We start from the raw sequence: 103279 nt of genomic DNA on the forward strand, positions 1-103279 counted from the left end.
CTCAGGTGGTCACTGGTAATATTTGCCTTGAATATGCCGTAGGTGCTCGTCAGATTGTGATTAAAACAACCTCTCCTTGATAAAAAAATGCAGAAGTGAACGAAACATTCATAAAATATAGATTCTGGAAAGTGTATCAGTCCTGACGTAACGTCGTTTCACGTTTCGCACCTGGTTGTGGACGGTCAGTAACATTTCCGTTGTGTTGAATTTTATGGCCGCTACACGTGCATCACTGTCATCACGTCGGTCACAGGAGTATCTGATCCAGAGTTGATATACTTGATGTCCTTTAGCTACCTGGGATATTGTAAACTAACGGTTTGTACGACCAGCAAAATAGACGAGTGACCAATATCAAGGCATGTGTGGTACAGTGATGACAGCGTAACCAGGGTACATAGGTCTTCCCATATCACCCTTGTTTATCCAGTGTATTTTATACCACGGGTGAGTGAGGGTTTACTCTGCCTTTTAGCAATACTTCAGCCATAATATGGTGGCTTTATACCACGAACTGATGCTAGCATGTTTTTTTTTGTAAGGTCGGTGGTCAGACTCAGTGACTTATAGCTGAATGTTAGATCGTTTGTGGAACGTTGATCATACACATCAGTCAGTTGTTTGCCTGTCGCGACCATATAAATGAGTTATTGCTAGTCTTTCTTAACAGGGTGACGCTGGTTCTATATTGTCATTACTTTGAGGTACCATGCATCAGTGTAACACATGTACCCCATCGAGATCCAGGATATTCCAAGTCTGCTAGTCTTTGTTTTATCACCTAAGCGCATAGCACCAGGCAGGGGAACATCAAATACCATATTTTAATGTCGTCATGGAATGGAACCACCAGACAACCAACCCTCAGATTCTGTGGAGTGAGTACTAGTGATTTACGTGTGCATATGAATACACAATGGTTGATGAAGACTTGTCCACTAACTTACCAATCAGAATGGGAAGACCGGTTGTCAAGGGAAAACATCTTTGTCATAACATTTGTTGTCAGACTCTCTAACTTGGAAAATGGATGTCACCGTGTCCCAACTGTGAAGATCAACGTACCTGATATCAATCACTGGACTGTGTGGTCCAGACTTGGTTATTTACAGACCATCCTCTTGAGCTTTGAGTGCAGTGTTAAGCAAGCACAAGAATATCATTAAAATATGGACGTTGCTGTTACCAGCAGCTGCATACATACAGCCACAGACGTGTGAGTTTGCTGGCTCTCTTTCTTTTCAATCACCACCAATAAATCAGAAAGACACTGTCAAATGGTGAATCATGTTTTATTACAAAATATCTAAGTACATCACAACATTGGCAGTGAGATCTCTACTTGAGATAGTCCTTAAGTGCAGAAGCATTCTCATATATGGATCAGTGAGAGATATGGGCTAACTGGTTTATACTCCATTGGTACTTTGACTACATATCTATATACTCTGGATGGCTGAGTATGTGGAAGATTTGGCAATTGTGTTTAACACTTAATATCAGAGCATTAAGTAAATAGCAGAAAGTAATTGTAATATAGGAGATATAGCGCTGGGGATCAAGCTCCATGAAGTGAATGCTATGCTCCAGAGTGTAATTAACCAATCACCGAATGAATTTAATGGTGTCTTTCTTCCCGAGAAAATGTTTATCACAAGGAATCCCAGATACAAACACTCATTATATTAAGCATCTTAACATTCATTGACTCCCCAGAGATAACTGTCAGGCAGGGTAAAAGTAGGATTGAGTAAGGTAGGGTAAAGGTGGGACTGACATGAGGTAAGAAAGGGTGGGGTTGAGCTTGAGGGGGGTTGAACTAGGGCAAGGTAGGGTTGGGCTGAGTATGAGCCGGGGTAGGAGTTGCTGTGAGAAGGAAGGGTGGGGTTGTGGCTTGCAGTGTGCTGCATTGCTGTGGAACAGAGTTGGATGGGTTGAGGTTTAGCTGAGTTAAGGTTTAGGTTATAGTAAGATAGGATGGGACTGGGGTTTAGCTGGGCGAAGTTAAGTCTTTGAGAGATGGGACAAGGTTGAGGTTTGCTGGGTTGAGTTAGGTTAAAGAGAGATGGGACAAGGTTGAGGTTTAGCTGGGTTGAGTTAGGTTAAAGAGAGATGGGACAGGGTTGAGGTTTTGCTGGGTTGAGCTAGGTTAAAGAGAGATGGGACAGGGTTGAGGTTTAGCTGGGTTGAGTTAGGTTAAAGAGGGATGGGACGAGGTTGAGGTTTAGCTGAGTTGAGTTAGGTTAAAGAGAGATGGGACAGGGTTGAGGTTTGCTGGGTTGAGTTAGGTTAAAGAGAGATGGGACGAGGTTGAGGTTTTGCTGGGTTGAGTTAGGATAAAGAGAGATGGGACAAGGTTGAGTTTTGCTGGGTTGAGTTAGGTTAAAGAGAGATGGGACAGGGTTGAGGTTTAGCTGGGTTGAGTTAGGTTATGGTAATATAGAATTGAGTTGAGGTGGGGTGTGAAGGGGTTGAGCTTGTATGGATTTTAAAAAAATATTTGTTTGGTTACAGAATAAATTCCTAATATGATCCCAGTTGAAGAGCCCTTGAGACGTGTGGCAAGATACATGCACAAGGCAATGATGTGTCTGAAGTAATCATTTAAATAACGACAGACTGACAACAGAGATATTAGCATCCTGGTACACTCATGTAGTTTGCGGAGGGTGTAAAAGAAGTTTTTCACAAATACATTAAATCAAAATTTTCAATATGAAAATAAGTTTGTACAGCATGAATTTACTTCAGGTTACTGACAACTTCTAAAATATTTAAAATCAAAACAAAAGAACATAAAGACCACTTCAACATTTATTTTACACATTACACAAACATATTATTGCTTCTTTCCTCGCTAGACCTCAGTAAGATAACAAAATTAATAGATAAAAAAATATGCAAAGAATTATTTATACTAGAATGTGAATCATATTTTAAGTGACTATTTTATACGAAAAGTTCAGTTAATGTAAAAATGCTGATCTACTTCATAAGTAAACACTGTTTAGTAGTTTGGAGGCCAACATTCACAAAGACATGATGTATATAATACAATATATATAACATGATAACTTTCAACAATATAAAACATCCAAACACAACTTGTTCAAGTAGCTCTACATTATACAACTGCCGCCATGACGACAACACAGCTCTACATGTATATACACTTCTGTGTTCACTTCTCAAAGCACCACTGTAGTTCAAATATGCAGGCAGGCTGTAGTAGGTAAAGAAGACTCCAGTAGCAGGAAAGTGAATGTTGTGGGTGACCTCCCTTTAAATACACCAGCTTGGAATAGCCAGTGATTAATGTTATTATGAATAATGACCTCATATATTCATAGTCTTTGAATTATTTAGGGTCTAGGTTTCTCTAGACATATCAAACAAGTTGAAAATAAAAGAACAAGATATTTATTTGCCTATATTTATGCCAGTGTCACCAATTTTGTGGATAAAAGCTTGAAAAGATAATCTGTGTATTTATGTTTATCAAATGAGTCTGACTGAACAGTATGCAGGTAGCAAACAATATCCCAAACTACAGTCAGGTCTCATTAATCAGACTTCCGTTTATCCGACAATCACCTTTATCTGACACTTTTGTTAGTAACAAATTGAGTAAAAGTACATGTAACTTATTCTCATGTATTTAGTCCGACATCCTCATTAATCCAACAGTCAGATTAACGACACTTGACTGTATTATGTCAATTCAGATGATCATTGTCACGACATACTAGTTTCCTTGCCACTGGAGATGATCAATGTGATGAAAAGTGTCATGGTACATGGCCTCTAGCATGAGGTAGCCATTGAGAGTATTATGCTAGTAATTCATATACATACACTTCCTGATTTCCAAGTTAATATTTCCACATATACTGCTCAAAAGAACACCAGATTATTTCATAATACTATAGTTAACCAACATGTCATACCATGTAAGATAAACTATAAAATAGGAAAAAAATGTGACTTCCTTTGAGTAGTATATTTTAAATACTTTTGTTAAATTGAGAAAACATGAAGGTTAAATAGATCTTACTTTTTTAATAGAAGCATTATATTTTGGAGATGCAATATTTAACAGATTGAAACACAAGCATACATAATAACACCTTTCTTATTATAGAATGAAATATTTCTACAATGAAACATACCCGATATATACAAAAAACACCATCTGACAACTATAGACATTTAAATAAATAAAATAAAATATCTTAATACAAAACACATCAACTATACCAGGCCGTCAGTGGAAGCTAGACAGTTGATACTGGATCTTTCTCAAAGCCAAAACATTTCATAACATGGCTACGGTTCCATCCATAAATATTGTGACAGGCTCTGCACTCATATTCATGTGTTCATATTACAATCAAATTAATTATGTCGAGAAATGTTCAGTTTTGGAGAGAATGCAACATACTTCATGGGACTCAAATTTGTAAACATTCCAGAAGTATTAATGTTGCCATTTAACATCAGTCTGAGTAAAGCTGACACTGATGATATTTATTTCTAAGCGTCAATCATGGCATAAACGAACCTAATACAACACTAAACAATTGTGTTTGTTTCTTTCACATGATACAGGCACAAGAAGACTTATTTCCTTTGCTCCTTAATGTCAATTTCAACTTATATCCCCAAACTACGACAGGAAGTGTTTCCATAATGATGGAATGTCGATTACCCAACAGGGGAGACTACTCTGCTAACAAGGGGAGACTACTCAGAAGGCATGAATGGACGGCATGTACAGTAGACCACAACTTGGCCTCATAACATTTCATATGACAACCAGAGGGAGAGGAACCATTGTAAAGAATGATCCTTCGACTTCATTTTGAAACATGCATAAAAGTTAGGGTGAAACAATGAAGAATGCATGAGTTCGTAATCTCCTCATAACTAAATGATATTTTTAATCAAGCACCATTTTAGAGAAAGAAAATTCAACAGTGTCCTGAATTCTGTAAAAGATATCTAACTTATCATTTTGTATCAAGACAAATGAAAATCATTAGAAAAAAATACTGATAATGTTAGGATAATTCCATCCACACGATGGACAAAGAGCCTGGGTATGGAAGTTTGTACCCACTTACTATCAATTTTAAAAATGGGACAACATAATATGTCAAAATGAACAGATCTCAAATAGAATCATTGACAACCTACACTACCTTACTCATATTTCAAAATGTCAGTCCAGCCGAGGACTCTTCACACTTGTCAACACAAACTGTCTATTGTATGGTTACTTGCCTGCGGTATTCTGTAGGAAAATACACGTACACATGGTTCATGGCGAACATGTCAAAATAAGGCATAACATAGACCAGTGAAATGAGAAATGCCTCTGTCATGGATAACTATGACTCACTATTCCTGAACATGATATAAAAACAATGTCTACTCATCAAGATAAAACGGTGCAGCTTGTTTATGACAGATATAATACAATTCAAGTTACAAATATACAGGCGTGCCTCTAATCATGCATGCAGATATAAATTAAGATTCAAACGCTCCCTAAATAACTATCCAACTTAAACCTTAACTCTTTACACAGAAAACAAAATATTCATAACGGAATCTTTTTTGAAACCTAAGACAATAACTGTGGAAAACAATCACAGACTCACTGAGAGGACAGAAGAAAGGGAGATAACTTTTGTAACTTATTACCAAAATGCATTAATAAAAAGAAAAGGACTGCACTGTATTATCAGTTTCACAACAGGGAAATCTGTCTTGAAAGAAACACAAAATGAAATAATGTTTTCATAAAAATCATCACTTCTTTCTTTACTGGAACAAAAATTTACTAAATTCTAAATTTCATAATCAAAATGATTCACAAGTTCATGTATCTTGTTTCTGTCATGATCCAACATTGACAGTACATCATAGACTTCTGAAGCATTAGTTAGAGAGATGCAGTCTTGAAAAAAATGCGGAGTGCCAGGTAGGAAGGATAAACACTGATGCTTCCAACTTATTTTCTCTTCTAGAGGAATAACCTACAACTGATTTCATAATCAAAACATCTTTGTTTTAAAAAAGAAATGTCGATGCATATTCTGCTGAAAGTTCTACTTCAAAGATTTCATTTAAATATTAACCTCAAGTAAGCACTAACAACACAGTCATATTTCCCCATTGCTTGCCGTCAGAAGACACTATGGGATTCAAGCTGTTTGGAACTTCTCATTACAAGAGACGTTTATCCTTGTTATTCCCCCTTTCCTCTGACCAGCTGAATACATCACAATATTCTCACTCAAATCTTTGGCGCCACTCACAAAAAGAAAATAACTAGATGTCCTACCATTTGGATACACACTGCACAGTAGTAGTTTGAATAGTTGTACTGAAAGCAGTATTTGTTGATAGCACCATGGGTACACAAGCACCCAGTATTGTAGACTATATTGGCACATTGAATATATCTTTATAACACATGTAAATATGTGAATGAATGCATACATGATATCTATGACTGTATATTTTAGAGCATTTCAATTAGTCAGTCTGTCCATGGTTAGTTAGTGAGTCATGTTCACTTTTATATATATTGCACTATTATGTGAAAAGCATATTTAATTAAGTGTGAATAATGATTTGGAATCCTTGAAAGATTTCTGATACTTAGACCAGAGTTCTTCCATTAATAGATCATTACTACCTTATACCAATATTTCATCCTTCCAGAAAATGGACTGAAAGGCTTTCACTGAGGTACGATAAAGGTTTTCACATACTCACATTACCAAGGTAATATATAGGTTCCACCTTTACAGAACCTTGTTGACGACCTTATGCTATTATTGTTACTTTTTGCTGTTGTTCATCTCAATATGACCATATAAGGCGATGAACTCTTAGACAATGGAAGCCTGGATTTCAACTGATTTTGTGATAGGCAGTGTGATGGAATGATGCCAGTGCCAAAGTCTGTTTCCTTGGTAACTAATCACATGCTTGTTCCTCTTCTTTTGGAAACATTGTTCCAAAATGACAATGTCTGGTGTGTTACATCTCTTATTCCCTGAAATAAGGCACCGGTGGTGGCATACTGTGAAATAGGCATCAAGATTGTTAATACCGTATGTTGATATCATAGATATCACATAGGGAGTTGATATTGTGGATATCACATGTAGAGTTTTGTGATGTCAACGTTTTATCACACTGCAGCTCGGACTTTACAATTTAGTCTGGAATCATAACATCCGATGTTGATAGTTACGTGCCTAGTTCAGGGGTGCTGGAAATCAAACTTGATGCCACATAGAGTTTACCACTTCCTCAAAAATTGTTTGTAGGTGAACTTTTCCTCATTCAAATGTTTTGTCTTCAATGTTTCGTGGGTTCCCATTTGCAACCAAGTATCCATCATCTTCAGGCTTCCTCCTCTTGAAGAATCCGCACTGGAACAGACAGAGGGAAATATTTCAGAATGATGGGATGTGTTGTTCAGTACCTAGCAAACCACAATTACTAGGTGGGCCAGGGTTTTATTTAATATGTCCACACATATTGCTCCAAAGAACGCCAGATTCTTTCAAAGTTCACCGACATGTCATACCATGAAAGAGGAACTACAAAATAACAAAATGGTAAAAAGTTTGATACATCAAAGACGTATATTAACAAGATACATCTTTGATCTGAGTAAATAATCCACCACATCTTGGTGTCTGGTCTGCTTAAATCAATTTTAGGCTGGTAGCATTTTGAAGTTGCCAGCCCTGATGTCTGGCTGGGTTTTTGGCTTATTTCATACACTGTTGTTACACCTTAATAGTGTTGCTCTATACTGGTTATATAGTTCTAGCACTGAGACATAAGGGATACCAAGTCACACCATAGATGTAACAGGTTTGATCTGAACAGTATTTAAGTAGTTCAGTACTGAGTGATTTTCACCACATGAAATGACTGTGTATATATATAGTTCAACTTTTCATCACCATGACAATATTATCCATAACACAAACCCTGTATAAACACAAACCTGTATATCTTGTTACCCATTGTTATCGGTCTGCTGTTATGTGTATATATACTGCAACCCTTTAGTTTTACCCTCACTTCACCTGAAGAAGCGACTAGAATCTGTCTCGAAACGTTGTGACCTTGTATAATAAAGAAGTTGAACCATAAAGCACTTTTAGTTTGATTCCTCCAACTTCTAAATGCCTTTGAAACAAATTATCCATAACACAGTTTTCATATCAATATTGAACGATAATACTTTTTAGCTAGCCCTACATCACACATAAAGAGCACTAGTTGCATGGATACATGTGCTATATAAATGGATATGTGTGCTATGTATACATCCTGTCCCAATCCTATTACACCTAAATAGAGCACATATGTGTCACTGTCTGCATCAATCTGGGCTTATTCTGGTTTTACAGTTCTAGCCCTGTGAGATACCAGCTCACAGGATAACTCAGATACCCCAGTATAAGCCAGTATAAGCCAGTATAAGCCAGTATAAGCCAGTATGAGCCAGTATAAGCCAGTATGAGCCAGTATGAGTCTACAAGAAGTATTTTGACCCATGTCTGTTGTTCAGATACTCACCCACCACAGAAGAATAATGATCAAGAGCAGAACCAACAGTCCTGCTGACACTGCCACGGCTATGATCCAGATCTCGATGGGCCGGCCACCAATGTCTGGCTTGTCGATGTTCACGTCTGTCACAATCTGAGGCGGGACAAGGACACAGTTTTGGGGTCTTATTATTAACCTTATACATTAATCATGGCTACAACCTGTGTTACTTTTGAAATTACAATCTCTACAATTTATTACAAACAAGTGATTCAGTCAATGAATCAATCATGTAAAAACTAATCACAAACCAGTGATATTACAACTCTAGTAAAATATACAAAAACAGGCACAATGTTGCATTATCACATATGATATAGAGGGTACAAATCTTGTTATCACACTGAAAACACATGATGGCCCTGACTCAGTAGCTGCCAATGCTTGGTGTCCCTCCTATTGATAGCAAATCCTTTCGCATGGCATTTTCATGTTTCATGATGCAAAAGAAAATCAAATTTTAATTCTACAACAGTTCATATCATCCTAAATGCCTCATCTCAACATATTTTTGTGATTGTTCTAACATCAATACATGTGGTCAGGCGTTTCTCAGTGATTGATACTGGCAACTACCTGTGTAATACAGAGAAGGGCATACAGACTATTGTAAGTGAGTGAGTTTGGTTTTATGCCACTTTTAGCAATATTCCAGCAATATCATGTTGAGGGACATCAGAAATGGGTGTCACACATTGTGGGGAATCAAACCCAGGCTCTTGGCATGAGGAGTGAGCACTTTAACCACTGAGCTACTGCACCATCCCTATTGTAACTAGGAGCACTGGTAAAGACTGCTTACAGACTGGTCAGCAAGCCGTTGACATGCATTTATTGGAGAGGGGTGCATAATAGGGAAAAGATTCAATATTTGCTGACGACACAGAGACATATTCGCATCAGCTGAGATGACAGGAAGTACTCACGGACTGCTTGGCTGTAGCAAATGATGTTGGGTCGACAGCCTTGAGTTTGTATGGCATGGAGACAACACGAGCAAACGCTGTTGATGTCAGGAGTGCATGTGGCATCTGGTTCTGGAGAAATTGAAGATATTTTTTATTGCACTCTTTAGGTGGAACAGTGACTCACAAGATAAACGTGTTGCTCAAGGTAGAGTGAGTGAGTGAGCATGGGTTTACACTACATTCAGCAATATTCCAGCAATATCACAGCAGGGGACACCAGAAATGGACTTTACAAACTGTACCCATGTGGGGTATCAAAAACTGAGCTTTGAAGTGATTTTCTCTTTCCAAGATATAGTTATCTTTTTGCAGAAACACAGTTGTCACACCACATGCTTCAATCAGATGTTGTTTCTGAGATTTGAAACTTCTGATTGTGCGTCCGTACATGTGTGTGTGAGGGAGAGAGATGTATAATGTTGTACATAAATTTTTGTGAAGAATAAAGTTTTATTTACTCATACAATGCACAAAGTTACATCTTTATTTCTGGGATGCTTTCAGAAAAATGTCAGAATGCTGTTTTGGTTGGCACTCAATGTCTCGCCACACACCAGTGACTTGAACTATGTAGACACTTTTAGGCACTTCTCCATTATTTATCAATAATCAATCACGATTTAGCTAATGATTCTCCATATCTAGGACTTATATTGATTGCTAGCCCAAGTGTGGTGTGTGCATGTGAATGATGTGTGTGGTATGTGCATGTGTGTGATGTGTGCTTGGTGTGGTGTTGCGTGAGCATGTGTTTGGTGTGTATGTGTAGTGTGTGCATGTGTGTAGTGTGTGCATGGTTGTGGTGTGTGCATGTGTGTATGTGTAGTGTGTGCATGTGTGTAGTGTGTGCATGGTTGTGGTGTGTGCATGTGTGTGGTGTTTGCATGAGTGTAGTGTGTGAATGTGAATGGTGTGCATGTGAATGGTGTGTGGTGAGAGCATGTGTGTGATGTTTACATGAGTGTAGTGCGTGATTGTGAATGGTGTGCATGTGTGTGGTGAGAGCAAGTGTGTGGTGTGTGCATGTGTGTGGTGTGTGTATGTGTGTGATGTGTGCATGTGTGTGGTGTTTGCATGAGTGTAGTGTGTGAATGTGAATGGTGTGCATGTGAATGGTGTGTGGTGAGAGCATGTGTGTGGTGAGAGCATGTGTGTGATGTTTACATGAGTGTAGTGCGTGATTGTGAGAGCATGTGTGTGGTGTGTGCATGTGTGTGGTGTGTGTATGTGTGTGGTGTGTGCATGTGACTGGTGTGTTTCTGTACTAGACCAGACCATATAGTTGACTGATCTCTACAATGCGCTGGTTGACTGATCTCTACAGAACACTTGTATTCAGATCTTAAGACAAAAACACACCATGCACTATCAAATGAAGGAAAACCAGAAAAATATAAGAACTACTTCGTTCACTGTCTTGCTTACCCTTATAAATTCATCCACCATCAGATTGGCTTTAATCTTGAGCAGGAAGTTGTCATTTCGCTTCAGGTATCCCACAGTGCACTTGATGACTGTGCACCAATCAGTGCAAGTCTGAAAAGGAAGTGGTCAAGTGTACATTCACTGGACATTGAATACCATAGTTGGATAGGAATGAATGTTCAGCATCTCAGGCCAGACTAATTATATTTCTTGTTTACCGATGCTGCCAGTCATATTTTCTGCTGTGATGCATGATGTAAGCCATTTCCTGCAGCTGAGTGAGTTAGTGAGTGAGTTATTATGATCTTATGCCGCTTTAAGCAATAATCCAGCAGTACCAAACATGCGGACACCAGAAATTCTGCACTTTAACCTGTATGACCAACGCATATACATGTTTACTGAACAGCAAAAGAAAGGTAATTTTTGAAAAAATGAAATCTCATGGAAGTAAGCATTTGTGTTTATGCCTTAGATTTACAAATGTGACAAAAAGCCAGAGTTGAGTTTCTTTTGCTCTTCAGTATATCAGTAATCTATGAAAGTGTACCCACCACTCGGCCTTTGTTTGCCCGTTTAGGTCTGTCTCCAGATCTCTGCTCCTGGAGGACCATGACCACATCATTTGGGTCTGACAGACTGTATCTTAGGATATCCTGGAACCAGTCAGTAATCAGATATTCACATGGTGCACTTTCCGAAACTGCACATACACAACCCATGCTATAGATACACCCTGTTAAATGGACACACACAATCTGTATTTCATAATGCTGTAAATTATAATGGACTGTTCATGGCAAGGCGTATGGTATCTAAAAGTTACGCATAAAGTAAGTAACACCTCTCTGCCCCTGGCCCCGACCTAATCCCTGCCCCCACCCCCTTAAAATCATCATCACCACCTCATCCAAGCAGTATATTATGAATGGTTCCTAACTAGCTGTATAACTACATAACACACTGTGTATCGAATGCCAATCTCCACTCTCCATAGAATAACTCCATAACATTCTTTTCACTATCTACATAACACATCTCCATTCTCCTCCCATTCTATACAAGGTACTTACTGAACTATTAGCAGGGGTTACGAATATTATCTGACACTGGCCGTTGCCCTTGGTAACTTCCGGTGCTCCAGAGAGTGGCAGAATGGGCTCCCCATCGTTGTCATGGCTTGGCCAGTATATCTGTAGATCTATCGTCTCAGTCGAACTAGGGCCAAGATTTTGTACCTGAACAAATGTAAAACTCATATAGCTAACTACAGTGATATTACTGGAGTGAGTGAGTGAGTGAGTGAGTGAGTGAGTGAGTGAGTGAGTTTTCAATTGGAAACTGATGACATCTGTTGAGCTCTTACAGCAAGCATAGTCACCTTTTATGGATAGCTTGGGTTGCTAAAGGCCTATTCTACCCCGGACCTTCACAGGTCATTTTTAAGTAAGGAAGTAACCACAACAAAACAAAATGTAATTTCCAAAGTTGAGCACTGAAACAGCAAAATGCAGGATGCAAATTGGTGATAACTGGAACACAAGTATCATGTGTCACCTGTCCCGAAAATGTGTTGTAGTTTACCTGATAAAGATGTTCAACTGGTCGTGTTCGGAATCTGTCGCCATTCAGTCGGACTCTAGTTGTGTTAACAATAATCTGTTCTGGAGTAGATTTTCTGCAATCAACATAAACATCAGTTTGATGCTACAGAACATGGAAGTACATAGATATTTAATAGATATGTATATATGTTCAAAGAAAAGTCTAAGAATAAATAAAGGTCACTTAATGACCTACACTGAATTTGCATTTATTTCAGTTCAAGAGGCTGTACATAGGCTGAAGGATTTCAAACAAACAAACAAACATTTTGATTCAGTCTCTTCAGAAATCCACAAAGTCACTTTAACAATCTACAAAGTCCTTGAGCTATCTTCAGACATAGTCTGTTAACAGACTGCAGCAACAGTCCCTTTAACACTGAAGAGATACAGTCCCTTTAACTTACCCATTGATGAGGATTTCAGCAGCGGCAGTGACAGGGATGGACACACTGGCGTAGTTATTGACGGTGTCAGTCAAGTTCTCAGGGTTGGTACTGAAACAAGTAACAAGACATGGAAGACATACATGGTATAACCTTGTAACCATGGTGATGACATCTTCTGGAATCACACCTCAGTTTAAATCAAGAGAATACTGTATTGTTCTTTCCTTCACCACTGACTGGAGAATTCACTACAGTTCTCTTCTCCACAGAGTATATGTCATAAGCAGTTATCAAGTATTTAAATTCAAAATAGAAAGGCACAAGTGACAGACTGTGCTTGGTGATGTTTGAGTGCTGCAATGTATCTCACCTGTTGACCTCAAGTGCAAACACCAGATGGTCTTTGGTTTCATTGAAATGTTTTGGTGATGCCTTCAGGGTGAAGTTCGTCTGGAAGAAAACATGCATCATTTAATAGTTATTACCAAACTTGATTTTGAGGAGAAATTAATATTTTTAATGTTCAGTACAGGTTTCTATGATCTCTTTTCGAATGTTTGGAATATTTACTCATGTTTAAATGTCCCAGTGATAATGCTTTGGGTATAATCTCACCTTAGCTTGTGCTGGAAGAGGGTTACCAAGGTCACAGGTCACCACGTCCTCGTTGTTTATTGTCATTCGGTCACAGCTCACTGGTGCCACCTGGGAAATATGTTCACACCATGACAGACATGTAAATCCATAAAAACAAACAGCGTCTAAACTTCAGGAATCAGAGGACTGTAACTTGATGCACAGGTGACATGAGAGCGGACGTGTCACCAGACAAGCTGCATAAATCCCATCATTATAACTCTAACTTGATAATGAACTCAAACTGCTTGACAACTAGAATTACCATGCCAGGTGTTAGAAGATGTCTGAAGTAACTCAGCACTTGATGTTCAATCAGCAATGGCTCATTTGAAGTTGGGTTCAATAATGAAGATATGTCTGACTCACATACCTGTGCCACTATGCACTTTCTTGACAGTGCCAACAATAACAATCGTACCATACACCATGTCAAGTGACAATGAAAACATTGACTGGAACTCTAATGAGCACTGAAAAAAATGGCAGCTGGTAGTATGAGCAAATGTCAAGGTTGAATGTCATAACTCTCAATGGTGACATCACCCTTTTGGTTCTATGATGTTTCCATATTTGCAAAATGTGTGTCTGTGACCTCCTTCACATGTGGTTAGCAATGAAACCAATACCATTGTTCTTATTTTTATTTTATTCGAAATTCTACCCATTTTAGCCTTAATAACAGTAACGCTATTTACTGCTCCTTCTGCAAATGATAATAACGTTATCCTTGTAGTACTCTACACTGATAATATTGGTTATTACTGATTACAAACTGATATTTGACTGAATCTGACTCTTATGTCTCGTGATATGAATCAACATCTGTCAACGTAAGACCTAACGGCCAGGTTTCTATGTTTGTTATCATGACACCAAAGAGTGAGATTCTCCAGATGGACATCTCACACAGATGGATGATCAACTCACTCCCTGCACACTCTGCACGCCCTGAATGCCCTTGATTGAGACTCCTTGTGGGAGGTTGATGTACAGATGCGTGTTGAAGGCGTCCTCCCCACGGTTCTCCACCATGATGAGGATCTCAAGCTCGGTTGTTGTGCCAATGACGTGAGCACGGGAAACCCTGTGTACACAACATGAAAGTAACTATTAATGTCACCCATTTTTTTCTTGATTTGATTGTTTGATTTCTACTGGTTTTATGACAAACGCAAGCATATGTATGTTGGTGACAAAACCAATAGTTAGAGAGAGTCTCAAATTCAAACTTGTGACCAGAGAATTCTGGCCCTGAATAAGGGGCATAACTGTACTTGTTTGTGGCCCTAAAAGCATTGGAAACTCTCAGTAAACATCACAGTGTTACCTTCCTGGGCCCCGTTTCACAAAACTCTCGTAAGCCTAAGGTCTCGTAACTTTTCTCGTAGCCTTTGCACCTCCTATGTTACAGTATGCCAGGTACAAATGCTACGAGAAAAGTTACGAGACCTTAGGCTTACGAGAGTTTTGTGAAAGGGGCCCCAGGTTAGTCACAGGTGATTGTTGGGTCCACCTATTATGGACTTCCTGATGAGCTCCACTTACCGGATAGAGTGCACTCTGAGGTCTGGGTAACAAACATTATCGCGGCCACAGTTCTTCAAGATTTGAGCCTGAAAAGAGAAATGGTATAATATTTAGAACTGATATAATTTCAGATGTAGTGGGGGTGGTGGGGGTGGCTTACAGTTTGCTCATCACACTGAAGACATGGGTTCAATTCCCCACATGGGTACATCATCATCATCATCATCATCATCATCATCATCATCATTTCATCATTATCCATATTATAATAACCATTACACACATTATCTCTGTATTATTATCATACAGGCATTATTTATAATATTTGGAAGGAGGATGCCAATGGAAAGATCAACTGTATTGATAATGGATATTTGGATTATGACAAATCCACCTACAAAAGCCTTCACAAAGTGCCACTGTGAGACAGAAATTTAACTGTAGTTGTTTACATCAGTGTTGTCATTATCATCTGGGTGGGATATACAATTATGGGTACCTCAGTCCGAACTGATGTCCTGATGTACTGATCAAGGATAGGTTCCAGCGACCTCCTCTTTCGACTCCTACTTCCAGACTTCAACTTTCGCAATGCAAACTTGAAGTCAACAGCAATCGGTGTCAGCTTGTCCGAGATGTCATCCTGCAAAGTTGATGAATGGCAGTTACAAAAAATTCACATTGACAGCTGAATACCCATACAACAAACTTCACCTGTATGGTTGCCCCATTCCTCAAATTTTCAAAAAAATAAATTACCATATTTATGGATTTTCAGTTTATATATCACTGCTGCATGACACATTAACAACAAACATTAACACGTTTCAGGATCATGAAGATCTCTTGTTTTGTATGTGGAAGTAGAGTTACTGGCCCAACAATATCTTACTAAAATGGAAGCACATTTATACAACAAAAGTGTATAGTTATTATGTTTGGAGCTAAACGAAATTTATAAACATATTGATGTCAATTCTATTAGTGAAATATATAAAAATAATACTACTGTAGACAGTAACAGGAATGAGGGACTACATTCAGCATAACAGGATTATGATAGTCCAGTCTATTTTAGCAGCAGCTAATCAGAAAGCCCATTTGTGGACACTGCCTAATTTCTTATTGACACACAACAAATGCTCACATAGCCAATCAAAAGCCAAGTATATAAACACATGTACAACATACCAGGACATATGCAAAAGAGGAGGTGCACCACGTGGCCTTCTTGGTAAGTTTGACTGTGTTCTTCTCTACGACGTCCTTCTCAGTGGTCAGATAGTAGGCTCGTTGCTGCTCCCCTGATCGATTTCGCTGTAGTGTGTCCAACTCCCATGTCAGGTCAAAAACTGCAACAGTGTGTCACATGTCAGTGCTGTACAATGTGTCACAAGTATATCTTTTGTAAATAAAATTACATTATATCACCATGGGACACAAAGTAATACAGCTGTACACAGGATATCACATATCATTGCTGTACAATGTTCACAGTATACAGTGTATAACAACTATAAAAGTTGTTTTAAAGCTTTAAACCAGTGTAGAACAACTGTAAACAATGTAATACAGTTGACACTGTCTATCCTAATAATAATTATTGTATCAAAACAGCAAACAGCCTATAACAACTGTTCACAATTAATATGATCTGCTAACAGCACTTACATAACCCGATTGGTGACCAACAATTCTGACAAAAACCTAATAGTGACCAGCAACTCTGACACATCCCTATAGGTAACCAGCAACTCCTACAGAGCCCTGTTGGTGACCAGCAACTCCGACAGAGCCTACTGATGATCAACAAGTCTGACAGAGCCCTAATGGTGACCTCGAACAGAGTCCTAATGATGACCAACAATTGTGACAGAACCCTACTGGTGAGCAACAAGTCTGACAGAACGCTAATGGTGACCAACAGCTCCGACAAAGGGTACTCACACAGCTCCTCTGCCACGCCTTGGCCAGTGTACTCCAGGCATGTGTAGACGGTCAGACTGAAACACAAAGATACAAATGAGACTCAAGTAACCTCCAAAGGCATCAAGGCCCTCCAGACTTGCCAAAACATTCAAGGTTTGAGGTTTTTCATTCATTAACTTTTTTTATGGATATAACAGACCATAGGATCTGCTGAAAAGATGCCTAAATCCCAGTGTAACCCTGACCTTGACATTGGTCTGTAGGTATCTACCACTTCTATCAAGCCAATATCACATTAAATGCTGGTGTCAATTCCCAAAACCTTAACTCACTCACTCACACACTCACTCACTCACTCACTCACGCACTCACGCACTCACTCACTCACTCACTCACTCACTCACTCACTCACTCACCAACGTACCATGTGACTCTCTTGTCATCAATGAGAGAGCAGCTCCGATGGTCCAGGTTGATGATGACGGGATCAATCTTGAGACTGGCATAGACACGCACCACTGGACGGGTTCTGTGAAATATCCAGCAATATAATAAGCAAGGCTGTGCATCACATACTCTTGTCAGTCGGGGAGGATCTCAGTTAGAACTGACCTTCAGTAGTCTATGCTTGTAACAGTTCACTGAAGACTCTCTGATATATGTCATTGTTTACCTTTTGCATGGACTGATGCTTATGATGTCAATCACTTGATTGTCTAACCTGGACTCAAAATATTTTTAAACTGCCATTATATCGCTGTAATACTACTGAGAGCAGTGATGAACAAACAAACAAGCACACATAATCCATTCAACAATGTAGCTTTAACATTTTGAACCTTAAATATTTCAACTAAAAAAAATCTTTACATCTCCTTGCTGAGAATGGGGTGAAATGAGTTGATATATTACCTGAGGAATACGGCCTTGTCGGCACCATAAGCGCCAACCAGGAGATCTGGAAACAAGCAAAACGTTTAATAAAAAAATTAAAACACACAAAACTTCATTTGTCAGGTAATAATAATAACAGTCCATTTATTACGTGCATTACTTCATGTACAATGCATGCTCGAAGCACCCAATCAATCTGGAGTACAAGATGGGTGTACAAGGGGAATAATTGACTGGCAAACAAAGAAAGTACCAGACAGGGTTGTACAAGGGAGATAACTGACCTGGATATGTATTGCCATCCTGGTCAATGCCCCCTGAGAGGGAGTAGCCAAACGTAGTCAGTCCAGGGTCAAGGTCCTTGGGATAGATGATCTGAAACACAACACAAATACTAAACTCTCTTCTTTATGGTTAAAAGTCAATCAATCCTGAGTAAATGAGTGAGGTAGGTGAGTAGAAGGATTCTTTGAACAGAATTGCAGTTCAGTCATGTAACAGAGCAGTGATAACCCAACTGATCCAACGTTACGACAACAAACAATAGTACACAAGCAATCCATCTCAGTTTTCAACTGTATCTAATTAAAAGATATAGTTAGACTGTACCCTGGGATGTGAGATTAACATGAAAGTCAAATCCATGAATCAGCTTCAAAATTCAAGGGTCAGAATTGAGACAATTCTGGATTTTAAACCCATCATCACATATCACAGCAACAGCACATAACTCTGCACAGTGAATATGGCCATCACTGTACTAGATTAAACCAAGGAGATATGCGATTTTATGTTGTTTTTAAACTGAAACACCATAAATTCAAAACATCAAAGCTGTTCTTGTATGAATGAAGACGATTTACAAAACCTGATTATCCAGTGTCAGATTCATGAAACAAGACAGCATACCTGTGACACCTGAGTGATGATGCCCTTCTTAGAGCCGTGGTAGATGTACACAGCCCCCTTGTGATCTTCCCCTGCATAAGGAGCACCTACAGCCAGATCTGGGGACACAGGCGAAGTCATTTCAGTTACCAGATGACACCACACCTACCTTTGGTTTGAATACCTTCCAGGATGTTTGTTTCATCTTACCTGGTCTAGCAGTCAGCTTGGACACCTAAGTGACTGCCTACTATGCCTCAGAGTTGTTCATAATATCAACCACTGGTTTGTCTGACCAAGAGTTGATTATATTCACCAGATTATTAGGCCAGTGTGACAGAGGTGGAATGTTACAGACTTCAGCTTAACCAACCACATACCGATAATACATTTCATCCAGACTACAGAGATATTAATTGCCCTAAATCTGTAACCCCAAAATATAAAAACACACTGAATGCTAGAGAGTAACAAATTTGTGAATTGATAAATTAAAGTTTCCTTTTAGATTATGTAATACAGAACCATTTCAACAAAGGTAGATAACTCCAGCAGGCCAGCTCACCATTGTATCCATCATAGTTGATGTCTCCAAGTCTGGTGAGGGCGTGTCCAAATCTCGACATGCTCTCCTTGCCATCCAGGATATCTTTCTTGCTGGGTTTGAACTTGTGCTGTGACATGAGGCAAATATATGGGATTACATGCAGTCATCAAACCAACAGTAGAGGCCATCAAGAATGTATAGGATGATTTGGGTCTATAATATATTTGTTAAAAACAACAATGATCTATTTGCTAGAAACAATAATAATAATACTCACACTCAACATGATGAAGCCTATTTATTGCTATATTACTTCAGCTTTAGCACGACAACTTATCCAAAACACTGGTATGTTGCATGGCTAAAAATGTAACATTTTACCTAATTGTTTTGTTGACATTTGGTTCAATATATACCGAGAGAAAAAATAAAAGCTTTGTATCACACAGCTTGTAAAGATACCTGGAAATAAATATAGGAATACGTGTGCTTTAATGAAATCAGTTTTAGCCCTCTGTATACCATGATTACCCAAGCTGAAATTTACTAACTTGTGTGAAAGGAGTGGTTGACCATTTGATACAACTAAGGGTTAACTGTGACTGGCCTAAGCCTGTAAGGGTTAAACCTGCTACCTACCATCAGTGCCACCCATATCTGGAGCTTCACTGTTCTCTAATACTGATTTAACACACACTAAACCAAATCATACAGAATAATGGATTATCTGTCGTGTGTGAATTGGATTTTTTTTCATTCCAAGCAATGGAGACATCAGTTCATGTAGGTTAAAGGCTATCTCACACAAAATTGGTCAGTGTCTTTAATATTAATTTAAATTTCGATGTTTGATGACAATTCATGCATACAATGTCAAACTGTTACACTCTGAAGGTCACACAGGCAATATTTCAGCCCTACAATGTTGACACAAAGATCGATTACTACTGAACTGTAGGTGAAATGTAGCAAACAGCACTACAACTGTAAAAACACTGCACTTATGTGTTTTTCAATTTCTACTGCAGCTCACCTTCTCAGTCTGGTAGAATATGTAAACTCTTCCTGTCTCGTAGGTTTTGGAGGTCTTCAACACTGCATAGAACGGTGCTCCAACAATGATATCATCCAGTCTGAAAACATATCACACAATATTTTCTAATGACTCAGGAGACAACACCACTGACAAGTTCTTCACACTTGTCTTAAAAACATGTCTTAGAGGGAAATACTAGTTTATAAAATGGATATGTTATAGTCAATGATGAGACAATATTATCAACATAAATCAATAACTGACAACAATGTAATACCATTAGACTGCAAGCTATATATGGTAACATTTTGAAGTTACAAGCCCAGATGTCTGGCTGGATTTTGGGCTTATTTCATACACTGCCCTTGCACAATAAATACATGTATCACACTATTCTGAAGGATCTGCTGGAAGATATTACATAAACTTATGATGTAAACGTGTATATCACACAGGTGTAGGCGATAAATATGTACGTCACACATTTGTAGGAGATAACATTTATCCACGAAGCATAAAGAAGAACAGTATAACTAGACTCACTCATCTCCATCCAAGTCTGCCACAGCCAGGGAGTATCCAAAATAGGCACCAACCTGTGAACAGAACAGCCAATTGTTAAATAAAAATAGGTCAGTGCAGTTAGAGAATTCAAACTGGAAACAATGATTTGTCCGCTTAAACCATCAGGCAGACAGGTCATGAGTTACCTGCAGTACTTTTCACATCAGTCTTACACAAAACAGACCACAAATACATGTCCTTTTATCACACACTGAAGTCATCAGATGACAGCAATGGAAGGTTTAAAAAAATAAAAATGTAGGTATAATTTTTTTGCATTTTTATCTGACCGACTGATTTTATTGTCTACTGTTACAAGATGGTTTGTCAGATGTCAGCTCCATCATTTTTAAAACAGTATTTGATATTACATAAAATCTTTGAAGGACATTAACAACAAACTGTGTAAGATCATTTAGAACGATAAATAAACATAACATTGGTTCCCAACACTAACCAATGTCTAAGTTTTCCATACTTTACTCCTTACAGCAAAGACTACACCATGAACAGGAATGAATGCCTGATCTATTACTGTCAAATCATGATGAGTTGAATGGTGGAATCTCAAATAGTATGCATAACTCGAAGTACCTGTCAGTCCTGACAATTATCACTACCCTCATAGACATACCTATGTCTCGAATACATTGACAAATCAAATTTATTACTTAGTCCCCAGAGACTCGACTTATCAGGAGTTGACTGTACTTGTTTTTTTCAAAATGCTGTTTATTGCACTACAAAAAAATCAGTATTTTGACATTATTAATTGCTGATAATAGGAACATTTAAGTAGATGAAGTTTACACAAGTAATCGAAATAATTTCTCTCTTAATTATCATGACATTTTCAGGCAACCTGGAATCTGGAGGCTACACAAGGTCGACCAATTATTCCATAAATGATGATTGTTTTGTCCTGGTTGGCAAATACGATCTCATATCCTATGATCACAAATGGTAATCATGACTGAGATGGAATACGATGACATATTTATCCATATAGTCTAATAATGACGCTCAGAGTAGGAATATATGAATATAAAGTTATTGTGGAGGGTATTAAGGTATTAAATGGGATATGAAGTCAGAACCTGTGGAGATTATCAGGGAAATTAAGGTGCCTGTAAATGTGGAACCCTGCCATAAACATTTTCACCTCACCATCACATGTAGAAGACCGCCATAATCTACTAGAGGGTTATGGTAAACAACACTGAACAGGCAGCACAGAACTGAATACAGCACACTGTGGGGACTAGTCCTCTACTCTGGTTTTATGCAATTTTGAGAAAGCAAGAAAATTTGGTTTGAGGCTTTCATCAATGTTCCAGCAACACAAAGCAGGGACACCATAAATAGACTTCACACATCACACCCATGCAGGGAGTCAAACCTGGATCTTTGGCATGATGATCAAACACCATAATCACTGTGCCTCATGCAATATTGCACAATGCATAATAGGAAGGTGGGGAATGATGGTGCAGTATGCCATAATATGCACAGCTGATTGGGTCAGTGAAGTGTCTTCCAGTGGAGAACATATAGGGAACTGAATAGAAATTTAGAAAACAAGACATTTTAGAGATCCTTCAAATGTTGGTCCTTGATTAACAATTAGTCCCCAGTATAACACTAAGTAAATGGTAGGATATAAACAATTCTATGAAGGATATATATGCCCCAGAGTATGTATGACATAATATGATGGCGCTATTGTGTAGAGTAAAGGCAGGGAATATTACTGTATATCACACAAGCACCTACCAGACATCAACCAAACACTGAGAAGGAACTCGGGCCATCTGTAGCAGGATCTCTGAACAGTCAAGGACTGTAATGGTACTGACTCATTAGAGCTGACTGATTGGATTAAATCACAATAGGTCAATCAAGGGTCAGTTATTGAATGATCGGTGTTCTTATTACTGAATCTGGCCGTCAGAGTAAGTACCGTGTTGGTATTTAGTGGTTCGACTGACAGCTGATTACATTAGTGGAGTGTGTATTGACTGTGTACTTGTCTGAGGTGGTAGACGAGGCCGCCAAGATGTCAACAAACTGATGAAGGGACAGAAAAACTGAAGAACTTGACACTATGTGAACATTTCCTGTCAGTGCAAATGTGACCTTCTAAAAATGGTACATGTAAATAGTTTTGTCATCATCATCATCACCATCATCATCATCACTATAATGACTTTGGGTGGTAGAAATATATGACAACGATACAGACTGACCTTAACTACATTGTCACACCGACATAACTGAGTTTCATAATAATGACCCATGACGATCAGGGTTGATCTTCACCCACCCATGCTTGTTGTAAGAAGTGACTAAGGGGATTAGGTGGTCAGACTCGCTGACTTGGTTGACACATGTCATCAAATCACAAATGCATAGTTTGATGCTCATGCTGTTGATCACTGGATTGTCTGGTCGAGATTCGATTATTTACAAACTGTAGCCTTATAGCTGAACTTTTGCTGAGTGCAGGGTAAAAACTAAACTCACTCACTCATAATGATGAATCACAAGACAACAGAAATAATGATGACGCGACACTAAATGTTAAACTTTAATCCTGACCAAAGATCCAGTATTATAGTGCATGTTCCCATACATCACACTGTCCCAGCACCCACAGAGATGAAAAAATTCACACTGGCATTTTTCATTTGTAACTCAATCTCATGCAATTTCATCCATGAACAATACCAGCTTCTGTTAAACTTGCAGGGTATTCCAACATTTAGTTACGTAATACATCTTCAGGGTGACACTGCATCCTGTGTACAATAGAGATGAACTCTCCCAGAAAGAGGAGAGAAACTTATGAGCTTGCCACAACAATCTGACACTCTGATTGGTTGAGACACCTAACTATTAACATGACACAACATTCCGGATCTCTGATTGGCTGAGATACCTAACTATTAACATGATGCAATACATGAGTTGTCGCAAGAGGCTGGGACATTCTGTATGTGAAGTGAACTCAATCGGAATGCACCGTGTCAGGCCAAACTCCGACTGCTCTGTGTAGGAGGAAATATCTCCCACTATCTTACTAGCAAGAATTTCAACCTCCTCATATTGTACTCTTTGTTATAAACAACTGACACCTGTCACAGTGGACACAGCCATGTTTTTATACCTCATCAAATGTTATCTGGTTTATATTTACTTGATGCATATCTTACATGTCAGATACGATGCAGACAAGGCTTGGTACAACTGAAAGTTTTATGTCAGTCGTCTACAAAATTCTTGAAAGTTACACAAGTGAGAATCATGGGTGAGATACACATGACTGTCAGATGCATGAGTTACGTGTCAGACCCACAGCATGTGTGAGTTACGTGTCAGACCCACAGCATCTGTGAGTTACGTGTCAGACCCACAGCATGTGTGAGTTACGTGTCAGACCCACAGCATGTGTGAGTTACGTGTCAGACCCACAGCATGTGTGAGTTACGTGTCAGACCCACAGCATGTGTGAGTTACGTGTCAGACCCACAGCATGTGTGAGTTACGTGTCAGACCTACAGTGCCTGTGTTACATGTCAGTCCCACAGCATGTGTGAGTTACGTGTCAGACCCACAGTGTTTGAGTTGCATGTCAGACTCACAGCATGTGCAAGTTACGTGTCAGACCTACAGTGTGTGAGTTACATGTCAGACCCACAGCATGTGCGAGTTACGCGTCAGACCTACAGTGTGTGAGTTACATGTTAGACCCACAGCATGTGTGCATTACTGAGTTACATGTCACTTCTGTGAGGCACAGATAAAGTGCCTGTTTTGTGCAAGTGATTAACAGACAAGTGAAATGGCAGTAAAATCCCTATCTTTGGAGATGCATAAATATGTGAACCCTTTAATTCCTGACTCATCTTCAAGATCATAAAAATAATTACATTAATCAGAATATGTTAAGGATTCAAGATCTCTGAGATTACTTTCATGCTTTGATTCCAGAGCCTCGATTTGACAATAGTACTAAATTCAAACCCTACCATCAATGCTAATTTCATCAAAAAGTGTCTGGGAGAAGAGAAAAATTCTATATTCCATCAATGCCACATTTGTCAAATGTTGTCAAATTCTAGATTCAAGCCTGATAGTGATGATTTCATGTTAAAGAAATGATTCACAAAAATTCAGCTTTGTGGTGAATCAATACAGACGAGATTCAAGATAGCTGCAAATACAACACATTTTGCACTTCTGATGTGAAGAGGGGCAATATTTCATGTTAATGCCGGTCAATACGATGGTATATAACGCCATGATGGATGCTCCACTTGTCTCCTCCAACACACAGTAATAAGGGACAATTTCTATACTATCAATATGAAGGGTTTCCTTTCCACTGGGAAATAAGCACAATTTGCTGTACTGGCATCCCATAACAGTCAAATATGGATCTACGTCACTATGAATTTACCCCACAAATACGGTATAGTATCACATATATACTGTCCTATATTAGTGCAGGATTTGATGGTATTTCTTTAAAATATATTAAATGTCGTATCTCATTGCATAGCTTTCCCAACATGGATCAGACCAAAACAAGAACATAGTTTATATATATTATCATGGGAATTATAATATTTCACACCTAAGAAGGGTTAAAAATAGTTCTTACTATTAATACATGGTTCATACTGAATATAATATAGACATGGTTCATAATGAAACATGTAGTTCATACCGGCTCATGTAAAAATACTTCAGTTCACTCACACAATCAAAATAAACATCTAAAATGCTAAACAAAACATATTTAACTGTTTTTGGAAAAATGTTTGCAATTTGCTGCAAATATTTTGCTGTATAATTCATGCTTGGTTGATTCCCAAATATAATTAGGGGCCAATACAACTCCACATTTTAGACACAAGTTAGCCAAGATAAAAGTGTTCCCAACCCATTATGAACCATGTATAAGACACCAGTCTTTGTGTCTGCATTTCCCGACTGTGGCACCACCTACCTGTTCTCCTGTGATGTTCTGAATGTTTGTCAGGTTCTGTGTGAACATCGCAACCTACAAGCAAAGTCAGAAATATTTAATGTTCCTAAACATTTTTAAAAAAATATTTGAAGAATTTCCTTAGATTTAAGATTGTTATTTTAATACCAACTCACACACATTACATGTTTTTGTGTTTTTTTATTACATACATAAACTTCCTCACAGACCCACTCAAAACAAGTTACCCTCAGCATCTGGGTATTCAAGTTGTAGAAAATCACCAACATACAGGATAGGATGATATTTTTCGTATACAACATGTCAACTTACCCTACCAAGGTGAAGGTCACCCTTGGGAATGCTGACCACATAGTCTGTAATAACATAATAAGTCATAAGTCATCAGAAAGAATATCTGAATCTCTGATACCTCCTGCATATCGGTAATAAAATCTTAACATTGTTTTTGTGCTATATTAATGCTGGAAAATGAGTGTGATATAAATCTTTAAAGGGAGGAAATTATTATCAATTTCAAGAAGGTTTTTGAGAGTGTGATTGGCATAAAATAAAATGGAATGAACAATCTTTGTTCAGTGGCAGCATTCATGATCTGACAAAATAGTGGTTGATATTAGGACCATCTGCGCCATGACATCAAGCCTGACCACAACATCCATGTTAGCCATGAAATGGGCAGTAGGGTAGCTGAAAGGTTTAAAGGATTTTCTTGTTATGCGTTCCTAGGTTCGATTCTCCGCATAGATACAATGCTTGGTGTCACTCGCCATGATATTACTGGAAAAATGGCCAAAACTAATCTCACCAACTCACTCTTAATGATGTCAACCGTCATGGTTCATACCTTCGATGTTATCACCGTCAAAGTCCCCAACAGCGCTGGCGTATCCCATGTAGCTGTCATCCTCCTCCGGGGGCCCCTCCCGTGTCGACACATACTCCTTGTTCTTCACTTCGTAGTTGTACAGCTGACCTGTGGGACAGGAGGATCAGACCAGTGATGTCACATACACAGTGTAGCAGGGAGATACACACATGATTGCTCTTACTTGTGTGTTGTTTGTTAGTTGTGGAAGCAAAGACACTGGCCTTAAGTCAACAAAGATAGGTCTGCCAGTCCAGTGACTGACACTGTGAATAACAGTCCATGCTGTCTGGGTTCACTGACATTCAAATCACTAAGGTCTCCTTTCACAAAGCACTAAGGTCATTATACGTCACTAAAGTAACCTTTGTCCCATGTTAAAGAATTGGAGGTTAACCTTAGTAAAGGCTGCCTCATGAAAGAAGCCCCTTACCATCTAGTCCATTTTGTTAACTCTTATAACCAGCTTTGGCAGCTGATGACTTATTCTATCTTGACATCCCCAACTATACCTACATATAACTCATACAGACAGTCTCCATTTATGAGTCAGAATAATGTACATGGGGGTTTTGTCTACGTAAAACTGTTTGGAACTCCATTCATGCACTGTTTACTGGGAGGAAAAGTTTTTTTTAATAAACTGCTTGGTATTCTTTAAACAGTTTTGCTTGTTACCTACAGAGTACATATGAACCTGGATATAGCTCAGCTGGTATGACATAAACGATATGGCCAATACTTCCTCTCTTTGGTGTACATTACAACCTTCCTACAGGAACTTCACACTTACACTCTCAGCCTCTCTGACCTCAGCCAGGACAAAATGTAACAATATTATACCTACAACCACACAATATTCATCTTTAAATTGAAAGGTTCAATAGCCCATGGTGATACGACCCGTAACACACCTACAGATGGGTCACACAGGCATGATGTACACTATGGTCAGTACAAAGCTGGCCAGTGGATAACAACAGTTGGTGTCAGTGAGTGGCTGAATGTGTGACACCAGTGTATACTGAGTAGTTCTAGCAGTACACTGTCAACTGGAGGGGGCATCTCAAAACAAAACTGGTGTTTTTCAAAATAGTAGTTCTCTTTTGTAATTGATGTTCGGATGTTCTGATGTGAAGAGATCAATGCAATTTTTAATGTAAATATCACTGTCTGAAGTAAATGTGCTGACAGGTGTATGAGCATAGGTGCATATGTAATGTTTAAAGGGTCTGTATGAACATCTTCTATACTAAAGGAGCACCAGAGTTACCTGCCTTTAACTACCACCTTGATATAGCTGTTTCCTGTTTCATGCATGACACACAACCGCTCTCAGCACCTCAGCACCAGGAGAATGCTCCAGTATGGATGCAAATTTTTTAGGCAATCCTCAAAGTGTGTCAAGATTTTTTTGAGTACCCGAGAACCCTCCCTTGTTTGGGCAGATGATACAGGGGAGAACTACAGTGTGAATAAACATGCTCAAGAGTCCAAGCTGGTCTTGACCTTTGCTCCACCCACGTGCAACCTGTAACCTTCCCAGCGTGAAAGCTAACATTTAGGTTGGGTGCCAATCTTACTGACACATATGGCTTCAACTGAAGGTTATACCCATTCACATTGGGTTAGACAGGCCTAGAGGACTCACTCCCTACAACTTGGTTGTATTGTACTATCTGTGCTTCTTTCTTAAAGCCTTACCATTCTTACAAAATAACTTTGCCAGCTGAGCTTCATCTTTATAAGGACAATTTATTTTTACTTTGGTTTATTTAAAAATCATTCACAATATTTTCCACAAAAATATCAGAAATATGTGAAGATGTTGAACAGACTGCATCATGGAATACCAATCACGTGAGCTAAAACACAAAACATTACCAGAAGCACAAATATGCTACATCCTTACAACCAACTGGTTCTATAAATAGAGCAAACCATGTGACCTGCAGCCTTTTTCTGGCATCATGTTACACTCCTCCATCCATAGCTTCTATTCTGAGACAAAAGCAGTGGCTCTATAAATACCTGCATGCCCTTGTGATGCCAACAAAGCTCACTCACACACAATATTGGTATATTTAGCCCTGAATGCATGGCACTGATCATTGGTGGTGAAGCTGGCACTAAATATGCACCTTCTACTTTAGGTGGTTAAGTGCAAGTCTCATAATGTAAGAGTGATGCACTTTAGTGTGTAATGTATGCCATATTGTGTCAGTGATGTGCTTTACTGTGCAATACACGTCATACCGTGTACTGTGTAATACATGTCATATTGTGCCAGTGATGCATTTTACTGTGTGATACATGATATATTGTGTTAGTGATGCACTTTAGTGTGTGATACATGACATATTCTGCCAGCACAGTGTGTAATACATGTCATATTGTGTCAGTTATGCATGTTACTGTGTAATACATGTTGTATTGTGTCAATGATGCATGTTACTGTCATACATATCATATTGTGCCAGCATACTGTGTAATACATGTCACACTGTGTTAGTGAACTGTGTAATATATGCCATATTGTGCCAGTGTACTGTGTAATGCAATCATATTGTGTCAGTGTACTGTGTAATACGTCATATTGTGCCAGTGTACTGTGTAACACATATCATATTGTGCCAGCAATGCACTTTACTATTTAATACATCATATTGTGCCAGCATACTGTGTAATACATGTCACACTGTGTTAGTGAACTGTGTTATATATGCCATATTGTGCCAGTGCACTATGTAATACATATCATATTGTGCCAGTGTACTTGTAATACATGTCATATTGTGCCAGTGTACTGTGTAATATATGCCATATTGTGCCAGTGTACTTTTAATACATGTCATATTGTGCCAGTGTTCAGTGTAATACATATCATATTGTGCCAGTGTACTGTGTAATGCATTTATATTGTGCCAGTGTACTGTGTAATGCATTCATATTGAGCCAGTGTACTGTGTAATACATGCCATATTGTGCCAGTGTACTGTGTAACACATATCATATTGTGCCAGCAATGCACTTACATCATATTGTGCCAGCATACTGTGTAATACATGTCACACTGTGTTAGTGAACTGTGTAATATATGCCATATTGTGCCAGTGTACTGTGTAATGCAGACATATTGTGCCAGTGTACTGTGTAATACATATCATATTGTGCCAGTGTACTGTGTAATGCATTCATATTGAGCCAGTGTACTGTGCAATACATGCCATATTGTGCCAGTGTACTGTGTAACACATATCATATTGTGCCAGCAATGCACTTACATCATATTGTGCCAGCATACTGTGTAATACATGTCACACTGTGTTAGTGAACTGTGTAATATATGCCATATTGTGCCAGTGTACTGTGTAATGCAGACATATTGTGCCAGTGTACTGTGTAATACATATCATATTGTGCCAGTCTACTTGTAATACATGTCACATTGTGTCAGTGTACTGTGTAAAATATGCCATATTGTGCCAGTGTACTGTGTAATATATGCCATATTGTGCCAGTGTACTGTGTAATGCAGACATATTGTGCCAGTGTACTTGTAATACATGCCACATTGTGTCAGTGTACTGTGTAATATATGCCATATTGTGCCAGTGTACTGTGTAATGCAGACATATTGTGCCAGTGTACTTGTAATACATGTCATATTGTGCCAGTGTTCAGTGTAATACATATCATATTGTGCCAGTGTACTGTGTAATGGGGTGTTCTCAGCCAGCTCAAAATATTTTAGAGGGATTAAGAGATTAGGACTGTGGGATTATAGTCTTTCACTGAAATGTGTTCACCTATTTAGGGTCAGTTCAAGATCCCTTAGATAAAGTTTGGTGAGCTACAATCACCTGTTGAGTGAACTGTGTTTAATGAGTGTTATATTGTGTAGTTTACTGAGTAAAACATGTTACATTGTACCACTGAAATGTGTAATACATATGTGATTGTGCCAGTGTCCTGTGTAATGTGACCATAAGGCCAGTAGATGTTGTCCACCACTCACCTTGCCAGTACCAACTTCCCACAGCTGCCACCATCATCTTCTGACCATCCTGTAACACAGACACAGCCACATGACCCTGGTCACAGTGCAAGCTTACTCAAAACACCTTACAGCAAAATGTGGATAGAAACTTTGTAGAAATTGAAATATAATTATCACATTCCTTGTGAATGTTTAACTTTAAGCTTTGGTGACAAGAAGAATATATAAATAAATGAACAGACAAAAAGATAATCGAGAATTTCATCTAAGGTACTTTTGAAGAATGACTCCAACTTTCAACTTTTTCATGTGTTATGGTGTAAATAACGATACATGAACTATTTTTCTTGAAAATAAATGCAGCCCTCTATTAAGTCAAAGCTAAAGTAAGAACATTCCTAGTTTGCATGAACAAATAGCCCATGAGTATATAACGAAGCCTTGAAGTTTCAAGTCTGAAGCTTTGAGTTGACAAGCCACAACACAGCACACATTGCTCAATCACTGCAGACTAAAATGAAACATGATACACAGAAATAAATTGCTTCTACACATCATAGAAACGTCAGCAGACAGTTTCAATAATCCTATAAATACACTTTGAAGAGCTGTTGACAGATCGGTTCTCCTGCTGAAAGAAATTCCATCTGAGGTATGCAGCTCCACATGTAGGATTCTAGACTAGAGGTTGTTCTCCAATATATGAACTTCAAAACACACTGGAACACTTAAAGTCTTACGTTCTCAGAGCTGACTTTTAGAACACAGCCTCCCAAACATCCCAAGTGACCCCAAATCAGGGATAAACAGACACGCCTAGGTCTACAGTATAAACCTTTCAAGCACTAACTGTGAAACACCACATTAGACATCTGATTTCTATAACAGTCTCTATATCCCATTTTTCACTGTCTCCAACTGATAAACAATCTAACAAGTAATCTTGTGTTTAATATGGGTAAATACTGAAATACAAGTAGTTATGCTTTAGTTGTTTCTACAAAAACCTGAATAATCCATTATTACAGCTAGACAAACTGGTAATGTTGACAAAATTCACATAATCAAAATGGTGAACATGAAAGAAAAGGAGAACACGTGATAAAAGAAGGTACTTGTTATTACCCTGCCTGGAGTGTGGCACTAAGGTTACAGCAGGTGAGCCTCAAATCATGGTATAAAATGGCACAAGTGTAACACACACAAAAGGATAAATATGACTGGATACATGAAATAATCTTGAACATGACACTAAACCTTATTTCATCTCACTTCTTAAGATTTAACATATCAAGATGCCCTGTTGTTTGAAAGAAATTATCACAAAAAAACAAACGATGCCAAACTCACGTCTTTTTAAATGTGACAATCATTCACAAAACACATTCACAAAACCCTTGATGTGACATAAAATGATATTCCCTCATTTCAGCTCTCATCCTCTCTAAGAAGCAACACAAATACAACTTTTTCACCATTAGTCACTGATTTTGATGATATCAATCACACTTCCCCAGTAGCTATAAGCAATCCTCCCATTTGTCTTTACCAGCAGGAAATAGCAGTGGATGTTGCCGTGACAGAACCAATCAAAACAGACCATCTCTTTCCCAAACATTTCAAGGGAGAAACAAATAAATCCTTCAACATTTTTAACTGGAACATCTTTGTTAAATAAACTTCTCATCTTCTGATAATCAACTACCGCTGTCATAATAATCCCTGTGTCAATATGTCTCCCTGTCTGAGATATGATAAACATAGCAGATTTGTTAATGATGGAGAGAGATCACATCTGGAAGCTATTCCATCAGCTACGATACTCCACAATAAGCTGCAATCACACAAGCACTTTCAAAAGATATTGTTTATTTCAAAGACATAAATATTTAAATTTCCTGAAAGCATCTTTATTCAAGAAATATTCTTTGAAAAGAACCAAGTGGGCGGTTTTAATCAGGTTTTAGCAATATTCAAGTAATTTCACCCTATCTGAGCTCAAAAGATATCATTCACTAAATCTGAAAATACTGCTTCAACAAATATCAGTTTATAGAATATTTTAGTGAGTGAGTGAGTTAAGTTTTATGCCGCTTTTAGCAATATTCCAGCAATATCACGGTGGGGGACACCAGAAAATGGGTATAGAATAAATCAATGTAAATGAGTAAGTGAGTGAGTATTTTTGGCAACATTCCAGGAATATCATGGAAAGGCACACCAGAATTTGCCTGAACACATGTAGGTATTCAAACCTGGCGAACACTTTAACAACAAGGCCACCCCACTACCCTTCACACAAAGAAACATGCGCAGCTTTTACAATTTCATAGCTATTGTCTATATCTATCCACAACACTAGAGAACACTATCTCACAATCACTATGTCATAATGTGGACAGATAAAAAGCTATATTACAGAATTTCTTCTCCTTCAGAAAATACTATCTGTGTGAGAATCAGTTTCTTTAGGATATCAATACTTATATACAGAACTAATTGTCCTTGATCAATCACAAGCGATAATTTGCAATCTGGGATGACCTGATTAGAGAACCATATACAGAATTAGTAACATTTGTAGGGTATTATGCCTAATATAATCAGAGAGGCCTGTAATTAGCTGGTGTGATATTTCCAGCGTGAGGTATAAATGGCCGTATACAACCCCAGAGATATGTGCTCAATGAACCTGATTGGAGTGGCTAAATTGGGCATCAAAACATTCGGATGACTCCATTCAAACATGAACAAATTCCTGGAACTGCGGTTTCTAGATATTGATTCTATTAAATGGAAAGTTTATCAAAAAACATTTGCTGTGTTGATTTCCACAGTTATCGATTCAGTGTGTCGCCAGACTTGGACTAGTGGACTTTGTCTGATGGTAGACTGGCTAGACAGCCTCTATAAAAACACCAACACAAGAGACACATACACATTGTAATATCTATATGCATATATGTGTTATATGAGCATAAAATACAATCTACTATCTTCAAACAAGTGGCTAACCACTCCATGAGGAAACTTAATCTCAGGACAGGGTGACCACATGAAAGAAGACTTAATCTTTGGAGAAGTGATCATGTACCTCAAGAGATTACTCAAAATTCACATAAGAGGCAATACCTCAAGAGAAGACTTAACCTTTGGACATGTTATCAACTACCTCGGGCAATGACTTAATATTCAAAATGAGAAGAGGCATTACCTCTAAGAGAACACTTTATTTTTGAGCAAGAAGTCACAAAATACCCCTGAACAGATGAGGCTCAGTCTAGAATCATTGTGCATGGCACAAAAGAAGGACTAAGGCAACAGAGCATCCCGATCAATATCTTTCCAGTCTGCTGGGATGGCCTATCGAGGGACTCCCATATCAAAAACTTGCACTTTCCTCTGATGAATTGTCTGCGATATGATTATTCAAAACTGAGGTTATATTTCTGACTGAAGATGCAACCGTGACAGATAAAAATATAGCACGGGGATTTCCAATTTGAAATATTTTGCTTTCATGTGAAAGAAATGTTTGTGAGTATCATACGAATGCTGACATCCACTTGCCCATTTCCTCACACTCAGTGACTGATGAATAAAACCAAAAGTAAATGAAATTAGTGGGAGAAGTCTGGTGAAATACCCCCGAAACAGAAACACGAGATGAAGAGTTCCACTGCACACTTTGTATTACCTTACCGATCTTTGTGTTTACTGTGATGATTTCCCTGAGATCGGAACATGTGGAAATGTTAATTAATTTTCAAAAATAAGTACATCTAGTTATGTTACAGAGAGGGACACAACGACTGATCTTCACACATAAGCCCCATACGGTGAGCTGAACCCAGAAATCTAAGATGTGAATTTCAGTAGAGTTCTGATGCATCTATGTGGCATGTAAACAATGAAGTCTGTAAAATAGCAGATCCTGTGACCACATTTGTGATATGACGACACACATTTGGGCTAATTACCAAGTCCGGCCACCTGATTCACTTTTTGAGTTCTTATGACAACTGGAGTTAGCTGGGGAGCTTTGCGTGAAATCAAGACAGGTGCTTGAACACAACCATTCTCTTGGAGATGACACAACTTTAAGGATGATCAACTTCTTTATTTTAACAATTGCGACGTTACCGAAACATCACAACTGTTAAAATAAAGATATTGATAATATATAACATTGTGTCATCACCATACCAGCAACTTCTAGAATGCCACTCAAACAAGTCAACCATTCCCTTGGCAACAATAAACCGAAGACACAGGAGCTTCTCAAGATAATTTCAGGATAAAATCTCAAAGAACTTATTTTAAGAGTTACCAAAACACATTCAAGCTGTAATAAAGCCAATACATATTTTTACAAAAATAAACATAAAAAAGGAATTTTTTCAAAGATACCCCAAAATTATGCAAGACTAGGAAACAATTTATTAACCCAGTAGTCGAATCAAATTAAGATAGTTACGTCTGAAGTCAGAGATCTGACCTGGTTTTTGATGACAGAACAAGCTTTGATCAATATATCAAATACCACAAAATACTGAGTGCTCTAGAATAGACCCCATGTAACTTAAACACTCCGATTTTCGTTAATCACATAAACCAAATAGCCCAAGTGGCACGCAGCTAAACTAATCAATAGGATGAATCTGAACCAAGTTCATGAAGATTGGAGTTGTTCTTCTTAGTTGACCTGTCTTCTTGCCCCAATATCAGCAGCATCTCAAAAGTGTTCATGTACAAAGTTAGCATGGCTCCACAAGCAGACCTATTATCTGTTCATAGCTATATCTAACACAAATTCATCACTCAGGATGTCCAGTGATGTACAGTTAATGTTCTGTGATGTTTTTTGTAGATTTTGGGATGGCCCCCTGTGTGGTATATGTGTTGTAACTCACACCAATATTTACATGTCTGGTGGTAAAGCTTTTCTCATCTGAATAAACATATGTGACATGTAACATATCTATTCTGAGGCCTTTCAACCAGTCTTCCTCTCTCAAAAGGTATTTGATTCAGAATAACACTCCTCTCTTGAGGTGTCTGGAGTACTGACATATATTACACACATTCCAACAGTTGAGGTATCCAGGCTGTCATAGGAATTTCAGTATCTTTAACAAAATATTTAGAACACAATTATGTCTGCCAAAATGTGATGTTTCATCAAGTGGAGTTTATTCTGTGCGTGACCTACTGTTTCTTAGCTACTCTTAGTTAGTGAACAAGTCCTGAAACAGCTGTCCATAGGAAGTGAACAACTCCCAACAGCATCTGTATTGATGTTGTGGGATTCTCCTGTACAGCCACTTGCCAGACCTTACTGTTTAAAATACTTCTCCTACAAATTTTTAAAAAAAAAACTATTCAGGGTTGGTCATTGTTAAAAACCACAACATTTACATTAAAATCATTTTAGAGATAATATACTTTAGCAAAAACAAATGTTCCATTAACAAAATATTTGGATATTACATTAGAAGACTAAACCAATATTCACATTCCATATATACTGCTCCATTTTTGGTAGGGATGCCTAATTATCTTTCTATGGCACACAAGACTGATTTTTATATGTCAGAGTACATGTATATGTAAAGAAAATATTGTGTCTAACAATTCCTGTCAAAAGTTGAATGGTATATATTTTACATTACTTGGGATTTACGGTAATTTGTGAACCTAAGTTTGATGATAGATACAAACAAGAAAAAGAAGCATTTTTTCTGATTACTTTGAGAACACAGTTCAGTAAACTTAAATAAGGAAATGAATGGAAAACCTACAATGTAGAAAACATTGAAATTACTTATATCAACAGATTTGGTGAAACAAACAAATATTGGAGAATAAAGACAATTCAATGGACATGCAACTTCTTTATTCTGTATAGGTGATGTTTTGACGTAGATTCTGATGTCGTCAAGAAATTGTCATCCAGTCATTAAATATATCTTGAAATGTCACCTATACAGAATAAAATAGTCTCATACTTCATTTCTTTAACTTCTACGCAAATCAAAGAAGAAAAACAAATAGTTCTGATGGTTTTTGTCACATTTCCTACACCAAGCCTTAAGAGGACACATCGAAAGCTGAGGTCCAAATAGCAGAGGCTGTGGGAACCATAAACTTTATCTGCTTTGACCCCATGCAATGTTGAATGGATTTCCAGTTTTTCAACTCCAATGTTTACTTACAGTGTAACCCTGGTTATCTTGATCCCACATACTGAGAACCAGATGATATTTGTGTGAAGTGAAACATACACACCATAGATGTAGTGTGCAAAATAGTTTCCAACTTTTGCTAGGCACTTGAGCTCACTGTGTCTGAAAGTTACTAGCCCAATTCACTAGTCAGAAATTAGAATGTAGGCAGTTAGGCCATTGACTGTCAAGATACAAGATATACTGGCCCAACTGGACTTTTGATAGCCACAGGCTGGCAGGCTAGTTGCATTTATGTGTCCTTCATCAGTAAATCAGTTTCTGTCTTCCATTCAAAGAAATGCACTTACCACCACCATCAGGGAAAGCTGTTATCTGGGAACCAGTGTGCTTGGATAAAAGCATGAGTCTGCATTAACAAGGTTTGACTGTATATGTGTACAACATGTAACTATGATCTACACTGCAGTCATCTGGTATGAGACACACCTGGTTGACAATGGGAACCAGTCAGTGTTTGGATAAAAGCAACAGTCTGTATTAACAAGGTTTGACTGTATGTGTGTACAACATGTAACTATGATCTACACTGCAGTCATCTGGTATGAGACACACCTGGTTGACAATGGGAACCAGTCAGTGTTTGGATAAAAGCAACAGTCTGTATTAACCAGGTTTGACTGTGCATGTGTACAACGCTTAGTTTGACCTATACAGCACATGTTTGGGTTGGCTGACCATATACAGTGGAAGCTGTCTGAAGTGGCACTCATTGGGAGTGAAGAAATAACCTTGTTTAGACAACATGCTGGATTGTAGAGCTGATGATAAATATACAAGCCATAGATGAGACTGAGATTATATGCCAGTGTTGACAACTTGCCGGATTGGACAGATGCTGGGTTTGACAGCTTACACTGTACAACAATAATGTTGCATGCCTACAACATGAAGGATACACATGCCTGTCCCTAAAATGGAATCTATCTCTTTGGCAAAAATGAAAACATTGTCCTCTCAAGAAGATCAGGCAAAGGTTTTCATCCTTTGAAACCATTCAATATACTGTTAGGGACAAGGTAGCTCAATGATCACAGCTGCCAAAAGTAGTAAGCAGAGTTATGGCCCTTTGCTTCCATGATGTTTTCTTCAATGTTGATCCTGAGTTTGCTCCCACATCAGTTTGGGTATATCTGTGCCCATGGTGGTGGTTGTCATTACCTGTGCCACTGGACTTCATCAACTTGTAAATGTCTGTGACCACCTTCCCTATTGACAGCACTGAAATACTGCTAAAGAGGCACTCACTCACTCACTCACTCACTCACTCACTCACTCACTCACTCACTCACTCACTCACTCACTCACTCACTCACTCACTCACTCACTCACTCACTCACTCACTCACTCACATAGCAGCCATTTTCTGACAAAGCTGTTACAAATGGAAACTGTTCATGCATGCCTGACTGGTCAGCGAATCGTTTGTAGCCATGACAATCACGTCAACATCACTCAAATATATATAACACCATGCAGTTAGGCAAACCACAACATCAAACACCCACAAACATAATGATCAAACCATCAACACCAAAAGCACAAAACAACAATTTCCAAATTCATCATTTCAGCTTTCTTTAAGGCCAGCATACAGCTAAGAAGCAATAAAATACGAAGTGCTGTCTTCACCAAGAACCGGCCTTGGGGATAAACACAAGGCATTATTCTAATGCAGTTTGTGAAATGTGTTGAAAACTGGAAGATTTTCATGGTCTGAGCCATGCATAAGGATGATCAGAATACTGTACAACAACAATGATCAGAGTAGAGTGGACAGCATTGGTACAGACAGTGGCACAAGTCTGCAACATGTGTAGACAGATAGAGGGATCTCATTTATCGTGTCACATTCTTCCATTATACGGTGCAAGATTGATCCCCATGCATGAACATACATTCTGGATGCGGGTGTTTGGCTTTTTATTTCTGTTACTGAGCAAAGCACTTTAAATGTGCTACAAGCCCATCTACACCAAACACTACTGTACACATCGAATAGGCTGTAACGATGCACAGAACTATCAATGGATCGCAATTGTTGAGTCTCCAAAAGCAATTAATCAATGGTAGAAATAAATAACTATTGATGCATCAATAGTATGTGTGACTTTTGGTAGTTTCATGATAGACTTCTATAGATAATGTACAGCACAATACAGGATGGTTGGACGGAGGGTTGCAGTTTCAAAGAGTTTATGTTTTAATTGTTTACTTGAGCTAGGCTTTACATTTCTTAACAGTTTTTATAAGAAACTACACCAAATTGTTGGATTTTCACATAAACTATACATTCACTTGGTAAATGACTTCAAATGAGACAATATTCAATGCAAAACAAATATTACAATGCTATTGGTTATTATTATCACAATAGTATAATATATAATATACTATTACAATTATATTGCACTCCAGTCTCATAGTGTGTTTGATCATATTGCATTTAAGTGTCATCATTTTTATATTCTATTGAACTTCCCTGCTGACATTCAGTTCCACACTGTTCTCTATCAGCCTTCCACACAGTTTAATCACATTTTCAGTTTCTTACACCTGCATTTCAGTTCCATAATTTTGAAATTGAAATTTACAATTTATACTGAAGATTTTTTATGATACAAATTAGCTTTCAGCTTGCTTAGGCTAAAAGTAAAAAAGTGAAATGTTTCTCGGGCATTGGCACGTCACTTTCATTTGTGCACTTAACAATTTTTCATTGCCATTAAAAAAACATATATTTGACTTCGCTCCTTCTGGATCATCCATTTGTCCATTATGAGAATGACAGTCTGTAAGAGCAAGTGTGACTGAATCTACACTTCATTAACATGCGCTAAACTTTCCAAGCTGTATTTCTGAGAGAAAAAGTACAAATGTGTTCCTACAGCGTCACTTTTTTTCTATAAAAAATAAACAAAAAGTTCTACTTGCTTACTGTTTCACATTCAGAATAACTGGACAAGTGTAGACTAGCACTTCAATGATGGGAATCAAACCAAGGTTGCCGACATAAGAAAATGCTTTAACCAGTCGGCCACCCAGAGCTATTGTGATGGATCTGATCACAAAGGCCACTTCATAAATCCAGTAATCATATCACCAGATATCCTGATATCCTGGTGGGATATCACTGTAACCCTCACAATTGTCTATAATCAACTTCAATCACAACCAATGTACTTCAAAGATTTATGAATTATTAGAATTATGATTGAATTGTTTCAATGGATCTTGTGATCTGAATCAGTGCATCAGCTAGCTGCAGCTGATTTGTGGCAGCAGCCAAAACTGCTACTTGAAAATTATTACTTTGTCAAAATATCCAGAAATTATGGATTTGTGAACATCTTTTTGTCCTATCATCGCCAAATTGACAAACATTCTTGACACTTAAATTTTGGAGTGTTTTCTCTGTGGTTGACACGGTCTGACTGAGGAGTCATCTAATTAGAGTTTATATTACAATGAAGTGCAGTGATTCAGTCCCAGTGAAGCTTATCATGATTGGATTTTTCTCAAGTTTTCACTTAACTGCCGTAATTTTCACCAGTGCTGTTTAGATGATATAGTCTTGCTCAAACACAGTAAAAAGGACCCAGATTCAATTAACAACACAAAACCAGACACTTAAACTTCACAAAATGATTAGAGGTGTCTTATATGTTTGTTTTTGATCTGATTCCATCCATTTTGACAACCTGATCACCAGTTAAATATAAAATACACAGTATCTGTCACAAATCTTCATGGGATTTTTTACACATACAATATTTATTACTTAAGTCATATTACAAACATGATGTTAGTTTAAAGATGTATATTATATATTTGACTAAAACTGTGCCTTCCTTAAAAATTCTTATTTTTCTTGAAATTTCTACTGCAAAAATGTTTCCAAGAAACTAATCTGAAATCAAACCTACAACAGGTAAACTTCTTTAGACCTCTCTCTCATTGAATGATAATAGCCGATTACTGTTGTCTCCACAGCACTGTCATTTGCAGAAAGATGATCTAACTGATCAAATACATGTAGTATGTTACTTACACAGTAACACCAAATATCTGAACTCACAGGTGGGTAAAAATCATTCAGCAAGTAGATACGCCACTTGTCAGTAGCGAGCTGCCACAGAAGGTCAGCACCAAGGTGAATTGATGGGCTTCAAGACCTGACATATTACTTGACTTAATGCTATTCCCTAATGTGAAATAGACACACTGGCAACAACCTACAATATTCAGAAATCAAATTTACTATTCCTAATTAAAAGAAAGAACTAGAAGTTTGTAATGAAGCTCAGGGAGTATACAACATGTCAAGAAGAAAGTTTAGCTTGGTCTTTAACTTAAAGTTCGTCTGGTGGACAGGACGTATATGCCCAGTGAGATTACAGTTAGTGGTTTAATATATCCTGGTCACATGATACTAAAGATGTTACGAGATACTTACCAGTATTGTTTTTATTAAGAGAATAAAGCAATGACTCTAAGGGTGCAGGTTCGAATCACAGATAGTACTCAATCCAACACAAGTACTAGAATCTGTACTATACTAAGTGTAATCACAAATATAAAATATGCTATGTTTGACCACTTTCTAAAAATGACATTGTGTATTCACAACAAATAACAAGGTCTGTCTGGGAGTTGGTGTATTGTGTATGAGAGGGCTTTTATTGTGAACAGACGTTAGTCTGAATTAGTAACAGCTTTAATACACATGAGTATATACACTGTTTTAAAACAGCAGTCATTTTGAAAGTGACATTCAACCTCGTTTGCGCTGTTCTTCAAGGTTGTGTTTTTCTTCACCACAGATGTGTCTGATGTTTCAACCAGTAGCATACTCAAGAGACCCATTACAAAGATATATTATGATGTGATTTGCCACAACTTTACTTACTTACATTTCTGCACTCAGGAAGTCACCAATGAAGACTGGATATGAATTATTACACAGCACAGCACAGCACAGCACAGCACAGCACAGCACAACACAACAGGCAAGTCACACATACACAGGACAACTCATAACGCCATGTCTGAGAAACCTTGGAAACATTCTCCACACATCATTCCAAATGCACGCTCACACAAATGTCTGACATGCATTGCACAATAACTTGTGTGGTCAAGAAAAGACAGTCAACACAGCAGATTTAAAGGCACGACAAAAACTGTAATTCGCAACACCTTTTTCAAAATAATGTTGGTATGGATTCCTTGGGTTAGTGCAAAAACTTTGGTTCGTGCGAAAACATCATGCATGTTCACAGCATGACACGCGCATGTCCAATGGACTCACTTGCGACAGGGCAACGCTCAAGCCTGACTGACAGAAGCCTTGTTTGTGGAAGCCCCACGCCCCATCTGTCATTAGAGAGAGACACACGTGAAGTACATTCACCTACAGAGGGCGCTCACAGCGACATGTCATGATACTGGGACCAATACGAAGTTATAACTTTCACAAAAATAAAACATTAAACAGAACTATATCTCATTTTCATTTTCCAATAACAGCAATGGGAAGCGAACAGATGAAGTTGATGGGTGGTGGGTGAAGGTCATTTTGGGTGAAAGAGTCTATGAACAGATGGGATTAGGTTGGAAGAGTCTATGAAGAGATGGGGATTCGGGTGAAAGAGTCTATGAAGAGATGGGGATTAGGTTGGAAGAGTCTATGAAGAGATGGGGATTAGGTTGGAAGAGTCTATGAAGAGATGGGGATTAGGTTGGAAGAGTCTATGAAGAGATGGGGAATAGGTTGGAAGTGTCTATGAAGAGATGGGGATTAGGTTGGAAGAGTCTATGAAGAGATGGGGATTAGGGTGAAAGAGTCTATGAAGAGATGGGGATTAGGTTGGAAGAGTCTATGAAGAGATGGGGATTAGGTTGGAAGAGTCTATGAAGAGATGGGGATTAGGTTGGAAGAGTCTATGAAGAGTTGGAAGAGTCTATGAAGAGATGGGGATTAGGGTGAAAGAGTCTATGAAGAGATGGGGATTAGGTTGGAAGAGTCTATGAAGAGATGGGGATTAGGTTGGAAGAGTCTATGAAGAGATGGGGATTAGGTTGGAAGAGTCTATGAAGAGATGGGGATTAGGTTGGAAGAGTCTATGAAGAGATGGGGATTAGGTTGGAAGAGTCCATGAAGAGATGGGGATTAGGTTGGAAGAATCTATGAAGAGATGGGAACTAGTGTGAAAGAGTCTGTGAAGAGAAAGGGATTTAGGGTGGGCTTTCGGATGGGGAATTGTGGCAATTTTGAGATTCCTGTATTTGGATACAGTGTCATGACATCAGGTTGCAGGTGACCTGTCTAGCTCTACCATCACTTACCATTCTTTCATCCGCGCATCTACTACAGCTGATAACATGCCTGTATCTCTAGCAGACATGTAGAAAACTGATTTGGCCTAAATTCAGACCATATCAGACCAGACCAGTTGTCTTGTTTCTGTTATTTTACTCTTTTTTCCACAAAATAAACAAAGTTCTTCTTTAATGAAATTATCTTCTTGAAAGCATATTTGTGATAGTATATTTGTTAAAATTAAAATCAAAATAGTTTTGGTATAAGTAATAAAATAATCTGTGAAAACAAGGAAATATTGGTCTGGCCTAAAACAATATACACTAACTCTTCATTGTAAACCTATTCATGCAGAAAGTAAACTAACTGAAACTATAAGGAAAAAGATGATCTATGGAAACTGTAAAGGAATACAATATCAAAATAAAACTAAATACATTTTGTGCACAAAATAAGAGAAGTAATCTGCTGATAGTCCAGTACAACATCAAGTCATTCTGGGAAAATGCAAAGGACACCTGAAAGTAAAAATCTAATTAGTTTCTGTCAAATGCAGTGGAAATACAATATTTATCACATAGTGACAACACTTACATCATCAGACATTGTGCAGCATTCTTAGTTGGCAGACAGGTGTACAAACACAACATTTATACAATGTGCAACATTGCACATAATCTCTCACCAACTGGCAGACAAGAGATGAAAAACAACACTTACACATGTGCAACATTGCACATGAAGACAACCATACACAAAAATGAGCAAAAATTGTGCAACACTGTACCACATTTAACTCGGTTCACAGTTTGATGAGAGTGCAATATGATCATATTAGTTACAAGTGTGAATGATATAGATATTATCAACTGGATGTTCTATAAGATGTAAGTAAAGATTGCATGGATCATTGTATCACTGGAAAATGAGCATGAGAGACAGCACAGTCAGTAATAGACTAGATCACAGTTGCCATTAAATAAACTGGGCAAACAAGTGGTTGATAGCATGAACAACAGACCACATCACAACCTGTTCCTCATTGTAATGAGACAACTGCTGAGATTCCAACAGAATTTCAGGAATGTAATACAATCCTCCAGTCATCAGATCAGATCAATCCCTTTAACAACTAAATTGCAAGTAAGATATATATTTGACATTAATGACTTGAGGTTTTCTTGATAAATTCATGACATAAAATGACGATGTAATGATGAGGTACTTTAACTTCCACCAAAGTAAGGATCCAACAAGTAACACAAACATTCCTGGGGCTTGACCACACTCCTTCATGATCTAAACCAAAGACATCCGTTAGAACTGTAGATGTTTCCTGTCTGCCAGAGTCTATAGATACAATCTTCTCTACATTTCAACAACCCTATTATCTTCCACTCATCTGCTACCAGAGGGCAGTATTTGCAGGGTAGGATGTACTGCACCCCTCAGACACACCTGTTTCCTCCTCCATGGCTTGATTGGCTGTAAATTAATGGAAGGAGATATTGGGAGGAACTACGGCAGAATCCCACCATGTGTTCTCTAGCCATCATCCTTGTTCAGGCCACATCAAGTCTGTCTACAGTCCCTCAACCTTATTATATCCCTTTCCAACCACCCTGTAGTCCTATAGCTCAAAATGAAGCAATTCTACATTTCCAAAAGTTCTGAAACTTTGAATCTTATTTTCAAATGAAAAACTAAACACCCAAATTTTACACACAAGCTGATATAGTAGTATGCTATTATGATTAAGATGAGTTTAACTTCTCTGTGTCAGCAGATGCTTCTGTCTAGTTCCACATACCTCCAAACTTACAATTCAGCTACCCCTAACATCAGGTGCTTCCTGAGAAATTCTGAGAGACCAACTGAACAACCATTTTCCAAAACTTCAGCTGAAATGTTTCATACAGGTCTGTTTCCAGTAATTTTCATCCCTGGTTCAATATTCTTCATGACTGAAAGGAGGTCCATTGCAACAGTGCCATGCTGGTGCTGGGGCAATATAGATATGTTATCAGCCAGCAAGAGGTACTACATTGTGTGATATGACACAGCTATCAGCATGTGTCTCAACCAATGAGATACAGTAAGCTTCTTTATTCTCCAGTGGACACCAGATAGATATACTGTCTGTATTGGATTACTCCCTGACACATGGCCAATTAACCAGCACCGTCACTGCAAGCCCTTTGTTTCTCATGGATCAAGAGAGCAATATTTGGCATATATACACCACCACTCACACCACTCAATCAGAATCCTCTCTCCTTACAACTTTCCTCTCTAAACACTTCTGTTTCAATCTTCCTGCCATTTCTTTCAATTTTACTTTAATATCTATTTCACTTCATCTTACATTCTGAGGTCAGGCGGATGTATTTCCTAGTTTAACTGCTTCCTTCATCCATGTGGTAAAATATGATACATTACATGTTTATTTCAATCCAATTTCCAAGCAGAAACTTATAATTATATATTTGGTACACAACTCTCACCATTATATTAACAAGAAACCCCCAAAATGTTTAAAAGAAACACAAACAATATTTACAAACATTATTCTGTATGCAGAATGTCGATTAAATCTAACTAAAAAATAACGGCTAGATCTCACAAGAATTCGCTTTTGTCTTTTCCTTCTTAACATATCCTGGTGAATATGGCTTCTGCTGATGAACTGACACAGTTCAAGACAGACCTTCAACTTGTCCATTCTTCGAATGAAAATTTAAGATGCTAACACAATATTTATGGTTTGAAATCAAGACATCTGTTCACTAGGTTTTTCACTGAAAACACACAATCTAGAAGACTTCTAAAAAAATTCTGAAGGAAAAACAAAGTAAAGAGAATTTTGTGGATGCACTTTGAAGATAAAGCATCTTTAGAATCGGGATAGTAGAATTGTTCACAAGTTTCAATATTCGTGATGCTGGGCCTGTTCCACCTCATCAAGATCAGTTTGTAGGAAGACAGTACCTAACAAAGTAACCCTTCAATGGACAGCTCCTCATCCAGGTAAACCTGTCATCTACTTCCATACAATAACCCAGAGAGATGCTCTCTGTGATTTATGGGACAAACCAATAACGAGCTTGAACAGTTTTTGTAATTTACAACTTTTTTATGCACTGACAAGCCAGCATGTCTAATCACAGGCTTGATGGAAATGTGATCTGCAAATGTCTGTAATTAGCGAAGATTAAAACATCATCTAATTGGCACAATCTCTGGCTAAGATCAGTGGTTTGAAACTCGATGATGGGAGGTATTTTTATGGTTCATATGCGGACAATAGGTACGCTCCTGTGATGTGGGTCAGGGAGCTGGGTAACATTACGGTGCCATGCATCGCTCGCATTAAACATATGTGCTGCACTCAACCAATAATTTATGCTTCCTCTAGCGCAAACTACTATAGTCTCATTATCTGCTTTGTCCAAATGTATTGCAGTTTCCAGGGTAACAAAAGAATATATGATGTTAATTCATTGAATAATCTGTGAAATCACATACCTACACTGTGAAAAATGTACCATTCCTTAAACTACGTATCTTAGAAACAGTTAACATAACAATATAGAACAGTTCAAATACAAAATGATGAGCTTATCATGTCATGAGAAATACAGGGGTCATCGTTTTACCCTGTGTAACAAAATGCCAGTTACATTCCAAAGAAATCTAAGGAATTATCTGACACCTTTGTAATTGCTTCCTCAAACAATGATATCTATATGAGGTACACAAAAAATGGACAGGAAGAATCTCTGCCAACTAAGAGAGACCCAGGTAAACAGGTGAACTCCCTGTTGAGATAAGTCTGCCTACAACAGAGGTAATGATCGTAAACAAAGTCAGCAGAATGGCACCAATGGTGAGGCCACAACAACAGTGTACCACAACACAAGACAATGAATGTTGTGTAAATAATGTCTGACTGAAGCATGAACAGCACAAATGTCTAAGGTACATCAATCTACTGCTCAAGGTTAACTCCCTTAGTTATGCAAGGATGTTGTCTGGGTTCTAATCCTAGATTTGACCTGACAGGATTCACATAATACTTGTGTTTATGTGTCTCAATATCCTAAAGTTGATCATCTGTCTCAAGCACCTATCTCATATACCACCCTTTATACATCATTCATACATTAACAATGTGCACTACACAATGCCTGTTGGTCAAATCCAACCATTCATTCCAAAAACATGTTATCAAGCTGCTGATTGGACCAGGGACTGACCGTGCAGATAGGCCTGACTTGGCTATTGTTTGTTGACAGGGGGAGATAACTTAGAGTCAAAGGTTATCCAGTGAAAGTACATCATTCTGTTTGTTTAGCAGCCACTAACAGACCATCTGCTGCTACATCACCAAAACCAGAAGGCAGGCTGATTCTCCAGTACTTGCTTTTGTTCCTCAAAAACTGGAACATGAAATGTCATCTAAAACAGTAGTGTCACATGACTGACTAAATGGAAACAACACTTATGACCTCATTTGGGTTTTGCAATTTGCACCCACTTGAAACTTACAACATTGTAGTGATAGAGGTTTTATTCTACTCTTACATCTGACAGGAAACTGCCTCCAACCATTACACATGTACAGGGAAAAAACTTAATCCTTCCCTTCTATGTCACCCAAATAGATACAACAGTGAATGAGTGAGTGAGTGAGTTTAGTTTTACGCCGCTTTTAGCAATATTTAAGGAATATCACGGCGGGGGACACCGGAAAGTGGGCTTCACACATTGCACCCATGTGGGGAATCAAACCCGGGTTATCGGCGCGACGAGCGAACACTTTAACCACTAGGCATCCCCACCGCCCCAGTGAACGAGTGAGTGAGGTGTGTTTAATGTCACCCAGGACAGTACACCAGTTACATTGCTCAGTGTTAACTTGATGTGGCAGAAAGGTTTACATGATACAGCTCTCTGAATTTACCATTTGGAGGAAACTCATGAGAAACAATGCTGACAAACCTCGAAACACTAACAGGTATTGAAATTCATGGTGACCGAATTCTGGGATGCCTAAAGGAGGTAATTCTAAAGAGCAAATTGCAGTGCCTCATTCGACAGTGCCAAGTAGGCCCTCCCCACCCCATCTCTCCTACCCCCTACCTGAACGTTCTGTCTTCAATAGTTGTTGTAAACTGAAGTGCCCTTGTTGATGGTGCTGTGGTAACTTCTGGCCATGTCGACACACACAAAAAAGTTGTTTTTGTCTTCCAGCAAGTACATAAATATTGAATACTTCATTCACTATATATTTGTCTACAAATTTTTAGTTGGTGAAAGTAGAAAAAAACTTTGCAGTTTCTACCAGGTTCTACAAAGCTACAGCTGTGAAATCTTTTAGACAGGTAGACTCTGCGAAAGTCAAACACTCCTACATCAGTTCTACCGACAGATCTCAAAAACAACACAAAATGAAAGAGAAGGTATTCATACCATGAAGACAAGAAACAAAAAGTACAGAAAGGAAAGTCTGCGATAAAGAAGGTTTCCTGTCACTTACTTCTGACAGCGAGGCGGAAAGTCCCGCCTGGCAATAGCCGTGTTTGTGAAACTGGTCGGAGACAGGAAGTCGATCCACCGCTGACGGCAGAGGAGGAGGGAAAAAGGTATTAAAGAGGAGATAACTCCTTTGAAAATACATGCACAAGCCAGTTTCTTCAACCTCAAAACCTAATGATGATGATGATGATGATGATGATGATGTTTTGAGAGGGATTGTGCATTGTAGTGTACATGTTATTGATGAAGGATATGATTGGTTGATGTTGTAAGCAGGAACAGAGTGACAGCTCATATTCAAACTGTGCAAGATCTCATGAAGGGATATATGACAGTTATTGCCTAGAGTGTATATATGATAAATATTTCATGTCATAACAGCCTCATGCCCCACCCAATGAACCAGAATCAGTTCAAAAGTCACTAACAACCTAACTTTGTAATATTGTTTTTGTTGCCTTGTCAAAAGTTGCTGAATTGAAATTATCTGTTTCTGATGATGAAGCTTGAGTTTGTTTGTGAAACTGGATTGTGCATCAACATCCCTATTCATCACCTTCTGGAGAATCTAATTCCTGCCTTTCTCATTTACAGTCAAAAAGTTGAAACTGTTGTCATGGTAACCTGAGAGAGGCATCACCATGGAAACAGGAGTGACTTACTGAAGTTATGGTGGCTGAGAAGCCTGACTGGCAGTATCCTTGCTTGTGGTACTGGTCAGCTACGTACCTCCGGTCTACCTCTAGAAAAACCCCATGCAAAAACCATGTGATCATTGAGTTGTTAGTGCAGCACACAACATAGAGGCAAAGTAAACACGACACACTTGGAAACCCTTCACCTATAAACATAACATAGCTTCTACTTGGCAACAACTACTTCTGGTGCACAAGATGTTTTTGTACTTTTCACAGGTCTGTCTTTTAATAGAAAATGTGTTGGAAATAGCAAGACAAGTATTTTGTGCTAAGTAAGTCAAACTGGATCATTATTACCAGAATGTCACAAAACAGTTCATACTCTCCCACAAGTTGAATAACTTGAAAAAGATCAGGTGCTGTTATCCTTAAAACTAATCATGTTTCTGCCACATGATTGCATTGTAGTTGATGTTGTTTGCAGAAGTACATAACATTACAAGGGGTTTCCAAGTTTGTCGTCAGCTGTGAAGCGATAAAACAGTGGATTCCATTCTCATGTCACAGAGATGGGTGGAAGGTTGCTGCCTCTGCTATTACAGTGCTAGTAACAAAATAAACATAATAATAAAAATGTCACTTAGCCAGAAAAATAACATGCTGTTATTTTAACTTCTGTATTAACCTTTACAAAACCAAAAACCTCTTTTTTAACACATTTAAACATGTATCTATTGAATGGTCTTACTATTATTTTCTGGTCATTTCAAGATCTGATTAAGGGAAGTTAACCTCCAATCAGTGCTTATATTATATATTTATATATTTGGCCATTGTCTTTGTTAAGGAATTATAAGACCAGATTCAACTATTAAAAGATTATTAAAAAAAGTGAAATTATTTCCTGATTTAGTCTTGAAAACATGTGTCTAATATATACCTTATTAATTAATAATTTCATGTTAATGAATGAATATATCGAGTTATTACTCTCTATTACTGAGAATAATTACTTCATTGCTTACATATTCATTGATTAATACCAACCCGTATTTCATTTGGTTAATTAATTGTTGCAAATATTTACACAGAATGGTCTCACAATGAATAAAGTCTGTCAGGCAAGAATCCCATCGACAGACACTTTATTACAACGTTTCATTCCAATATTTCTCACTTAACGACTTCCAGCAGCAATCACACATAGATTTCTTTGCCATACATTTATGAGATTTCTGTCAACAAACTGACAGTTTCAGATTTGATAGTTAAAGTCTCGAGTCCCTCTTAAGCGAAAGTCAGCCCCCAGCTATGTGAGAGGCAACGCCATAGTCCTGCTCTACACAGATCAGTGCTGATCAATGGATTACATCCACCACCAACGTGAGGAATGAAAGCAAATCTTCTCCCAATAATGAGCTGGTATTAATTTTCTGCTCACTTTCAGGAAATAACATCTTCGCTCCATGTTCAACTCTTGATGTTGATGTTGGTTCAATGGTAACATTGGAACTTTAAACAGAACTAGGCTAAATATTGACAAGTTTCATAAAGACATGTTAAAAGTACCAGATATTTTGCATTCTTACAGTGGCATCAATTTCCTGTCATTACATAGGAGGGAATCTCAATTGGGGGATACTGACCTTAACGGATGGTAGTAATTGATCATAGAAATTTAAAACAGACTGAAGAGATAGATTGTATGAACAGATTTAGAAGATCTAATATCATATTTATTTAATCAAAATATCATGTCATTCAAATTCTATTTTCATCTTTATCAGACTACGTACTGCAACATGTTTGTATAACCAACTCTAGGAATTGCATCTTGCTGTTCAACAGCAACTCACAATAACCTTGACTGTACTGACTTGGCAACTCACATAACTTGGGATAATTTAAATATTAAAATATAATGGTACAATCAGATTGATTGAGGGAGTTTTACACCCTTTTTAGCTATATTCCAGCAATATCTCAGCTGCGGACACCAGAAATGGACCTCATACACTGTGCCTATGTGGGGAATGGAACTCAGATCACGAGCGAGACAAGCAAACGCTTTAACCAGTAGGCTACCTCACCACCACTAGTACAATCAGAAAGGTTAGTAATTTTAACTGTTTAGCACTTGTACTTACACAGACACAGCAACCTTCCACAAATGACACATGATTATATAAAGCTAATAAGTAAAACTGTGCTTATAAATAAAGAAGACTGCAAAGAACAAGAAGAACGGACAGCCACATCCCAGCATACAGGTAGGTGTGCGGGTACTGCCCTATAACATTACTACAACCACATGGCAGTTCAGGGTTTGGATCTAAACAGGTGAGTGACAGAAACACCATCCACATTGTCTGGGTATGGTGGCACAAACTTGTCACTGTAACAGGTTTGAGCCATTTTGAACTGCCATTGTTGTAATCCCAAACCCGACTGTGAGAAGCCAGATGTTCTTTACTTGGACACTCAAGTTATACTTTCATTTTGGATACTTGAAAAAAAATATACTTTGAAAAATGTTGACAACAGTTTTGTTAATTCATGAAATATTCTTCTTTTATTCCATTGGACAGTACTTACTTAAACAAATTAGCATCTTTGATGTTATATTAACAATTTTAAAAAGCAATAGCTAATCTACATTGAGGGAAGTTCTAAAATTCTAGTAAAACTTAATATTACTTCCAACATGCCAAATAAACACTTGGCCAAATTGAGGTGAGTGGTTAAAATTAAAGGAAAAATAAGCCAACAAAATTATGAAAATCATTAAATGGAAATTAACTTATGTGTCTGAAATCCCAGCCAGAAAATTACTACTTACTGTTTAGCCAAGGAAAGACAACCAATGTTACAGCTCAGTTTCAGTCTATCAGTTTAAACGAAAATTTTCCATGATCTAGATGTCTTTCAGAGTGACATTTGTCTATCCACAGTTTCTAAAATATCACATTTCAGATTTGAAATTAACAGATACCAGATTTCTATATCATGAAAGAAGCTGAAAACAAGGAATTTCAGACACTTTCTACAAACCATTGGGGAATTTTAAAACTGAATGGGGAACACAGTAGTAAAGAACACATCTAGGAAAGAACCCAACCCTCCTATATACCAGGAACCCTTCTACTGCATAATGTGTGCATGAGCTGCTGGTGTTGCAAGCTGCAGAACATGTGTAATGGCTGACCACCACAATATACAGGTGGATCCAGGCAGGCGGATCCAGGCAGGGGACCGACATGTTTGCGATCTAATTACATTCCACCATGATTAAAGTGCAAGTGTTCTGTTCTCTGAGTATTCACAAATGGCAGCCAACATTTCAGGTATTTGTTATTGATCAATACCCTGCAGTATGATGGTGACATGTAAATTGGCAATTATGGACCACATAATCCAGTGACTGATATCATGAGCAACAAGCCCTCAACCAAGTCACTGCATCTGACCTTCCAATCTGTTTGGATCAAGGTCAAGGTTGCTGGGCTCATGGTCAGATCTGGAATCCAAGTGAGCTGCAATCACGCTACATGTTTGCTTTTTATTATAACCCTTCATGTCTAGAAATTCAACAAGGATGAGATTTGTAAATTTGAATCACTGTATGATCTGTAAGAATAAAAAGATTAAAGTTGACATAATTACTAATTGTACACGTGTCCTTGCCTAACCTCCATTGTAAAATGACACTCAGGTCCCCAAAAGTAACATTTGAAATATGAAAATAATCAAATAATTTTCTTGCAATCACTTAAACATTTCATCCCAGACCAACTGAATATTTCCCTCACACAGAACAGAATATGTGCACTTGAATCATTGTGGATGCAATATCAGTCTCTCTCCTATTCCAGTCACCCCAGTCCTTGAGAATGCCTCGTTATAAGACAGAGTAATATACAAGATAATTCACAGTCACATGTAGGTCACATGACTTCCTGCCAGTACACACAAACCAAGAATCATGAAAATATGGAATTTGGATTTCCTAAAATAAACATCCGTGTTATGAAATGCTATGAAACAATGCAGAACCATGAAACTGATTCTTATGTAAGACAATAGCTCTTACCTCACAGTGATAGCAGAACAATTACAATATCACATAGCTCATGAGTGACTAATATTGAGATCGCAGTAAGGAAATATTTTGTAACATTTCATAAAGTGTTCTAATTTTAATGTCCAAAAATAGGATCAGTTGAAACCATGTGATATTATAATTATGTCCCAATACTGTCATATTCTAATTGTTCACTTGTACAATTTGTATGATATTGAGATATAAATGGATCTAAGTACACCATTTTATGTTTCAAAAAAACATATATTTTAACAATTAGAATATGATCAATTAAATAGAAGTGTAACAAAACTTGCCAGAAGTGACATATAAAAAAATACATATCATCAATATATTATATGCACATAATAATTATGCAAGCAGTAACAAGCAAATGATGGCATTCAGGTGGCAGAGTCAGACAAAAACAGGAATTAAAGAAGCTAAACCCCAACACTGCCTTACTAAGAACTTCATTCTCTTAAATGAACATACTAAGGCCATACCCATGTTATTTCTTGTTCTACAGATCTGCGGTCATATATTTTGCAAAAATAAGAAACAAATTAAAAATTAATTCTTCACTCAAAAAATAAAATGTTAATATTTGTATTCACCAAAACTGTAAAACAAGAACATTTTTCAGATTGTTTTTTCCCCATATACACTTCAAAACTGCCAAAAGTTAATACTTTCAGTATTTATTTTGACTGGTGATTTTATTATTTTTGTTTCCGTAAAACTAGTAGACAAAATTGGTCTGGACTAAATCTGAAAAATAATTTTTTGGAAACAGAAATATCTGAAATTGCCATACCCTGTCATCACTTCATTGATAATGCAGCCACATATGTGCAGTGATTGTCTCAAAACTATTTTGTATTTAAAACCAAAACAGTGTTCTATATGTAATCAATTCATTTTGACATACTTGGGAACATTTCTGACAATGTTTCACTATGGATTATTTGTTTTCAAAAACACACAGATATGTTCAACATTTGAGACAATCCCTTTTTTAACACACCTCTTGATAATAAATGCTTATAACACACATTTACTTTATAACCACATTAGTTATAACTATGCATATTACCTCTTCTGCATGGTGAGAACTCTTCTGTTCGTGTCGTCGAGGGTTTTGAAATGTAACATGTTCCAACCGGTTCTCTTTTGTTATAATCTTTCGAAAGATAAACATATCTTGGAGCACAGGCCTGAAACATAGAAAGAAATAGTCAGTGATAATATGGCACATAGTATCACCAGGAGTGGAAGATACGTGTGTTAACTCATATATATGAATATATAAACATACACTTCAGTGTTTTATACTGCAGTGTTAAGGATGGTTGGGCGGCCCAGCAGATGCAGCCAACATGAAGGTTCTATTCTTTGCTTACCCTAACATGTTATATACTTTAAACACAATTTCCTGATTCACTTAATTTCAGAACACATTTTCTTCAAACTAGCACATACAATGCACTATTATGTAGAGTTGTGATGATATATTGATACTTGAGGAATCGTGATATCAAAATCACACGGTACAATATATCTCTAAGAGTCCATGTGTATCGATTAACACCCAACAATATATACTTGCTAAAAGGTCACCAGTTTGTTTTATTCATACATAATATATATAATATTGTGACTGATGAAAACAGCAGGCGAGAGCCATGTTTCAGGTTGCTACAGTCCGTTTGCATCAGAAACGGACAAATGAATTGCAAATGTTATCATTGTACAAAATTGCCACATAAATATAAATAGTACACATGTTTATCATTTGCTAATACCCAACACCTTTCTTATATTTGAACATTCCGGACTCAACCCAAAAAGTTGTTTAAGAAACTATCATCGTTGAAAATGCAAAGTTGCTATCTGTCGCGACGGAGTGAAACCACAGAAACAGAACAGCTACTATCTTGTTGTGCATGGAATACACACGCCTGCTGAAAAATGAAGTTGAAGTTTCTTTTACACAGAAGGATTTCTGGGGTAGTTTTGAGTCCAGACTTTCCCCTATTACATTTCTTGGTTTGCCAGTACCATAACTGTGTCGGTGGCATTAGAGAACTGTGTTACTTCGGGTGTTGCTCCTCACAATAAACAGACAAGTCGAGATACAAGTGTAATACTGTGCTAAGCCAAACTGAACCAAACTGATGCACTCATTCAACAGTATATACTTGTTAATCGAGAATGTAAATGAGATTATTACTATGGATTATTTCAGCAATCTTAGACTCTCTGGATATCATGTAGCTCCACAGCTATGGAATTACATCAACAAATACTTACTGGGTCTCCATGACCTGTAGCAAGGGCAAACGTACATATCTATATTTGGTGGCGAGACTAAAACACAAGTAGCTCTGATTTTTACACACTCAAAATAATTGTGTGATTTCTTGCTCCATACAAGAAAGGTTTTTGAGTCAGGGCTGAACCAGTAACATTTTTACCCTGGATCTTGGTTATCTACAAGGCACTACAGATCAGCTGGCTCCCCCTGTGCAGGAATGAGTATAGTCCAAGCACCTGCCATGCAGGGGAAGTGTTTACTTGGGCTGTAATTCAAGTTAGTGCATCTGTAACTTGACTGGGAGGTAGCTGAATAAACTTCTGTGTTTCATTTCTCCAATGAAAACAAGAATGGTATTTTGTCTAACACTACTCTGAAGTACAGCATGTGGCATTCTTAATGAGCAAGTGATGGAATAAAACACTGGGTGATATTTGTATGACACAACAAATTACTTCTCAAATTATTTACCTAACCAAACTTTTGCTCACTTTTCACAGTGTATAATGTTTTATAAGCACTGCATAAATGTTCAATAACCATAAAATATCACTGTCAAGAGTGAGTGAGTGAGTGAGTGAGTGAGTGAGTGAGTGAGTGAGTGTTGATTATCCACCAGGAGGGCAAACCAGTGGTAGATAGCATCAACATAGAACGAGGGTTTGACAACACAAACTGATCACAGCCCAGTGACAATATCCAAACAGATCCACATTAGTGAAAGCATGGTGACTGTCATAACTGACTAGATGAATACTTGAACATATACATGTATTCACATGAATGACAATGCTACAAGCATGTCGTACCCCATATTTCCTGTACTCATTGCGATGACACAGATCTCTACTTCATCTTCAGATATGGATTCCTTGAACTGACGGAAATCGATAAGTTTCTGACACATCATGTTTAAACCACCTGCTCATGATGATACTGATGGCTGGACTGACACGGAACTAACTCCGGACATTAAGTCACTTCAAAACTGTTGAGAAAGTCCCTAGTATTTGGTGCTGAACTCTCCGCAGCTCGGCACATCAGACTCTTGCTGAAGCCCGGTTTAACCATGGGTCACAACTGGACGTGAAAGGGGTGTATTATTCATAATCGGGGGCTCTGTTTATTTACTTGCAGCTCTTGTTGGAAGGGGCTTCAAACAGAATTACCTCAAATCTTTCATGGTGGAGAGAACCTTGATCACACCCTATCCTTTTGCAGAAATTTGCAGGATATTGTGTTTAATTTGATTCTCAAGTTGATAGCATTACAGAGTGTCTGTCCTTGAACTGTTGAAATAGATTCGTCCTCACACCCAATGGTGGTCTGTCTCACAGTCCTTGAACCACCTTATGTTTGCTACTGACTAGCCCTTCCTACAATACTAATGCTCTAAATGAAGCAAGTCTACATTCGTTCTGAATTTACCATTTGAACAGGGCTCCTTTTCTATTTAAATGGGTTATTTGTTACAATCAAAATTACACATATTCAGCGACTAGTCTAACTCAGCTGAGATTGTCAGCCTTACAGAGTGTCAGAGAGAAAGATTCTGTCAGTCTGATTAATTAATCCTAGATATATTCAATGACATAAAATATTACAAAGTGTCCCTCCCAAAACCATGGAGAAAGATTCTGTTGTTAATCCTAGATAGATTCTATGCCATATAGTATTATATAGCGTCCCTCCTAAAACCTTGGAGAAAGATTTGGTCATTAATCTTAGAGATAATTCTATGGAGTATAGCATTACATAGAGTCTGTTCATATATTTTGAGAAAGATTTTGTCATTAATCTTTGAGAGACTCTATGCCATATGGCATTATAGAGTGCTTAGAAAAAGTCATTCTGTCATTAATCTTATACATGTTTCTATGGAATATTGCATACATAGTGTCTATCCTGACACCTCAGAGGAAGAACGTCTAATCATAGAGAGATTCTTCAAACCCAAATGAGGGAGAAACAGACTGGAAAGTTCTCTATTGATATTTGCCCACCATAGCCTGACGACATGCATAGCCTCCATTGTCACTCAAACTTTGGTGTTACCTGCATAATGTGAAATATTAGGTAATAACTACCAGTAATGATGTCGGAGAATGGTGTAATAAAGACTCATCACATGGGGCATATTGCCTACCCCCAATGGTCGCAGCAGTCCGGTGCTGTTGATGAGAGAGATGAACTAGTAACAAGGGAAAAGCTTTCACCAGGATCAAACACAGAAACCTGACCAAATTAACTACCGTTTGCAGAAACCATCATAATTTACTTCCAGTTATTGAAACATTAAAAGACAATTCTTTGAAATCTGAGGGTAAAAAGCTATGTAATTGGCCAACAGCCTGGCAAAGCATTCTTTAAAGGTCTTTGAAATGTGTTGTGTGATGACAAATAGTTTTAATGAAAATGTCTTCAGCATAAATGAAAATGCTTTTAGGTTGTCAGAAACATAAAAGGAAAAGTAATGAAGACATTCCATGTTTCCATCCAGAAGCTCAGGTGCAGGCATTTGGGAGCAATATCAGAGTGCAGTGAAGGGCATTTAATAACTCACACAAATATGGTACAAATCTTATAACCACACATACTTTTCAACCATCATAGGCAAGCAGCCCTTAGAGCTGCCATTCACAAATGCCCCGGAAGTATAGAGAGAACCTTGAAGGAGGTGCACTTCATTTGTGGATCAGTCCACTGAGAAAATAGGGGTGTTCCTGACTGTGACCCAAATTAAAAACTTCAATGTTGAAATAATGATGGAGTTTTGAATAGTTTGTCTCCCTTGGTAGTTGCTTGATTGGATATTCCAAGAAGAGGACAAAACAAATTTCACAGAAAAGAACGATTACATGTGCTTCTTATGCTTAAAATTTCCAACTGTGTGAGTTAGTGCCACATTCAGAAATATTTCAGTTATATCATGGGATGTCAGATTGATGTGGGAGTATTTCAGTTATATCCTGGTGTGCCAGCTTGATATGGGAGTATTTCAGTTATATCCTGGTGTGCCAGCTTGATATGGGATTATTTCAGTTATATCCTGGTGTGCCAGCTTGATATGGGAGTATTTCAGTTATATCCTGGTGTGCCAGCTTGATATGGGAGTATTTCAGTTATATCCTCGTATGCCAGCTTGATATGGGAGTATTTCAGTTATATCCTGGTGTGTCAGCTTGATATGGGAGTATTTCAGTTATATCCTGGTGTGTCAGCTTGATATGGGAGTATTTCAGTTATATCCTGGTGTGTCAGCTTGATATGGGAGTATTTCAGTTATATCCTGGTGTGTCTCCTTTAACAAAACAATAAGGTCATTGTATTTCACTAAGATATCCTTACTGCAGTAAGGTACTGAGTAAGGTTACCCTCAGTAATGGCTGCTTCATGAAAGGAGTCCCAGGTCTGTACACTGAGGCCTAGTCTCTGAATATATATAATTTTGATATTAACAAATGTACCTGAATCTAAGGAAAGCTAGACTTGCTTCATTTAGGGATGTACTATTGAGCTGAGCAGTAGGGAAACTAGCGTGGTTCAGGGACAGTGAGACAGACTTCCTGGGTCTCAAGCCAACATCATAGGTCACTCAACTCAACTCCCTATGACAAACTGGTGCTTCAGATGACCGAAAAGTTGTGTTGCTTCAGACCACCAGTGTTACCTTTGCCTCATTCTTCAAACTACTTGGACACATCTCAAGTGATAGTGATATGATAGTGGACAACACTTTAAACACTCTCTTATTTCCTCATTTTTATGTCACTGTCCTGTCACAAGCATCTCTTCCTGTTTTGTTATCATAATACCGGGTTTGAATTCTTAGTGTTTCAATTCTTGCCAGCAAATGTATGTTGCAAAATACATTATAATCAGCAACAGTGAAACAAGTATCAGGGAGCCAGCAACATCACAGCCAGAATCTGGCACAAATGAACTAATGGTTGATGGCATGAGCACCATTCAACAGCATAAGGTCATAATGACACAGTTAGACCTAGTTCTGTACCATAAATATTATCTATCATAAGGCACATATTTCAGCACAGATATACAACAGCTAATAACACTTTGTGAAAACATTCCCTTGTCACTTAACATGCAACAAGTGTGAGTTTGTAGCAACAAACTCTGATTATTATAAGGGCTGCACAGGCCATTGACCAGACTGATGTACACATGGACCACAGACACACACTTCACAAGGCTATCTGCTTCCTGAGTCAGGTGATGGGGTATCACAGTTATTATCTCATGTTCATATCTTGCACAATCAAATCTGTAATTTTAAAAATCCCCCCCAATACATATATTGTACCAGCATATGACAACATGACTCATCGTGTAATTACCAGATAAATTTAATATCTCTTCAAGAATTTCATAATACAGGACATGCACGTCAATAATGACTAAAGATAAACTTCAGGATATCCACGGCATGTCAGCCGATGTATATATACATACATACATACATACATACATAGAAGGATGTATTTGTTATCTCTTCCTTGTACCTATGAGAATTTCCAGAGTTGTTGATGTTACAGAAACAGAAATCATTGCTTCTAAGAATATTGACCTACCTATGACCAGATTTCTGTAGGAATATTTGTGACCACTTATTCATGAATGTCTTGAATGAGGAAATTCATCTGAATGCTATTATTAGACCTGGAGACATGCACCAGTTATATCCAAGGGTTTGGGTGACATAGAAACATTCTTCCCCAGTTCACTCAATGATGCTGTGAACTCACTCATAACATTATAATACATGAGCCTTCCAACTCACTCACTCACTTGCTCATCCAGCTCCCCATCCAGCTCATTCACTCACTCACTCACTCGCTTGCTCGCCCACCTGTCCATCCAACTCACTCATTCACTCGCTTGTTTGCTCACTCGCCCACCAGATTATCCAACTCACCCACTCACTCACTCACTCACTCACTCACTCACTCACTCAATGGAGCAGCATGAGCAGCCTTGTCTTCAGAAGACACGGAAGATATTTTTTGAAATCAGTCAAAATGAGGCCCTACATTAGGTTGACTGTCTTTATGTCTAGGAATGCATGGACTATGATCAATATCGCAACTGGCTGTACCCAGAGTTCAATGCCATCTGAATCAGTTTCCTGAAGGAGACTCTGAGTCCTCCACTTGAACATGTTACAGTAATTAGAACACGCACCACCAGGACAGAACACAGGGTTCTCGCCTCATATTTCATACAGGCAATCCTTCCTAAAGGATTATTTCAAGGAAATGAAAACAAAGCAGTTTGTTCCAAACTTAATATTTTTTAACGTGAGTTAGGGTTTTTGTGTTTGGAGAGATCCAAGCATAATGACCACAGTGATTACTACGCTTCCGAAAATAAACATCTGACCTGTGTAAATGATGCTAACAATTCTACATTGCCAGTCTAAAACTGACCTTGACCTTGCTCAATGTAAACTGATGAAGCTGCAACTCACATTGTCAGCATATTGACATATGTCAAACTCTGCAGAACAAACACAAGTGACTGGCACTGACTGGGTATAAAATGTTATAATGCCTGGTTTTCTGGGTGATAAAAAGATAGTGACATTTAAACATCCAGTGGAAGACCCAAAGTTATCTCCCTTCAAACTGCATAAGAGCACAAATCTCTAAACATAAACACTGACAAGAATCACACTATTTTGGAATCTTTGTGGTGACGATGTAATAACTGAATAGGGAGGAAGGCCAAGTGGAGGTTTGTTTGCACTAGTAAAAATAAAAATAAGAAATCTGGATGTAATTAACTTCAAACTGATCATCCCTACTTCTGAGTCAGTGGGCCAGGTGAGTTAGTAACCATTTTATAATAGCAGCCACAAACATGCTGATTATAAAAACACAATATTTTACTCAAGTGAATAAAACATATGTTTTAAATTGAACAAAAAAAAGTGAAAAAAGGGGCATATTTTACACTCTGGATGTGTAAACCACATTACCAGCTGTTCGCCATCTGCCCCTGAGCAGCTGGAAGACATGTGACCCACAACTGACACATGGCAACCAAGTGTGATTGGCTGCCTCCCATCATGCATCAGTGATGCCTACCTGACAATTAAACAATGTGAATGGAGGATAGTCACAGAGAACTCGCCATAGGTGAGGACTGGTTAATCCTCAGGTCTGTAGCACACATAAAGTCTGATCACAGCATGTGAAGCATGCAGATCGAACAGCAGAGCTTGTTCTGTATACACTTACCCAGGTGAAAGCCTTAGTGTCTATGGTGGTCAGGAGATACACCCAATGACTTGTTACATGTTGGTTATCCCTGAACTCTAAAGGACAATTCAAAACCATGGATCAAGGCTCTCCTCTCTCTCTCCTGCAGCACATTGTTCTGCAGGGACATTACAAAGGCTAACAATCCAACAAACCAATGATTATGTTGCTTTTTAAGATGTATAAGTAAATATATACCATTCTAACTATTAGATGAAGCTGAATATCAAGAAACAAACGAAAAATGGAACAGCTAAGCTGAAGGCAGACTGTAGCACTGTAGAGATGTCCCCCAAATTGGTACCTAAACACTGATGCTTCAAACAACATGACAAAGATTGGATATGTTACAAAACATAATAAAACACTCAGATTACACAAAGTGACCCAAAATCCCAGCTAGTGTCTCAATCGACTTTGGTCACTGAAGGGAGTATCTGGACAAAAAATGTTGTGGATGCCCAAAGCTGCAGTTCCACCTCCCATGGCTCTCAGATGATTGTGTCCATCACTTGGACAGCTGTTCTCAGCAGAACTGAACTTCCTAACATCTTTATCTTATCTTATCACATAAAATTTGTACTTTTATCAGACTCCGACTTGAGATTCAAACCCAGACGCTCTGGTCAGACACCTAACAGCCAGTACTTAACATGCTGTACTAGAATCTGTTATAAATATGACATGTGGCTTCATCATATCTTTCGTATTATCTACAAGGGCAAAAAAGTCACAGTTCATATTTCATACGATGCAAAACATCAATTTGTTATGGTGACATGATGTCATGAACAATGCTATGACATGTTTCTTCTATGACGTTGCGTTCTGCATGCCGCAACCTCGGGTAGCCAGCCCATGTTTGAAAGCAGATTTCAGTTTATTTTCCTCAGTTTGACAACTTTGGTAAAATATTATACCCATGCCCATATTATATGTCCGTGACATTCGTGTCTAAATATCGGTATAACCCTTGCTTAATCCATACACATAACCAGGTCTGAACAACAAGTTAACACTTATTAAACAGACTTTTCACACAAAAGAGAAAGAACGATCAGTATTTTGTTACAAGTGAACCAAACCAGTCAATCTCACTTGGCGCCACGTTTCATCAGCAGTCAATCAAACACAAACAGTAAAAAGGTTAACTTAGTGTCAATTACAATCAGTGGTGGATCCATCATCACGGATGTTATAGTGACAGCACTTCTATACCTGATTTGTCCAGAAATTACTGGGTCAGTCCTGATCACCAAAACCAATCTTCTGTAACAAGGATTTACAGGACAGTAATTTCTGGATCTTATACACATAAAAAATGGCAACAGATGAAACAAAATAGGTTAGTGCGACCACAGGGATGCAGAAAACTTCCAACTACTTTTTTTTTTAATGTTGATCAAGTAACAGTAAGTTATCACTGAATCCGCTACAAGACGGGTTATGATATCATTTGCAGTTTAATTACTGTGGTGACCATGATACACAATACAAACACAGTAACTGATTTTCCACAATATTATAATATTAGCATAATAATAATATGTAAGAGTCTGAGATCCCCATTGCGTAGTCCACAACCCTTGAAAATTTAGAGCATGAGGCCCAGGGACCCTCAAATACAGGACTCAAGGTAAATTTCTGCTGTAGGCATCGATCTACAGACACCCACTATTTCAAGCACATTACATCAGTTCCTCAACAGTCACTAAACCCATTGCCATTGTAATGACAAACTGATGCAGTAATTCTGACAATATCATGAAAACAGCAAATGAACTCACACAAATTCTACAGTAGGCCTCAAAAAATTCATTAAAAGATTTTCGTCCACTCTTTTAAAAAATTGTATCATTTATTTCCTGCAATTATTTACTTTAAGTCAAGGGCACATTACCAGTTACTGGATGAATGCATACAAAACATGATTGTTTGGTTCCTCTATGTTTACAGTGTACATCATGAAGAAAAATCAAAGGAAATTATCTTCTAGACATTTTTTCTTGACTATTATTTATATCTATTTAAAACATATCTTATTAACATTTCATCTGGATTGGACCAAAGCATGTCTTGTTGACTGGACCAAGTCCAGAAATATTTCATACATATAATCACATTAAATGTACCTGCAAATGTACCAGAAGATAAGGAGAAAATATTTCATGATCAAAATCAATCACGTCTTCAAGTAAAGGAATCTGTGGCTTGCAATAATACAACTGTAGACTGCTCATGCATTTTGTCAATACCTTGTTAATATCTAACACAAACTGTAAAAAGTTTTCAGCACTTGTTGAAACTTCAGCACTTCAGAACAGAATTCAGAATTTAAAGGTCATCCATCAAAAGGATGAAAGGAATATTTTCTCACCTATCTGTATCTGGGAACAATAGAAATGGTGATTAGCCAAACAAGTGACAACATACATAACAAAGACATAACATTTCACTGTTCAGGAATACTTGTAGTGCCGTCCTTTGAACATGACATGTTATTTAGAAAGTCTTATACAGTAAACTATGATTACAATGAATATGAATCTGTATTGATACATTGCATCATCCGATCTGTATCGATACATTGCATCATCTGATCTGTATCGATACATCAGATCATCCGGTCTGTATTGATACATCGCATCATCTGATCTGTATCGAAACATCGCATCATCCGATTTGTATCGATACATCGCATCATCTGATCTGTATTGATACATCATATCATCCGATTTGTATCGATACATCGCATCATCTGATCTGTATCGATACATCATATCATCCGATCTGTATCGCTACAACGCATCATCCGATCTGTATCGATACATCACATCATCCGATCTGTATCGATACATCACATCATCTGAATAAAGAAGTTGTTCATCCATAACGCTTATCCTTATCTGATTCACTAACTTATAAACATGCCACTCAAAGAAGGAACATAATTACAACAATCTGATGGACATACAGTGATGCCAATTGCTCTACATATTTGTCAAATGTCTTAATGAACTAAATATCAGAGTAATGTTAGTAGTCCCTGTATATTCATTAGAAGCCCAGCATGCTGTGATTAGAACCATAACCGGTCATGAGGACAACAGTATATCACTTACCTGGACACAAAACAAGAATTTTAATCACTGCATAATGACTGGCATAGAGTGAGTGAGTCAGTATTGATCTATGATGTCTTTAGCAGCATTCAAGAAATGTCATGCTACATTAAAGGTTCAAGTTATGTTGCTGCAGATACCTTGGTCTAGCGTTCCCTAACCCATACTGCCCCTTTATCCTGACACCCAGTGATCATAAACAAGTCTGGTTGAAGTATGGGAGTCACGTAGCTATGGTGGCATTTAGACTGCTGGGTGTAGAAGTCCCATAACCGCAGAGCAGAGAATATGAAGGAAATACTTGTGGCTAGATGAACTACATCTGATAAACCCAGGACCAGACATGATAAAGTTAATCCTGCTATCTGAGATGTAGAAAAAGCCATAAACCATCACACTGGCAGCTTCCAGGTCTGGTAGATTATTGCCAGGATGATCCTAGAAGATAAGAGGTATTCCCATCTGCTACTGTAGCAGTTGCTTACAGAGCATGTCTGCTTTGAGGGTTCATGGAAGCTTGACGATACTGAAATCTTGTTATCATGAACAGAAAACCAAATGCCTTTGTGGTCTTATAAAACTAGAGATTCTGTAACTGAAAACATGCACCAAGTTAGAATGTTGTTGAATCCTGTACAGTCTGACATACAACAGACCCTACCCTGATACAATTTACGTGGAAAGTTTGGAGCAGATGCCAACTTTGAGTTTACTTCATTACATGCGTGTTCATCGTTTCATCAATTTTATGAGAATGATTTGATCCCGATGAAGAGGAGTTATCACACAGAAATATAAAAAAGAGTTTCATGAAAGGGAGTCAAAATGGTAATCAATAGATTTTAATCATTGTTAAAAGTGTCCTTGACCTTTCTATCTCCTCAGAATTACAATGTCAACACATTTCCTATTTTGTCTGGTAGCACTGATGTCATAACTGATACAGTCTAACTGGCATATTTTTTTTGCAGAATTGTACTATTAAAACCCCAAATGTTTTATGCAATATTTAGATATTAGAAACATAAACTGACAGCAAAAGAAGATATTTTCATATCATTATGTTGTAAGGTGCAGTATATAATGATGCATTAAAAATTGTCCAACCAAAATGTTTCAAATCACAAAGCCATCCCAGGATCCCCTCTACCATGTCAATATTAGACTGACCAGACGTGTCAAACCAGTTGACTGAACACTTTCCTGTGGTGTGTAGGAAGGACCAGCTACAGTACAGGACGATCAAAGCTGGGAGAACATATCATCCAGGAGACCTGGTTTTAAATGTCTGAACAGCCGTCAGGGAAGCAGCCGATATACTTAGAGAGCAGACAACAAAACCAGGAGAAAAAACAGTGTAGATGATGGCCGGCTCTGATTCCCATCACATGATAACATGATCAAAACAAAAAACATTTAAACAACAGATGTGTCCATGATATTCCTTATTCTGGTGACATGTGAAGATGTGGGGTAGAATAGGTCTTCTGCTTCCCATGTTTGCTACAAAAGGTGACTATGCTTGCTGTAAGAGGCGACTGATGGGATGAGGTGGTCAGGCTTGCTGACCTGGTTGACATGTGTCATCAGTTAACAGCTGTGCAGATCGATGCTGATGCTTTTGACCACTGGATTGTCTGGTCCAGACTCAATTATTTACAGACAGCCGGGATATACCTTGATTATTGCTGAGTGCGACGTAAAATTAAACTCACTCATGCACTCATTCCTTATTCTAGTTTCAGTTTACAGATGTGGACATTCTCAAAGGTGTCATGAGATCAGTTCAATCTTGCAATACATGTACAGGTTTTCATGATCAACAGAATGAAAATTCAAAACTTCTGCTCTCTATGTTGATGTAAGGTTCATGTCCCTGAAAGGATTTGTGTAAAACCAACAAACTGCAAACAAAGATTTCAATATCTTTCCCAATCTTAAATTAATATTTCTGGAAGGCTCAAGAGACTTTTGCTCAGAATACCAAGATCAACATCAAGGCACTGTCATTGACTGATCTGTGTAGTTACTGGCCATACTTCTTACATATTCATAGACTGGTCAAACAAGTCGTGCCAGGAGACCTGCTGCCACCTACTGCCACACAACCAATCATCACTTAGTATATTCACTATGTGGCAACAGTTCCACAGACTTATCTTTTGCTGGGGAATATTGTTTCGTATTCCCAGGTGTAGAGTCCATTAACTGAAAAGCTGATATCTCAACTTGCTGAAAGACATTAAGACCAATAGAACGAGCTCAGAGACAGCTAATTCACATCAAAGAAAACTCAGGAAGCTGTTCACTGAGAAATCTAATTATAAAGTCATTAAGTTTTTCAGAATTGAAATAAAAATATTAACTTAATAGCACAATCATAGACTGAAAATGTTTTAATTGATAAAGATATTCTTTACTGTTATATTATCCAACTGAAAATATATTTGTTTCTTGCTTCCTTGAAATGTTAGCCTACTGGCAGACAAACCTTTGCTGAAGTATCCAAGGTTCTCACATACTGAGCTAAGAGGTAATTGGGAAAACCAGTAGGTTAAGTATCCGTTGGTCACATGAAGGATCCAGGTTCAATTCCAAACAAGGGGACAATATGTGAAGAGCATTTCTGGCATCCCCTGCCATGATACTGCAGGAGTAAAAGCAGTGTAACACCATACCCACTCTCTCACCTAGCATGCTGACAATGCTGATAAAGGCATGGACTACTAGTGGAGCTAACTGGAACACCAGTCAAATGGGTGTTCCAGGCCTTCCTCCCATTTCAAACACACCATTTCTGTTAGTCTGTTTCACTGTTCATGGTATTTTCCTTCCACCTTGCAATGCTAAAGCCCTAAATAAAGCAAGCCTAGATATTCTCAGGATTAGAACCTCCTAACTCACATACGGTTCCTCTTTCATTTAATGGACATGTTTTTATCAAAACTGGAAACATTCAGAGACTAATTTTGTTTACATTTCTCTCTGTGAGACCTTTCGAGTGTAATTTGGTGTTTTCGCATATATTTCTAAAGTCTCATTTGTCTGACTTCCATTTTTGTGGAAGTCGTGGTGGCTGAGAGGGTTAGGCAGCTCACTTTGTGTGCTGGTGATCAGGTGCCTGACTCTGAGGGTGTGGGTTCAAATCTCAGATAGGACTCAACATAAGAAAAGTACTAGAATCTGTTCTTTAATGCGAAAGTGTAATCCCACATATAACATATGTTGCAAGTACGTTGACAAAACTGCATTGGTTTTACTCAAATATTTGAAAACCACACACACTCAACATACACGCAATAAGAAAAACTATACCAGTACTCAGTGCTGAGACTCTCCCGACATGATGCCTGGAATATATCCTTAATTCCCTTGGACAATTTCAACAGAGATAATTTGTAAATGACATAAGTCAGGCACCATTACACACATCTGTATTGATCTCATTGTCCTAGAATCAATAATTTCTCCATTAAGGATAAAGCAACAAAACGTTTATGTAATTCAAAAATGATATTAATTCAGAAATACACCAAGAACTTGTCAGGGTAGAAAATTTGAATAATCCAAACAACCTATCCAGCAAAATGAAAGGAAAGTTTGATCCAATTCATTAGGCACTGAAAGCAAGAAGATCTGGCCAATTATAAGACACATGTGCTGGCATCGTAATGCAACAACATCAAAAACTGGCACAACATTAGTGATAGCAACTCTCAGTGTTGGCATGGTGGACAGACAACAAAAAGGGCTGATACATTTTATGACTGATGTTATTGTAAGTGTTTTCAACTTTATTTGCAATGTGGATCAAAGAATATATATAATTCATTTACTATAAATATTATTTTCAATGATCCATTTATTTACTGTATATATTATCAAATATGATTACCTGACAAAGGAGCAAGAATTATCTCTGAAACATTATATGAAGAATAGAAAACATTATCCATAAAATGTGTCACATATTCACGTTCATCCATTTTCTAAATGCCTTGCAAGAACAAGGCAAACAACAGTGGATGCTATATAGTGTTGTAGTGATGCATCAAACTATCAACAGATTACAATTGTTGAATGTCTGATAGCAATTAATCAATGGTAGAAACGAAAAACGATACAATAGTATGTGTGACTTTTGCTAGTTTAGCAGTTGCCAGTGTTTGAAATTTACTGGCTTAACTTGTAGCAAGTGCTTGCTACCTGGTTTAGAAATAGGTAGCAAAATCCCTTATTTGGTAGCAGCATTCTTTCGTAAATTAATCCCTCCCTCCCAATCCAAATACTGTCTTTAGCCATATGGAACTGTATTAGGTCTCCTGACCCTCTCTCCAGTCACAAACCACCTGTTCACTATTGGTTTATAGGATCAATTTCTCTAAAAATCTGTGGGTCTGCAAGTTTGAATTTCATCAAATCTTCAAGTGTATCTGTCTGCAGTCTACACTGCCAGTCAAGTGGAGATCTATCCTTTGGAAATGACGGCTAATTGATGAATGTAAGTGGTTTCACCAAAAAATACCAGGTAGCAAGTTGTGTTTTCCTTTCAGGATTTTTAATAGCAATTTTCCTACATCAAAGCATTAATTTTGAACCCTGTAACTGACCTCCATTGAAAATACAGAAATAAAAGTACCAAATGCATCCTCTTTGACTTAAGTTATCTTTCCCTGGTACCTATTAAACAAACATAACTGTAATCACAGCATTCAACACAGAGTTTTAAATTATGAATAACGAAAACCTTATGTTTTAACTGTTGACCTCAAATGATACAATTCAAGGAGAACAGTGCTAATGCAATAGTATTGTAATAGTTGCTGACAATAGACTGTCACTATCCCAATAGTTGCTGACAATAGACTGTCACTATCCCAATAGTTGCTGACAATAGACTGTCACTATCCCAATAGTTACTCACAATAGACTGTCACTATCCCAATAGTTGCTCACATTAGACTGTCACTATCCCAATAGTTGTTTCCCCCTAGTCACATATATACATTGTTTCAATGTTTTTAATTGACTGCAGGTCTTTGAGGTTTGATACTTCAATTTGAAGCCAACAAGTGTGATGAGAACATACTATAATTAGAATGAACCTGGGATTCAAACCCATCATCAGAGGAGTCAGGTTATCAGACAGTTCTGGACCATCTGGGTCACCTCGACCTGGTAATAGAGACTTGAGTAAATGCTGTCCAGCTTCACCAGACTGAGCATCCCCTCTCCTCTGCAAACAAAAGGGTCCAACTAAATGAAGTGTATCTCTTTCTTGTGTCATCCTCAACAAATTCTTGGACATGACAACAATGTTATCATTCAACCACTAAATATATCAGAGGTATGATACAAGCTTTATCAGATACCAGCGATATGGGAGCCTTATCATACACTACTAACCAAACAACTGCTAATTAGACAGAACAACATCAGAGCCCCTGGTGGACCTTAAAGTGCATTTGGGCATAACCCTGATTGTACTATCAGAGGCAGTAGCTGATTAACACCAGACTCCCTCTCTTCAAACTGTCCTAACTTAATTACTCCTGGCCATAGCTGCGGCAGGCATTTGTTTGTACATGCATTTACTGGTCACTGGCATGTCTTTAATAGAGGTCATGGCAACTAAAGTAAATTTAACTTGTTGGATTGTTGTTGTATAGGTTTTCAGTCAGTGCCTTCAAATGGCCAAACATTTGCAGTGGTCATTTCTTTGAGAGATCATAAGTGATGATAATTCTTGCTATGTTTTCAATGAATGTCTCCACCAGATAACTTTGGGTTGACCTTTATACCGAGATTTACAGTATTTGTCCATATTACTGATCATGATGAAGGTAGATGTGATCAGAAGATGGAATAAAGCCACCAAGGCATTCGGTGTATGGATGGGTTGCATACTGTTTCCATAGGTTCCAGATACAAATTATACAACACTACATGGAGTTCCTCGTTGATAATTTCAAACATTAACAGTCATTTATGTCATCTGACTGTTCCCAGAAATTTCAACTCCCGGCAGATGCTGCTAAAATCCTTTGAAGATTTATCTGCCCATTGTGTGAGTTATGTCCCCTGATGGTCACTGTTCTCTGAGCGGTATAATCCGGTCCCCTAACAAGCATTAATTGTCTCCAAGCTCACAGATGCTAATTAACTCAGGTAATTAATGTGTCTGTCACAGCAGGTGGAACCTATAAACAAGATATGTGTACGTCCATGAGAACAGGTGACAAACCTGCAACAGCATCCCAAATCTTAATGTAACACGTGTCGTTTCACTCACAGACATTATAAGGATGTATTCAGATTGCAAGAAACTATACTGAGAGATGTTATGCAATGACGCCATAGGATAAAATATTATTCTGACACAATATTATGAACAATTATTTTGACACAATACTGTGAAAAAATATTCTCACATAATACTGTGAAATAATTATTCAAAATACAATACTGTTGAATATTAATGTGAAACAACATATGCTTATGATTCAATACCATAGTATATGATTTTGAAAGAAAGCTACAACATATCACAATGACACAAGACTGTGAACAACTATCATGACACAAAACTATGAAACAAATTAACTATGGGTGGTGCCTACTGTCGCATATCCAAAATGTCCAGTAATGCTGAAATAACAAAAATAAAACTGAAATACATTTAGATGCACATTAGTCAAAAATCTTTACAATCAAACCATTAGGTGATCTCAGAAGTTCAATTTCACGTGGAAACCACATCATCTGATAGAGTAGTTTAAACCAATAAAACTTCAGCCTTCATACAGTTTGATAGATCTGTGTATGAAAGGTTAAAATGTGTTCCTTTGATAACGTTCATGACCAAAAATAGCTTCAAACTTTTGTGGAATTTAACTTCTTCTTATCTTACTCTTGCTGGGAACCATCCTGGTAAAATCAACATCAGTAGGAAGTTTCAGTTTTCATCACAATGAAATATTTGTAACAAGGAAAATTGAATCATCACTTCTAGTTAAACTAGCATGTCCGGTCTGGTAAAGCTATGCTGCAGTTCAGGACAATTACAGAAATATACAGTTCATATCTACATTCTAAACATCTTGTTAGGTCATTAGGCAGATTTATCTGCCTTCAGCATGTGCAGCCTTAACAGTGTATCACGTGATCAACATGTCATAAGACATATATGAACCAGATATGGGAACCATGTCACAGTTGCTCTGGCACTGACATGGGTGGTACATTCTTCATGAATGAGTGTTTTACACTGTATCAGCATTACTTCTGCCATATAACAACACGACTAATTAGACACACACACACTAGTCCATTTTAATAGCAAAGTTTAAAGGAATTTCCTAAAGCAGATATTTCTTCATTATTGTATTATTTACAATTAGAAAAAGCCATAACATCAAATTTATGACGAGGCAATTTGTAACACATGTGAATATCTTCAGGAAAGAAAGACAACAGTGTTATATATTAATGGTGAGAGGTGCTAAACGGTACAACAATCATTAGACACGGGCCAAACAACAGTTTTTCATGAAATTTGCAAGAATATTACTGAGTCTGTCGTATTACAATGTTCCATAAAACATACTCACTCACTCACTCACTCACTCACTCACTCACTCATTTTTCATAGACAATTATAAAATATAAAACATTAATGTTCAAAATGTAACTCAGTTTATGCAATAATATCACAAAAATAGGTATCATGACACATATCGTATTGTGACATTGGTCTCGTGGTATGTATCAAACTGTACATGTGACGTGTCTCATGATACATATCATATTGTGACATGGTATCATTATACGTATCGAATTGTGACATGGGTGTCATGAAATGCATGAAACTGATATGGGTGTGACGATACGTATTGAAATGTGACATGGGTGTGACGATACGTATTGAAATGTGACATGGGTGTCACGATGCATATCAAACTGTGACATGGGTGTCATGATGCATATCAAACTGTGACATGGGTGTCATGATGCATATCAAACTGTGGCATGGGTGTCACGATGCATATCAAACTGTGGCATGGGTGTCATGATACGTATCAAACTGTGACATGGGTGTCACGATGCATATCAAACTGTGGCATGGGTGTCACGATGCATATCAAACTGTGACATGGGTGTCATGATATGCATCGATTCATGAAACTTATGCATCATAACATAGTTATTGACAATAAAGATATTACAGTTCGTTTTAGTTATAGTCTATATTAATAAATTTTGTGTGAAGGTATTCTGAGATATTTCAGTCTCTATTTGACTGGCTTTCATGCTACTCCTTTGTTATTTTGTAGCTGAAAGTCAGGAAATGTGGCACTTCTCTTCCTGTGTTGCAGTGACAATGCAGATATCCTGCAGATATGGTGCTGGTCTTGTAGCAGCATAGGAAAGTTTCGCATGAGCCTCTCACAAACAGATTTCAGGGACCATCTCAAAGATAATAAATCTCCATTATTATCCACCCTATTCTATTCATTAGTTTGAGATGTCCTAACATGAGCCTCCATCTCTGGGTTGTAACTGGTACATCTGACCTTGAGGCCATTTTTGCTTGTTAAAAAGATTTTCTTTGCCAAAACTTTCTTGTCAAAAGATGAAATTTGCAAATGATTATGTAAAGAATCCTCAGATAGTGAAAAAAGGAATGAAGCTGTAGGTTTAATTAAGAAGCAGTAAATGATTAACTTTGTTTCAGAAATTTGACTTTAGAAACAAACGACATATTTGTCATACAAATACCACAGGTGCAAAAACAGAAGCAAACAGGTTTGGGAAGAGGTGAAAAAGACTGATAAAATTGTAATTATATTCTACAATTGTTCAATTTTTGATAGCATAAATGCAATTTCAGACACCAAACATTCTTGTTTGACAACAAGCAGACCATAATGTCAGTGAGGAAGCTGGGTTTAGCACCACTTTTGATCAGTATTCTAGCTATACCCTACGGTGACACAGTATCTCACCTTATTGTGACCTGTAAGAGTACTGTCTTCCTACAACTATTTCTATATATGGAAACACCTTCAAAACAGGAAATTGACCACTAAATTCAAACCACAAGACCATGAACAATCTACTCCAACACTGAACCTGATCTGACCAAACTACTTCCTCTGATCTGACCAATCTAAGTCCTCTGATCTGATAATTCAGCTGCCACAATGGCCACCTGGCTGAGAAGGTAACTGACATTGCTGCTAGACTACCTCACAGCTGTACAGCCTTCGACAGCCGCAGACCATCTGTCCATCATGGCCTGGGCAGCCAAATGGGCGATCTTCCTGACCAATACCAATTCCTTCAGGTTCAGTCAACAGTTGTCTTACAACATTACTGCCTGTTGCACAGCAACAAGAATGAATCCTACAAAGGAATATTCCTCTTTTAACTGATTGAAATCCCTGAGTATTCTAGCATAATATTGTTGCATGTTGCATCACAAGGACAGATCAGTTCTATTTGGTCGAATGGTTAACCAAATTGAGCAGAATCGCACACCTGACACTTGGAAGTATGAACATAGGTTTGATGTTTAATACAATAGGGGGTTGATCCGCTACATCCTGATATCAAATTTTCAAGAACAGACTCATGGTGGCAAAAATATTATTGACTACATCCTGTTCGTCTACTCTCACAACCATCTTTGATGTTATTTCGGGATGCTATGGTTTGGATGCTGTGACTGCAGTTTTGTGTGTTCGGCGAACTTTCTCGGGTGCTGTTGTTGCTGAAACGCAAGTTTTGTTTCCATTTCAGACGATTTTTTTTCTGTTATAGGGGGTTGTTTCAGTTTTAGAGGATATTTTGACAGTTTTTGGTGATTTTTGTTCAGTTTGGGTGTATATGAGTTCAGTTTTGATGATTTGTTTACCGTTTGTGTGGTAGGCCTGATATCTTACCCCTTCTCAACCCTAGCAGCCTATACTCCTCCCCTTCTCAACCCTTGCAGCCTATACTCCTCCCCTTCTCAACCCTTGCAGCCTATACTCCTCCCCTTCTCAACCCTTGCAGCCTATACTCCTCCCCTTCTCAACCCTTGCAGCCTATACTCCTCCCCTTCTCAACCCTTGCAGCCTATACTCCTCCCCTTCTCAACCCTTGCAGCCTATACTCCTCCCCTTCTCAACCCTTGCAGCCTATACTCCTCCCCTTCTCAACCCTTGCAGCCTATACTCCTCCCCTTCTCAACCCTTGCAGCCTATACTCCTCCCCTTCTCAACCCTAGCAGCCTATACTCCTCCCCTTCTCAACCCTAGCAGCCTATACTCCTCCCCTTCTCAACCCTTGCAGCCTATACTCCTCCCCTTCTCAACCCTAGCAGCCTATACTCCTCCCCTTCTCAACCCTTGCAGCCTATATTGCTCCCCTTCTCAACCCTTGCAGCCTATATTGCTCCCCTTCTCAACCCTTGCAGCCTATACTCCTCCCCTTCTCAACCCTTGCAGCCTATACTCCTCCCCTTCTCAACCCTAGCAGCCTATACTCCTCCCCTTCTCAACCCTTGCAGCCTATACTCCTCCCCTTCTCAACCCTTGCAGCCTATACTCCTCCCCTTCTCAACCCTTGCAGCCTATACTCCTCCCCTTCTCAACCCTAGCAGCCTATACTCCTCCCCTTCTCAACCCTAGCAGCCTATGCCAATTCTTCCAATTCTTAACTAGCCCTAGCATCCTTATGCTCTTCTGATTCTCAACTAGCCCTAGCAGCCTTATGCTCTTCCACTTCTCAGCTAACCCTAGCAGCCAATACTCATCTTCCTTGTCCACCCTAGCCCCCTCAAACCCAATTTTGATTTAAAATTAGACACTTGTGGGTCCCTTGCACACTAGCAGAACAATGACATTTATTTTACCTCAAAATATATTTCAGTGACTTCGAGTTATCACAAATCCACAATTCACTCCCAACTATCTAAATCATTGAGCAAATACACAAGTCCCCTCTCTCTCTCTCACAGTTTATGCTCCTTGCTTCTCCTGGGCACCTTCGCATCAGAGACTGGCCCTGCAATCAATCTCTCCCCAATAAGCCACCAGGTGACCCATCCTACACCTCTATTGCCCCTCTGTTGCCCCCTGAAAATGCCCTGATGTTGTATACAAGGTCTCAAGGGAGGTAATTCAAGATCAAGATAGCGGCTGTTCCAAACATTTCTAAATGACTCCATGCTGACCTTGATTGCTGACCTTGATTTGTCATGATCACTTTACATCCAGAAGGATGGGATCACATTAACTGATTGAGCCCCTCCATAGACCTTGTGACTGACCCCTGCCATGCAGCTCCAACAGGGATCCAAAACCAGATTACCGGAGACCCATGTGTTACTCATTAAGAGATTAAACACAACAGTAAAACTGCAATTCAGCATATTACATGATCAGTGTAGAATGTAAAATATCAATGAAATAACAATATCTCTCTCTAATTAGTCTCAGTCAGGGCATAAATGATACAATGTAAAAATTTGAAACACTTCTGTAGATATACTATGTTTACCAATACAGACATTTTGTGCAGATTAATTTCTCTGTTTTATCTTCTGATCACTGGAGACAAAATCTAGATGATGACTTTCTGATAAATCTTCTATCCCACTCCCCTACAATATAATATGTTGACAAGAGAATATTTTTGCAAAACTTTCATGAAATTTCTTCATGAATCAAATCAATATATTCAACTTTGACCATAGGTAAGAAATAAAATCTGTTATTTTACTGTTTTATGGGTATACACCCTTCTATAACATTTGATTTGGGAAGTTACACAACTTCACCAAATATAAGTGTGAAAACAATACAAATATCTCTCTTACCTACCTAGATAAGGTTAGAAGTTTGTACCAACCTATACTGGACAAACAAAGTTGGGGATATTGGAATTGCCTTGATAGATGCGTCAAGAATTTGCAGGATCATTTTTCATAATTTCAAAATTCATATATATCCCTAACTATTTTTGTTCAGTATATATTCAAGAGGGAACTGAATGTAACCCTTTTTGGAGCTTGGTGTCAAGTAAATAAGACAAGGATTGGTTGCCTCCAAGTATGTATCGTATTGTCTTGTAGTGGGAGAGTGGGCTTGTTAAACTGTGGTGTGGTATGTCAGCAGACAAGCACTATAAGCCAGATGAAGTCCACACTAAGCTGCCATGTTTGTGTTTATGTGCCTCACAATATCAGTCAATAATCTCCAAAGTGATGTTATACACCATATCACCACACTTGTGCTGTAAAAGAGGGTTTCTAAAAACAGGACATGACAACCATTAAACTTCATTTACATGTTTATCACATGATGTTACAGCTATTCTTCATATCATGACATTTCTAGTCTCAGGGGGTGAATGTGTTCTCAGCCAGACAGAAGCCATGGCTAAATACAGGAAGTGCCATTCTGTGGCTTGTGATACACTGTGCCAGATAACTTTGATATATCCTTCAGATGATTTTCTGGATGTCAACACTAAGATAATGAAATTTAAACTAGTCTGAATCAGTGCCAAGTACACCTACTCAGATATATCCTGAAGATACACATGGGATCAAACCATGGGCACTTATCTAGTTACACCCAGGTTACAAATGTACACCTATCTAGTTACACCCAGGTTACACACACACACCCATCTAGTGACGCCCAGTTTACACATGCACATCCATCTAGGTACACCCAGGTTACACAGGTACACCCATCTGGTTACACCCATCTGGTTACACCCAGGTTATACATGCACACCAATCAAATTACCTCCAGGTGACACATGGACATCTATCAAGCTACACCCAGGGTATACTCTGATCCAACACATATGCAGGGATACACAGAACATTCCTGTGGGCACAACTCATGCCAACATCATACACACAGGATATACATTGATCTTACATATATCCATGGATATACAGTATATTCCACACAGGACATATATCCTGACCAGTAGTATATACAGTTTATAATCTGGATGTAACATATGTGTGTTATATCCTGGCTTCCACAGTGCACTGGTCCCCCTCCCCCTCCCTCCTTCCTGTGTGCTGCCACATGCTGTCAAGTATTTAGCTACAAATATAGCCACACTTCCCTCAAACTTAGGTCCAGGCTTACACAGCTGAAGCCATGTGCTTGTACCACCAACACATGCCCTCACAGACTCCTTTCCACCACAGTATTTACATGTTCACCAGTCAGTGTTAAAGACTCAATACTCTCGTTCGGCCAACAAATATCGCACACTAAATTTATTGGAATGATGAAACTGTTGCAGAAAGAAATCTACCTTTTTTAACATCTAACTTTAATTATGTAACATTCCATTTGCCCAATGTATTTATGACAATTATGCATTAGCCCCATGGTGCTACAGTAGTATCAATGAATCGGTCTGACCTTGATTAAGTCGGATCTGGTTCAACTGCATTCCGAAGACCCAGTGGTCGTGATTACACACTGCAGTTCTAAGAACTGACCTTTCAGTGTTATTTACAACAACTGGGTTTTATTTGACATTACCTACTTGTCAAGAATGCACTAAAGAGAGGGCTACATATTGCCATGGTTACCAGTTCTGGTTCCCTTCGGACTTGAGTTCTTCTGCCGTCAGCAGGGTGTAACGATATCTGATACCTGGTCTAGGAATAGTAGTAGAAGCCATCTTAGTATACTGGTCATATAACACCACTGCCAGAACTGTAAACTTACAGTGAGATGCCACACAGGCATACATGCACAGTCACTCTCAACATACTCTCACAACATGCACTCAGAGAGAGAGAATCAGAGAATCACCCACCCAAACCTATCTACCTACCTCCCCATACCCACCTACATACCTGCCAACTTCACTACCTACCTATCTACCTGAAGGATGAGGTCTATTTCATGGATATGCAACTACTTTATTTTGGAAGATGGAAGTCAGTAGAAGATGTATGGATTCTACTGGCTTCCATCTACCTACCTAAACCTCTTCTAATGTATAAACTACACATTTTCACCTCATCCTTCCTCTATCGGTCAAACAGCTCATGTATATATACCGCCCCCAAATTAATTCCGATGTATCACTTGCTTGACAACGACATTTGAATCTATGTGAAGATGTTACTTATGCAGAATAAAGACGTTGTGCATCCAAAAAACACCTGATCCTTCATCTACCCATCATTTAGATTGCCAGTCAATGAAGACATACCTATCTACCTATTTACCACACACGACATGTTTTTCTCTTCCTGATACTTATAACCCAGTTATGAAAGATGCAGTACAAACACAGCCATGAGCAAAAAAGATCTGGCTAAAACTGCAACTAGCTCTTAAACAAACAAAATAAACAAAATAAATATTTTGAAAGTATAGAACATTTATCATATTCAAAAATTGATGGGTGAAGTTTTAAAAAAAATGCACATATTTGTTCAACATATTTCAGAAAAAAAAATATTTGAAATGTCAAAGTTGTAAAAAGGCTCTCTAAACACTGCATGCAGTTGAGGTGATTTGCCATGAGCCTGGTGTATATGTCAAAGGTACATACACAGGGAAGGTAATAGGCCATAGGGACACGATAGCAGCACCCAGATGGGGACACATTATTATATACAGTTGTTTGGGAGGAAAGTATTAACACATCGCTTCACATGTTCCAGCTCTCCTACTCTAAACTGATAGATATTGTTCTTCCTTGTGCCTTTATATATACTGATATACAGTGTTATACCTTGTGTCTGATACTTTCATACACTGTTACACCATGTGTCTTATATATACTGATATACAGCATTATACCTTGTCACTGATATTTTCATACACTGTTACACCATGTGTCTTATATATACTGATATACAGTGTTATACCTTGTCTCTGATACTTTCATACACTGTTACACCATGTGTCTCATATATACTTATTTTCATTGCTATATATATTAGGTGTTTCTAATGTACAGGTGGACAGTTTTATAGAATGTGTCTCTTATATATTGATATACCTTGTTCTATCATACAAAAGTATACCAAATATTTGGTGAAATCTGATAAAATGTGTAGTATAACCTGTTCTATATATACTCTATTATAGATTGTTAGATCATGGTTATCTTATACTGTTACGCAGTGTTCTATGAAATATACTCTCAACACTGTGACCAATCTTTTTTCACTTTAATTCTGTTTGCATAACTGCATACAGCTGGAACACTGTTCACAACAATCTAGTCCCAAAACTAATAATAGGCAATGCAAGTGCACCCTATCAACTGGCCAGTCATAATTAAATATAACGATAGGCATCTCGCCAGTCTAACACTATACTTTAGCAGGGGTCGTCAAAAACATGACTGCTAAAATCCCAAGTTCTAACAAAACTGTTCAAAACTGCTATCGAGGAAACCTCGTGCAGGCTCAACTCCACATGTTTCACAAGGTGAAATTCCGCAAAGTCAAGAGTGTTTGCGCGAATGTTCGTATTTCAGAAACAAATATGCACATGATTATTCTATGTTCACAAACGCAGTTCCTTCTTCTGAACAAATACACTGTAACACACTATCATGTATACTGGCTTACAATATCATACAACATTTCTACCATAATCTACTGTTATATATGCTCTCTTAAATACTGTTATACAATGAACTGGAACCACAACACATACAATATCAAGGGTGAAATAACAGTTAAAATTGTTCATGTACTCCGGTATAGTGGCACATGTAAAATCACTTGCCCTGATAATTTTTCCAATTTAATGACTGATTTTCTTGTTGACCTTTTAGATAAACAACATAATTAACATTGGAAAGTCAACTGGACATGGTTGCAGCAAAGATATACAAAGTTGCTTGCCCGCCAGAAAAAAACCTTGACTGGGACGTTGGGCAATGGGTTATTTCCAGCACTGAATATACATGATATCATAGTATGGCAACAGTAGGTGGTAACAATGTGTTATCAGATCATTGTTTTACTACAATCTATTCTCCAGGAATACAAAGTACAACAACCCTCTGAAACAACAATATGTTTACGAAGTTGTGATCTCTACAATATCACTAAAAATACCATTCACAGATTTCCGTCATTATCACCAAATGATGACCACAAGAAACTGCCGGGCAGATTCTCACACCCAGATATTTTTGCATTTCCTGAATGTTAAAGAACAGTTATGACACTGGCCATGATTTGTCCTTTGTTCTTGAGGCTAAAGTTGTGACACATATCAACACCAGCGGCCCTGCAATCGGAGATTCTTCATTGGAGGAAAATTACACACAGATGTAACTGGACTCGGTGCTCAACCTGTTTTCACAACCATGTTTAAACCAGAAGTAAAATCGGGGAAGTTGTAGAACCCCACCCTGGCTACAGAAATAGAAGACGCCCTAGAGGATGATAGTACACCGTATATCTTCTAAATAACGTCAACTTTTATGATATGAATCTGTATCCTTTCCAGCAGAAGGAAATCTGTCTCACAGTCCCTGAACCACAATATTTTCCCTACTGTCAGGCCCTCTCTGCAATGCTAAAGGCTTAAATAAAGCGAGTCTAGATTTCCTCATCCTCAGTGTCTGGTCTCCCTGCAGCTCCTTTTCAACTTTTATGGGTTTGCTTGTTACTATTAAAATTATATCTATTCAGAGACTAAGCATTAGTCTAAGAAATACTCAACGTCAAATCTTCCACCCTACAAAATAAAAAGCATTGTAAGTTGTTTCTTAAGATAAATACTTTCTGAATACTTTTGCTTATTTCATCAATCTGATCAAGTCTCTTTTATAAGTCCAGTGATCATAAGAAACCTGCTGAGCGTAGAAGATGGTGAGTGTAGAAGTTATGCGGACTGATTACTTAAAAAGACACGGTCACTAGCCGGGCTGGCCTGAAGAACAGGTACAGCAGAGACAGTGTTGCCATGACAGCAGTATACAGCATCTCAACTTGTAGAAAGTTCCATGTATTATAATCATGATGACCACTGTTTCCTACAATTCTTTGGCGTCATACTGACATCAGATCTAAGTCTGCAGTCTTCTGAAGAAAGTACATCTTCTCATGGCTCCCATGTTTAATGGTGATTGTATTGGGTTTTAGACTGCTCTTAACTACAGTCAATATTCTACTGTCATTGCTACATTCACTTGACTGCATTCCCAATACTACAGTCAACACTTCCCTTAAGTCAATACTACAGTCATCACTTCTGTTGATATGTCACAGTCACAATACTACAGTCACGACTTCTGTCGCAGTACCAGTGTCAAGGTCAAGGAACCTGGGTCAATGAATGAGCAATGCTGAGAGACTTGATCAAAGTCAAACATGGCTTGGCTGATGATAGACATCATTTTACATAGATATACAACTGTCTGCATCTAAACAGTGTGTAACTGCCTGCATCTAAACAGCGTGTAACTGTCTGCATCTAAACAGTGTGTAACTGCCTGCATCTAAACAGTGTGTAACTGCCTGCATCTAAACAGTGTGTAACTGTCTGCATCTAAACAGTGTGTAACTGCCTGCATCTAAACAGTGTGTAACTGTCTGCATCTAAACAGTGTGTAACTGTCTGCATCTAAACAGTGTGTAACTGTCTGCATCTAAACAGTGTGTAACTGCCTGCATCTAAACAGTGTGTAACTGCCTGCATCTAAACAGTGTGTAACTGTCTGCATCTAAACAGTGTGTAACTGCCTGCATCTAAACAGTGTGTAACTGTCTGCATCTAAACAGTGTGTAACTGTCTGCATCTAAACAGTGTGTAACTGTCTGCATCTAAACAATGTGTAACTGTCTGCATCTAAACAGTGTGTAACTGTCTGCATCTAAACAGTGTGTAACTGTCTGCATCTAAAAATTGTATAACAGCCTGTTTTGAAACAATATGTAACTGTCTGCATCTAAACAATGTGTAACTGCCTGCATCTAAACAGTGTGTAACTGTCTGCATCTAAACAATGTATAACAGCCTGTTTCGAAACAATGTGTAACTGTCTGCATCTAAACAATGTGTAAATTCCTGCATCTAAAACAATATGTAACTGCCTGCATCTAAACAATGTGTAACTTGCTGCATCTAAACAATGTGTAACTGCCTGCATCTAAACAATATGTAACTGCCTGCATCTAAAACATTGTGTAACTTTCTGCATCTAAAACAATGTGTAACTACCTGCATCTAAACAATGAATAACTGCCTGCATCTAAGCAATATGTAACTGCCTACATCTAAACAATAAGCAACCCACTAAGTTCAGTTCATTTAAGCATCAAGATGCAAAAAGTGCTGAGTTTGACAGATGTTCGTTTACCAGAATGTGTATGGTACTGGAGACAAGGGTCCCCACACTCAACCCAGGAGGTATACAACCTGGTGACTCAAGTCATGCTGTAGATACGTTATATATTTGGGATGTAATATTCTATATGGAAGCCTGTGAGGAGGTCCTGCCCAGCCCAATGTATGTAAACACATTAAATCCAGTTTTCAGACAGCTGAGCTGGGGTATTAGGATTACCTCCCCTTGGGATCAGCATACAATAATTTGGTTCAACCCACAATGAATTCTGACATTCAGGCACAGTAGCTCCAGGGAGCAGTCATTTGTGGAAAGGGGCAGGGAGTGGTGACTGATTTTGTTTTCCAAAAGTGTATGTAGTAAAACATAAAATCCTCCATGAAGGTATGTTATTCTATTAAGAGCTCTAAACATGCAAAGAAAAGGGTTTTTTTCTAAATAATTCCAGGCAGATATCCTCAGCTGTTGTGATAACAGTAATTGCCTGTCACTTTGTGGCTTACTTGAGATGCTGTAGCTCACTTCTTACACAGACAAAATAATTTTTAAAATGAAGTTATCAGTTTTTGTTAACAAGATGTATATTTTTCTTTGGTGAAAGCAGAGAGTCTGAGTGAATCATTTTTACAGCAGATACTATGATTCCTAATGCGGGATAACCTAAACGAGTGAACGCAGTTCCCCCACTCTTTGAGAAGTATTTCAGATATATTCCAGAGTATCAGCTTGGAGTGGGAGGAGAGCTTATAGTAAGGATCTTTTGGCTCCCTACATTCTGCCTTCACTCTCTCATATTGTCTGTTTGGCGCCTTCAAGAAAGTGTTACGGTGCCATGTGGTTCATTACATGAAAGGATTCAGGTCTAATGTCTGAAACAATGTCCACGAGGGATGTAAGAAATATGGAAGATAGCAACTGAACGAACAAACTGTTCATGGAAACTGATACTCAGCACTTACCACAATGACTCCATTTCGTCCTGAACTTTGTACTGTAGCTCCAAACCACTGGTTCGACTTGTCGTCTATTTCTCTATAGTCATTGATTCTAGCTACATATTTTAAATTATTTCCTGAAAAAACAGACAGAAAAAGCTTATCATGAAATAAGTGTAATTAATGTTTTCAAAAACATACAGAAATTCGAATAATCAACACAACACTACTCTGACCTACCTTAAGCACACATTACAAGCATGGATGTAATTTAATTGTTCCTATTTTCTTAAATCCAGACATATCATGACATTACTTCAATGCAATACTGAAAAACTAAACATATTACTCTCTGCCTGTTTACTGGTCCTGCTATCAGAACAGTGCATGAGGCGCCTCTGTCAATCCATAACTCTCGTTACAATTATCATGATATGAACTTGGAAAGTTACTCATTCCCATTAGGGAATTTTAACTGACAGTGACAGGAGACATGGGGAGGATATATCGGAGTATGAGCATCTCTATCTAAATCCCTGCATACAATGGAATCATAAAACGACCTAACTAGGGTCGTCCCACGCACTTTTCATGGATTCCAGATATTCTTGAAGCATATACCTATGTACAGGACACAAATACCTTACTTTCAGGAATGAAAAGAAATAATTTTTTTTATGTCTTTTCAAAGCAAAATTAAAGTTCAACGTAAGTATAATCAACATGAAAGTAGCATTTAAACTTAAAGTGAAGTCAATTTCTGTATTGTTTCAATGTTTTCAATGTTCAGTAGGTCTATGGACCCGTAAAGGTCCCGGGGTAGAATAGGCCTTCAGCAACCCATGTTTGCCATAAAAGGCGACTCAGCTTGTCGTAAGAGGCGACTAACGGGATCGGGTGGGCAGGCTCGCTGACTTGGTTGAGACATGTCATCAGTTCCCAATTGCGCAGATCGATGCTCATGTTGCTGATCACTGGATTGTATGGTCCAGACTCGATAATTTACAGACCGCCGCCATATGGCTGGAATGTTGCTGAGTGCGGCGTAAAACTAAACTCACTCACCCAGTAGGTTTATGTTGAGGTGTGGGAGTTCCATCCACCTCTGTGGTAAGACTGTTTTGTACAGAATGGCAGTGGGGTAGCCTAGAGGTTAATGTGTTTGTTTGTCACCCCAAAGACCTGGGTTTGATTGCCCACATGGGCACAATGTGTGAAGCCCACTTTCCCTGTGATATTGCTGGAATATTGCTAAAAACAGCATAAAACCAAACTCATTCACTCACGCACTGCTTCGTACACGGACACCTGGCCCGCATACGCAAAACAGTGTTATGGATATCGTCAGAGTATGTTAAAGTGGCATTGTGATCATCATAAAACAAAGATAAGTTCATGAATGAGGACCCTGTTGTAGGAATCCATGTATTATAAACACACTTACCACTTTCATCGAAAGGAATTTCGCGACAATAGTTTGTCGTGTTGGTGGTACACCTGTACACAGCCCCACCCTTTACTATTCCTGGCTGTGAAGTCTGGGCCTTGGGTGCTCCTATTAATAACCTGAAACAGCAGGACAGAGATTAATATGAAGTGGCTTATATAACAGAGTTACTATATTATATACAACACAGTTACTTCAGCATATCAGTGGATCTGTTGAGGCTGCCAATTGGTTTCATTAACAACAAATGATTGGTTATGATTACAACTTGGCTTATGATTGGCTGTTTACAGCATGTAACTTACTATTGGTTACATTGTGATTTACAGTTGACTGTAACTATTGTTTGGTTACAGTGTGTATCTTACTATTGGTTGGTTACAGTGAGTAACTATTAGTTGGTTACAGTGTGTAACTTAATACTGGTTGGTTCCAGTGTATAACCTACCATAACTTGGTTAGGGTGTCTTACTATTGTTTGGTTACAGTGTGCTCTTTACTACTGTTGGTTATAATGTGTGTGACTCACTAATGGCTAGTTACAGTGTGTACCTTACTATTAGCTGGTTACAGTGTCTTACTAATGGTTGATTACAGAGTGTAACTCACCATAACTTGGTTACACTGTATTGGTTGTCTGTCGTATGCTATTTACTACTCTTGGTTATAATGTGTGACTTACTGATGGTTGGTTACAGTGTGTAACTTACAATTGGTTGGTTACAGTATGTGACATACACGTGGTTAACTACAACGTGTTACATAATATTGGTTGGTTACAGTGTGGTCTGAGTGTTTACATGATATCAGCTCTTAACCATTTGCATCAGGCTCTCATTACCCAGTAGCATTTTCTGGCATAAAACAAGAAGTAAAACCTGTTCGTATTTAGTCGTTCTTTCTATTCCTGTTCTACAGCGTTCTGCCTAGACTAGCGCGTACTCTGTGAACATATATAATTTTGATAGTAAGAAAGTTCTCGCATTCATTAAGTATTACTGTAAAAGCACAACTCTCAAATGAATTGTGAATCAGTTGGGTTTAAATCACATTCAACATCAGTTTGTTAATCCGCTTTAAATTTAAACATGTTAGCGCACGCCTTATTGACTTTCTGCTCTGTTCTAAACGTGTCAACTCTTGTGAAAACATTCCCAACAACACATCGCTCCCTTCAGAAAACAGTAGGTCATTGTTCCAGTTCTGGGGCTACAAAATCCAGACTTTCGTCAATCATTCACACATTTTGTACACCCTGCATACACAAACTCCATGGAATCCCACGTGTAATTGGGTGCATGTCAGGCCATGCATTACCCAGCCACTATCACAAACAAACCTTCCACAGTCCCACTGTTTCCACATGTGCTTTACAGCCAATAAATTAGTGCCTGTACAACGCTTAGAGAAACATAACTCGGGTTGGGGCATGTAGAGCTTCCTAGACCAAACCTTTTCCTTTATTTAAAGCCTTTTGTTTCATGTTCCCTTGTCAAGCAGCTTCACCCTCTTTCTTCATTGTTGTTTTAAAATTATTTCCGAAACGTTTCCGACTTGATTAAAGTAGGTCGTCTAAGTATGTAACAGCCATAACAGTGAAAGCCACTTTGAACATGCACAATAATAACCTCAAGCCAAGTGCCATTTATACACTGATGAGCAGTTTTAGAAAAGTCAATGTTTCTTCTTCCAGGGAGACTCTAACAGGTTGTAGATTATCCCTGATCCTTCTCATGATTATTGAATGGTGATGTGGTAGTCTGTTGGTTTAAGCGTCCGCTCATCTCGCTGAAAACCTGGGTTTGATTCCCAAACCATTCCCATGGATGCAATGTGTGAAGCCCATTTCTGGTGTCCACCTGCCGTCATATTGCAGGAATACTGCTAAATGCGCCGTAAACCCATACTCACTCACTCACCATTATCACCAATATTATTAAGTTGATGTTCTTTCACTAGGACTTTGTATTATATGTAAAAAATGCTACATATTGACTTTAACATACCTTAAACTCAATAAATTACTTGTTTTATTGATATTTTGACTTCATTTACACACTATTCCGTGATTTACATATTTTACTTGGAAACAATGTGGTATTATAACATTCAACTAAGATCGGTTTGTCAATACAAAATCACCACATCGCAGTGGTTGTGAATGAGTCTAGTCATTATAAATGAAGCATATGCATTCCAGTTGATAATAGTTATCAGGAAACAACAGGTGCGCGCCGTAAATACGGATATAACAGGCCCTTTTCACCACATCCAATTAATAGCGTCCGTGACGTTCGGGGGAGCACTCCTGTACACTCAGATGCGCAGCTTTCTAGGCAAGCTCCATACACTGGCGTTCAGTCATCAACTATACAAAAATTACGTAAGATGTCGGAATTCTCTCGTCAATTCATTTGTAATAACTAACAAATCATGGTCCTGTTCCCTTTTCGTGGATTCATACAGTCTAAACATGTCTTAACTGCCTGATATCTGGTTTCAGTCCAGTAACTGGAAGACGGTTCGTTGATGATCCACAACTTTGTGTTGTTCATTTGAGAGGAGTGTTGAAAGTTTACAAGTACGATCACTCGAGCGTGTCACATGAAAGAGAGCCACTTGTCAAACACAACGCAGTTTTTTCAGATGTACCCAAATAAGGTAACAACAATATTTCGCTAGTCAAAGGTACACCTTGCGTTCTCTCTTTGAGGGGAAGGACATACGCGGAACAACCCCTGTGTAAACATTTCTCCCCACTATGACTTAACTGTCTACGTTTTGTAGTAGGTATCGTTCCCTTGGACTGTTTCCGTCGTGAACAAGCCTACTGCGCACCTGCTCATGACAATCACTATACCGACCACATTCTCCAACTTAAGAATAGAAATAATTTAGGTGTGATTGAACGTCATTCATGTTTTCCGCTGATTCGCATGAATCACGTCTGGCGGAGTTAGAGCCCCTATCCTCCACCTTCGCATACCTGCCCATATACCCGAGACAACATGCCCAGATTAACATGTGGGAACAGATCACGATCCTTAAATAGATATTACTTTGCCAAATAAATATGCGACCCGCTTCCTGTGAATTGTGCATGTTTGCAAGACACGCCATTCCCAGCACTAGCTGTTTCGGATGCGTAGAAGATGTAAACAATCACTAGATTGTCTGGTCCAGAGTCGATTATTTACATACACTTTAATAAAGAGAGAGGGACACGGTGTGTCTTCAAACCATGTACAAACATTCCAGTACCACCGCATTGTTACACTGACTCCTGAATGCACGTGTTCTTAATCCCTTACTATATTAAGTGAATAAGACACAGGTTGTAGTGCCAAGATGTCTCTTCATTTGCATAATTTATTATTTATTACGTACAAATCCTAAGACGCGATCATTATCTGTCTCATGGTTGTTCGCGTTACGTCAGTGACTACACGTTACGTACCTCGACTCCCAGTTACAAGCATATGTATCATAGCGCCATAAACTCCACTATGTCACGTAAACTTACCTCACACGGACCATCTTAATCGGATTTCTAATTATCACCCTACTTACAGCCATTGCTCGGTCATTATCTAATGAACAAATGAAATCTGCATAATGGATAATGTACAAGGGTCGTGTCGAGCAATTAGCCACTAATTAGCCGTGATTACCTTGTGGCAGCGGTGACATTTATTACAGAGCTGTCAGGGGGGCGAAACGCGCACAGCGTTCAGTCAAAAAACGATACATACTTCTGTAAATATATAGGGAACATGTGTAATGAAAAGTGTGCGGATACAGCCATATCCGTATGTACAAAGTGTTTAAATATACTCAACAAAATGGTTAAAACCACCTATATATTCAATATCTGAGTGTTATATGGATCATAATAAGAACTATTAGATACTTTAATATTGAAAATTAGGGTGATCTTTAACTTTGTGTGAATATACATGCATGTATTAGACCGATGTATTTACGTCAGTGTACAGTAACACAATTGTGTTTGTTGTTTAACGCCGGAACGCTATTTCCGCTACATGACGGCGTTCTGGATCCAGTGACTAGAATCATCAGTACCTATACCCCTAACCAGCAGATCCCGTTAGTCGCCTAGCTCTCCCTTTGAACATGGGTTGCTGAAGACCTGTACTAACCCGGATCTTCGCGTGGTTGAAACAGAATGACCTGCAAGGTTTTCACATATTCTTGCTCAAACATAAAACGAATGTAAACGCCAAAGACAAAACGTCATTCGCAGATTTTAATGTGCGAGAGGATACTGGGATCATAACACCTGTGATCAAAATATTAACAACATATAAAAAAGATAATTTTCTTTGAAATAAATTACGATGAGGAAATAAACAGAAGACAGTAATCCTTTATGTCAAAGCACAGTCAAGCAGCCTCCTTTTGGGCTGTACGTTAATACTGGTTTCCGGTTCTCGATGAATCATGTTCGACAAGAAAACACCCTATACATTCGCCCTATTGTCTACATTTACACGGAAAGAGGACAGGGATGACAAGCCCTTCTTACTAGATGGATTAATAAATGTGAAGTAAAATTCAGTTTTTCACGTTTCTCAGAAAAGATTTAACATCTATGTCGCGGTTCTCATAACCTATGAGTTCTATAGTTCATATTCGTCTAAAATTTCAAGTTCTGGAATTACCCTGCTTGGGGGACATATAACATTGAACAGCTTGCTAGCAGATCTAGCATTCTTTATCACATAAACACGATAGCTAAGGTGCACATTGGGCTTCTTCATGTTTATGTTGTTTGTATTGACATCAGTTTTAAGAGTCATTGTTCGTCCTACGCAACCATGCTTGCCCACAGAGACAAGCCCAGGATTGGTGAATTCATCTTTTGTATAGCCACTGAAGGGTGCTCATAGTATCGATCACTGGGTTGGCAGGCGTAATCTCCATGATGTACGGGAAAACGCGATAGAGCTGGAAGACTGATCAGCGTAACGTTAAACTTACAAAGGCACATAACTTAGTCCTCTGGTGGTGAAACGCGAGTTCATCTTGGCCCTGGTGATAAGTGTTGGTTTGTAAACACCAGTGCTGTTCGTGGTCAGCGGGTTATATATCAGCAGCAAACTTCGAAGATGTGCATCGGTTTGGATTTACTTTCAATACTTAGATCATACGTTAAAGGTTGTTCAAAGTAGGGCTACACGTGCGCGCAAGCGCGTGCTGTGTGTGCCTGTGCGTGCACATTGTCTTGCAGCACAGTCCAAACTTTAACATTGTCCAGGACCTAGATTTTCGGAGGTCTCTTAGCGCTAAAATAGTCGTAAGTGCCCATACGTTAACACCAACTTACGGCTATCACAGCGCTAAGAGAGCTTCGAAAATCTGGGCCCTGGCCGTTACAGACAAACGTTTTTAAATTGCAATAATTGAGATTCCTGTTTCAGTAGAGAGACATTATTCCTCGTGTACCGTTATTTATGTCCTATATGTTGGTTCCACTTGCATTAGCGAGATGCAGCGACTTGGTGATGTCGATACAATGAAATTACATCACAATAGTGTGTAGAACGTTGTGACATCATCGGATACCATGACGTCACACTCACAGAGCAGCGCAAGACAACTGTATATTGTTTCTCCGCATAGTAGTGGGGGAACTAGTCCGCTTTTGATGTGCACGATTTGGGAGCTTCCTTGGGAATTACCAGTTCAGCCGACTGGGATGTAGGAAGTACAATGAATAAAATGAAACTCTAATTACTTGCCATTAACGTTGATTGGGTATACTGTACACCCGAGACCCTGGTTATTAGTGCTAAAACTAATCGACTCTCGTAGATACAGTTTAAAACAAATGAACCCTCCGAGTCGTATATTGTCTACCAAATGTTTCTATGTTTGACATCAAATGACAGTTGGGTGAGATTCTCTTCATATGCTAAACACCATTGCTCCCATTAAAGAAACCAGAAGTTCAACTCTCTCACTGTCCATCACTCTGTCCAGCCGACGGCTCGGCTTTCCTTGCACGTGCAAGATCAGAGGTCACGAGCCTCGTCGACGTTCACCTAAACAACGCCTCAGGGAGAACGATTCGGTTCACGTGCAGTCTAATGGATGTGTCTGGAGATAACCCTCGCTCAACCATCACATTCACAGAAACCATGTACAATACTCAGAAGTCCAGACGTTCTGTATCCAATTGAGTTGAGTAGATAATACCCATCTTCCTCGTTCCTATAGTCTGACATGGGAAACAGTTGATGACAAAGACAGTTGCGTCTGTCTCAACACTTCCGCACAATCTTATGTGAACCAGCATTTATCGTCAGCATAGTTCATCTTGTCAGTCGCCATTTTCTCTCGAGGTCTCGTCGAGCGCCCTCAGCGAAAGCCATATCCCAAAAATACCATAGAGTGTTACTATACGTAGCTTAGGGAATTTCAGTAACGCTGTATCTATCTAGGTCGCCGACCTGTTAATATTCGAGTGAAGGCGCTGACATATTAGTGATTGATACCATGAACAACGGTGCTCTCCATCGGCCTCGTGCGACCACTATAATTTATTTACCAGTTCTAACGTGGGGGCCTCACACGGAAGCTGTTACTGAAGGGCGACATCGGAGATATAGGCCGAGCCATCATTTCAACAGAAACTTAAACTCATTTGAAACTCAGCTAATGATATAACCTATACCATCGAAACTGTTATACCAGGATTGTGTATTCAGCTAGGTATATGCTATAACATGGTTATACAATGGATGCTATAGTCTCTATGACTTTGACTATTAAACGAGGTTGGTTGTTGGTACGCGGAAAATAAGGAATACATTTCCAAGATAACTCATATAACACTATTCCGCCGTGGAGATAAGGAAAGGAGTTGTACTTTTTTAACCCTTCGCAAATCAAGATATATTTTGTTAATGTTGATGACGAATTAGGGGTCATACGTAAGGTCATTCTAGGTTCTTTTTCATGTCTTGAGTTGAATGTGGGTCGCTGTCATCCATTACAGCCTACTACTCCCAGTATGACAAGAGAGGCTATACACAGACTTGTAGGACCTGTTGAATACCAGATGTGGAAGTAGGGCGATGTAGATATGGCTCGGCCATTGACAACATGACATAGTTCAGTGTTGAAGACGTAAGATCTGCATGGACACCCATCATGCATTATAATCATGGGTTCGACAGAAGGTGCGATTCTGGATGAACACTCTCAAGTCCATTGGTGGAAGGATGATAAACCTCGACTGGCCAAGCCGAAATGACGGTAGTCTAAATTTCGTACACTTCTGGCCAAAACATCGAGCTTACCGAAGCTCCTTTTCAATTTTAAAAGGAATTTTTGCAAAATTATCCAGATTTAAAATTATAATTTCAGAGACAAGGCGTCTGTCAAGGACAATGATTCGACTGGCCAGGGTATTATAATAATGTAATTATCACGATGAAATATCCTTTTTCGTTAGGAAAGTTCTGTAACACTGCACAGAGTGTCTCTCGCCAGTGAAAGTGTTGTCATTGGATGGCGAGGATATGGACTCCGTCATAGTGAGTGTATCTACAATGCTTCTTTATACATCTTCACACACATCGTTATGAACAACTGTCTCATTATGGCAACATGTTCAAATATCAGTTGTGGATCTCAAAGTCCAAGCCAGTCCTTTAATCAGCATAATAACCACCCTCAAGAACTGCGTCTCATAGTGCGACCCCCACTGCTGCACCCTACCATCCAAGCCTTACAAACCCTCAGCTGGAGTTCTATCTCAACACAGTAGCCTTGTAATGAAGCATCAAATAGTTACTTGTGCTTGCATTGACGACACCGGAGGGTCTTATCCCTTATCGATGTACCGGAATTCTGAAGGTGCCATATCGTTTTACAAGTAAACTTCACACATAACTTTCCTCATCAACAAATGCCTTGTGCATTCATAGAGCCCTTTCATCAGTGTCGAAAGTAAGGCGCACACGCACATCATAAACTTCTCACATCCTTAACACGGAAGCAAATGATAGAAAGTGATATACATGCGACCCAACGGCACTGTGAGGAGAATGTGAACCTTCATGCGGGCGCCTCGCCTGAGTTGAGAGTTCGTCAGATACTGACTAAGTTTGCGAGCCGTCTTTGCGAGCAGATGGGGCCGATAAAGATGTTGCCGAGAAATAGAAACGTGCACGCGAAGAACCTACAAATATTTCAGAAATAAACTGGAGACAAGATCCACTTGTTGAGTCGACATGATAACCACATATTGTGCTTTAGGGAAAATTAAGCGAGAGACAGAAATATATCCTACATCTGGGTCTCATTCATGAAGTCACGACTTGCATGCACATGTTTCCCAAACTGGGTGTAGCTGAAACCCGGTTCTGCGAGATGAATAAACAGAGGGAGAGTTTCACCAGAACCTGTATTGTAAATATGATCAAACACTGTTTGAAAAAATGCTATTCTAATAAAAAAAAGTCTTCTGTGAATGCTTTCATTTTCGTATTATTTCGGCAGTAAAAAGCAGCACTTTCTGTGCTTATGCAGAGGCCATATGTAAAGGAACCCACTATCACAGGCAGGGACATAGGCGGGTGTAAACATCACAGATAATCTATACTATATAGAACTGGAATCTAATGTTCTGTGTTTCATCATATCATATCATATCATATCATATCTCTTACATTTGGATAGTTTCATAATTCATTGGTTTTATTTATATAAATAGAGGTATCGGGATTTTCCATGTAACTTGTAACTGAAATGTCTTGGGAAAGTACATGCAGTCAAATGACACACTCACATGTTCAATCCACGTGGAAAATCCACAAGCTTTGTACTCACTTCCTTACTCTGGCAAATTCATATGACTCTTAAGTTGAAATATATTACACTAGACGGGAAATGACTGTTTCCAAAATGCACTACACTGATCAAGTAAATGAAGTATCCAGAGAATTGAGGAGTGAATCAGAGCGGATCTTGGTAAGCTCATTTGGATGCTGTAATAAATGGCTTTATTAATAGTTATAGAGGAACGGGGACATTTTTTTATAAATTACAACTGAAATGTCTTGGGGATGACCGATTAAAGAGATTAGCAATAGGAGGTACCAGTGATTTAACTCCCAAAACATAGTTCCACCTGGGGCCGGTGGGATAGCCAAGTGGTTACGGCATTCGCTCGTCACTCCGGGTTCGATTCCTCACATGGGTAAAATGTGTGAAGCCCATTTCTGGTGTCCGCTGTCGTGATATTGCTGAAATATTGCTAAAAGCGGCGCAAAACTACACTCACTAGTTCCATGTGGCGGACACCTGCAGCAGGGAGCTTGATTCATCATGGCCAACACTCCCCGCTGTACCTTATGTAACCAGCATCAACTTCCTTCAGGCAGAAAAAAACGCCGGGCTAAATGTGGCCTACATTACCACCGTGTCCGTAGACTTAACCTATATTATAACACCTTAAATACGAGGAACTACGAGTGATTACTGTATAAGTAATATGTCGTTTGTTCTCTGAAAGAAATGTAGAAATGTATGTATGTCAAACACAAATACCCTATTCCTGCGGACGTTTCTGTGTTATGGCTGTCTATTGACGGTACCGTACATTGTACAGTGACTCTATTTCCTTAGTGCTGATCATCATCAACAAGTAGACGTAATGACAACTTTCTTTGCTTGAGGTTAACGGTTGCAATAAACTGCCTACATCTGCATACATACTTTTTAAAGTGCTCTTTTTCTGTGTATACAATATATTGTATTTGTACGCAGACCTGAAAGTAATTTATTTCTAAGTATACAATATACTGCCCATACCTATACATACATTCAGTATCTTGTTTCGAAAGGCGAAGGCAGAGACGGGGTACAAGGGTGCACTGAAACTCTCGTGAAAATATGACTGTGCACCTCACCACTTACCCCACCCTTCCTCTCAAAAAGCTGTATCCGTCCCTGATTACTATGTATGCAGTATTCTAATATACTGTTTATACATGAACAGATATTCTTCAGTATATTGTCCCATATAAATAATAACCTCATTTCTGTGCAGTTCGTAGATTTGCATAGAGACGCTGCCATGCGCTATACCATGGAAGTTAAGATCCACCACAAAATACAGCTCACTGATGTTCTAACACACCGCCCGGGAGCGAGTTCATTCACACTATGAAATCTCCTAGGCACACAGCTGATATCTGTAGCTTCCTTGCGGTACACTGCAGTGATGCTAAAACAATTCGGGCATTAAACCACGAACCTTGCCCATAGATGCTGCTCGGTGTAATAGTAATGGATTATTGGTATGCATTTAATAGCCAATGAATTTCCGGTCTAAGGTATGGTGAGGTGCCCGAGAGTATGGTGAGTTGTCTGAAAGTATGGTGAATTGTGTGAAAGTATGGTGAGTTATGTGAAACTATGGTGAGGTGTCCGATAGTATGGTGAGTTGTCTGAAAGTATGGTAACTTGTGTGAGAGTATGGTGAGTTATGTGTGAAACTATGGTGAGTTCTGTTAAAGTATGGTGAGTTATGTGAAACTGTGATGATGTGTCCTATAGTATGCTGACTTAAGTGAAAGTATGCTAAGTTTTGTGTGAAAGTATGGTGAGGTGTCCGACGGTATGTCCGATGGTATGCCCACTCGCTCGTATACCTACGTGCCAGTGTCAAACATAAATGGCCCAAGCTATATTATGTTTGTGTGGTTAGTGTCAAATGTGACAGGGGAAAAAATGTAACAGCAATGTAAAGAGTTATAAGTGCGTTTAAATCTGTAGAATTTCGACGCACGTTCAAATGCAGCTGAATAGCATTCCATTTCAACATATCGGGCTGCATCACAGCATGTCGTGTTATGCAATGTCATACTGACATACACAATAAATAACAGTGGGACATATACACTGATGTAGTTATACAAAACAATGGTACATGGTGTGTACTTCGGCGATAATTCCCACCTGGTAATAAATATGTGGTATAAACTTACCAACTTGTTGATTGGTCTATATGTTGAGCGACTGAGTACCCAAACATAGACCCCACTTCGCCAGAATGAACCATAGCCCCTTCTATATCCACATTGTAGGCCGATCCGTCTTGGAGAAACAGGCTCAAGAATATCACAACGGTTCCGCACATATACATTATTATCTGTTGGTAGGCAACACAACCATTAACTCCTTTCCCAAAGATCATGATTTTTGTAGACGTCCCGTAACAGACCTACATCCACAGCATCCTTGGACACTGTTCGATTACTTTTAATAAACTGGCTACAAGTTATCCCGTCTTGGACCTATTTCCGTTAACTCAAGAAGGGTGCTAGGCAAATCCATTACAACCGCGGGGGTGTACAGCAGGACGTGCCGATTGGTGGTGCCGATGTGATGGGAGCGCCACGCTACCATAAATGTAAGGCAAGCCGGTCCTACTGAGTCAGCCCGCCCGATATACGACTGCAGGGGGAGGTACGCGGGGGGACTCTCTACAACGCTCGCCGGTGGTCACGCTAGATTCCTCAAGCTATAGATTCACTCCGGTGGTTGTCGATGATGAAAGGATATATAAATACCGAAACGTAGGACAGGAGAGGTCTAACGTTCCGTGTGTACATTGGCTAGGGATGGACAGGCTAGGGTTAATCATGATCGTACTTATCTAAATATAAAGAGAATGGGTGAGAACCCGTACATATTAACAACATCGCCATAGCGTACAGGAGCACGGCTCGGCGGAGTCTGAACGATTGTGACGTTGAAGATATTTTATACCCATCAATGCCGATATTTGTGATATCCATTTATCAAATATTAAAGTATCACCAGATCTGAATTAAACCAGCATACACGTCACATCTAACTTTCAGTTTTTACCACCTCCAAGTGTCTTAGTTCGAGTCACTTTCATCTCCGTAGATAATACAAACCCTCTACTTCCATTATAAGGAAGAACAACAGTTGTACTTGAGTATGATGTTGCGGGAGACATACCGATAAATGAGATGGATATTATGTATCTCAAACGGGGGATCAGATCATTGTTTCAGTATCATTGCTTTGCACTGTGACGTCACATGACATCACAATCAACCACATATCTCTCTATCAAGAAAGCTGGATAGCTGTGCCTTTTAATCGCAACTGAAACTAGAAACATACATTTGCTCATTTTCTTGCAAGATTCCGTTTACAGGCGGCCCATCGGTCTGTACATATAACTGAGTCTGGGCCGGACAATCCAGTGACTTGGATACGAAGACATGCGTGCATCAACCAATACAGCGAGCCTTACTGCCCGATCGTATTTAGTCGCCTATTTGTAAACCGGACCTTCGCAAGGAGAACTATTTTGGATGATAACTAGAATCCCATCCTTGTTATTGTAAATTAACTTTCACCAACTAGGTGACATTCTATTGCTCTACCATTCCGTGTTGAGACACTTTTTACAGATAAGCAGAGAACCTGACGTATTTCTAGCGACTGACACATCAACGTCCCATTATTGAACAGCGTCGTGGGGACATCAGCGCCGACACTGGACTGTAGCCTCCATATCTTGGAATATCTAAACTATTACGTTCTTCTCTGTACCACTGCTCAAGAGAGTCTTGTCTTCCTAGGTCCTGGCTAGACATAATAGCGCCGTGTGGGACTCTGAAACAACTCTCTGTGTAATCTGGATAATAGTTTGATATTGAAAAGTAAGCCCACAGGACTTCCTCTAGTAATCCGGCACCACGTATTCCTGACAATCGCTAAATTGCCCAACACCAAACTGACACTAAACCAATACGATGTTCTAGGAGTACGTCCAGTGTGCATTGTTAGTCTGCACACTCAACATGTGTCAGGGTGTGTTGGAGGTGGAACTTGCGCTTTGTAACACTAAACAAAACGATACACTCCCCGACAGGCCCAATACACGTCATATCGGCTGTATGAACAGATGTTACTCCTGCACAGGTATTCCGCTCAACTCACCTGTAACAAAACAAGACATGTACAACCCGACATCCATGAGCAACTGTATTAGCCCAGGGTGATCGTAGATGTGGGCTATTGTGTCATGTCTTGATTTACGTTACTGGCGTTGAAACCTCGTTCTACTTTGGTCATGAATTGTCGTAAAAATATAGATTTTACGACACTTCTTTTCATTCGATTGGCACATCAGCACGTTCACACACATTTATCCCGTGCTGGCAAAAATCGCAGTGCTTGAAAAATAGCAAGCAGAGAGAGCAGAGAGTGAGCAATCTATATAAATTTTACATATTTGTGTAGACCAATGTTTGATAAAGAAAAGAAGCAAAAAACAATCAAGCAAAACAGTGAAGATTTAATGCAGCTGACAATGAAATAAAGATGGGGTCAAAATGGAAAGTCAGTAGCGTGTATGACCCCCGTTAGCAGCAACACAAGCTGTGCAACGTCTCCTCATTGAACGGATAAGTCTCTGAATAAAGTCCTGAGGCACCGTATTCCACTCTTGCTGCAAGGCATTGTCGAGTTCCCCAAGGTTGTTGATCTGCGGATGACGTGCGAGGCGTTGGCCGATGTAATCCCACAAGTGTTCGATGGGTGACAAATCTGGTGACAATGCAGGCCAATGAAGTAGAGGGATGTTGTTGTTAGCCAGATACTGTATCGAAACACGCGCAGTGTGGGCTCGTGCATTGTCATGTTGAAATGTGTGCAGATCTTGATGCTGGTGAAAGAAGGGAACGACGTTGTTCTGAAGAATGTTGTCACAGTAGTAAACGGCATTCACTCTGCCACGACAAACAATCAGAGCGGTTCTGTGGTGATAACTTATCCCTCCCCACACCATAATGCTGCCTCCACCCCACCGATCGGTTTGCACAACACAATCCTGATGATAACGTTCATCCCGTCGACGCCATACCCGTAGACGCCCGTCAGCATTTCGCAAGTGAAAACGCGACTCGTCGGAGAACACCACACCATGCCAACGTCGTAACAACCACACACGATGCTGTTCAGCCCATTGTCGGCGTTCACGGCGATGCCTGTCAGTCAGGATGGGTCCAACGTAAGGGCGTCGACAACGTAACCCTGCCGCACGGAGACGGCGTCGGACGGTGGAAGCGCTGATCAAACCACGTCGACCCTGGACAGCGTTGGCGGTTCTGGCAGCGGGCAAGGTTCGATCCCGAATATGGCGCCGTACAATGTCTCGATCTTGACGAGGGGTGGTAACACGTGCCTGACCTGGGCGTTGCCGGTCCCTGCTGGTTCCTGTTTGTTGGTATCTGTTAGCAAGCCTCAGAATGGTCGAATGATGACACCCAAATCGTCGTGCAATGTTTCTGCTTGAAGCGCCGACCTGCAACATACCCAAGGCCTGTTCTCGTTCCTCTGGTGTCAATCTTGGCATGGCGAAAAAACTTTACTTACGAAAGTACTGCGAAAATGAGAACAGTTTTGTGCCGAAGGTCATTTATACCCCTGAACAGCATGCTTTCTGCATGCAATTTGTACCCTTCGTGTGTGATGTGCATGAATTTTGTTGTTTTCATGTGATGTGTTCGATGATGTGTTCGAACGATCCGTTTTTTACTGTAGAGCGTTATTTACGATCTAGTGTGTTATTATCAAAATTCCCACCATTAATTTTCCATTTCCAAAAGATTCTATTGCCTTATTTCAAAATTTACAGGTGGTGCGTTTTCAATGATGTTCAGTATATATGATTATAAATATTTTTTTTCTCATGCAGTTCAATTAAAAGGAGTCATTGTTGAAATGTAAAGATACAAAATGTAATTTATTTTTTCTACATTAACATATTTTCAAAACACACGAGCTCCCAGAGAACCCGCACCTAGGCTGAGACTAAGTCTCTGAATATATAAGATACTGAGAGTAGCAAATAAACCCATTTACGTTGAAAAAGAGCCCCTTTGCGATGTAAGATTCGGAACCCGAGGGACTGTGAAATGGAGCGGTTCAGTCAGGGACTGTGAGATGGAGTGGTTCAGAGACTGAGATGGAGCGGTTCGGGGATTGTGAGATGGAGCGGTTCAGAGACTGTGATATGACTAGGGCGCATCCAGAACATGAAACAATAGAATGTTCAGTTAGAATGATTAATATTAAATCGATAGAACACACGAAACACATGATTAATTTTTAGCACATTTTAAGTATTTGTTTAAAAATATTTACTGAAAATAACGAGTGTCAGACGTATCATGGGTGTTGTATGAACCTGCTGTGTCAAGGCAGTCATGTAGATATTCTTCCGACCAACTCCTTTTGAAAATGTCACGCTTTCTTTCCACAAATCATGAATATGAGAATCTCTAGTCACAATAGCAGTCTCACAATAGGCAGCCTTTTAGTCAGCTGTTTCGGCACTACTCTTACACTCTGATATTTTCTTGGTACACTTTAATCATACTCACAAAGTGACTTTGTTGTTAGATTTCACATCCAACCGAGCCAGAGGCGTGACCCTTTGTTTACAGTACATCCAAGTAGACAGACAGAAAACGTTAACCGTGTTTGGTTATGTCAACAGACGCTATTACCGGCGTTATTGTACGTAACGTGTCTGTCTCCGTTGTCAGCTCTGGTTTATAGCTATAATCACGGCTTGTATCTTATACTGCCCTTGGATCTGTTCTGCCAGTGTATTTGCACTGCCATAGTAATTACGTCGTGAACATAGATAATTTTAGAATACACCTGCTAATTTACCAAATCTCTTGATGGTTTCACCGCGAGTTCCTTTACGGACTGATTCTCGGATCTTAACTTCAACTTTATTGTTTCTGCCCCCCCCCTAAGTAATGGAAGGAATTACGTCAAATTTGAAGGAATGGCATCTCAAATGTAAACAAACGATGCCCACTCGCGAAACAATTGCAGCGATATCGGTAGTTTAGCGGTAACAGAAACACAACGCCCCTATCGGAAACAATGTCGATAATACTTGAAACAAGCTCGGCAATCTTCGGAGATTTCGGAGGTTGTTTACGTCTGAAATTAGGAAGCCTCCGGGGGCATGACTCGTATGACGCCGTTTTGCAGTGACGATCACCTAAACGCATTCAACACGGGTGGTCAAAGATGGATAATTATAAAAATGAAAACAGTAGAAACTAAAAACAAAACTCACCGAGACGGGTGCTCCTTCCAGTGACGCCATGTTTTTATGTGTGAGTTTCAGGACGTGACCAAAAAATCACGGAACGGAGCCGAGATTGCCGAGCTTGTTCGTGTTTCTCGTTTATATCTCGAGACAATCAGTGTTTTTCATTTCAAATTTGAGAACGATGATGCATGGGGGATCAGTGCTTGCTTTCACAAAGCACTAAGCTGATCTTAAGTCACTAAGGCTACCCTTAGTGCAGTGTAAAAGAAGGTTACTTGAGGTAAACCTTTTTAAAGGTTGCTTTGTGAAAGGAGAACCTCGTCTGAAGTGGTAAGGATAGAGTGAGTGAGTGAGTTTAGTTTTACGCCGCACTCAGCAATATTACAGCTATATGGCGGCGGTCTGTAAATTATCGAGTCTGGACCAGGCAATACAGAGATCTGCGCAGTTGGGAACCGATGACGTGTGTCAACCAAGTCAGCGAGCCTGACCACCCGATCCTGTTAGTCGGCTCTTACGACATAGTCGCATTTTATGGCAAGCATGGATTGCTGAAGGTCTATTCTACCCCAGGACATTCACGGGTCGGTAGGAACAGAAACTCGTATCCGGCAACATGACTGATGAAATATTGTCTTGACGGAAGGCAACACCATCTTGATGTTCGCCTTTGATGAAATCAAATCAAAGTCTGCGATATTTCACCACTTAAGATATTAATCGTGATGTTTGCCGCCACAAAAAACTTTAGTGGATCTGGTTGCTTTGAACTGCATTATATGCTTTAATTCTCTGTTGGAGCAAGGCCCCATCACCAGTCTGGAGTCTTAACTGAAGCGCTGTCGGGTCGAGCTATGTTGGAGCAAGGCCCCATCACGAGTCTGGAACCTCGGCTGAAGTGC

General features: G+C 38.8%; 1 protein-coding gene across 1 annotated transcript; it reads right to left on the reverse strand.

The window, feature by feature from the left end:
- Positions 1-1281: 1281 nt before the first annotated feature.
- Positions 1282-97628, reverse strand: LOC137255660 (integrin alpha-8-like). The gene is made up of 31 exons (XM_067793137.1): positions 97243-97628; positions 86219-86340; positions 84799-84911; positions 54862-54982; positions 49709-49788; positions 30960-31008; positions 26921-27049; positions 26386-26429; positions 26074-26127; positions 21042-21094; positions 20496-20595; positions 19481-19589; positions 18937-19034; positions 18312-18402; positions 18046-18091; positions 17558-17662; positions 17152-17207; positions 16396-16556; positions 15704-15847; positions 15223-15290; positions 14605-14761; positions 13654-13743; positions 13409-13488; positions 13057-13146; positions 12630-12723; positions 12119-12283; positions 11600-11701; positions 11046-11156; positions 9579-9689; positions 8620-8745; positions 1282-7454 (listed from the first exon to the last, which is right to left on the reverse strand). Exons 1-31 carry the CDS (start codon positions 97449-97451, stop codon positions 7362-7364), a joined length of 3171 nt encoding a protein of 1056 aa, XP_067649238.1. The 5' UTR covers positions 97452-97628; the 3' UTR covers positions 1282-7361.
- Between the last annotated feature and the right edge of the window lie 5651 nt (positions 97629-103279).

This window comes from Haliotis asinina, chromosome 11 (assembly GCF_037392515.1).
Source record: "Haliotis asinina isolate JCU_RB_2024 chromosome 11, JCU_Hal_asi_v2, whole genome shotgun sequence".
NCBI lineage: Eukaryota > Metazoa > Mollusca > Gastropoda > Lepetellida > Haliotidae > Haliotis > Haliotis asinina.

Bases quoted from the DNA above. Each gene is read 5' to 3' on its own strand.
- LOC137255660 (XM_067793137.1), bottom strand. From the start codon at position 97,451: ATGATCTTTGGGAAAGGAGTTAATGGTTGTGTTGCCTACCAACAGATA. The intron at 19,035-19,480 runs GTGAGCTGGCCT...CTGTGTCCCCAG, and splicing joins CAACTATGATGGATACAATG to ATCTGGCTGTAGGTGCTCCT. The intron at 12,284-12,629 runs GTAAACTACAAC...ACATTTGTTCAG, and splicing joins CAGTTGAACATCTTTATCAG to GTACAAAATCTTGGCCCTAG.